Source organism: Ipomoea nil, unplaced genomic scaffold (assembly GCF_001879475.1).
Source record: "Ipomoea nil cultivar Tokyo-kokei standard unplaced genomic scaffold, Asagao_1.1 scaffold2280, whole genome shotgun sequence".
In the NCBI taxonomy this organism is placed as follows: Eukaryota; Viridiplantae; Streptophyta; class Magnoliopsida; order Solanales; family Convolvulaceae; genus Ipomoea; species Ipomoea nil.
The window spans coordinates 2,085,377-2,229,555 of NW_017618708.1; the positions used below are offsets into that span (position 1 = coordinate 2,085,377).

Sequence of the window (144,179 nt, forward strand, 5' to 3'; positions counted from 1 at the left end):
ATGGCACATATTTTCACGTTAAATTTTACATGCATTTTTATAAGTAGATACTAAACACATTGAACTAAATTATTCATGCAATTTTCGAACAAATATATAAACGTATATATTAAATAAAAATTATATGAGCACAAGTATCAATTTAAATCATGAGATTAAGTCCAGTGATACTTAGCTCATTTCAAGCATTCCCAACTCATGCCTTAAAGTAGAAAATCTCGTTTCGCATAAAGGCTTCGTGAGAATATCTGCAACTTGGTTCTCCGTAGGGATATACTCGATTTTTAGATCTTTCTTTTCAACATGATCCCTTATGAAATGATGTCGTATGTCGATATGTTTGGTTCTTGAGTGAAGCACTGGATTGTGGGTGATAGCGATTGCACTTGTATTCTCACAAAATATGCTAACATCGTCGCAATTCACTCCATAATCCTCCAATTGTTGCTTCATCCACAAAATTTGAGCACAACAACTTCCTGCAGCAATGTATTCGGCCTTGGCGGTACTAGTTGCGATGGAATTTTGCTTTTTGCTAAACCAAGAAACAAGCCTTCCTCCCAAGAATTGACACGTTCCGGAGGTGCTTTTTCTGTCTATTTTACAACCTGCAAAATCCGCATCTGAAAAACCAGTTAGCGTAAAATCTGTACCTTTAGGATACCACAATCCAACATTGATTGTGCCCTTCAAGTATCTTATGATTTTCTTTGTTGCGGTCAGGTGGCTTTCTTTTGGATTTGCTTGGAATCTTGCACACACTCCCACAGCATAAGAAATGTCCGGCCTGCTTGCAGTGAGGTATAGTAGTGAACCAATCATTCCTCTATACTTCGTTTGTTCGACATCTTTTCCATCTTCGTTTTTGTCTAGCCTTATTGATGTACTCATAGGAATTTTGATCGATGATTTTCCATCAAGGCCAAACTTCTTTATCAAGTCGCGGGTGTACTTTGCTTGACTGATGAATATTCCTTCCTTCAATTGTTTGACTTGTAAGCCCAAGAAATAATTCAATTCACCCATCATGCTCATTTCGAATTTATTCTGCATAAGCTTCGAAAATTTCTCACACAAAGAATTGTTAGTGCTTCCAAAAATAATGTCATCAACATATATTTGCGCTAATAAAATATGATCACCATCTTGAATTTTAAAGAGCGTTTTGTCAACAAGGCCTTTGGTGAATCCACAGCTTATCAAGAACATTGACAAGGTATCATACCAAGCTCTAGGTGCTTGTTTCAACCCATACAATGCCTTTTTAAGTTTGTAGACTTTATCACCTTCGCCTTTTACCTCAAAACCTAGGGGTTGTTCGACATAAACTTCTTCTTCGAGTAGTCCATTCAAGAATGCGCTTTTCACGTCCATTTGATAAACAGTGAAATCTTTGTGTGCGGCGTAGGCTAGGAAAATCCTTATAGCTTCGAGTCTGGCTACCGGTGCAAAGGTTTCATCAAAATCTATTCCTTCTTCTTGAGAGTATCCTTTTGCAACGAGCCTTGCTTTATTCCTAACAATCACGCCTTCTTCGTTTGCTTTGTTCCAGAAGACCCATTTAGTTCCTACAACATTGTGGTTCATTGGTCTTGGAACAAGTTCCCAAACATCATTTCTTTTGAATTGATCGAGTTCCTCTTGCATGGCGTCAATCCAACTTGGATCATTTAGAGCTTCGTCCACTTCTTTTGGTTCAATCTGAGATAGATAACATGTGAACAATGCTTCCATGGTAGATGATCTTGTTTTCACGCCATCTCGAACATTTCCGATCACTAATTCTGGTGGGTGATTTTTGAGCCATCTTAAGTCTGGTTCAAAAGGGTGCATGGTGCTGGGTGGATTTACTGGTTGAGAAGAGGTAGCACTGGTTCGAATTTCTGCTTCATTTTCTAGATTTCCAACTTCTCCAGTAATTGCATCCAAGGGCTGATTTGCAATTTCCACTTCAACTGCATCCCTGGGTTGATTTGCAATTTCAATACCAATTGCATCCCGCATTTCATTTCTTACTGGATGAGAGATGGGATTTTCTAGAGAATTAATTTCCAACTCATCCATTCCCTGCAAAATATTTTCTTCACACGTATCATCAGTATCACAAAAATCAATATGACACTTGTTACCATTTTGCTCAATATTTTCGCCATTTTCGTCCAGAGCATCAATATTGACGTGTGATTTTTCATCAAATACCACGTGTATGGATTCTTCAACCACCATTGTTCTTTTGTTCAAAACTCTGAATGCTTTGCTGGTAGTCGAGTATCCTAGAAAAATTCCTTCATCTGCACGCTCATCAAAAGCTTTTAGATGCAATTTATCATTAATATGAATAAAGCACTTGTATCCAAAAATATGAAAATAACCAATATTTGGTTTTCTCCCTTTATAAAGCTCATATGGCGTCTTCTTATACTGCTTATGGATCATGCTTCGATTTTGCGTGTAGCAAGCAGTGTTGATAGCTTCCGCCCAATATCTTTTCGGGAGACCGGCTGCACTAATCATCACTCGTGCGGCTTCTTTAAGCGTCCGGTTTCTTCTTTCGGCAACACCGTTTTGTTGTGGTGTTCTAGCGGCAGATAATTGATGAGAAATTCCATGTGAATTGCAAAAAGCTTGTATAACTCCATTCACGAACTCGGTTCCACGATCCGTTCGGATTTTGGATATTTGCAATTCTTTCTCATTTTGTAGTTGCTTCAACAGTTTTGGCAACACTTGTTCAACTTCATTTTTCTTCTTGAGAAACACGGTCCAAGTGTACCTGGAAAAATCATCAACAACAACAAGAGTATATTTTTTACCACTTACACTTATTGGATCAACCGGTCCAAATAAGTCCATGTGTAACAAGCTTAGCGGTCTTGATGTTGATTCGTGCGTCTTAGACTTGAATGATGATTTGATTTGCTTTCCGCGTTGGCATGCATCACACACTTGGTCCTTCTTGAAGATAATACTTGGTAGTCCTTCAACTAGATTTTTCTTTGCAAGCTGATTGATGGTCTTGAAGTTTAAATGGTTGAGCTTTTTGTGCCATTCCCAATTTGCTTCATTCGAATTTCTGGCCATTAAGCATACTGAATCTTTGCTTGTGCTCCAATCAACAATATACATATTCTTTCGCCTTTTTCCAGTGAGCACAACTTCATTTGAGAGCTCATTTTTGATTAGGCAATTATCTTTGGAAAATTCCACAAGATAGCCTTTATCACAAAATTGACTAGTGCTCAACAAATTGAATTTTAGGCCTTCAACAAATGAAACATCTTCGATCTTCAAACCATTTCTTTCAATTGTACCAACTCTTTTTGTAGTTCCATAATTTTGATTTCCTCCAAATATAACTTTTGGTCCATCGATTTTCTTGAAATTCAAGACAAGATTTATTTCTAGTCATGTGGCGTGAGCAACCACTGTCGATGTACCAAACATCCTACAAAAAAGATTAGTTGGTTTTAGGTACCCATACTTGCTTGGGTCCTTTGCTGTTAGTAATTTTTGGTAACCAAACCCACCTTGATCCTATTGAATTAAGATAAAGCGGTTTGTAACCATTTGAAACACGATAATCATAATTAACTTTTGAAAACATTTTTGGCGCCGGGTTTTGAAAAACATTTTTATATCTAGGCACCTGGGAAGAGGATTGTTGCTTTGGTCTATAAGAAGCATTTAAACAAGATTTACACAACCAATCCTTTTGAGTGGAATAAAATCTTCCATCTCTATTTCTAGAAAAGCTTCCCTCTTTTCTAAAAATTCTTTTTGCACTTGACTCTTTGGCATATCTTTGCTTGAAGAATTTTTGTTGCTTTGCCGTAGTATTGAACTGTTTCGGCCTGTCAACATTCAATTTTGCTTTCTCATGATAGCCAAGTCCTTGTCTCATTGTGATATACTGACTTTTAACAAATTTTACCACTTGCACTTTATTGGTTAAAGGAGTAGTAAGATTAGTCAGTTTCGGAGGGGTTTGAGAACATGTGGAGTCATAACCGATTCCGGTTCTATCTCCTGATGGCTTTTGCATGTCTACCATTTTATCCATAATTTTGGACGAATTAGTAAACGTAGCAATGGTAGCCCGAAGGTTATGTTCTCTAACCTCTCTTGATTTACACTCTTCTTGAAGTTGAATATTTTCACTCTTCAAGTTACTCACTTCAAGTAAAGCATCTTGCAATTTTTTATTCATCTCTTCTTTTTCAAGAATTAGAATATTATTGCGCTCCTTGAGTTGAGGATGAGTGAGCATAATCTCTTGACAATCTCGCATTAGACTGCCAATAGATTCACGAGAAAAAGAGGAATTAACATAATTGAAAGAATTAGATGTTACCTCTTCTTCCTCTGCTCCAAGAGCCATAAAGCACTCTTCACTTGAACTCAACTCAATTGATTTGCATATTAGAGCCGTGTCATCTTCCGAACTTGAACTTTCATCACTTGATGACAATCCATTCGACTCATCATTTTCATTTGGTTCATTGCTAATGAGAGCTTTTCTTTTGTCGCGCTTGAACCTTCGATCTTTGTTGTCGGATTTATTCGGTGTAGATTCAACATTTATGCCTTGATACTTGCTAACGATCGGATACGGACAATTTATTTTGAAATGTCCGGGTTTGCGGCAATTGTAGCATAAATTGTTATTTTCTTCGACTTTCTCTTCTTGTGTCGTGCGAGAGACGAATTTTCCACGAGCAGAATTTTTGTTGTCTCCTTTTCGCATGAACCTTTTGAATTTTTTAACAAAAAGAGCAAATTGTTCGTCAGTTATAAAATCAATATTATCTATTGACCTGGAGGTTGACGGTTGTTCGACCATTAGAGCTGGATTTCGAATTTCATGAACTTCATCATCTTTGGCCTTCATTTCGAACTCATATGCTTTAAGATCACTAAATAATTTGTCGGTTGACAATATTCTTAGATCTCGGTGATCTCGCATAGCCGTAACCTTCATATCCCAAGTAGATGGTAAGCCTCGTAGAACTTTGAGATTAATTTCCTTTTGGCTAATATTTTTACCAAGGTCATTAATTTCTCCAAGGATTTTGATCATTCGAGCTTCCATATCAACAATGGATTCGTTTGAGAGCATTTTGAAGTCCTCGAACTTCTTCATAGCAATACTGAGCTTGTTATCTTTTTCTTGTTCATCTCCTTCTCCGATCTTGATGAGAGTATCCCAAATTTCTTTTGCACTTGTACATTTTCGCACTTTTGGGAATATTGTATCATCAATGGCTTTGAACAGAATATCTTTGGCAATGTTGTCAAGATTGTTCCTTTTTCTATCATCCGGCGTCCATTCCGGTTTTGGCTTTGGTACGATTTGTTGAGCATCCGGAGATAGAAGAAAAGCCGTATTTACTTTCAATATTTCGATCGGGCCAGTGGAAATAACTTCCCACATTTCATCGTGTAAAGCTGATAGATGAACCTGCATACGAACTTTCCAATCATCAAATTTATCAAGCGAGAATAATAGATTTTGAGCTAAATCTTTATTCATCTTCTCGGTGGATACGAGAGACAAATAATCCAATTTACACACACTGGGTAAGATGGATCTGTCTAGCAGTCAGAAACAAGGTTGACCCAATTAGGCAGCTAGCTTTAGAAAGCAAATTGGCCTAAATAGACAGCCTGCTCTGATACCAATTGTTGGTCCCAAAAGAGGTAAGGTGAAAGTCTAGAGGGGGGAGTGAATAGACTTTCAAACTTTTTCGCGCAATATAACAAAAGGTAAGCCAGAGATAAACCAAGACTCTTAACTAGATTGTTAGAGTCCGGTGCACAGCGGAATTAAATAAACGATACGGTGTGTGTGTAGATCGTGTCAAGATTATTGACGTGAGAAGCAAGCAAGAGCGGTAAGTAAAGAAAGCAGTAAAGAACACAAAGCAATTTATAGTGGTTCGCGAGGTGATGTAATCCTCCTACTCCACTTGCTCTTCTCAAAGAGCCAATTCACTATATCCACCACTTCTTGGTTCCAAGATACAATGAATTCCGTGATCTAGTGCTTTGATCACCAAGCCCACACTAATCACGCCCAGTGCCTCCGACACTGCTGCTTCGGGTTTCACGTCGCCGCGTTACTTTCCCAGGATTTCACAACTCCGTGCTACTTTCCCCCCGTCTTCTACGATCCGGTAGAAACGTATCTTCCGTGATCTGGTGCTTTGATCACCAAGCCCACACCAATCACGCCCAATGTCTTCCCGACACTGCTGCTTCGGATCTCACAGCTCCGTGTGACAATACAGGATTTCACAACTCCGTGTTACTTTCCTCCATTCCCTTGTTTTGCTCCAAAACAAGTTTTGCCTTGATTCCAACTTTGAGACTCTGTAGATGATCTTCAATGGTGCGCTGAGTCTCTTGAAGTTGATGAAGATTTCAACACTCTTGGATATTTCTTTTCTAAGCTCTGTATCACTCTGAGTGTTTATCTCACAAAGAATATATCAATTTAAGCTCTTGAGATGGAAAACTTTCTTTGAATTTTGTATGCTCTGTTTAGCTCTGTTCTTGCTCTTTGTATTTTGCTTTTCTTGCTTCTACCTTCCTCAGCTTCAATCTTCATCTATTTATAGTTGGTAATGAGAATCCGTCCGTTGGAAAGAAACGGTCTCATTTTCGAATTTTGCTTAGCTGTATAGCCTTTTGTCAGAAGATAAGATAACGTTGCAGATCTTGTCAGATATTTCAAATTGAGCTTGAGGTTTCAGCAAAAATGGCGTCCCATGAATCTCCATCTGGTGTAGATCACGCCTTTTGGGATTTTTATCTTCAAAATATATTCTCCAATATAATCCCTTACTAGTTAGACTAGTATTTTTGCTCCTGCAACTTCTTCTAATATCTTCCTCTGTTTTTCGTGTATCTGGGTCTGTATACTGCTTCCAGACTTCATCTCTTCAATTGACTTGAAAATCTCTTCCCTTGTGAAACTTCATCCCTTTCTATTTTGGGAAATGAAATCTCTATCCCTTGCTAGATTTGTCAATTGAATTCTCATCCCTTACTTGATTTGGAATTGCAATCTCATCCGACTTCATCTCTTCAATTGACTTGGAAATCTCTTCCCTTGTGAAACTCCATCCCTTTCTATTTTGGGAAATGAAATCTCTATCCCTTGCTAGATTTGTCAATTGAATTCTCATCCCTTACTTGATTTGGAATTGCAATCTCATCCCTTGCAATCTATATCTCCAATTGAATTGAAGCCTTGTAAATTTCCCTATACCAATTTGAACTTCAATTCTTCTGATGAAATTGCATCCCCTGCATCCCTTCACTTGTAAACTTCATCCCTTAGTCAATTTGGAAATCTCATTCCCTTTGACTTTGCAAATTGCATCCCTTGAAATCTCATCCCATAGTCAAATTGGAAATCTCATCCCATTGACTTGCAAATTGTATCCCTTCGGCCAAACCGCCTCTTACTTGATCAGATTGAATTTTTAACTTGGCTTCTTTAAAATATGTGGGATGTGAGATTCGAACCTGTAACCTTGCACATAATATTTCAAGCTTCTACCATCTCGTTCGTACAGCCTATTGGTTATCTTCTTGTTCCACTTGGTGTACTCCTTTCTTTCCATAGATGCTTGATCTTCAAGATAGCTTCATGCAAACTTCTAGTCACGTTCTTTCTTCTTCGGGATTTCTTGAGGGATTTTCTCAAATTTCATACGCATACATCTTCCTCTTCTGTTTGCCATTTTCTCTTGACAAATTCTTTATTTTTGGCTTGATATCTTCTTCATCCATTTCCTCAACTAATGAATTTATTTTTCCCTTTCTTGGTCTAAGACTCGACTAGTCTAATAAAATAAAATTGGGGATCTACGAATTACAATATGGCTTATCAAAATCTATTACAATTTATTCCTAACAAAAGTGTTATGTAAATGTACAACATATAAAAAGTATCAAAAAAAACATTTAATGCCACTTATACCAATCCACTTAATGACTAATGTTAAAATAAAGGTCAAAATGAAAAATGTGAAGGATAAAATTATAAAGAATGTGTAAAGGAACAATTCTAATAACACAAAGAACAAACACTTTATATAACTTATACTACAAACACAAATTTCATTCCAGTTAAGGATTAGCATTATTTACTCTTATTAAATTCTATTGATTAGTGATTAATTAGTGGTAGTGAATTATTAAATTTTATGAAAATTATTTACATTATTATTAGATTAAAAAAAAATTCCTTTTTCTCTACATTTTTCAAATATATGATCATTAGAATTTGTATCACTTTGATGAATTGTGAAATATAATTTAAACTAAAATCTTTTAATTATTTTCGTTGATCAATATTATAATATTGGGTATGAACTTTGTCAGGCATAGATATTAGGACTCTATTACTATATTATAATATTGTAACTCTTCCATATACGTATTTAATCATCATTGTATGCTTGAACGATTGTGCAATTGAAAACCACAGGTTATCATCTGGTATTAGCGGTTCAAGTTTGTTCTACCATGGTTGTTGACTCTATAGCTTCCGACGGATCTATTGCGATTTCTTCCGAACAGACCGTTTCTGACATAGCCATTGCTTTCCCGATGACTGTTGCTACAAACTCTTTGTCTATGGCACAACACTTTGTCAACATTAAATTGACTTCCCAAAATTTTATATTCTGGAGGACGCTGCTTGTACTGTTTTTACGGGGTCAAAACTTGATGGGCTTTATTGATGATTCCATGGCCTGTCCGTTGTCGGTGATTCCTGATCCGGTTGCTGCAACCAGTTCGTCGTCTACTGTTACCATACCAAATCATGCGCATGCTTTGTGGGTGCAACAAGATCAAGCTCTCTTGTCCATGTTGATCTCTTCCCTCCGAGGAAGTGATGCACTTGGCAGTCGGTCGTCGGAGATCCAAGGAGGTTTGGGATTCCATTGAGCAGGCTCTTGCTTCATCTTCCAGGGCTCTTGCACTGAATCTTCTCGGATAGCTTCAAACTCTAGCGCAATGTGATGCTTCGATCATGAACTACTTAGGGCGAGCTGAAGTGATTATGGAGGACTTGGCTGGTCTCCCTCGACGAGCAGAATTTGTATGTTTTCCGGGGACTTTGGCCTGAGTTTAGGTCTCTCACTACTTCATTGTTTGTTTGCGGTACGTTGGTGAAGCTCTTGGAGCTTGCTGATTTTCTGGGTGCCCATGAATTTATCAGTTCTAATGATTTTTTTTATTTATTTATTTTTTGAACCAGTCGTGGTTGGACGATCCTCATCAGTGGCTTTACTGGCTCAGTGTGGTTCTGGAAACTCTCGTCGTGGTTCTAGACATTCGCTTGGTGGCAGCTCGTCTCGTAGTAATCATCAGCGTGGAGGATGAAATTCTACTGCTTCCCGTAGTCGTGGTAATTTCCAACAGTGTGGCAGTTCGCATGTGTTTGATTTAGTATACACTGATATTTGGGGTCCTACTCTTTTGTTATCTATGGTAGTTATTGTTACTTTGTTATCTTTGTAGATGACTATTCTCGTTATACCTGGTTTTATCCTATGCATTTAAAATCTTATTTATACGATGTTTTTGAGTGTTTTCGTGCAATGGTTGAACGTTCTTTCTCCTTTAAAATAAAATCTGTTTAGTTTGATCTTGGTGCTGAGTACAAAAAGATACATTCTGTATTTCAAAACTTGGGATTAATTGTTCACAAACAATCTTGTGCTTACACTCACGAACATAATGATTGTGTATAGCGTTGGCACAACCACATTGTTGAGATAGGTCTTACTCTTATGGCTCATGTGTCTGTGCCTTTTCATTTCTGGGATTTGCTTTTGAGTCTGTTGTCTATCTCATTAATAAAATGCCCTCTCAAACTTTAGGAAGTGCTAGTCCTCACTCTATTCGATCTCCATCCTCTTAGTCCTTCCTTTGGGATTTTGGTTATATGTGTTACCCATACTTACGTCCTTACAATCGTCACAAAATGAGTTTAAGGTTTGCTCCATGTGTTTTTCTAGGTTATCCAGAGTCGTTTCGGGGGTCTCGATATATAGACCTACACACTAACAAGATATTTATCTGTAGACATGTCATATTTGACTAGATTGTGTTTAATTTACATTTACTTTTAAGTGTGTTTTACAGTCACCTATGAGTTCTTCATCGCTGCCATGGGTTGTGTCTTCAATTCAAGGGCCCTCGGTGGTGTCAGCAGTATCACGTACCAGTAGTGCCTATTATGTCTAATGTCGTGCCTTAGTCTCGCCCTTCAGTTCCCACACGGCCTATGACTAGAACTCATACTATGGTTACTAGGAGCATGTCTCGCGTTGGTGTAGCTCAGTGGCTTTGGCTGCTGAGATATGTCCTATTGAGCCTACTTGCTACTCAAACTCATGCTATGGTTACTGGAGTTGCTATATATAGACATTGAGTTTAATGTTCTTCTTCAAAATCAGACTTGACGTCTAGTGCCTTGCCGCCCATGTATGAATGTAATTGGATGTAAGTGGGTTTTACGTACGAAACGAAAGGCTAATGGTTCAATGTCATAAGGCTCGTGTGGTAGCCAAGGAGTTCAATCAGGTGGCTGTTTATGATTTCTTTGACACGTTCAGTCCAGTGGTGAAGATCACGATTGTTCGCCTCTTATTGTCTTTGGCTATGTCCTATGGCTGGGTAATTCGTCAACTCAATGTCCAGAATGCCTTTTTAAATAGACACGTAATAGAAATAGTTTATATGTGACAGCCGTCAGGCTATGTTAACAAGGGATTTCTTGATCACGTATGTTTGTTATAACGATCTTTGTATGTTCTTAAGCAAGCACCTCAAGCTTGGTTTCATCGCCTTCAGGATTTTCTTTTTTTCGGGCTTTTAAGACCGATGTGTCTCTTATTATTTACTCACAAGGTTCTTTGAGTTTTATTTGTTGGTATATGTTGATGACATTCTCTTTATGGGGAATGACTTAAGTTTGGTTGCTAGGTTGTTGGCCAAACTCTCTGCTGCTTTCAATATATGTGGCATGGGAACCCTAGGATTCTTTCTTGGCATTGAGGTAGTCAAACTAGCTGATGGTGTGATCCTGTCTCAGCGTTAGTATATGTTTGATGTTTTGCGACGTGCTGGCATGGCTGAGTTTAAGTCGTTAGCCACGCCAATTCCAGTGTCTCGTTCTGTGGAGGACTTTGCTAGGCTTTTTTCTGATCCAACTCAATTTTGAAGTCTGGATGGTGCAATGCAGTATCTCACTATAACTCAGCATGATCTCTCTTTTGTTGTAAATCGTTTATGTCAGCACATGCATGCTCCAACGGTAGGTCATTGGGCACAGTTGAAGCGGGTGCAGAGGTATGTGAAGGCCGGGTACTTTACACCTTGGGATGTGTCAGCATCAGTCTTCATCTGTTGATTTACATGCATTTTTTTTATTCTGATTGGGCTAGTTGTCTGTTGTATCGTAAGTCAACCAGTGGTTTTGCTATTTTTCTTGAATCTAATCTCATCTCGTGGGTTTGTAAGAAGTAGAAAATGGTTGCGTGTTCTTCTACTAAAGCATAATACAAGGCCCTTACTAATGTTTGTGATGAGGTAACATGGCTCGTTTCCCTCTTGCGTGAGCTTGATGTTGGTCCCATTCCTGTGCCTAAATTGTGGTGTGATAATCTTGGAGCAACTTACATGTGTGCTAATCCGGTTTTCCATACCCGGACCAAACATGTGGAAATTGACTATCATTTTTTGCGTGATAAGGTAGCAGCAGGTGACATTCAAGTGAATTTTATCTCCACTAAGGATCAGCTTGCAGATATCTTCACAAAGTCACTTCTAGCTCCACGTTTCTCTTTTCTTCATGACAAGCCTCATGTTGTTTCACTACCCTCAGCTTGAGGTGGAGTATTAGGACTCTATTAGTTTGAGTTATATTGTAACTCTTCCATGTACATATTTAATCATTTTTCCAAAAAGGTTGAACACCAACCCTAAGGGCCCCCCACACTCCGGCCCGACAGAGCATTTGGGAGGACATATTTAATCATCATTGTATGCTTGAACGATTGTGCAATTGAAAATCACAGGTTCTCATCATCGCATGTATAATATTTGATTATGAACGTAAAAACCAAAATTTAGAAATTTTTAAATGGAAGGAAAATCATTAGGCAAAAAGTGCATTACTTTTAGCATGTGTTTGATTCAAGAAATGTCTCATTATTTTGACTCACACTTGTTGAGACTATCTCATAAATCTTAATCCCTGAGATTGTCTAATATATGAAAGTTGTTTATAATTTATGATAGAAATAATAATACTTATTACAGAAAATTTAATACTGATTTGAAATAAATAAATTGTTACTTATAATAGATATTGTGTGTGTGTGTGTGTGTGATATTATCTAGGGTAAATTGTTACTAATGATAAATATTGTAATACTTATAACTAAAATTATGATATGCAAAGTATAATTCTAATGTAAATATTGTACTCCCTCTGTCCCATTTTGTTTGTTTGGTTCAGATAACAAGGCTTGACTGGAGTTATTTTGAATTTAGTTTTTCATAATATTAAGTTTAGTATTAATATATAAATTTTATATATTTAGAAACTATATTAAAAGTACTATTAAACACACACAAAAAAATTACATTTTAAAATAATTAAAAATAAAGAGTACTAAAGAAACTAAGCAATTAAGAAAGAGTTGGTTTGACTGATGAATAGTAAACATGACGGGTAAAATTGGATCAAGGGAGTAAAATTTATATGTGAAATATTATTTATGAAAGGAATTGTAAAACTTATTATAGAAAATTTAATGCCAAATTGAATTAAAAACAAATCGTTACTTATATTAGATATTGTAATATGTGAAATTGTGATGTTATTTGGGATAAAACTGATGTTACGAATTATAAATATTGTAATATGTATAACTAAAACTGTGATATTTATATACCTAGTTGTCAACAATACGACCCGTCTCACAGACAAGGATCCGTGAGACAGTCTCACACAAGTTTTTGACTTTTTGCCAATTATTTTTAGTTATAAGATTATATCATAAAAGATTATTGGCAAAAACTTGTGTGAAACCTATGATACGAGTCATGTCAAGATGAAAATGTAATACATATAGTAGAAAATATAATACTAATCATGAATAAAGTGTTTATTACTTATATGGGAAAGTGTAATACTTTCGAACAAAAATGTAATACTTTTACAGTTTGATTTTAAAAAATATTAAATTTTCCTTAATAAGTAACAAACACTTGCCAACATTATTTATAAGGAAAAATGTAATATTTTTTATGAAAAATGTAATACTTTTACATCAAAATGTAAAACTACTAAACTTTTCCTCAGAAGTATTACAATTTCCCAAGTAGCAAACACTTTATTCCTTATTAGCATTACATTTAACCATATACATATTGCATTTTTACATTGACCCTATACTTCTCATAGATCAAGATTCGTAAGACGGTTTAACACAAGTGTGACCCAAGATTATTTTGTGCATACTATTAGAAATGTGTGTGTTTAGCCAATAAGGGCACGCTTTTCCATGAAGACTTGAGGACTAATCTGGACTATTTATTTCCCTTGATCCAATGGCTATTTTTTTTTTTTCCTTTTTCATATTCTCTCTTTTATTTAATAAGGATATTTCTGACAATTTATATGGATTTTTAATTGTAAATATTATATTTTCGGTAACTTATGCATATTTTTATGGATGAATTAAAGGTAGCTTTGAATTCTTTTCTTATTTTTCATTGGAGCACTATCATGTTGGAGCGATATCTCATTCATCAGCGCCGTTGACGGCCGCCAACTCTTTGTTATCTCCATTGGCATGTTCAGCAGCTTGATATAAATAACGCCTTCCTGCACGGCAGTCTTGATGAAGAGGTTTACATGGAATTACCACCAGGCTTCAAAGGGGAGAAACCGGGGCAAGTTTGCCAATTACTACGATCTCTCTATGGCCTCAAGCAAGCTAGCCGGCAATGGAACTCAAAACTAAGCAGTTCCTTGTTAAGCAGAGGCTTCAAGCAAGCCCAGTCAGACCCTTCATTGTTCACCAAGGGCTGTGGTTCGGATTTTATAGCTATCCTCATATATGTTGATGATATCTTGATTTCTAGCCCCGACATGTGCCTCATTAATGAACTCAAAGCCTTCCTTGACTCGACCTTCAAGATTAAGGATCTTGGAAAGCAGGGCTATTTTTTGGGTATTGAAGCTCATAGAACCGAAGCTGGCCTAAACTTGTGTCAACGGAAGTATGCATTAGACATCCTAGCTGAAGAATGCTTTCTTCACTGCAAACCGGTGAGCACCCCCATGGTTCCAGGTCACAAGTTAACCAAAGACAGTGGCACTTCTATCACAGACATCAGTGGCTATAGAAGGCTTATTGGGCGATTGCTGTACTTAACCGCAACAAGACTTGATCTCTCTTATGCGATACAACAACTCAGCCAGTTTGTGGATGCTCCCACAGATGTGCACTTAGCTGCAGCTCATCGTATACTACGATATATAAAGAAGTCTCCAGGGCAAGGGCTGTTCTACCCTGCAAATAACAGTTTACAGCTCAATACTTTCTCTGATTCAGACTGGGGATCCTGCTTGGAGACACGAAAATCCATCACTGGCTTCTGTGTATTTCTCGGCTCTGCGCTCGTGTCATGGAAATCTAAGAAACAAGCCACTGTCTCCCGTTCTTCATCGGAGGCAGAATATCGAGCACTCGCAGCCACAGTTTGTGAAATACAATGGATCACGTTTCTGCTACGTGACTTGCAGGCTCAGTTAAACAAACCTGCAGCGCTGTTTTGCGACAATAAATCGGCCATAGCCATAGCCGAAAACCATGTATTCCACGAGAGGACAAAACACTTGGATATAGACTGCCACATCGTTAGAGAGAAAATCAGCCAAGGACTTGTTAAGTTACTCTCTGTTTCCTCTGCCGCACAAGTTGCCGATGGTTTTACCAAAGCACTCCCAATATCCTTGTTCCAGACGTTCATATCTAAGATGGGCACGCATGATCTGCATACTCCAGCTTACGGGGGGTATTGGAGGACAAGGCACGTGAGCAAGGAAAGGAAGAAGGCTACAGTGTGTAACCGTCTCACCAAGATCTGTTATATGTTTGTTATGATAACTGTCTGATAACTGTCTTCTTCTTTCTATACTTAAAGCTCTCTGTAATCTTGGTTAGTCAACAAGTCAAATAATATTTCCTTTGATACACCGCCAACCTCTTCACTCTTCTTTCACGCTTCTCCGTCAAATAAACACACATAAGGGTCAGGTAGTTGTGGTATTTAATACATTTAGTTATTATTAATGAGGGTGATTCTCTACCTATAAAAGCCAATATGGCTCTTTTGTGTGATCTCAAGGGCTTTGTATTCCATCGCGCTATTAATCAAAAATAAAGTCTCTTTTCATCAAAAAAAAAATAGATAATACTATGGGGCCTAGGGCCGTGGAAATGACTATTCTCATTGCAGAGGGATAGTCAATTCATATTTATATGGATGCATATATACAACTGCACTTGACTACACAAATAAATAAAATATGAGACTTGAGAGGAAGAAAAACTACTCAACTAGAAACCCATGGAAAGTTTTGTACAGAGAATCCAAAACTTGTCTGCGTTTAAGAATGAGTAAACTGTGGCTAATAAGAAGAAACAAAACAGTGAATTGAAAGGTTAAGTTAGATTAACAATACAACTTCACTTGGCTAAGAAGAAACAAAACTTAGTCACTCCTTTTTGTTGAATAGCAGTTGTAATCATTTGCTCTAGAATTGAAGATACTTGAGACTCTTGTGGTCTGTTTTGATGGTGAATTGTCCATCTATCCCCGTTGCAAGCAAATATGGTCTCCATTATATTTGTCCAATGCATTGATAATACACAAATATTATATTATTCCTTCTCATATATAGATCGACATTCAATTCCCAAGTGCTCAAGGCCCAAAGCCTTAGCCTTGCTATGAAAAGCTGGCAAATTATATCTTGCACCAGGACGCACCATGCATTGTGTGCTCTAAAAATTTCTTGTTCGTATGTACATAATTGTATACTAGTACTAGAATACACATAAACTCCTAACATAATACACATAATCTAACATAATACATAATACACATAAACTCTTAACATAATACTTACATTAAGACAACATCTATACCCTTACTATAATAAGCCTTACACGTACTGTCCATCTATATATGAGAAGGAATATTTTAGTATTTGGGAGAAGATGAGAAGGAATATTTTTAATTTATTTTAATAATTTTAAATAAAATAAAATTTTAAAAATAAACAGGCTGAAGGATGGATGTTATGAGCAGGTGAATACATTTGGTTATCTTTAAGTCAGGAAAATAAATGTTCTGGAAAGCAGTATATGTCTCATCTCGTACCAGAAGATTGAAGTAGAGGAAGTTAGACACAAAAATAGGTAACAGTTGAGACTTGAGACGAAGAAACACAACTCAAGAAAATCAAGGTTTTGTACGTACAGATCAGAGACTCCAAAACTTGTGTGTTTAAGAATTAAGAATTAAGAATGAGATGATGGCCTGGGGTAAAATGAGTAAACTGTATGTGGCTAAGAAGAAACAAAATAGTGAGACGTTAAGTTAGATTATCTGTACAACTTCACTTGCTTACAAACAAAAAAAAAAACACTTCAGATTTAGCCTTAGCTTCATGGTTTGGGGAAATTCAGCTCCTATCAAATAGTAATGGTAGTGTAGTTGGTTAGTTGTTCTTTATAAATTCACTATATTCAATTATATAACACCATAATAAACAGTAGGTATATTTTCTCAAAAAAAAAAAATAAACAGTAGGTATATGTGCTCATACAATATACCTACATACTCCTATTCATTCATCACTCTCTTTCTCCTAAAGCCACGTACTTACCGCTTGAAGTCTGGAAACAATAAATTCAGTAAAAAGAAAAGGCCAACACACAACAGTTAGATAGGTAAGGAAATATGAGATACAGAAGTTTAAAAAGAGATAGAAGTGAAAGAAAACAGATCAGATCAGATAGATGATTATCCATTGCAACCATCAGCCATACAAAATTCAAGTAGTATGAAGTGCATGTTAAATGGTGAGAGATATATCAGAGGGATAGAAAGAGACCTTAATATTTTATTTACAAACAAGGAGGACATCATTTCCATAGCAATTGTTTTGCTCTTCTTGAATCCACTTTGCAGAAGCCACAAGGGAACTCTTACAATAACTTAACTGAATCAATGCTAGTGTGATGATATCGGCAAAACCACGAGGGATTTCTTCCAACCAATAGCACTCACTTATCTCTAAACATTCAAGCATAGGGAAATGGTCACCCACAATATTCCAACATCGCAAATTTGTATTTTTAATTACCAACCTCTTCAATCGATGGAACCCTCCATCAGATGTCTCCCACTTTCGTCCTTTACAAGCATCTATCAATTTTAGAACCTCCAGATTAGGCAACATACTAATAGCGCTCAGCTCACTCCACCCCAGACTACACTTCAACAAGCTGAGCTTCTTAAGATTTGGTAAACTAGTTGCCCATGGGATGCTACATATAGCAAGGTTGCCACCCATCCACTTTCTACTTCTGATGCTTAGTTTCTTAAGCTGCTCCAAGTGCACAAAATTATTGAAACAATCTGGACAATCATCATTGTTGTGTCTAACATCGACCCCCAATGTTTTTAAATTCGGAATCATTGTAAACAAATCCTTTGTACATAACTCAGAATCCAACCAAGATATATTCTCTAAGTTTCTATAAACAATCGATGGAGTTTTTAATGAACAAATTCCTCCAATGCAAAATTTCCTTAATAGTGGCATTTTCCAAATTGCATAGGAATAAACTATATCACAATTCCCAATAAATATCAAAGTTTGCATATTACTCCAATGCTCAAAGAGGTTTTTGTGACAACAGCCATAGGTATACAAAGCTAAGTATCTCAAATGAACAAGATTTGCAAGCACATTTCGTTCTTCATCATGCCAACATATATCTCTCATGTCAAGTACTCTTAGTAGTTTCAAGTGTGAAAATAGATGTTTCACATACCCACTCCAAGAATAGTAACAATGAAATAAGTGAAAGGAATGAGATTTGTGAAAGCACTCATCTTCAAGCCTGGCTTCACTATAGTGAGATCTTGATGTATGACTTATCCAACGACAAGGTTTTTTAACTCCAATGACATTTAAGAGATTTTCATGTCTAGCTTCTCTCAAGCACAAATCTTGCAACAAATCATGGATCCTTATTCTCTTCATTTCCCCATTGTAGCTATGTTTGCTAACTATAACAAGACTTCTATCAACAAGATCTTGCAAGCATTCTATAGCCACTTTCTCCAAATTCACATGCTTCACCGTGCTCAAAAATCCCTCTGCCGCCCACAACCTAACTAACTTCTTCACAGAGATCTCAAAGTCTTCTTCAAAAATTCCAAAATATAGAAAACAGACTTTTAAGTGGTGTGGTAATTGATTGTAACTCAAATACAGTATTCTGGAACATGCATCACTAGAATCACCCATTACACTTTTTGCAACATTCTCGCACTTTTCCTCCTCCTCTTCTTTCTTGGAGAGAAGACTAGCTACTATAGTAATAGCTAAAGGTAATCCTTTACATTTCTTCACTATGTCTCTACCAATTAGCTCAAACACTAGAAGGAATTTAGTTTTACCAAAGACTTTGCAAAAGAGATTCCAACTTTCATCGGCATCTAAGAAAGGCATGTTAAGAGGAGAGTTACCTGAGCTAGCATATTCTGCCACCTCTCTGAGTCGAGAAGTCAATAGTATACAACTTCCATTATTATCATTTGGAAAGCATCTTTGCACACTATCCCAAGCAGTAGTGTTCCAAATATCATCAATCACTATCAAATATATTTGTTCCTTCAAGTCTTTACGTAGGCGTTCAGCTAACTGGTCTTGGCCACCATCTCTTGATGCTGCAGTAACACAACTAAGGAGACATTGAAGCATTTGTTCTACATTATACTCTTGGGATACAGTAACCCATGCTCTCTTGTCGAAATGAGAAGTAATTGATGGATGTTCATAAACTTTGTGTGCTAACGTTGTCTTGCCTATTCCTCCCATGCCAACAATTGAAACAACTTGTCTCCCCTTAGTTGTTTGTTGCGTGAGCAGCTGATCCAATATCTTCTCGAATAGCTTCTTACATCCGACCATTCCACCATCAGACTTTGAAGCATTTTTCTGCTGTGCTAGATCATGCAGTGATGATCCTTTGACAAGCTGTGGTAGTCCTCTTTGTTGGATCCGACCAAGGAGTGAAACATCAGTGATTCTTTCGTTTTGTGATGAAGCCGCCTTTGTAATTAGCTCATTCCTGTGGTAATCAGTCTGTTTTTCTGCTTTGATGAAGATTCCATGAAGCCTGAGCAGGCAAGCTGTTATATGATGAAGACTATCCTTTGCTAGATAAATGGTAGTCAACTTCATCTCAATCCTTTCTTCGGCTTTGAACCATACATCTCTGATCTCTGCCTCAAAATCTTTCATCGCCCCCTCATCATCATTGCCATTCTCAGATTTCTGAAGAATATCCTGCAGGAAGCCAAGATTTTCATGGAGAGAGAGCATCTTTTGTTTGACTTCACCCACCTCTCTGAGCCGAGCAAGCTGCTGCTTTCCATAAAGCCTGGGGAGACAAGCCTTTATACCAAGACGCTTCGATGAATATGAGGCTTCTTTGTCCAACTCCATCTCTCTAATCTGAGCCTGAACAATTTGTTGCAGCAAACCAAGATTTTCATTGCCATCCCTGATCTGGTAATCAGTCTGTCTTTCTGCTTCATTGAAGATATGATGAAGCTTGAGCAGGCAAGCTGTTATATGAAGAAGACTATCCTTTGCTGGATAAATGGTAATCAACTCCATCTCAATCCTTTCTTCCACATTGAACGATGCATCTCTGATCTGCGCCTCTAAATCTTTCATCACCCTCACCCTCGCATCGTCATAGGGGATCTCAGATTTCTCAAGACTTTGTTGCAGCAAGCGGAGCTTTTCATGGAGAGAAACTATCTTTTGTTTGACTTCAGCCGAGAGAAACTATCTTTTGTTTGACTTCAGCCATCTTCCAAGCAACCTGCTGCTTTCCATAAAGCCCGCGGAGGCGCCTCGTCCAACCCTTTAATGACTCTTCTTTGTCCAACTCCATCTCTCTCATCTCAGCGTCAACAATTTGTTGCTGCAAGCCAAGTTTTTCATTGCCATCTCTAATCTGTGCCTCTAAATCTTCAAGAGGCAAACGTGGTTGTGATTGCAAGAAATGTAGAGAAAGTGTGCCTCTAAATCTTCAAGAGGCAAACGTGGTTGTGATTGCAAGAAATGTAGAGAAAGTGTTTCTCTAATCTGTGCCTCTAAATCTTCAAGAGGCAAACGTGGTTGTGATTGCAAGAAATGTAGAGAAAGTGTGCCTCTAAATCTTCAAGAGGCAAACGTGGTTGTGATTGCAAGAAATGTAGAGAAAGTGTTTCCATAAGCGAAGTGCGAAGTTACAGTAGCGTAGCAGAGATGCTATATATTTTTTTGAAAGTTACTGGCTCTATTACAGTAGTATCTGTTCATATATCTTCTCAACTTACTGAAACACAAAGTAACGCCTCCACTGAGGCTCGAACTCATAATCTTCCAAATGAAAGTCCAACCCGGGTACCATTAGACCACATAATCCTGGTGCACAACTATATATATAGTGTATAGAATATACAGTATAATATAATTAGATGGAAAAATATACAGTTTGAAAACCTAATAAATTTAAAATAATAAACTTTGTAATTTTATGATCATTCGTGTATTGATTAATGCTATCTACCACATCAAATGTTGGAGTCAAAATAACACTGTTCTTAAGATATGACAGATCACCTATACCGCGTTGAAACAAAGGGAATGTGCTATCAACAATTGCAGCAATAGGATCATCGTCACACTTGAGCAATAAGTGACCTGGAATTGTCATATCTGCTTCACTATCAGTTGAATTGCCAACTACTCCACCTATATTGGCTATCCATTTTGCAAACTCTTCAATCTCTTTAGCTTCAACCTCTGATTGTACACCTCTTAGGCGTAGATTCATAGTTAGCTTAAATACTTTACAGGATCTCTAAAGATATGAGGAATTTATGTTTGCCCCACCAAAGGTCATATCATAACTATTCGAATTTCTGGAGCATAACAAATCCCTCATTGTCAGATCTAAAGTTTCATAGCAAAATTTGTGCATCATTGGACCTTCATCCCATATTATCAATTTGTTTTGCAAAAAATGGAATGTATCCCATAACCAAAACCCAATAAAATGAATATTCTCAATATATTTTTACATCAAATTATTTCCATCTCCAACCCATTACACCAATGTTATTTTATAATACTTAATAAAGAAATATACTAAATATAATAAATTCTTGGATCAAACTTTATTTCTTTCATTTTTTTTCTTCTAAATAATCTGACCCAAAACTAACCCAATAATGTAGCCCATAACCCGAACGCAATAAAACAATTAATAAAATGTTTTCTCCTAACCCTGAGACTATCTATAGGCAAATTATTGTGTGGACCATGGTCCACATAGTACTGTATGGACCATAAAAGAAAGTACATTTTTAATATATTAAAAAGTACATTATTTTTTGTACCGAATGTACATTATAAAAATAATATACTCGTAGTTTTCAAATAATATAATTTCTCTGAATACAAAATACATTTTTAATATTCTAAAAGCACATTATTTTTGTACTAAATATACATTATTTTATAACATACAAAATATGATCCACATAGCTTGTGTGGACCATAGCCCACACAATAATGATTGTCATCTCTAAGCCTCTGCACCAAATTTTACACCATAGGAAAAATTCCTTGTATATTCTTATACCATTTTTTTTTTCTATCTCCAACCCATTACACCAAATTTTATTTCTTTACTAAAACAATTTATTTTTTCATAAATTAAGACTTTGTATTATAACCTTTAATATTTTAAGGCTAAAGTGTCATCCCGCACCATGAACTACAACAGATTGTTCATGCCGCACCCTGATCTTTCATAAGTGATGTTTAGATCTATGAACCATTAAATTTTTTTCACCTAGAATTTTTTACAGGTTTCCCTGTTACCATGATGACATGGCACCGGTAATGTGCTGATGTGGACCTTTTGTTAAGTAATATGCTGATGTGGACCTTTTTTTTAAAGTGATGTGTTGATGTGGACCTTTTTTTTAAGTAATATGCGTGGACCTTTTTTTAAAGTCAATCCCCCAAATTTAAATAAAATAACCTCTTCATGATATTTCTCTGTAAAACTGTGGCGTAAACTAACCCGGCGTTTCTTAGACATTAGTTACCGCCATGAGTGCTCTTCAGGCGTCGATTCCCTACAATCTTGGATTTGGCATTCCGTCCATTGCTGCTACTCCCAGTAGCCGGCCTTCCTACGTTTAGCGCCGCCATGTCGTATTGCTAAAGTTGAACGTGAACCATCCGAGCAATCTGTTGAGATAATTAGGAAGTTCTCAGAGCAATATGCTCGGAAGTCTTCTGTATGGGCAAAGGGGTCACTGTTGTTGTCATTAAGGGACTGGCAGAACACAAGGATTCATTGGGTGCACCGCTCTGTCCCTTTAGGCACTATGATGATAAACCTGCAGAAGTGCAGCAGGGTTTCTGCACCTGTGTACCTATGGGAGAGAGGAAGGAGTGTCACTACATGCTCTTTCTCACCCCGGCCTGATAATGACTTTGTTGGGCAAGAGCAGGTTATTTCTTTGGAGGAGATCAGAGAAGCAACTTCAAATTTGTGATGCTTCATCATCATCATCATCTTGTATTCATTCCTTAAATGACCATATGTAGATCTGTATGTTGAGTTGTTAACCACCACAATTTCTTGACTTCTGAACGTACACAAGCACAGAAAGGAAGAAAGTTATCTTGCTTGTTAAGACATAATTCCCCCTGTAATTTTCAGGGATCAAGACCATTTGTATTCTGGCTATGTAATATGCCGCTACAAACACTAATCTGAAAGAATGTTGCTTACTATTGTATTTGAAAGGACTACCATGACTGTAAGTGGCCTTTTGACGAGAAAAAAAAAAAAAAAAAAAAAAAAAACTCCATATGTGAATTATCCTGATAACAAATTTATGGCCATTGTTGGGAAAGCTGGTGGTGAGAAATGGAATGCAATGTCTGACTCTGAGAAAGCTGCATATGTGGCAAAGGCATCACAACTGAAGTCTGAGTACGAGAATGCTATGCAAGAGTTCAAGAAAAATGTCTCTAATAGTAGCTGCTCAGAAACACTGAAGAATCTGAGCAACCTTCTGACGTGAAAGATAACTCTGAGCAGGATGCAAGCTGTTAGGTTTGTTGCAACAAAGTTTCCTTCTGTTCACCCAGACAACCTCAGACTCCCCTGTTCAGCTCCACCTCTACGACAATGCCAATCTTGTTCTCCAATACCAGACAACAATGTTGTGGCAAAGTTTAGATTCACCCACATACACGCTTCTTCCTCAACAACCCATAACCGGAGCTTCAAATCTAGTCTCGGCGAAAGCTTAACGAATCATTCCTTCGGCTTCTACAAACTTTAATTTTGTTCGACGCCGATAACGTCCTCCGCTTTCTCAACAATTTGATTTAACCTCCCTCTAATCTCTCTAATCTTATGGGTAGTCTTGAATCGATATATAAGGCCATCTGGGCGTGTAAACAATTTGCGTACCTTTGTCAGGATATCGCTGTAAGAACGCAACTTTCGCAGTAAAATCGCTAACAAGAATGTTGAGACAGAGAAAAGTCAAGCTGAAAGGGCTGACATGTCATACTTTTAATACATATTTAATTATTTAAATAAGTCAATAAAAAAACATCTCCACATCAACATATTATAACCTATAACTTGAAAGAAACCTGTAAAAAGTTCTAGGTGAAAAAAAATTATTGGTTCATGGATCGAAATATCACTTATGAAAGATTAGGGTGCGGCATGAAGAATCTGTTGTAGTTCATGGTGCGGGATGACACTTTAGCCATATTTTAATATAAAATATGATTATAATGTAAATATTATTTTACTCCATAATAATAAATCATAGAACAACTATTTAAACCATTCAAGATTATTACCTATTCGTTATTATTAATATATATTAAGTTTAATTTAACAAACTGTCAAAAGTTATTCTTAAAACCAAGAGTTATTTCGGCTAAGCCTCCTCAGAATCTGCAACCAAGAGTGTGAATAGCATTACACCAAATTCTACACCAAATTTTATTTATTTACTAAAACAATTTATTTTCTCATACTATATGCTACCTATATCCATCCTCTCCATATGGATACAAAATCGGATATTGCAAAGGCAAGTATGCAGAGTTCAATTCACGTATTCGTTTAAGTTTTTCTAACGTTGCCTCAACCAAGATATCACGCTTGCCAATGTTTGAATCAAGATCACCAACTATTACAATAGCAATCTCAAAAACTGTTGACAACTTATAATTTCTAAAATCCTTTGAGCGTTTACCAATTAGTCTCAAAAAGAATGAATACATAAATAAATAGGGATAAAGTACAAATAAGCCACTGAACTATTTGGAAAAAAGCAATTAAGCCATCGAACTCAAATAACCTCCAAATAAGCCATTGAACCCGGAAAAAAAGAGCAATTAACATTTTTAACAAGTTAACTCTAGGTTTTTGCTGACTGGATTGCCAAATGTTTATTTTAGAGTTAATACCCAAAATGGTCCTCCGACTATTAGCTAATACTTAATTTGTCCCAAAGTATTAAAAGTACCCAATTTAGTCCTCTTCTTTTAAAATTGCACTCAATGTGGTCCTCTGTTACAATTGTCATCTATTAACCGTTATGTTGAAGAGCATATCCGTCTTTTTATTAAATAAACCACATTTCCTTTCCTAAAATGAGGTTGCGTAGGCGTTTAAAACCCTTATCCTCCTCAGCTGCGTGCAGACTAAACCCCTTATCCTCCTTAGACCTAGAGTCGTGCCATTTGCAGAAGAGGGACCTCAGCTGCGTAGTATGTGTTTAAGCGAGAGAAATAGTGAAGTTGTGCCTTTCTGGAGTCGCGACAGAGACCAACAGAAGAAACATGTTTGACCTCAACTCAAAATGACGTTTATGCCCTTAAAATAACGGTGGCTAAACGACAATTGTAACGGAGGGCCACATTAAGTGCAATTTTAAAAGTAAGAGGACTAAATTGGGTACTTTTAATACTTTGGGACAAAATTAAGTATTAGCTAATAGTCGGAGGACCATTTTGGGTATTAACTCGTTTATTTTATTTACAATTTTTTTATTATTATAATCCATCTACATAGTAATATATTTTAAAGTAATTATAATCAAAGTAGTTTTGTCTTGTCTAGATCTAATTTATTTATTTATTATTATTTTTTAAACAAAAGATCCAGTGAAAAAATAATAATAAATAAATAAAACAAATCTCGACAAGACAAAATTATTTTGATTATAATTACTTTAAAATATAATACTATCCAAGTGGATAATAATAATAATAATAATAATAATAATAATAATAATAATAATAATAATAATAATAATAATAATAATAATAATAATAATAATAATAATAATAATAATAATAATCGTAAATAAAATAAATATTTGGCAATCCAATCAGCAAAAACCTGGAGTTAGCCTGTAAAAAATGTTAATTGCTCTTTTTTCAGGGTTCAATGGCTTATTTGCTCTTTTTTTCCGGGTTCAATGGCTTATTTGAGGGTTATTTGAGTTTGATGGTTTAATTGTTGTTTCTCAAATAGTTCAGTGGCTTATTTGTACTTTATCCCAAATAAATAAAGTCATTGCTTACAAAGTGATCCATGCTCAATGGAATAGATAGTAAACCTTGAAAAATACCATAAATACATCATTGACCAGTTTTTTAGGGTACAGTATTAAATATAGAATAACAATTTTCTAAAAAAATATTACTAAACATCGATCATAAACTCTTAACATAATACACATAAACTCTTAACAGGATACACATCAACTTTTAACACAATACACATAAACTTTAAACTGAATACACATAACAGGGTTTTGCCGGACGGAGTGGCGTCGGTTACGTCAATCTCCGTCAACAGCAATTGAAACGGCAGCGTTTTGTGTCTGGGCGCACATTGCTATGTGTGCCGTAGTGCACGATATAATTTACCACTAAACATGGCAAATTATTGTGTGGACCATGGTTCACACAATGTTACGTGACCATAACAAAAAGTACATTTTTAATATACTAAATGTACATTATTTTTGTACTGAATGTACATTATACAATATAATGTACACTCAGTACAAAAATAATGTACATCCCATGAATACAATGTACATTATTTTTATACTGAATGTACATTATTTTTGTATTGAATGTACATTATTTTACAATATATAAAATATGGTCCACACAATAATAATTGTATAAACTTAGACTCATTCTTAATTGTAAGATGTTTAGTCAATCATTATTGTGTGGATCATAATTTGCCAAGTTTATACATATGGACCTTGACCATGGTCTACACAATAATAATTGTATAAACTTAGACTCATTCTTAATTGTAAGATGTTTAGTCAATCACTATTATGTGAACCATAATTTGCCAAGTTTATACATATGGACCTTATTTTACCAAGGTTTCATTCTAAGTTGCATTTGATCAAAATGGACGACCCATCAGCCCATCCAATATACCCGGCCCTGCTCTGTGCCTCTGTCTATCTCTACACGGAATAGTTATGTTGTGCATCTGTATGCACCATGCATGGTGCATACAGATGCAAAAACGACGTCGTTTTATTAAAAACGCGCGTCTCCTCTTTAAAAAAAAAAATTCAGGTTCGATTCCTAGTAACAACATTTTTTTGTTCATTCATTATGGAATTTTAGTTCATGGATTATGGAATTATAGTTCATCGATTATGGAATTATAGTTCATCGATTCTGGAATTATAGTTCATCGATTCTGAAATTTTAGTTCATAGATTCTGGAATTTTAGTTTATTCATTCTGAAAATTTTAGTTCATAGATTAGATTATGGAATTATAGTTCATCGATTATGGAATTATAGTTCATCGATTATGGAATTATAGTTCATCGATTATGGAATTATAGTTCATCGATTATGGAATTTTTTTTTTTTTATAAGGGGAGATGCGCGTTTTATAAAAAAGACGTCGTTTTTGCATCCGTATGCACCAAGCATGGTGCATACGGATGCACAGCATAATTTGCCCTCTACACGTGCCTTTCACATTTCCTTCTACATTTCTCTAAAGCTCCAGAAATTTCCAATTCTTCATCAACTTTAGATGTGGAAAGTGCACTGATCTTCCTATTTTACTCCATTTCATAAATGGATCTTGTTAATCTTCTATGACCCAGACGTGTTTGAGTCATAGTCTGTTATTATTATTAGAGAAAAAGGTCAAATAGGCCTCTAAACATTTCGCGAAAAGTCAATTATCCCCATAAACTTTTAAAAAGGTCAATTGAACATCTGAACATACGATTTTTAGTCAATTGACTCCATTAGCCGGTAACTTCTCCAGTAAAAGTCGGTAATTGCCTCCATAGTGCGCCACATAAGCGTTGGAGTGGGTATATGGCTGCCACATAAGCATAAATAAAAAAAAATTAAATTAAAGAAATAAAAAAAAAATTAAAATCATGGTTCAACCTGCGTCTTCTTCCTCTGTTCTGCGTCTTCTTCACTGCCTCCTCTTTTTCTTCCTCTTCTTCTTCTTCTTCTTCTTCTTCTTCTTCTTCTTCTTCTTCTTCACTGCCTCTTCTTGCCTATTTGAAATATTATTTATCTAATTCACTAGCTCTTAAATGAGGTACAATTTTCAGCCTTATTAATAAATGTATTCATGGCCTGTTACCAATCTGCGAGTATGCTTTTCTTGCCATTATTTGTTCCATCCATCCACCCACTACCACAGCTTCAACCTTTGTTGTGTAGCTGTGTAGACAGCAGACTAACACCCAAAGAGGAGTGGGTTATGGCATGCTGGGTGATAGTTGATGTCTATACTCATTGTATTTATTTTCTAGGGATGTTGTAATTATGAAATAAAATAGAATTTATCTGAAATTCTGAACATAGGTGGGTAGGTGGTCTGGAATTTCAAATGATTATGATGACCCATATGGAGTACAAAGAAGAAGAAGAAGAAGAAGAAGAAGAAGAAGAAGAAGAAGAAGAGGCAGTGAAGAAGACGCAGATCAGAGGAAGAAGACGCATGTTGAACCGTGATTTTATTTTATTTTTTATTTCTTTAATTTAATTTTTTTTATTTATGCTTATGTGGCAGCCAAGTATCCATTCCAACGCTTATGTGGCGCGCCATGGAGGCAATTACCGGCTAATGGGGTCAACTGACTAAAAATCTAGTGTTCATGTGTTCAATTGACCTTTTTAAAAGTTCGTGGGGCTAATTGACTTTTCACGAAATGTTTAGGGGCCTATTTGACCCTTTTCTCTTATAATTATTATTTTCTTAAATGTGAAGTTGCAGAAGAGAAGATGTCGGCTTTTATTCTCCAGCCTGGAAGTATATTAGCCGATGAAGAGACTTCGTCTCTAGAATGGTCTAAACCATTCTCTATATTCCTTCATGAAGATGAAGTTTCTCAAATTCTTGGTAAATTATTCCATTTTTCTCTCATTTACTTCATCTAGCAGTGTTCATCATGTTAAAATTGTAGATCGGTTTAATCTTCATTAGTATTTGTAATCAGTTGTTTTCTAACTTTGATTAACACTGTATGCAATGAAATCTTTCGAGTGTTGCTTAAATTTTGGTAGATCTAAGCTGTAATTAATGATTTTTATATTTTTCCATTTTACATTCCAGATCTGCAATTTTAAATGATTTCTTCTTTGTTCGGATTTGAAATGCTACTATCTATATTGAAATATTTTTCAATAATGACAGATTTTTTTTCTGTTAAATCGCACATTTTGTGATTGTTATTCAATTTGCATTGCATGTTTTTTTCGGTGCTAAAGAAAAAAGAATCATGTAAAAAAATCTAAATGGACATTTACTCTATCTATTTTTTATGGTAATTTTTGTGTATCCTGCAATATAAGTTTATTCTCACGGTAGATTTTTCCAAATTTTCTAATTCTCTATTTTGTATCTTATTTTTTTGTGCGAGTCTGTGAATAAAAAAGCAGAGAGAAGCTATAAAGGTTCGAGGATAACACGAAGGCTAATCAAGACCAAGGGTAAGTAATTTACCTTTATTGCCTTCAAATTGTTTACTATTGTTGCCTATAATGGTGAAATTTGTGTAAGTTACTTCATAATACTATGAATGGTAGAATAAATTTGCAGTTCAATGACTACATGTGTTTGATAGTGTTAGATTTCTTTAATCAGTTTTGAGTGTCTTTAAATAGTCGTAAAGTCACAACTTGAATCCATGTTTGCATTAAAACACCTTTATGCTTTTTCAGATTCACAATGGAATTGGAAAGGTTTAAGTGACTATTTCCATCTTAGTCTGTATATTGATTTTTTGAAAAAAAAAAAAAAAAGGTTTAGTGACTTATAGTAACATTTTCAATCTTTATTTCAGTAACCAAATATTTTTTTGTGCTTCAAATCATAACTTTTTCTTGACTCATAGTTTAGTCATATTACTTTTCAGTTTGTGCTAAATACCTTAAGTTATTTGAATCCAATAGAAGAGATTACGTGAAGACTTATAGTTAAAGTGTTAAGTGTTATGCCAATTATTTCCTAATTTGTATAGTTTACCCTGATTTTTATTAAATGTTCTTTGAATCCAATAGATGACCAAAATCACTCTGATTTAGTATTCAAATATCAAAGTATTAAAATGCATACTGTCTCTCAAAAAAAATGCATACTTTGTAATTTTTTTACAAAGTTGCTCCCTTATATTCTTCATGAATCCTACTGGTTCATGTGAATATGACTCCTGGCATGGTTCCTGCAAACTTAAATTTAAAACAATCCAGCTATAGATAATGTAAACCAATCCTTAGGAGTTCATATTAAAAGTGTCCGAGGGCACAATTGTTCAACATCCAAACCACAATTTAAAAAAAAAAAAAAAAAAAAAAAAAAAAAAAAAAAAAAAAACTCATTGCAAAAACCACAACATAGAAACATCCACCAAAAGGCATTAATATGTCTTTTCAATCAAAACACTATTTTCCTTCCATCTGTTTTTTTTTTTTTTTTTTTTTTTTTTACATTTTCCTCTTGCCTGTCATACATCTCACTGATAGACACAACCTCCATCGTTTGACTTGTTGAGTCATCATGTGCATTGCTATAGCCTAGACTGGGTTAATACTTCTCATAGGGGCTTGCTGGTCTCTCTCAGGTAAACTACAATTGGAGAAATCATTTTTATATTCAAAAGTAAAACAATACAGAGATCTTAAAACTAAAAATGAGATAAACTTTACCTTTGAAACAAACTTTACCTTGAAATTGATAAACTCAATAGAGTTTTGATTGAACAACAATTGATTTACATCGTAAGAGCTGCAAAGACTAACCTCTCCATCTAAAATACCCAACAGATCATGGCATACCCTCACCATAGCAAAAAAAAAAAAAAAAAAAAAAAAAAAAAAAAAGAAACATTGTCATTCAGATCTGCAGTCCTAACCTGTCTAAACCTTATAACTCATTAGACCAACTTCTAAGGCATTTCAGACATTTCACCAGACTATCATCAGACCCAACAGATCAGCATACTATATTGCATCAGTGTTATCTGCATACTATATACTTTATGTATGAAAAAACTATAAGTGTAATAATGCTAAGTTTTTTTTTTTTAAAAATAATGTTTTTTTATCTAAATAATCAAAGTTAAGTGTTTGGTTTTATGCTTATAGTGTTCCTGCCAATTGATTTTGTTTATTTTTTTTTCATGACTATTTCCAGTGTTATTTTTTTTTACTTACTGAGTTCAAGAGCTTTTTTTTAATAAAAATATGTTTTATTGAATTAGTATAATGCCCAATGTGTTATTTACATGCAAATTCATGCCTTGTTTGATTCTTTATGTGACATGATTGTATGACATTCATATGAATTTGGCAAATATAAATAATGTCCATAGTCTATTTTCACATTAAATTAGAGTAAAAAATCAATACAAAGTACACATGTAAATAAGGGTACTAATACACCATAATTTGGCCTCTTTCATGACTCCGTTCTTCAATCAATGCTTGACAATGTCTGTTTTCAATCAATTCAACTCCTGATGGCTGTCATTTTAGTGATGAATGTTGAGCCACACACCATTGAGCTAATCATCCTGAAAGCCATGTTAAAAAAAAAAAAAAAAAAAAAAAAAAAAACACCTAGTCTAGAATAATAGCAAGACAAATATAATAGGATAACAATTAAGTAAAAAAGTTAGGATAGATTACAATGGTAACTGATTTCTTAATGTATATCTTCACACACAAACTGATTCATGAGTTGTATTCTTCTTTCATAACTGCATTCCAACCAAATTTACTTATAAAATAGCCCTATTTTTAGCTGATAAGTTACATTCTGCACAATGCCACTTTATTGGGAATGTAACATTCTAGTGCTGTTGCATTTCAATCTCCACATCTTGGTTAATTAGTTACTACACCCTGTAATATCAAATTTTGCTTTGAACTATATATGAATTAATTAATTTCAGTTATCCAACTTGGTTAATTACCTATGCTAAACTGACTGAGATGAACTTTAAGTGTTAACTTCTTGGCATTCTCAAAATCTATTTTACTCAAATCTGTTGACCCTGATTTTTTTTTTTGGTTGTAGTTACTCTTTAATTTTTGTTCCATTTCTAGGCTACACATTACAAATTTCATTACATAAAAGTTGGACTAAAAATTTCATCACAAATGACCTTATATTACCCACATATTAACAGTTCATTTAATTTTGGCACAAGTGTCAAATAGGCCCATCTACTAGTCTAAAGTGCTCAATTCCCCCCATCTACTAAAACATAATCTAATTAGACACACTTACCTTCAAAAATATGCCAATTAGCTTTTTTTGCAGGTTACCGCCTGTAGAGTCTGACTTGGTCCGGTCACGGATTATGTGGCAATGATGACATGGCAATTAAATAACAAAATTAAAACATCCTAAAAAAGAAAATCGAAACCCTTGTTTTTTGACGAGCGAAACCCAATTCCTAAATTCCTAAATTATGTTTTTTGAAAGCAATTCCTAAATTATGTTAAACAGACTATTTGACAACCCGCCCTTTAACAAGCCTTAGAATCGTTTATGCGAAACAGATATGCGAAAAGAGAGATGAAGGCTTTTTCAGCAAAAAAGGAAAATCCAAAACGCAACAATATTGCACTTCCCGAACACATACAATGACTGCAATGAAGATTCATACATAACACAGCCAGAAGACACAAGGAAAAGGACTCAATATAGCTTTTGTGACAAACGAAGAAATAAGATATGTCCCTTAATCCACTTCTTCCATCTTTCTTTCCTCACCAGCTTCATCCTCCAATGCGGGCATGTCAGCATCATCACCAGCTTCCTCCTCATCAATGCTGAGAATGAATAGAGATTATGAATAATGGATAGAGATTATGCGCGAATTGGAGATGTGCGAACTGGAGAGATGTGCGAACTGGAGATGTGCGTTTGAAATCAAACTGCAGATGTGCGATGAGATTATGATGGACTAGGGTTCAGGAGATTAGGATATAATTAAATTCCACATCATCACCTATTTTTATTTAAATAAAATTACATGTCAGCAAAATGGATGGGCAACCTGGAGATAACCTGCAAAAAAAGTTAATTGGCACATTTTTGGAGGTAAGTGTGTCTAATTAGATTATGTTTTAGTAGATGGGGGAATTGAGCACTTCAGACTAGTAGATGGGCCTATTTGACACTTGTGCCTTTAATTTTTTTCAGGCAAAAACTGATCTGGATGCTAATCTGGATGGAATAAAACATCTGCCCTCATATGCTATGCAAGGTTAATTAGGTAAGTTTGTTTGTATTTTGTATCATTTCAAAGCTTGTATTTCTCACTTATAAGCATATTGGCTAGTGATTGTGAGGCCCCAATTCTTGACTGGAGGGGACACCAAAGGCCTCTGCCCTTCCATCCCTTGGATAGATAGAGAGGGAGGGCAGAGCTTTTGGTTTTTTATGTTACGTTGTCAAAGAGTTTCACAATGAAAATAGATGGCGAGTGCCTTATCGAATTGATCAGGTCATGTAGGAACAAGGTGAAAGTCTGTCGGTCTGTTAGGATGCCTCAGCTGCATACATCACTGCACTTCCACTTGTTTGTTAGATTTTTTCTCACTTAATAGGTATTTAGCATTTATTAAAGCAGAATAAATTAAAGTTGGAAATAGAGAACATAATAAAATTAGCAAAAAAACAATGGTGCCATTTTTAAGAATATTAGACAGTAACATATTATTCTGCTTTAGCAATATATTAGACAGTAAGACTAATCTCACCTTGATTTTCTGCAACACTGCTATCCAGATTTTCTGCTTCTAGAGACAGATTTTAAGTATCATAGATATGCATAAAAAGAGAAGGTCAATAAAATATTTAGTTGTCATCTGCAGAGACATATTAGCTATTAGGAATCTGAAAATATATATATATATATATATATATATATATATATATATATATATATATATATATATATATATATATATATATATATTTTATAATCTCCCAGAATTAGCAGTTGCCTTATTTTGTCATTTATATATTTTCATTATTATTTTGCTTCTATAATGATACTCAATGCAAGGTTAGTGGAATTGGAAGTGTGCAGATTAAAACTCATGATAACATTATCAGGACTCTTACCAATGTTTGGTATATTCTTGATTTGAAACGCAATCTGATATCCTTGGGCACCTTGGAATCTCTAGGGTTCAAGTACATAGCTGAAGGTGGAGTTCTGAAGGTCATAAAAGGCTCTCTTGTTAATATGAAAGCTTCTCGTGGGATCTCACTCAATTTTGGCATATGTGTCTGGGGCATATGAGTGAGAAAAGCATGCATCTCCTGAGCAAGAAAGGTTTCCTTGGTGGTTCAGGTATGGGTAAAGTACAATTTTGTGAGCATTGTGTTTTTGGGAAACAAAAGATGGTTAGTTTCTATACTGCTACACACCGTACCAAAGATGTATTGGAATACATACATTCTGATTTATGGGGACCGACTAAATTCCAGTCTATGGGAGGTTGTAGATATTTTAGGTCTATTATTGATGACTTTTCTCGAAAAGTCTGGGTCTATTTCCTGAAACACAAAAACCAAGCATTTCCTATTTTCAAAAAGTGGAAAATACTTGTTGAGACTCAGACAGGGAAAAAAGTCAAGAAGCTTGTGACAAACAATGGCTTGGAGTTCTGTAAGTCAGATTTCAATGACTTCTGTGCGGCAAATGGAATCGCCAGACACAAGACCTTGCTTGATAAACCCCAACAGAATGGTGTTGCCGAACGTTTGAACATGACTCTATTGGAAAGAGCTCGTTGTATGCTCTCTAATGCTGGTTATGGAAACGGCGTGATTTTTGGGCCGATGTCGTTTCTACTGCTTGCTATTTGGTGAATAGATCTCCACATTCATCCCTTGATTTCAAAATTCCAGATGAAGTTTGGTTAGGTAATCCTGTTGACTACTCTATCTTAAGAGTTTTTGGATGTCCTACATATATGCTCATTCTAGTACGGGTAAATTAAACCCGAGAGCTGTCAAATGCATTTTCTTTGGTTATGCTTCTGAGTCAAAAGGGTATCATCTATGGTCTCTTGATTCTCAGAAAATCATTCTGAGTCGAGATATCACTTTTGATGAAAATGCACTACTTTCTTCTAGAAAAGATCCCAGTACAGGTGAGACGCAGAGTACTGGTGAGAAGGTGGAGTTTGAGTTCAGGCCTATTGACAGTATTACTACCACTGATGGTAATACTAAAGATGAGCACCACACCACTCGTCGAGCCACAACAAGAGTATTACGATGCTATGGACCGTCCTAGGAGGACAACTAAAAAACCTGCTAGGTATGCTAGTGATGATGAAACCAACTTGGTTGCTTATGCTCTTTGAGTCACACAGGAAGTTGATGGTGATCCATTCTGAGGCTCTTCCTGTTACTAAGTTCAAGCAGTGCTTGAGTTTAGTCGGACTGTTCTAGTTGTTATTCCTACAATGGATTTCATCCAAGGTGGAGATTGTTAAGAAATAATATGTGGCTCAAAATCCATGGACTCTAGCATGTTGTTGATCCACGTTGTACATCTCCACGTACTGCCCAACTGCCGCACTGCCGCACTGCCGCACCACGTCTCCATTTCATGCGCAAAGTTCTCTTCTTCCTTTAGTTAGTATAAATAGCATGTTTAGTTTCCTTTTGTAAACACATCAATCAATTTCAATTCATCCTTCTTTAATTTGTTTTCTTCCTCACGTAGACATTCATATATATTTTTCCCTTGTATTCTCTTTTAGAGTTTAATATATATATATATATTTTACAATCTCCCAAAATTAGCAGTTACCTTATTTTGTCATTTATATATTTTCTCTATTATTTAACTTCTATAATTCTCAATTTTCGATTATTCGCTTCTGCATTATTCCACTATACTCCTAACACATAACATGGGACAGAGGGAGTACGTACATAATAATGCAGAAGTCTGCACTAATGTAGCTTACTTTTCTAAAACTGTTGATTTTATGACTTTTGGACAATCAACGTCTGGCCAGCACAACCGGTAAGTAACGAGTATATGAAAAAAAATCTAAGGAAAATATATGGAGAGAATATAAGTATTATATTATTGAATAATGCTTATTTTATGCCACTAAAATACTAAATTCAACTCACAAAAAACATTAGATATAGAATTGAAACTAATGTTTAAACATTATAGCCACCAAACTAATATCATCTAAACCAAAACAATATAATTGTCATAAGATACAAATGTTTGATATAAAATTGTTAAAACTTAAATGTTTGAATATAATTTTGAGGTATGGATTTTTTTTTTTTTTTCACAATAAGTCAAAAAAAAAATGAATAATATTTTACTTTTCATTCTTAAGTTATAAACCAAATATAAATTTAGTCCTTAATTATCATGACTTAAAATTTTGTGTTTCAATTAGTCACAAAATTAAAGTGACTATTTTGGTCTTTGTAAAGACTAAAATAGTCATTTATAGCCAAGACTTGTGGTCTAATGACACCAACATTTATAGTCACTGGTTATGCATTCATCATTGCTTCAAACCGCTCGCATGGGTAGCTCAACTGGTCATAGAGGTGAAATTTTGGAAAAATAACCAGGGATCGAGTCTCACTAGCGGCAGTGTGGGAGCAACTTTTCAAAGTGAAGGGGGCTCCTTGTACGCAGTGAGCACTGGGGGGCCCTTAGGGTTGGGGTTCAGCCTTTTGGAAGAATCATTGCTTCAAACCAAGGAATGGTGAATGGTTTCCCTTGCCAACCAAATTCCCACTTTTACATCTCAAACTAGAGCCCTTTTGTGAGGAGGATTTGGGCACGAAATTGTCTCCACCAGCCATTAACTCCATCCGATTACTCCTGGATCCCAAATCGGAGTAAACTCGCCACGAATTCCTCAATGGCTTTGAGAATTTAGCATCCCAGCTGCCATCAAAGCTCTGGGTTTCTTCACCCACCTTTCTCAAGCCCACAATCTCAACCATCAAACAAGGATTGGCAAAATTCAAAATAAAATTATAAATTTCAAAAAATATATAAAAAAATTTGAAATATAAAATAAAAATATATATTACGTACCGTAGCGTCCGGCGACGTGACGCGACGGCTGGGGGAGGCTGGCAACGACGAAGTCGAAAGGGGCGGCCTTGAAGTGGGCGACGAGAAGGAGGGGCTGGAGCAATGGCGGCGACGTTAAGCGGCTGTGTAGCGTGCGGTGGGGTGGGGCGACGGTGTGGTGTGTTGAAGAAGAAGAGATATTTTTTTGTTCGAATAAGCTGTATATCTAGGGCTGAATTAAAAATACGGCGTCGGCTTATAGCCGACGTCGAATACTTAATAATTTAATTTAATTTTTTAAATAAAGGTTAAGGCGTCGGTCTTCAAAAAGACCGACGCCGTAACCTTAATAAAAAATAAAAACCGTATACTATACGACGTGGGCTCGTTAATCAGCCGACGTCGTATAGTATATTTATTTATTTATTTATTTTAAATACATATAACGTCGGTTGTCTCACCAAACTGACGTTATATGTATTTTCAAAAAATTAAAAATTATTTTAAACTTTTAACGTCAGTTTTCTAAGTTGGCGACGTTATAAGTGTTTTCTGTAGTAGTGCAAAGTTACACTCCCATTTGGGAGGTTGTGGATTCAAACACCAGTGGAAGCGGCATTGATTTTTTGTGCTTAAGTAGTTTATAAAAGTTACAGTTTGGGTTTCTGCTAATATATTTTTGAACCACAAATTAAATGTTACAGTTTTGGTTTCTGCTAATATATTTTTGAACCACAAATTAAATGGTTTTCAGGACTAATTAAGAGCCAAAGTTATAAATTATGATAATTAAGAACCACATGCAGTTGCGCTTGTTCTATAATTTAGGGACTAAAATTGCAGTTGCAATTATGACAAGAAAGAAAGAAGCTAGGCAACTGCCGGTCTGCCGCTAATTTAAAAATCAAGTTTATTTAAACGAATTCCAGTTTACATATTGTACCGATCGATCTATGTATTCTTCTGAGTTCAATTCTGCTCTGATCGACCGATGCAAATTAAATGGCTTACGATGCAGTAACTTCGCTTATGGAAACACTTTCTCTACATTTCTTGACATCACAACTACGATTGCCTCTTGATAACGAACAAGAGATGGATTGAGCGGGAAGACAACAATTTTTTCCCACCAAAATTTTTCTAGTATATTATAGATTATTATAGATTATAAATAGATAGAAGCAAGTAGTAAGATATGATAAGATAAGATATAAGATTCGGTCTCGTTTATTATTAAACAAAATACTTTTAAAATATTTAATTAAAAGTATTAAAAAATATTTTTGATAAATATTAAATCTGCAGATAATAATTAGTTCGTTAAAGTATATTTAATTTATGATAATAGTAATAAGCTTTTAAGTTACTCAGTATAGGTGAACAAAAATAAAATAACTAAATACTTTTGTTTCAGAAATCTAATCTAATCTAATCTAATCTAATCTAACTCTATAATAAAGCAAGAAATTTGTGGCAATCATTTTTTCCCGCCCATTTGATACTTCACCGTTTTGACAATAGCAGATAATTGCATGTGATTTAATGCCGTGTATAATTAAATTCTCCATTGGAATTCGGCTTAGCTGTTTTTAAAGCAAGAACTCTTCGTATTCTAAACTACATAGGGTACAGTCAGTGAGTAATAATCAGTTCATTAAATGCAAAACTCTTCGTATTCTAAACTGCATCTGAATGCTATACGCAAATAGCATTATATATTACAAATTCAAACTGATCTAAATAAAATAAAATTTAAAATAAAGGCTTTGAAATTGAAACAACATAATTAAGAACATTGTTCCAATGAAGACTCTTTGTTTCTCTAGGTTGAGTCCTGTTGGAATTCTACCTCTAAATAAAGAGGTAGATTGATATCAACTACTTCAGCCTCAACTTCTGAATCGTATAGGCAACACTCTGCAAGAAAAACCAAAAAATGCATTCGCTATGTATCAGTTAAGGCCATCAGTCCACTGCACACCAAGCTTGCAATAAGAGTTGGGTTGGTTTGAACTTATGAAGTACCAGAACTGCGTGGATGAAGAGATCCTGATGATGTGAATGACAAGGAGCTTTTTGGTAAGAAAATCTGCCAATATCTTCTTAGAATAGAACTTTAAATGGTTTTTGACAATAATATCTTCTGTTACCAAAGATGTGATGGAAAGGGTTGTCGAAATCTACTCTCCACCCCAAAATATCATTGCTGGATAACCATCTACTCTAATTGACTTCCTAACAGCTGATAAAAAGTTTTGCTTAATATACTTCTGCACTGTTAGTTTTTTTTTTTTTTTTTTTCAGATTTTAAAGACTATATATATATATATATATATATATATATATATATATATATATATATATATATATATATATATATATATATATATATATATATAGAGGAAGGTTCAAGTGTGGCAGTGCACTTAGGTGCGGCGGTGCGGTTAACTGTAGGCCATTAGATTAGATAAATTCAACGAATCACATTCATCCAGGCTTTTCCGATATTTTCGCGCACATTCTCAGACTACGCGAACTGCAAGGTTAAAGTCGTCATTGGGCACCTAATTAGATCAAATCATAGTGTTGTGTGTTTTATGTTCATTATTAGTGCATTATTAACCTTACTGTGGTGTATTTGAGGATACGTGTTGGTGCCAAGTTCAGGTGCGCCCGCGCCTTTTCATGCGGTCAGTGCAGGGCGCACTAATAGTTACACAAATATACACCATCTATGTTAGAAAATGCACACCAAAAAAACATGCACAAATTAGATACGCATCACCAGAACGCACCATTAGGTATGAATAAAAGCATCACACAGTGTTCAGAAATACACCATTGGGGTGGTGAGTTATATGATGTATTTTTTGGGTGTGTTGTGTGTTTTTTGGTGTATTTGTGCATTTCATTGTGGTGCTTTTTTCTAACACTATTAGTGTCTTTTGTTAACACTATTGGTGTATTCTGACAAGCGACCGATATAAATGATCGACCACTACAATTACCATAACACCCCCACTTATCAGGACGCGCTTAAATCTTTAAATCTTCATAAATTAGCCGCTGCCGTTAGATTAAGCAAAATGAATGATGCTGATATAGCCGCACCGTCGCATCTAAAGCCACTGCCGCATTTAAGCGCTAATATATATATATATATATATATATATATATATATATATAACTCTAAAAGAGTATATATATATATATATATATATATATATATATATATATATATATATATATAAAACTCTAAAAGAGAATACAAGGGAAAAAATATATACGAATGTCTACGTGAGGAAGAAAACAAATTAAAGAAGGATGAATTGAAATTGATTGATCTGTTTACAAAAGATAACTAAACATGCTATTTATACTAAAGGAGGAAAAGAACTTTGCGCATGAAGTGGAGCCGTGGTGCGGCAGTGCGGCAGTTGGGTAGTACGTGGAGATGTACAACGTGGATCAACAACATGCTAGAGCCCATGGGAAGAAAATAATATAATAAAGGGTAAATAAGGAAAATTATTAAAAAAAAAATACTAAAATCAAAATAATATAAACCATTCATTTTAAGAAACAAGCGTACCGAAATTTTTTTTTTTTCCAGTTAAAAGTCTAATATTATTGGCTCTTATTAGATTTGTAGATATTTGTATTTTCACTCGTGCGATGCATGAAATGGATTTGCTATTATATTTTAAGAATATTTAGATCGATATATATAGTTATATAAATTATAACATCAAATATTATATAATGCAACTCAAAATATGGTTTGGATCGATTATGTTTTGTGATGTTATCCTGCTTGAATTCGACCAAATAATTGTTAAATTAACAGCTAATGTGTAGATATAAGCATCCGGTGCTGAAATTTTGGGGAGTTTATATATCAGTGTTTAGGATTTGTATAACTTGAGCAAATGTGCTCTTTGAAAAGAAAACATAATATCAGCGGTTCGAATTACACATTATTAAAAACCTTTTTGTAGACGACATTGGTAGAAGTAACAGAATCTTGTCCGTCCTCGTCTAGAGCTAACACCTCCATGCCATCAGGATGGGTAACTCAGGAAAAATCCACGTACAATTTTCCGTGATTAAACACTGATTTTTCAGCAATAACCAAACATAAGTTAGTGTTTGGCCCTGTTTGCAATTTTATCGTGGACCATGGTCCAAAAACAGCGCCGTTTTTTTTAAGTAAATAAACGGCTGCCGTTACAGCTTAACGAAGCCCGTATTTTTGGTGTGTCAATTACAAAATGAAACTACAGTATATCTAAAAAAAACTGCCCCACATATTGTTTTTATATTATCAAATGAATCTGTAATTGAATTGAAATGAAATTGTAGTTGTGTTAAAATGAAACTGCAGTGTATATAAAATGAAACTGAATAACTGTTTCACATATTTGGGTGTATATTGTCCAGTGAAGCTGTAGTTATATCGAAATGATAATATAGTTGTGTTGTAATGAAATTATAGTGTATAATATAAAATGAAACTGAATAATAGTATCACCTATATTGATGTATAATGTCGAATGAAACTGTAGTTATATCGAAATGAAACTAAATAACAATTTCACATATTTCAGTGTATATTGTCCAATGAAACTGTAGTTATATTGAAATAATAATGTAGTTGTGTTGTAATGAAACTATAGTGTATATAAATGAAACTGAATATATTATACAAACAAAGTTACTTTTTGCGAAACGAGGCGAAACGAGTGCCGTTTCTTTTCATTAAAAGAAACGGCACCGTTTTGATGCCTGAGCTACAATACATTGTGGACCGCGGTCCATAGTAAAATTTGCATTTGTTGATAGTCATGGCATATGCGAGTATCAATGGAATTGTTTACCCTGGAACTTGAAGGGCAATCTCATAATGAACAAATGAAGTAATGAAATAATGATGTAAGCTTTCAGTCCATAAGTGAGCCTATAAAATCACAATCATTTTTAATTATGAAATACGGGTCATATAAACTTTCAAACTTGTTAGTAAAATGGAATTGATGAATCCTTAAATTTAAAAAGTTTTAAAGAGATCATTGAATTTGGAGAAAAAAAAGTACAATTAGGCCAAAAAAAAAAGTACAGTTAGACATTTTTTATTTGTTTTTAGCAAGTAGGTTTACTTGGCATCCAAATCATCATCCAAAATATTTAATATAATAATTTTAGGAGATTTTTCTCTGTAACAATATAATAAAACTTTTAAATATTATTTTTCAAATAGGGATAATTTTAGTCTCACATCCATTAGCTTTTTATCGTTTTATCACTACCCATTTTTACATTTGCTATTGCCACAACATTAATGTTATTTTTATAAATACTAAAAAAATCAAAATATTAATAGTAAGAGTGAACCAAATAACATTTATGTTACAATTTAAAACTATAACAACTCTATTATAACCACTTTTAATTAATGTTTCTTTAATTTTATTTAACTAAGCATTTGGAAAAAAAATAAAATACTCTGCTATATGCTCCTTTAGTTTTTGTTAATATGCCTTTTATTTATTTAATTAAACATTTCCAAACAATAGTAACATTTCTTATTCTAACATCAACAAATTGACAAATAAGAATAAAAATTATAATAATTAATAAAATACACAAAAATACAAAATGTTCATACTTTATAATATTGTTTCCAAATTTTCAATTAGATAAAATAAATGACACATTAATAATAATTATAGGGGTGGACATTTCGATTTGGTTTCTTTAAATTTGGTTTGCTGGATAGTTGTGTTTTATCCTCAGTTGAAATCTTTCTACAATCATATCCATTACATTTTTCTAAAGCAGTTGTCTTCTATCTAATGTACTATTCCATTCTACTTGCTTTATGGCTTGTTTTGCTATTTAGTGTTTTTGCATCCAAGTTATAAATTTGCATGTGAATTAGTAATGAAGTTTAAATTATTTGAGAGCTGTTAATCCCTAGATGTAAGGCTTGCAACTCTTCCACTATGCGTTTAGTGTTATTTATGATCATTAGTTTACTTTTCTATACTTAAAATGCATGTTTTTCTGGTGTGCTATAAATGATGTGTTTTTGTATCGGGTATCTATCTTTTGTAAGCAGAGGTTATGTGTATCGGCTTTGTGCCCTGCGCCCTTTTACTCTGGCCTTCTGCTAGCTGCTCCCTTCACGGGCCGCGCCGGTGGGGTGGCCGGCTAGCCGCCGGCGGTTCTGCCCCGGAAACCTCTTTTCTCTCATCCTTTGTGCTTTTTGGGCCACCATGGCCCCTTATCTTCTTAGCCCAATAAGACTTGGGCCAACCTCCTTCCTTCACCACCTCCACTTAGGTATATACTTTGCCAATAAAATGGACCCCAGGGTCTCATATCCCCATCAGGGGATGATGTGCAGTTGTGTTTCATCCTTTTCCAATCCGTCTTTAGTCATTTAATATATATGTAGAATGACTTTTTGATTTCTTGTTTCAGTAGATGCCTTTTGCTCTATGAAGTTACACATTGTCACTGTTGGTTTTACTGCCTTGGGTAGCCGTTCGTTGGGCACACACTACCGTAAAATACTTAGGTTTAATGAACGAAAGAATAAGTGCAACTGAGAGAATAATGTGGTATTATTTCATGAGAGTTTTGACCCTTTACATGGTGACCCCGTGGGGGTATTTATACAAAGAGATGGGCTTCCTACAAGAAAAGTAGGGCAAATGTGAAGCCGAATCGGCTAGAGAATCTACCAGAATTAATGCAATAAATGCTTGAGCTAATAAAGGAACCTGCTTGTTTTAAGTAAGGAAAGGAATTCCTGTTAAATCTGTCATTAACCGCCTCTAGGAAGGCACTCGGTCGCGGACGCTCCGACTGCCAGACGAGGTAGCCCGATCGGAGAAGCTGCGACACTCAGACAAGGACACTCCGACTGCTGAGCCTGGTCGCCCACGTAAGTCCTCAGAATGAACCCGGTCGGGGACACTCAACCTATAGAGCCTGGTCGCCCGTCTAAGCTCTTAGAGTGAACTCAGTAGGGGACGCACCGACTACCGAGACTGATCGCCCATCCGAACCCTTTGAGCGGACCCAGCCAGGGACGCGCGGGCTACAGGATCTAGTCGCTTGGTCCGAGCCAGCCAATCTTCCATTCGGGTACACGCTCGCCTGCCGGCCTGGTCTCCCGGGTGCTGCGTGTGGCGATCGTGAACAGCTGGTGTAACCCTCTCTCTATAATTACAAAGTGTCATGTCGTGCTCGAACCTGACTACCTTCACCAGGCTCAATAGACCGGGTGCTCAATTTCGGGTATCTATCACCAGTCCCTCACTTTTTCAGGTTTAGTCGAGCGATGACTTGAAAAAGTAGAAAAAGAAATAACGAAGGGTGTACCGGTGTTGTAACACCCCTAATATTTAAACATTTAAAAACTTATATAATAACTACAATCTAACGATAATCATCCAAACAGAGCATAAACCATCCATAAGAGTCGGGGTGTTATGCCACACCTAGGTTTGAGAACCTAGATGTACAGGCTACAACCAACTAAGCTTGGTGATGGGGAATATGTTTTGTAAGACATGGGTTACCTGGTAGTTTTAATTAAAACTCCATACAACTTCCTAAGATCTTTCCTCAATCGATCCTCCCTAAGCTTGGTGATGGGGAAATCCTTGGCTTGGAGGGGATTTCGTGTGGGGAGAGGGAGATATGGGTGATAGGGTTCTAATGCCTTCTAATCCCCCTTTATATAGGTCAAGATCCCTAATACGAATCTAACTAGGTAAGAGGTTTAAGATTCCTAATTAGAATCTGATTAATAATGGGCCCTCTTTCTTTATTCCTAACAGATATATAGGTTTAGGATTCCTAATTAGAATCTGAATAGTAAAATGTCTACTTTCTTTATTCCTATTGGATTAAAGGCTTAGTTAGAGATGATGAAATGCGATTCTAATCCAATACAGTTACAGAGAGAGAGAGACTAATACTATAGATAAATGCTACACGTAAAAGTCTCCTGACTAATAGACTATTCTAAGCTGACTAGTCTAACACCACATATTAAATAACTTATTACAAGAGGAATATAACATAATATTAAACATATTATTCACACACCCCCTCAAGCACAAGGTGTGTGTGCTACCACATTGAGCTTGTCACGAAGAAGCTGGAAGCGCGGACCCGACAGCGGCTTGGTTAAAATATCTGCAAGTTGATCTTTAGTAGACACAAAATTGACAACAAAGTCTCTAGATGCGACTTTGTCTCGTACGAAATGATAATCTATCTCCACATGCTTCGTTCGGGCATGGAAAACTGGATTCGCACAGAGATACGTGGCGCCCAGATTTTCACACCACAGAGTAGACGGCTGGCCAGAGTGCAAACCTAGTTCCTATAAAAGAGACACAACCCACGTAACCTCTGCGGAAACATCTGCAAGGGCTTTATACTCTGCTTTAGTAGACGATCTAGCAACTGTACGCTGTTTCCTGGATAACCATGAGATGAGGTTGGTACCAAGGAACATAGCATAACCACTTGTACTCTTTCTGTCAACGGGACACCCAGCCCAATCCGAATCTGAGAAAGCATGCAGAGCAGTCGATGTAGACGGAGATAAACGCAAACCATAGTCTTGAGTACCTTTAACATAACGAAGAACTCGTTTCAGAAGACCCCAGTGATCGTTTGTCGGTGAGTGCATGAACTGACACAGCCTATTAACTGCATATGATAAGTCAGGGCGCGTGATTGTTAAATATTGCAAAGCCCCCACAATGCGACGATACTGAGTCGGATTTTCATACAGTTGATCAGAAGGAGAGACAGCTTGAGTGACTGCGGCAGGTGTGACCAACGGCTTACAATCACTCATACCTGCACGTGTGAGAATATCACCCATGTAACGACGTTGTGATAGTAGCATTCCCCCTTTTACCTTCACCGTTTCAATACCCAAAAAGAATCCAGGTGTCCCTAAGTCTCGAATCTTGAATGTCGTGGATAACTGCTTGAGAAGAGTGTCAATAAGCGCAGAATCATTCCCCAGCATGATTATATCATCCACATACACTAATAAAAATACCCGAGCTGTAGCAGTGGTATAGTGAAAAAGTGATACATCCGTCTTGGACGCTAAAAAACCTGTAGATAGTAAGAAGTCATGCAACCTCTTGAACCAGGCCCTAGGTGCCTGTTTGAGGCCATATAGAGAGCGCTGGAGATGGAAAACGTGGTCCGGGTGCGTGGGATCCTCATACCCAGGTGGCTGCTTCATGTAGATAGTTTCAGCAAGATGCCCATTCAGGAATGCATTATGAACATCAAGTTGCCGTAAAGTCCAGTTATATGACACAGCAAGAGAAAACAACAACCGGACTGTAGTCGGCTTAACAACGGGACTGAAAGTGTCGAAAAAATCTTCACCGGCGACCTGATTAAACCCCTTGGCAACAAGTCTTGCCTTATATCTCTCAACGGACCCATTTGCATTTCGTTTAGTTCTAAATACCCATTTGCACCCAATTATGTTCATATGTGATTCAGCTGGGACTAGCTGCCAAGTATTGTTGTGAAGGAGTGCATTAAACTCCTGGTCCATGGCATCACGCCAATGCGGGTGTCCAACTGCTTGAGAGTAGCAGGTTGGGTCAATAGTGGCATTTAGAGCGTGAAATTCTTCATCCGTACCCTGCGTCATATGTCGTAGGCGCATAGTAAGTGGCACGGGTGGAGCCGGTGGCTTTCTTCGACGTCCCCTTGCCGGTGGCCTAATAGCTAAGGGTGCGGGTTCAGTAGCCAAGGGTGCGGGTTCACTAGCCAAGGGTATGGGTTCCGGCTCAACAGATGGTGCAACCACAACCGGTGGTGTAGGTTGCGGCACTAAGGGGCCAGCTGCCCAAGGTGCCAAGGGTGCAACTTGTTGCGGTGCGTGCTGCACAACTTTATCTGAAAAAGGAAAAGTGGTTTCGTCAAACCGGACATGACGACAGATATAGATTTTTTCAGTTGTTAAGTCCATGCATCTATATCCCCTATAGGACGGTGGGTAACCTAAGAAGACACATGGGGCGGAGCGATACTCTATCTTGTGGCGATTATAAGGCCGTAGATAGGGATAACACCGACACCCGAATACTCGTAGAAAAGTGTATGGGGGGGACATATTAAAGAGACGGTAGTATGGACTTTGGAACTGTAGAACGGCAGACGGCATGTAGTTGATTAAAGTGGTGGTAGTCTCAAAAGCATAGTCCCAGTACTGTAGTGGGACTTTACTTTCAGCGAGTAGAGCTAACCCGGTTTCAACAATGTGTCTATTTCGGCGCTCTACCCTTCCGTTCTGTTCGTGCGTGTAAGCACATGATTGTCTATGGTTTATACCTAGGGATTGAAACGTGTTATGTAATTTGCGATATTCGCCCCCCAGGTCGGATTGAATGGATTTGATAGAACGCGAGAATTGCCGTTCTACCATGACTCGAAACGAGTCAAAACATTTGTATACATCCGTCTTTACCCGTAAAGGATAAAACCAGGTAAAGCGGGAATAATCGTCTACAAATAAGAGAAAATACCGAAAGCCAGTACTGGAAATAACGGGAGATGGTCCCCAAACATCTGTGTAAAGTAAATCTAATACATTTGCACTACTAGAATTGACCCTATCTAACGGGAATCGACAAGATTTCCCGAGATGACATGCGGTGCAAACGCCCACTGCTTTGGATTTATTGTCAACCGGACACGTTTGTTGAATTTTATTTAGGACTCGATTATGTGGGTGGCCAAGTCTGTGGTGCCACATGTCCGGAGTGCTTCGGGAACTTATGAATGCGAAACGTGACCGAGACAGCGGAAGTGTGTATAGCCCTCCAGAAGTGGGCCCTTTAAGCAGGGTTGCCCTGGTTATTGAATCCTTCACAAAAAAACAGTTTTTGTGAAATTCAAAGAATACATTATTTTCGTTAGTAAATCTTTGAACCGAAAGTAATGGGACAGATAATTCGAGAACATGTAATATATTAGACAATTTTAGAGGCTTAGACACGGATGGAATAAAAGCAGAACCAACGCGTGAAATAACCAAACCTGTGCCATTACCGACTCTCAGAACGTCATTCCCGTTGTACTCATCAGACTGAGACATCATTGATGCGTCAGGCGTGGCATGAGCGGATGCTCCGGTATCCGGGAACCAATTACCAACTGCATTGGTTGTGGATTCATCTCCGGTGACCGTGAGATTGGCCTGGGCAGGCGGCGGAGCATTGTAACGCTTGAAGCAGTGTACGACAGTGTGGCCGAGAGCCCGACAGATCTGGCATCTCGGCGGATTTCCATGACCATTGCGACCGCCACGTCCATTCCCGCCACGACCTCCTCGGCCGCGTCCACCACGGGAATTCCCCTCGCCATTGCCGCGTCCGCCACGAGCAATGTACAGACCGGAATGTGAGACTCCAGAAGCCGGCGCCGGGTAATCATCCGCAAATATGAACTCTTGCGCCTGTAAAAAATCCGATAGTTGCGGGATGGTGATAGTATTACCTAAAACTGTTAGTGAAGCCGCCATGGCCCTGAACTCCGGGCGTAGACCCCGGAAAACGAACAAATTCTGTTCGTCTAATGATACCGGCCGGCCAGCGAGCGCGAGGTCTTCGACTAGAAGCTGCGCACGGCCTAGGAACTCTGCCGGTGAACTGTTGCCTTGACGCAATGATTGGAACTGCCCGAGTAAATTCAGGCAACGCGCACGCGTCGACGAACCGAGAGCGGCGATGATGGACTGCCAGACCTCTCGCGATGTGTTCCGACCAACAGCCAAGTACATCACCTCTTCTGATAGTGATGAAATCAGAAGAGAGAGGATGAACTGATCTTGCTGTGTCCACAACCTGTACGCTGGATTCGCCTGAGGTACGGCCGTGGTGGCGCCGGAGTCGTCGGACGGCGGAGGATCAATCATCGGCGACGGGCAGGGGGTTTCTCTGTCTACGTAACCAAGCAGACCCTGTCCTCGGAGAAAGGGCACGAGCTGTGTGCGCCAAAAGAGGAAATTCCGGGAGGTGAGTTTGATGGAGACGAAGTGGTGGGCTGTAGCTAGGGTGTTTGGGGTGGTGGCCGGCGGTGGTGCGCTGGCGGTCACAGTTCTCTCAGAGGAGTTTGTCGACATCGGAGGTGAAAAAGGTGGTCGACGGTTTGGGAGACGATCGACGATAGGGAGGGAGAGAAAAATGGAGGATCTAACCTACGGCTTAGCTGATACCAGATGAAATGCGATTCTATTCCAATACAGTTACAGAGAGAGAGACTAATACTATAGATAAACGCTACACGTAAAAGTCTCCTGACTAATAGACTATTCTAAGCTGACTAGTCTAACACCACATATTAAATAACTTATTACAAGAGGAATATAACATAATATTAAACATATTATTCACAGAGATAAGGGTCCGTGGTCCATTGTGGACCACATTAATTAATCAAGGGAATTCTAACCAACTTAAATTCTTTTAACTATTTGTTAATGGAATTAATTTCATAATTAATTCGGATTTTGAAGGCCGTAACACGGGGTGTTACACCCTCCCCCTCTTACAAGAAGCTTCGTCCCCGAAACTTAGAAATCGGTTTGAGGATAAAGAGTCAGAATTAATACGGTAGTACATAGGGAAAATATTTTACGGGAAAGGTATATATATAAACATGTATAAATATACTAGGTTTTGGGAAGATTTGGTTCAAAGAGAAAAAAGGGAATGGAAGTTTTAGATTTCAACCTTGGGAATAACGTTAAATAGGAATAGGATCAAGGGATTAAAGTTGTAACCTAGGGAATAAGGTTGTTACTTTGTACGGAACCAATTGGAAGAAGGTATCAAGAACAAAGTTTTGAAGTGCTAGAAGGGATTTCTCAACGAAACGGTTTTTGGTTTGTCAGGGAAAGGAAGGGAATTCGGCTTGTTGCAGGATCAAACTTAAAAAATTTTATACCTAATCAACACGTTTGACTTCACCCCTATATCTATAACCTTTGTACTAACGAAATATACCAAATAATGAGGCTACGAGCATGCAATTCACATGAATATAAACACAACATAGAAGTCTTACTTATGACATTTAAATAATTTCCAATGATTTATAAGATGCACCGAACATGCAATTAAATACGTTTATCTATGTGCTTATATAAGAGACTAATGTCGCACATGTGCAAATTTGAATAGACATATAATATGCACATATATCAACGCAGGCGAGTCATGAATGGATATAAACATTTAATGTATAATTTAGCATGTTATGAGCCAAATACCACCTATACATGATTTATACCTAATCATTGTACTAAGACATAATGCACCAAATAATAACAATAAGCCTATCTGTTAGGAATATATTGTAAAATTTTGATGAGCCGAATGTATTTTTGAAAAATCAAGTAGTCCCCAGTTTTATTTTATTTGAGTCAGTTTTGAGTCCATAGAGTATGGTGCACTCATATCATGCAACACACGTACAAGTCTTGAAGATCATTATTTATTTGAAGAGTTAAGCGGGATTATAGCTTAACACAATTATGATGCATATAAGTTACCAAGAACCATGCTAGAAGAGTTGGATGATATGTGTGTGAACTATGCCAAATGATCTTAAGTTTGAATCTCATGTTAAGCATTTTTGTCTCACTTGGGAGACTAGGTACCACCGTATGGGAGACTAACCAAGAAGAGGAGACTAGCTAGACTAAGTAAAGCTTGGGAGACTAGGCAAGAAGGAGACTAAGCATCATATAATGAAGGAATGCACCAGATGAAGAAACACACAATGCAAGGTGGACCAAGCACAAAATCGAAAACAGAGCATCTCACCATGCACAACTATGAAGTTTTTACAGAGGTTCCAATATATCATTCTACATGAATTATGAAGAAGAAAATATCTGATATATTTTAATCTGAACAACAACTCTTTCACGATGGAACCAGAGACGCTCGAAGAAGGCTGATTCACGGAGATATATTTTCATACTCAAGCAAGAATCAGCAGATGAATTATTTGATCAACTTGATATGTCAGAGCATTTATGAAGGACACGAAATGTCAAGCTAGCCGCGCTGAACTTATTCAAATCTTGGAAGCTACAATTTTCAAGAGACGACAACGGGCAAAATATTCAAATCATCTGACAAAAGGCAAATGACTACTGCCTAACATTTTCAGATCAAGTTGACAACTTTATTTTGATCAACTACATACGAAGATGGACGATCGAGATCGAAAGTTGATCAACGGGCAAATAGCTTTCTATGGCTATAAATTGCCCAAGCAGACTTGAAGACAAACACGTATTCTACAGCGAAAAACAACGAAGAATATCCAATCAATCATCAAGTGATATATTGAGCTATACACGATAGAATTCAAGTCTGATTGAGAGAGAAATATTTTATTTCTTTGTAAACATCTCTACTGAGTGTAGAAAGAGGGCGGAGTAACTGGAGAGAGTGAAAAACCCTGGTTGAGTGTAGCTTTGTGCGTAGCACTCGTTGTAAAGGGCAGAGTAACAAGGGGAGCTTGTGAAAACCCTGTGAGAGCGTAGCTTTGTGCGTAGTTCTCGTGGTGTAGGAGTACAGCTTGGTGCGAAGTACTCGGGGAAGGCGGAGTAACAAGAGGAGCTTGTGAAAAACCTTGGTGGAGTGTAGCTTTGTGCGAAAAACTCGGGAAGTGTCGGTGGACACTGATTCACTATTGTATCTAGGTGATCGAAGAATAGTAAATTTCCTCCTTGGAGTGAAGGAGAAGAGTGGACTAGGAGAATTACACCATCTCCAAACCACTATAAATCTCTCTCTCTCTCTCTCTCTCTCTCTCTCTCTCTCTCTCTCTCTCTCTCTCTCTCTCTCTCTCTTTACTTACTGCTCATTTATTTTATGCATGCCTATTCTAACTGCGAACTAACCCGATTACGTTTTACCGCATATCTTTGTCTGTCTAGGTTTAATAGTTCCCACGTTCGCATGCAAGCCAAATTTGACATACATCATCTTTGAACCATATCAAGTGTTTCTAACGTGTTGCATGTTTAGAATATCTCTTTGAGCACTACACAATCAAGCATAACACTTTACCGCTACATATTCCGCTGTGCACTCTAATTTGTTTAACTTGCTTATGCTTGTTATTTAGAGTTGAAATTACCAAAGTGTTATTTGCCTTGTGTGTTTTGGAAATAAGTTTGAAAAGTTAGAAAAGTCTATTCACCCCCCCCCCTCTAGACTTCTCGCCACCCTTTCGGGACCAACACTATCATATGCGATAATCTATCATGATTAACTATCATGTTATATGCGAAACCTACAAATTGACACACCTATGTATGCAGCTGCAATTATGTTAAATATATAACTCCCTAAGTCTATAGGCACAGAGCATGAAGGCATGTAAACATATTTCGAGTCTTAAATAATCACTTATGGAATCACACAACACATACGCGTACTGTTTAACATGTTATGCTGGTGTATATTCAACAAATAAATTCTTCGTGGCACAACCGGACAATTGTCATATATATTCAGGGAGATCATAAATCATATAACAATCACTCAAAATGACAAAGATCGATTTTTGAGGAAAAAATTTTCACGTTGGCAATTAGGAAAAAGGTTTTTGTTTCTGGGGTAAATAAATTTTGGGAAGACATTAGAATCAAAATCTTTATATCGCACGCCACAAATTTTATGATAATCAATGATCACATAACAAGTAGTTACATAAATATTAAATATCAAAATTTAGCACATACGAAATATTTCACCGGATTTCATAGACGAATACTTTATGTCTAATTCATACGCCATGAATATACGAGGTGTTATATGGGATTGTTCATAGCATACTAAGTATACAAGTATTGGCATGCATATGCAGATTGCATGCAATTAATAATATTGTATATATGCATAGTGGGACGCCTTGTAACATACAGTTTCGTCTAACATGCTTTATATATATATATGAATGGGTGTAAGTATGCATTTCAACACAAACATGCGAGCTATCTGATTTGACACACAATACATACACCGTGAAAATATAAATCTCCACCTACAATTTGAACATGCAATTCATATACAAATATTCTTTAATAATTACGAGTAAAATAACCTATGTTCATAAATACTAAAAGATTTATCCATGAGAAATTTTGACAGAATTTGATCACACAAGCACTTAGGAAAATCAGTTTTACCTCGGGGTAAATAAATTTTAGGTAGGCATAAATCTTACCTCTAGAAGCCCAGAATACCTAAACAACTTAGAATTGAAGACCCTTGATTGCTAATTCTTGAATCAATTGATGACCTGATGATGAGGCTAAAGTTTTTAATTATTTAGGGAAGATAGGAGTGGCAACAGAGAGATTATGCGAGGACGAAATATATAGAATTAGAATTATCTGAGGATATATATATATATATATATATATATATATAGGCTTCGAATTCGGTGCACCCCTATGATACATGAGTTCATGAGCTCTCATGATATCCATTGATTAAGTTTCCTTGAATGGCTAAGATTATAAGAGCTTTATAAATTAATTAAGGATATATAGAAAACAAAAGGATTAAATTGTAATTGTATTTATGTTTTTAATTATGGATATAATATTAAAGGAATCTTAAGCATTAAATTAGGGATATTATGAATGGTAATTGAAACCATTGATTGTTAAAGCTATTTTGCAGTCACCTGTTAAAATAAAAAATGTGTGGAGAAGACTGACAGTGCTAATGAACGGGTGGGAGTAGAGGGCGAACCAAGCAGCACACTTCACTAATGGCTTGTAGCAGCACAGGTAGGTGCATATGCGTGTCTAGGCATGTGTGTATGCCGTTTTCCCCCCTCACGTACTGTTGGTGTTGTGTAATCTTGGAGTGAATAAATGATGATTAACGACTAAGTGGATGCATTAAACGGTAAACAAGAGCTGTTAATAAATACTAAAATGGTGCATATGCATCTCCGTGTACTGCTATGTGCGTAGCAGGTGACCAGTCGGTGCATATCGTTGTGGCTGAATAAAGGCATGTGTTGTCGGGTGCATTAGTGAATACAAGTTACTACATAGTACTTGTTGGGTTTTATTTCTTGGATTTAGGTTAGTTTTGTGCTGGCACCCATGTTTGCACGACGTGACAATTGTTTTGTATTTAAAATTATGCTTAGTGCGTAGTTGTGAATAGGTGAACGCATTACACTGTAAGCAAGAGTTATTATCAAATAATAATATGGTGCATATGCAACTCTGTGCACCGTTAAGTGCGTAGTATGCGACCAGTCCGTGCATAACGTTGAGGCTTATTCATGCATTTATCGGTTTGTGCATTAGGGGATCGAAGTGAGTGCATATTGTTGTTACATTGCGGGCGTTATTCTTTTTTTTTTTGGGTTAGTTTTCCCCTGGCATACATGTTCGCACGATCGTTAAAAAACCAGAAGGGGAAAAAAAAGCAACCACTAATTGAAAGTTAAATATGGGATACATATGTAACACACAATGTCGACGTGAAAATTCGTAAACCAAACAAACATCCAGGAACACACAAACGATGCCACTAAAAACATTATCCTTTGGCAAGCATTAAACCGCTTCATCGGTTTAACCAGATGCTTCAGAGAAACGCGAATCTTCAAAGGGGGGAACAATGCATCATCAACTTCATTATGCTCAACATCTGAGCCATCCAACACCGGGGCTGGCTGTGCGGGCTGAGGCGGTCCTTCGGCAGCATCGGTCCATGGCAAAGGTGCCTCCACATCGACAGCAACAACCGGCTCTTCCAAAATAGCGACCACCGGATCAACCGCAAAATCACCTGGGAATGACAAAAGTAAATCACAGAACCCAAAACAAAAAAAAACACCATTACATAAAAAATACAACTGCACGACAGCATAGAATTGATAGAAAAGGACATAGGCACCAACCAAAGACCCATAGCGCACCCACTTAAATGCAAAAAATAGGAAAAAACAATCGCGATGCACAAGCCCAAAGCCCAAACCCAAACACATAAACTAGACCATGTCCTACAATCCTCCAGCTAACACGTCATTCTTGGGCACATAAATTTCACCAATAGTCTACAATGATTGGATACAAAACAGTTAAAACACGCGAGAAGGAAAAAGGAAAAACTGAATATAAGCACACATGAATTTTAAGGACGCACAAGCCCCCCGCCAAAAGCAAATGACAAAACCCCCCCCCCCCCCCCCCCCCCCCCTTACACACTCCCCCACACAGAAAATGGAATCAAAATGAGCCAGCCAAATAATTCCAAATATAATTTGCACATATCAGAAAAATGCATGTAATATAAAATGCAACCCCCTATAAACAGCAGAATGCACACGATGGATGTTTTATAGGCACATACATTTGATTTTTAGAAATTTTGCATCCCATGAATGTTAAGAAGAACGAGAGTAGCCAACTCATGATCAGTTAGAACCAGTAACATCGTCACTGTAAGCTACCACTAGAAACTAGTACAAACTACCAGATTAGTTATAGATTAAACAGTCAATTGCACGATTATTCCCAAAAGTAATACTGCAAATAAAATATTAAAATATTAAAATAAACGATGTTAAGCAACACAGGAACATGCACACGCTAGAACAGTTATATGCACAAAGGTGTGGTTAAAATAATTTCAAGGTTATTTCCAAAGTAACAATGAAAATTAAATTCCAATTACATCAGAATAAACATTGTACAGGTATATGCACACGCTGGTAAAGTAATACGCACAAACAGGTGCTAAAAAAATTACACAACTTTTGACAATTAGGATGACTGATAGCGTCCAACAAATTGGTGCTAAAATAAAACCTAGAGACAAAAACCTACTGAACCTTTGACAACCTGAGCCCCCACCCCCCCCTCCTGCCGCACACGCATCCAATCACCACCATCACACCAACTACAACCACCCCCCACCGCCGCTGCATCACCCACAAAGCCCCTGTCGCCGACTACCGGCACCACAGTCATACATTCGAACATTCACCAATCCCCAACTAAACCCCCCATCCCAAGACCCAACTCCCACCAAAATATTCCCGGAGAAAACAGAGCAAACGACAATGGCGACGTGCACCAACACCCCGGTCGAAAAAACTCCCCTCCCCGCCACACCAAACCCACCGTTCCGCTATGCAACAACAACCCCCACCCCCAAACGGAAAATAAATAACACAATCAAACTAAGAAAAAACAGGCATTGAGTAGTAGAAAAATACCTTGACCAACACCGAAAGAACTACACCTTCGACGCTTTGACCGCTTAACGGAGGACCCAGCCATAGAGAATCGGAAAGCCCGGTCACCGGCGCGACGGAGTTAAAGCTGCTGGGTGACGAAGAAGAAGCTGTTGGGTGACGGAGTTGAAGCTACTTGGCGACGATTCCTCTTCTGCGTTTTCTATGGAGATGAATCGCTTAGATGAATACAAATTCTACACAAATACCACCACCACCTATAAGGAAATAGAATACTTATGTAACACCCCGAATTTTGAAACTTTTAAAACTTATATAATAAAGGTGAATTCTCATTAAATCCCAAAATCAAACATAAGAGTACAAGGTGCTATGCCACATCTGAGTTGGAGAACTCAGATGCACAGGCTAACTAACTAAACATCCTCAAAGCAATATCAATACATAATCATGGCACACTGGCCAAAAGGGAAACTAACTAGTCTATGCTCCGGATCTCTAGCGCGCTCCGGTGTCTACTCATCTGTGCTTGAAAGCCAAATATATCTGTTCAGCGAATGATGCTGGTAACCCACTCCAACGCGTTGAAATACATTATAGATAGATATATATAGATATCCGAAAATCATTTTGAAGCAGGAAGATATATACTTAAGAGACACTAGTTTTAAAAAACCAGGAACGGACTCAGCAAATAGGGTAAGCACACAATCAATAATAATAGTTAAGGGGAACCATCATAAACAATACGCAACTAAGGTCACAGTCTATTTCCACATCAATCACACCACCATTCAATCATCATTCAATCATCATTTGTGACACTCAATCACACTGAGCTGGCGCCACGGGACCAATCGCATGCCCCGAACATGAGGGTTAATGCGTATAGCATTAACACGGCCCCGCAGCACCCTACCTCATACCGCGGCATGAAGGGAGTTGATCGCAACCAACCCATAGAGGATCGCTGACGAACTCAACGTCGGACCACAATCCTACACACCGCTGACGCGCACAGTCGGTGGACTGTGATCCCCTTTACAAGGGGGGGACTTACGACCCTACACACCGTTGATGCGTACAGTCGGTGGACCGTAGCGGATCAAGCCCTACACACCGCTGAGGGACTCAGTCGGTGGGCGAAGATCCTCGGAGACTACGACCCTACACACCGCTGTCCCATCACTCGGTGGATCGCAGCCAGCCGTAGCCCTACACACCGCCTGATTACTCAGGTCGGTGGACTATAGCCTTCCTCGAGATTATTGGCCCTACACACCGCCTAGCGCGTCCAGTTTGGTGGGTCATCGTACCCGAGGACAATGTGGACCTTAGTCCTATATAATATTTATATACCTGACCAATCGCAACCGGCCTGGTTAACAGTTGGGATGGTTCTCAACCCATTCAACTGTCCGTATAGTGGACCGCAGCCCTATATAATATTTATATAACTGACCGATCGCAACCGGCCTGGTTAACAGTTGGGATGGTTCTCAACCCATCCAACTGCCCGTCTAGCCAATTCGATCGCAACCGAATTGGGGAATCTTGCATCACATAACACATAATGGCACAAAATAGCACATAATAGCACATTGGGGAGGGGAAGACACATAAATAAGCTTACGTGTGATCATTCACATACTAAGAATAGTCCTAAGGGGTTCATATGACTTTCACTTAGGTCAACGGGTTATCGATTCAACTAGCATGCAATCCCTAAGACTCTTTTATCCTACGAACGGTACCCAAAACATCAAACTAGACTCAAGCACGACAAACGGAGTCCGTTGGGACACCACGGGGAATGGGGAACATCAAACGGGGAAGCCAAAGACCCGGGTGGGTACCGACCAACGGGTAGCCGGTGGGTGGAGGGTCACCCGCCGGCTACCCGCCGGAGATCACTGGCCGGGCAGCGGGTCGCCGGCGGGCGAACACCTGCCCGGTGCCTGCCCGCTGCCTGGCGGTGATCTTCGGGCAACGGGTAGGTGGCGGGTACCCCTACCCCCACCTACCCCCCACTGACTCTTTTATCACAATTACCTCCCGGGATCCTTTGTGGAACCCGAAACCATGCTTAGACACTTTTAAACGTAATTAACGACACCACGTAGGCAATTAATGGATCAAAAGCAAGAATCACGTATAACTCATTCTATTACGACTTCAAAATATAAACAACATCCGAACATGCGGCCTCGATAGTTGCCACCCTTTGGTCCAAAGCGTGTGTCGCGCGGATTAGGGACGAGAACCCTTCGTCCATGATTGGTTCTGCCGGGTGAGTTGTGCGAGGATTTGTTCGTTGATGGATCCTTCGTTTCGGTCCCTTGGGTTTCCCCTTGCCTGAGTAGCCATCGGTGGGTTAAGCTCGCCCTCGTCTTCTTGCTCCTCATTTCCCTCCATTCCCCCACATTCTTGCAATGCCCGTTTGAGTTTCTTGTTGGAGATATCCAGTTGGTCAACCAATTCTCTTCGTTCTTCCTCGGGCTTAGGGCAAACCTCCTCGAGGGTGATGTATTGTCCCCCTTCAGTGTAGTAGATGTCATTGCGACGGAGGTTCTGGGCATTGAAAACCATGCCGTTTGCGGTTTTGACCTCGGTGTGGCTCAGGTCTACCCCCTTTTTCTCCATGATCCAACTTAGGATCATCCCATAGGGTAGGCTAAGCCTGTTGCTAGTCTTGCAAAACTCCATGTGTTTCAACATAAGAGTCGGTAGATTGAACTTGATTTTGTGTTTTAGGAGGTAAGCAAAAGTGCACTCCAAACTTCCCACGTCCTTGCTCTTGTTATTTGTGGGCAACAGGCTGTCAGTTACAATCATGACTAGTATCTTTTGCTCCGCGGTTAGCCATTTCCTGTTTGGCCGATGTGAAACCTTCTTCTCTCCCGAGTAGGTACCCGAGGTAGTCCTTGTACCCCGTGTTTTGGGTACCAATCTATCCCTTTCGGTCGTAGTCTGACACACCCGTGGTGGTCAGTCTTAAGAGCTTGGCCAAGCGTCCTTCGGAAAGTATGAGTTCCTTGCCTCGGACCTTAGCGGTGATTTCCAGTTTATCGCCCCGCTTAACAGCTACCAAATGATGATAGAACTCTTTCACCAATTCGGGGTATGTATCCCCTTTAATGGTGAGATACGTATCCAAGAGCCCTTGGAAATTAAGCATGTCGACCAATTCCAGAGAGAATTGATCGGGTTCGAGGGCTTTACCTCCGATCACGGTGTAGTCGGCGTTGCTCCATTCTGGGGTGCGGACTCCGAGGGGCTTTTTTGGCATTTTTTATTTTTCTCCTAGGTGGCATTTTCCGGTGAGGCTCCGGCGAAATTCCGGCGAGGTTCCGGCGGCAAGGGGTGGTGGTGCGGCTTACTGTTTCGGGGTCGGCGGCGAGAGTGCGAGGGGCCGGGCGGAGCAGGTGGCTGTTGCTGGCAGTGGGCGGTGGCCGAGCGAGCGGCAGGTTCGCCGTGGCAGTGGGCTCGACGCGGGTAGACTCCGGCTTCGTGGCGGCGGCGTGCGGGCGTTAGCCGGCTGCGGTGGTGGTTCGTCGGCGGGGAGTGGGGCGGCGAGTGTGATGATGGAGGGTGGTGCGATGGTAGGTTTGTGAAGGTGGGGGTGATGGCGGGTTGATGTGGGGTGAGGAGAGAGAGAGAGAGTGTGTGTGGAAGAAGGAGAAGAAGGGTTTTTGATTTGGGGGTTTTGGGGATTTTTAGGGATTTGTAGGGGTTTAAGAAAGGGGTGTTCCCTTGAGGTTTTAAGAAACACCCATAGCCTAGTGGTTAAGGCTTTAGCCTTATAAATGAGAAGTTTAAGGTTCCATTCCCATTGGTAACATTAGTCTTCTTTGTTGGGTGATCCTTGTCTTTTTCCTTCTTTTGTCTTCTAATGGTAGAAGATTTGGTTTGGTCCCTCTTGTTGTTGATGTGGATAATCTAGTTCCTTTCTCTTGTGCTAAAATTATTTTGATTTAGCTCTTTATTTATGATAATTCCGAAGTATTTAATCTAAACAAGCAATCCTACCACAAGGGCGGTTACAAGGGGTTCGTCAGTTATCCTAAACAGAACTCATCTTCTTGGTTTCCTTCTGGCGGGTTTACGTGATCCTCGTTTCCTGGGACCATGTTTTCCTCGTCGAGGTTGCCCTGGTCCTCAAGCTCAGCTTGTGTGCGGCTCATGATGAACACTTTTCCAGGGGCGCCGTAATTTCCTTGATTGTTCGTGCCTCCGCGTTGGCCCATGGCCATAGGGCGTGAGCTTGAGGGTTGGGTGCAGTGGAAGGCCTTGTGCCCTTCTTTCCTGCAGTTGAAACATCGTAAGGGGTTCCCCATGCAGTCCTTGCCCCTATGGCTTTGGTGGCATTTTGGGCAAGGGAAGCCCCCTGTATTAGTTTCGTTGTTTCTTGGGGGTGGCCTTTGTCCAGCTGGGTTGTTTGGCCTTGTGATGGTGTCGATTCTCGTTCTTTTTATAGGTGGTGCCCCACCCCCGGTGTTTCTTTTTCGAATCTGTTCTTGAACCCCACGCTGTAGTAGCTGGATTCAATAGAGATTGGCGGCACTGGAGTAGGCTTCGTTGAGGGTCCGGGGTCCGCTCACTACTAGGGCTTTTCGGGCTTCGAAGTTGAGGCCTGATACAAATCATTCTATTTTGGTTGTCTCTGTGGGGACTAGTTCTGGCGCGAAGCATGCCAGTTCGAGGAATCGTTTATGGTATTCCATGACGGTAGCCGCTCCTTGTTTTAGGTGAAGGAACTCTTCGTGCATAGATGCTCTTATGTGGGCTGGGTAAAATCATTCTCGCAGTCGTGTTTTCAGGCTTTCCCAGTTGAATCCTAGTTCCTGTTTGTATGTGGGTCCCTCGTGGATCCACCAGAGGTCTGCCTCGTGTCCGAAGTAGAATGAGGCTACCTCTACGCGACGTTCTTCTGGGCATTCTACTAACCCTAGAGTTTTGTCGAAGGTCCGAATCCATTCCTCAAGGATGGCGGGATCTTCCTCTCCCGAGAAAGTGGGTGGCCTATGGTTCGAAACTTGTCGGGCGACTTCTGAGTTTGTGTTTGGTGGTGATCGGTTGTTGCGGAGAGCTATATCGCTTAGTGTTTGGGCGACTTGGGTCAGTTATTGTAGGGTTTGAGCCAGGGGGTCTTGTGTAGCGGGTTCCGGGGTCCTTGATTGTCTTCTGGTTGGTGTCATGATGCTGATCTATAGAGCCAATGTTTATAGCAACGTTTGAGTTAGAGTGTTGTACCCATACCTTGGTGTGATAAGCGAAGGGGAGTTCTTTTAAATTAATGAGGGATGAGGGAGAGGTTATGTGATGATGGGTAGGCTCACAATCTCACCGCGTGTCCTAAGATTCCTAATTCCTGTGTTCTTAAATACCTAAATCCTATCCTTACTGAACTTCTAGTGTTTTAAGCCTAATGTCCTAAAGTCTGGTCTTAAGAGTCTTATCCTAGGGTCAAACTTAGGCTCTGATACCAACTATAACACCCCGAATTTTGAAACTTTTAAAACTTATATAATAAAGGTGAATTCTCATTAAATCCCAAAATCAAACATAAGAGTACGGGGTGCTATACCACATCTGAGCTGGAGAACTCAGATGCACAGGCTAACTAACTAAACATCCTCAAAGCAATGTCAATACATAATCATGGCACGCAGGCCGAAAGGGAAACTAACTAGTCTATGCTCCGGATCTCTAGCGCGCTCCGGTGTCTACTCATCTATGCCTGAAAGCCAAATATATCTGTTCAGCGAATGATGCTGGTAACCACTCCAACGCATTGAAATACATTATAGATAGATATATATAGATATACGAAAATCATTTTGAAGTAAGAAGATATATACTTAAGAGACACTAGTTTTAAAACCAGGAACGGACTCAGCAAATAGGGTAAACACACAATCAATAATAATAGTTAAGGGGAACCATCATAAAGAATACGCAACTAAGGTCACAGTCTATTTCCACATCAATCACACCACCATTCAATCATCATTCAATCATCATTTGTGACACTCAATCACACTGAGCTGGCGCCACGGGACCAATCGCATGCCCCGAACATGAGGGTTAATGCGTATAGCATTAACATGGCCCCGCAGCACCCTACCTCATACCGCGGCATGAAGAGAGTTGATCGCAACCAACCCATAGAGGACCGCTGACGAACTCAACGTCGGACCACAATCCTACACACTGCTGACGCGCACAGTCGATGGACTGTGATCCCCTTTACAAGGGGGGACTTACGACCCTACACACCGTTGATGCGTACGTACAGTCGGTGGACCGTAGCGGATCAAGCCCTACACACCGCTGAGGGACTCAGTCGGTGGGCGAAGATCCTCGGAGACTACAACCCTACACACCGCTGTCCCATCACTCGGTGGATCGCAGCCAGCCATAGCCCTACACACCGCCTGATTACTCAGGTCGGTGGACTACAGCCTTCCTCGGGTTTATTGGCCCTACACACCGCCTGGCGCGTCCAGTTCGGTGGGTCATCGTACCCGAGGCCCATGTGGACCTTTGTCCCATATAATATTTATATACCTGACCAATCGCAACCGGCTTGGTTAACAGTTGGGATGGTTCTCAACCCATCCAACTGCCCGTATAGCCAATTCGATCGCAACCGAATTGGGGAATCATGCATCACATAACAAATAATGGCACATAATGTCACATAATAGCACATAATAGCACATTGGGGAGGGGGAGACACATAAATAAGCTTACGTGTGATCATTCACATACTAAGAATAGTCCTAAGGGGTTCATACGACTTTCACTTAGGTCAACGGGTTACCGATTCAACTAGCATGCAATCCCTAAGACTCTTTTATCCTACGAACGGTACCCAAAACATCAAACTAGACTCAAGCACGACAAACGGAGTCCGTTGGGACACCACGGGGAATGGGGAACATCAAACGGGGAAGCCAAAGGCCCGGGTGGGTACGGACCAACGGGTAGCCGGTGGGTGGAAGGTCACCCGCCGGCTGCCCGCCGGAGATCACTGGCCGGGCAGCGGGTCGCCGGCGGGCGAACACCTGCCCGGCGCCTGCCCGCTGCCTGGCGGTGATCTTCGGGCAGCGGGTAGGTGGTGGGTACCCCTACCCCCACCTACCCCCCACTGACTCTTTTATCACAATTACGTCCCGGGATCCTTTGTGGAACCCGAAACCATGCTTAGACACTTTTAAACGCAATTAACGACACCACGTAGGCAATTAATGGATCAAAAGCAAGAATCACGTATAACTTATTTTATTACGATTTCTAAATATAAACAACATCCGAACATGCGAATTCCCACCCAAATATATATCAAGAACATTACAACACAAATTGCCAATCCACCCTAGGGCTCTAATCCCTCCCAAATCATCAAAATCACAATTTATCTTTAACATCAAGAAATATCAAGATTTGTCAAGAATCATCACATCAATATCAAGAACCTCTTTTCAACATCAAGATCATCAAGATTATCAAGAATACACATAAATCATCTTATCAATCAACAAGGATATATCACAAATAGCATAGAGGAATTAATCAAGACATAAGCATATAGAAGGAGGCCAAGGAAGGAGATTATAGCGAAGAAAATAGGTTTTGTTGAGACATGGGTTACCTCTTAGCCTTAATTAATTTCCTTGGCTATGAAGGGTCTTTCTTTAAGATTTCTTCTTTCTTGATTTCTCCTAAGGGGAATCCTTGGAACTTCTTGTGTGGTGAGAGATTATGGTGGTGTGAGTTCTAGGTGCCTCCTATGTCCCTATTTATATAATTAAGAGTCCTAATTAGGGTCTAAGTGGCATGGGTTTGCTAATTCTATTTCTTATAGGACTAAGGGATTGGCTTTAAGGATAAAGGCCCATGGACCATGGTGGACCCCTTTTTAGCAATTTAATGGATTTTAATTCCCTTTTTAGGGTGGGTGATAAACTAATTAATTTGGTTTAGGGGCCGTAACACGGGGTGTTACAACTTAACCATATATTTCACACGGAAAGACAATAAATGCACTGCAAAAATTACATCACTACCCCTAATTATATTCCATACCATCCATTTACCAATAAAACAAACAATAAATCCTAACCGTTAAAATATTAAAATGAATGTTCAGGATCGGTGCTCACGAACACACCTAATTGGGGGATTGCACCAGATTCAAAATCTATATATATATATATATATATATATATATATATATATATATATATATATATATATATATATATATATATATATATATATATATATATAAAAGAGAGTAATATAATTTGTACGGAATAATATTTCAGAGTTAGGATACGCTAAGTGTAAACTTGTAGATACATATATGATTAACATAGCTAGGGTACATATGTATTATTTAGGATTAGGTAAAGTGATTAGGGTTAGGATATAATAATAATAATTAGGGTTAGGATATAATAACATAGCTAGAGTACATATGTATTATTTAGGATTAGGCAAAGTGATTAGGGTTAGGATATAATAATAATAATAATAATAATAATAATAATAATAATAATAATAATAATAATAATAATAATAATAATAATAACAATAATATACGTGTAAGTGTAGCATACGAATATAATCGAGACTACTACATACCTTAGGAATATATATATATATATATATATATAATAGAAGTTTAGGAGAATATGTTTAGAATTGTAGGGATATACCTATATATGTATAAATGTTTGTTCAGGGGGTTTTTATCTTAATGGTCAAGAGCATCAGATAAGGCATTGGAAGCTTGTGGTTCACCATGCAACATGGACCAAAGTCTAGAAGGATAGTTTTAAAATAGTTTGGGGGTTAAAATGGATTTCTTCCAAAAAAATAATTTCGAAATGACCACTTGATTTAGGTTTCCCAGATTTTTAGGTCAAAACTTGGTACATATATGTATAACTAGGTACATGTATATTAGAACTACGAGTATAGTATTGAGTCCAACGTGTAATAGGGTTTATGACAATATTAGGTAATAGAGTTAGGGAACAAGGATTACTACGTACCGTACATATATATGTTCTTACGTACCTATGCAATTATCTATTAATTATATATATATATATATATATATATATATATATATATATATATATATATATCAATCATTAGGAAATAATTCAACCATCATGTTCAAGTATAGATTGTTATTCACATATTAAACACATAAGGAATCATCAAGGAAGACATACAAGCGCACAATGGATCAATAAAACGAGAAGTCAAGAAATTAACTCATTGTACCAGTGGGCACATGGTGGGAGGTCGACCTCCTGCCAGGGTCCCACTGGAACATGACTGTGAAGGAGGAATCACTTCGGGAAAAGTCCCAAGAATGCACAAATTCAAGCCCAAACAATTTCACACTCATATGAACAACAAAAGGGACTTGAATACATGGTAAACATCAAGGAATAACATTATTATGATATCAACAAGGAACACGGGAGACTTAAACGAAAGTTCAAGACATCATAAGCATCACACATCACATTCCCCCCCTCCTAAGAAATAAGGTTACGCTCCCACAACTTTCATGCAGACTCATGCAAGTACCTATCAAACTATAAGTAAGTTAACTATCAAAATAATCGAACAATCATAATTAAGAAAAATGAGCAATTATCGGTCAAATAAAGTCGTCAATTTGCAAGTTCCAAAATATTCTATCAAATATCAATTATCCAAATAATGCATATTGACCAAATAATTAAGCAATAGTATGCAAGTCCTTAGCCGATATATGAATGAATTAATTAGGAAAATAACCCAACTTTCAAGTTTAAGCAAATAACCAAGTCCAACATTTATTAAGAAACAGAATCAATAGCATGTCAAAGTAAATCATAAATAATCAAAGAATGATATGTGACAAAGCATGTAAAAGTATGCAAGTATCACAACTTTAGAGCAAGCATAGGAAACAAGGAACAAGTATAGGGAACTTAACAGAAAGCGATAAATAAACTCACAGTCTCACCGCGTATCCTAAGATTCTTATATCCTAAGAACTTAAACACCTAGAGTTCAAGCTTAATGTCTTAAACTCTTGTCTTAAAGGCCTTATCCTAGGGTCGAACTTAGGCTCCGATACCAACTGTACCACCCCTAATTTTTAAACATTTAAAAACTTATATAATAAATGCAATCTAATTAACGATAATCATCCAAACAGAGCATAAACCATCTATAAGAGGCGGGGTGCTATGCCACACCTAGGTTTGAGAACCTAGATGCATATGCTACAACCAACTACTCTAAGCATAATCCACAATTAATATTCAAATACAATTCAAGGCACACAGGCCATAACAACTATGACCAGAACTAACTAATGCAAAATCTGCAGGTCTGTCTAGCGCACTCCGAGACTACTAGTCAGTACTTGAAAAACATGCGATGTAACAACCGTTAGCGAATAATGCTGGTAACCCACTCCTACGCGTTAAGTACAATATAGGTAGATATAAGAAAACTATTTTGAGACTGGAATACATATATAATCATAAGCAACTCTAGCTTTAAAATCAGGATCAGGACTCAGAATATAACAACGGAACGATATCACGAATACCACTAACATGCGTCCTATGTTTACAAGGCATAATAAACAGGAAAGCACATAAATAACAATTAAAGGCAAACAATGGGATCCAATAACAATCAATTAGCAAGTAATCATCAGAACACACAATCCATCTTCCAACCGCATACCAAGTTTCAACCTTTACTCCTCTCCATCCTTATATTAGTTCCAACCTGTACCTCCAGGCCACCCTTATATTACCTCCCTTATTCCTCCGGAGCAACTACATGCCCCACTATGTAACCACCAACAAGTCCACTAACATGGTAGCACGGAAGTGTCATTCGCATGATCCGTGCCTCTAGCACTACTACCAAGGGGTCAGCGCATATAGCTCTGACATGACACCGCGGTGCTTATACCCTGACCCAAGCTTTTAGCCAGCAAGTCTAAGGGGTGGTCCATGCCTTTAGCACGATAACCGAGCACTCGTTGTGCTATCCGTCAACAATTCATTTCCACCAATCATAATCTCATAATCATCAATCTCAACCATCATTGCGCAATGATCACAATCCCCATCATCATTCAATCAATCAATCATATAATCAACAATAACAATCAAGATATAAAGCAACGATATGCACTACACATAAATTCCTAGAACGGTACTCAAAACATCATACGAGACTCATAAACTTCAAACGGGGTACAACGGGACTCAGGGAAACAACAAACGGGGGAAAATATCACGCTGCGCCACCACATTCCAGCGGGTGGGCGGTGGGTGCTGGACCACCCGCCGGCCACCTGCCGATGGGGCGCCCACTTTCCAGCGGGTGGCCGGCAGGCAGTCGACTGCCCGCTGGAAATGGGCAGTCCGGGCAGCGGGTAGGTGGTGGGACTTGTTCCCCCCACCTACCCCCCACTGGTACGAGAGTAGAAATCCGGTTCGGGGTTCGTTTGTGGAACCCAAAACCATGTCCAAACATTCCAACATGTATCAACAACAACACGGATTCGATTAACAAAGATTCAACCAAGAATCATTCCAATTACATTCTAATACGATTCTTAAACATGTCAAGACTTGACATCAATCACATAACGGTTCAGGAGCATCTGAAACCTCAAGAACATCAGGAAATCTATATGCAAAGCTCTAAAGACAAGTCCTAGACTATAATCAACACCCGAGCACGCATAAACCCACCCAAGAATACCAAGAACATCATAACACGAAATTCATGATATAAACCCTAGGGGCAAGCTCTAGACTTAATTAAATACAAGATCATATCAATAACCACACAGGGCCATCAAGAACATCAAGAATAACATGAATTCATCATATAAATCTAAAGACAAGCTCTAACAAGATATACATACAAAATCACACAATCAATCATTCAATCGGAGCCAATCAATAAACAATAACAAGGAAAATAGCTTTTGTAAGACATGAGTTACCTGGTAGTTTTAATTAAAACTCCTTATAACTTCCTAAGATCTTTCCTCAATCGATCCTCCCTAAGCTTGGTGATGGGGAAATCCTTGGCTTGGAGGGGATTTCGTGTGGGGAGAGGGAGATATGGGTGATAGGGTTCTAATGCCTTCTAATCCCCCCCTTTATATAGGTTAGGATCCCTAATACGAATCTAACAAGGTAAGAATGTTTAAGATTCCTAATTAGAATCTGATTAATAATGGGCCCTCTTCCTTTATTCCTAACAGATATATAGGTTTAGGATTCCTAATTAGAATCTGAATAGTAAAAGGTCTACTTTCTTTATTCCTTCAGGATTAAAGGCTTAATTAGAGATAAGGGTCCATGGTCCATTGTGGACCACATTAATTAATCAAGGGAATTCTAACCAACTTAAATTCCTTTTAACTATTTGTTAATGGAATTAATTCCATAATTAATTCGGATTTTGAAGGCCGTAACACGGGGTGTTACAGGTGTGGTACGACTGCTCGGCTTCCCTCGTCTCACTGTGTCTTTTGGGTGCCCGGTCGAGGACCCACTCTCCTGCTGACTGATCCCACTTTTTCTCGATTGGTTCTGCGAAGCGGTACTGTCGCTGCCGCTTAATTATAGTGACTCCTCGATTCTCTCCGATTACGATTTTGGGACGCGTCTTTCCAAACCGTCATGTCAGACGTTACGCCCAACCCCCCACTGTTAGATCAAGGGACACGTGGCGCGATCCTGCTGGCCGGCCGACCATATCTATAAATACCCATGGGGCTTCCTCTTCATTTCTTTTTTCTCCGCCACTTCTCCTCCTTTCAGCTCTCAACTCCTCCGGCGCACTCTCATTTTCCTTGTCCTCTCTAAATCTTCTACTAGCGGCTGGCGTCTTTTCCCCTCCAAGTCAGTTACTCTACTCCGGCTGTCGCCCATTCAGGTTAGCCTTTCCTTTCCTCCCCTTTTTCGGTATTTTTTCTATTTTCTGGCCATGTCTTCTCCTCCACTTCCATCTTTCTCCACCGTTGATGACCATCAGTGTAACACCCCAGATTTTTTGAAACTTTTTGATCTTATAATATGAAAGCAATTCTATTAAATAGACGTCAAATAAAGCATTTTAAATATAGAGTCGGGGGTGTTATGCCACATCTGTGCTTGAGAGCTCAAATGCACAGGCTATTCTAACTATCTATCCTCAAACATTGTCATTACATCATCAAGGCACGCAGGCCGAAAGGAAAGACTAACTATCTAACTTGAGGTCCTCTAGCGCGCTCCGGAAGCTAATCATCTGTGCCTGAAAGCCAAATATATCTATTCAGCGAATGATGCTGGTAACCCACTCTAACGCGTTGAAATACAATATAAGTGTATATATATATATATATATATATATATATATATATATATATATATATATATATATATATATATATATATATATATATATATATATATATATGAGAAAACCATTTTGAAGCAGGAAGGTATATACTTAGGAAACTCTAGCTTTAAAACAAGGAATAGACTCGACAAACAGAGATAAGCACATTCAACAGTTATAATCAAGCACATAGAGATACTAGCATGTATTCTCGGGTCACAGATTCACATCATATCGTTCATATCATCATTCAATTCATATCTCATCACGCAAGCACACTTTGGTGGCGCCACATGACCAATCGCATGCCCATACATGAGGGTTAGCGCATATAGCGCTAACACGGCCCCGCAGCACCCTGCCTCGTATCGCAACACGAAGGGGTCGATCGCAACCGACCGATGAACTGCAGCTCATCATAATGTTTGATCGCAACCAAACAGTGGACCGCAGCCCAAAAGTGAACCTTTGACCGCAGCTAGGAATATGAACCACAGCTCATGTAATAAGTTTGATCGCAACCAAACGGTGGACCGCAGCCCAAGAGTGTCTTTCTGACCGCAGCCAACTTCTGAACCGTAGCTCAGGTATAACCAATTTGATCGCAACTAAATTGGGGTATCATGCACACATAACACATAGCAAGCACATGCAACCCATATTAACACATTGGGAAAGGGGAGAAAACGTATAATGAAACCTATGCGTGGTTATCCACATACTAGGAATAATCCTAAGGGGTTCATACTTCTTTCTCCTAGGCCAACGGGATACCAATTCAACTAGCATGCGATACACAAGACTCTTTTATCCTACGAACGGTACCCGAAACATCAAACTAGACTTAGGCACGATAGACGGAGCCCGTTGGGACACCACGAGGGTCGGGGAAACATCAAACGGGGAAAACCACCATCCCGAAGTGGGAAAACCAGCGGGTGGTCGCCGGCGGCGAGAAACCGGGCAGCGGGTGCCCGGCGGGCAATCGTCTGCCCGCTGCCGGCGACGCCCAAATGGGGCAGCGGGTAGGTGGCGGGTTCCCCTACCCCCCACTGACTCTTTTTCAATTCTTGGGTCCCGGGATCTCTCGTGGAACCCGAAACCATGTTTCGACACTTTTAACACAAACGACGATACCACGTAGTCAAATAACGGATCAAAACCAAGAATCATATTGAACATATCCCAGCATGACTTCTAAACATAATTGACACCCGAACATGCGAAATCCCACCCAAATATACATCAAGAACATCACAATATAAAATTCCCAATTTAACATAGGGCTCTAATCCCATTCAAATCATCAAGATCATAGTTCATCTTTAATATCAAGAAACATCAAGATTTATCAAGAACATCACACAATCATCAAGATCATCAAGATCACACATAAAGTCATCTCATCAATCATCAAGATCATATCATAATTATCATAGAAGATTTCATCAAGACACAAGCATATAGAAGGAACCAAAGAAGAAGATTATAGCAAGGAAAATAGGTTTTGTTGAGACATGGGTTACCTCTTAGCCTTATTCAGAATCCTTGGCTATAAAGGGTCTTTCTCTAAGATCTCCTCTGCTTGATTTCTCCTATGGGAATTCTTGGGAATTCTTGTGTGGTGAGAGCTATTGTGGTGTGGGTTCTATGTGCCTCCTATGCCCCTATTTATATATCTAAGAGTCTCAATTAGGGTCTAAATGGCATGGGTTTGCTAATTCTATTCCTTATAGGACTAAGGGGTTGGTTTTAGGGATGAGGGTTCATGGACTATGGTGGACTCTTCCTAATTAATTAATGGAATTTAATTCTTTTTTTGTAGGGTAAATAATTAAATAATTAATTGGTTTAGCGGCCGTAACACGGGGTGTTACAATCAGGGTCAAATGATTAACCCTCCGGCAACCACTTTCTCACCGGCGGAGGCCCTCGATCGATCACTAGTAGCCCTGGTAGATCCTCCCATCGACCAGGAGTCAGGTTACTTCGACGTTTTGGATTGCCGGTGGGTCACCGTTCGTCCTTGCGCGAGGTCGTTGGGTACGTCGGCGGTGATGCGCCGCCCTAGCAACCGGCTGGTGACGGATCCCCCCAAAGGTGGGTAAGTTGGGATCCATTACCAGTTGGTCCGATGCGGCTTCCGGGTACCTATCTATCCCTTCCTTTCTCTCCTGCTCCAGTATTACGGCATTGTGCCCGGTCAGCTAGATCCCAACTCCTACTGCCTTCTGACCGCCTTCCTCACGTATTTTCACCGTTTAGAGGTGGAGGCCACCCTTCCTTTGTTCCACCAGCTCTTCCGCCTGACAACGGTCGGCGCGGTCGCTCCGGGGCATGTCCAAATACGCTCCCGGGACAGCCGCAAGTTTATGGACAAGCTAGCCTCCTCCCATAAAGGTTAGAAAGAGGAATTTCTCTTCGTTCAGTCGACCACCTGCCAGCTTTCGACTTCCTAACTGCCTGCAGATGTCGGGGGCTTGCCCAGATGACTTGGTTGATCTGGTCTAACGGATCATCGGGGGCGAGCTTATCTTTTTTTGACGATGGTCGCCGTTGGCGACCATGATGAGGATCGGTCTCCTGCCGAACGGCGCTCCCTGGACATGTTTGCCTTCTTTACACGAAGATGTAACACCCCGTGTTACGCCCTTTAAACTCATATTTATTATTTAATTAATTCCATTAAAGAATAATTAAAAATGAATTTAAGTAAGCAGAGACCCTTAATTAATTAGTCCACCGTGGACCCTTACCTATATTATAGCCTTAGAGCCCGTTAGGATGAAGAAGTTGGGCCCAGTATTAATCAGATTCTAATTAGGAGTCCTAAATCTATTTAAAAGGAATTAGAAATCTTTAGAACCCCTTCCCTCTCAGATACTCAAAAATCCCCTCCCAGATATTAGACAAGGATTTCCCCATCACCAAGCTTAGGAAAGACTAATAGCAAGAGCACCTTGAGGAAAGACCCTAGAAGTCGTAAGAAGTTTAATTAAAGCTACTAGGTAACCCATATCCTACAAAACCTATTTTCCTTGCTATTGTTTATTGATTGGCTCCGTTGAACGGTTGAATGTGTGATTTTGTATTTGTGCCTTGTTAGACCTTGTCTTTAGGATTTGTGATATGGATTCCTATTATTCTTGATATTCTTGATGGCCTTGTGTGATTGTTGGCATGTTCTTGTATTTAATTGTGTTAGGATTTATGCGGTGAATCTTGTTATTCATAACGTTCTTGGCGTTCTTGGGTGGGTTTTCGCATGTTCGGGTGTTATTCAAGGTTTAGAACTAGTCATTAGAGCTTGGTATGGTTAAGTTCTTGAGGTTCTTGATGTTCTTGAACCGTTGTGTGTTAATTCTTGAGTCTTGGCATGATTAGTGCTTGTGTTTAGTATTCGATTATGTTGTTTCTTGGCTTGTTCTATGCGTTCAAGTCCCTGTTGTTGTTGGTATGTGTTTGGGCGTGTTTGCGACTTGATTTTGGGTGAATTGGATGAATTCCCGGGTTGGGGAAATTGGCCAAAAAGCGTGTTCCAGTGGGTAGTCGGTGGGGGACGAACCCCCACCTGACCACCCGCCAGGAGGGAAGAATGTTCCAGCGGGAGGACAAGCGGGTGGACAATGTGACAACCCAAAATTTAATTTTATAAATCCGGTTTTAAGAAATTCCAAAATAGTCATTTTTCACTCTATAAAAATTTTTGCGATGAAATCGGTGTTTGAATAAATTATTTTGAGCCACTTTTAAATAAATTCAACACCAAGCCATGATTTAAATCTAAAATCCTAGATTGTTGGGTACATTGCGTACCAAGTTTTGAACTGAAAAACAATTCTGAGTGAAACCGGGAGAAATTTGAGAAACCTAAAACAAGTGTTTATCTTAAAACAAGTGTTTATCTAGAAGTCATTTTTGGGAAATTCATTTTCAACCTCAAGATATTTTAAAAACTTGATTCTAGCCTTGGTTCATGAAGCATGGTGGACCACAAGCCATCCAAAACTTTGTCTAATACAAACTTTCAAGCCAAGCTTTTACATTTTTACCCTCCACCAATCATGAGAGATCATCCTAGGGTTTAGTGCCCCTATAAAATGGAAAGATATTGGATTTTGGCCTCTTGATTCCACCCTTGTCTTCCCCACCAAGTTTTCTACAAAACACAAAGAAGTTTACAGTAAGTTTTTCAAGCCAATCTCATCCATCCATTTCATTCTCTAGTTTCCATCTCTGAGGTTCTAGTCGTAAGGGTGTTGTACGGTTTGTTTGAAATGTTTAGGAGGTGAAGGAGGGTGTAGCTAGCTTGGGAAGAAGGTGGAATCCCAGCTCAAAGTAGGAATCTACAAAGGTATAACCCATGGACTCCCAAAGCTTATTCTTACTCTACGAAGTCTATTTTTGTGGTAGAAATGAGTAGAAATGCTAGATTATTGACGTGTTTGAGCTATTATGTGATCTATTGTTGGTCTATGATGTGTCATTGAGGATTTGGAAGAGTTAGAATGCCTAAAATAATTTTTGCAGGTGAAAGGAACCATCTGGTGCACAAGGCAGTGTGCACCAGGTAGAATCACGGGCCTAGCCAACGGCCCTAGGAGCGAGCCGTTGGCCAGCCCCGTGAGAAGGCGGTCCCAGGGCTCGACCCATGGTGTGAGCCGTTGCCTTGAGCCATGAAACGGCAGAGCCAGGAGGCGGGGCATCCCAAGTTCTGCCAGAGTTCTACCAAGCAGAAGCTGTGCAGTGACCGGGCCCATGTGGCTCAGCTACATGTCGTTTCAGACCGGGACTCGCGGGACCTTGAGGCTCGGACACTCGGGGCCGTCATGATGCACGAATAGATGTTGATTTCTTTGAATTTGGAGTAGAAATGAGCTTTTTGTGATAGAAATTGTGAAGATGAATGCTACAGATTTTGTCCAAGAACATTTATAGTAAATGAGAATGTTAAGTGTTGGCTCTTGGTTATTTGTTTGAGAAGCATGACAATTATATGATTGTTAGATGATGAAAGACGATCAATATTTGTTAAGTTTTACTAGAAAAGCATGCCTAAATGTCTATAATGACTTGTTGAGAATTTTGCCAAGAGTATCACATATGTAGAAATATACAGAGCATATTTTCCTTGAATGCTAAATTTGCAGTGTATGAGTATAACTTGAGTATTTTGAATTCAAGTGCATGTTAAATACTTGCTAAGAGTTTGCTAAGAAGATTTGTCAAATTATGATTTACAAGAATGTTTAAGAATTTGTTGAGTGTTCACAGTGAATTGAAATTGAAGCATGCTTTACAGTAAATTGCATATTTGAGCATAGCATGACTTAAAGTGCATAAGTGGCTTAGAGAAAGCCTAAGTACTCTTTCAAAAACTTATATCTATTTTGGAAAATCATTATCTAGTTTCATTGAATAGTTGCATGATATTTGATTTCCTTTTTATGAGAAAAGAGAAGTTATTGAGAAGTTGTTGCATTAGATTGCATAAGTAAAGTTGTTGCATAAGATTGCATTGCATGAGTTATATCTATATGTATCTAATGTGAGAAATCCTAGGTTTTGGAGGCCCGTTAGGACTATGTCCTTTCGGATGAAAAGAGATAAGATCGGATAGAACCAACAAAATAGTACAAAGAGAAAGTAAAGAAAGAAATGGACATTGCGATCCGATACGAAGTAACGAGGTCGATATTCCCAAGTTACTAGGTTGGAAACTGCCTGCCAGGCTTGGAATCCTGGTCAGGGGGTGTGCACACTGATAGTTCGATACCTGATTCCACAAAGTTTGAGAAAAGAACCAAGAGAGTGGTTTTGTGGGCGAGATGAGTATTAGGCCGGCAGATGCCGAGCCCAGATACGTTCATTCACACTATGGTGAAGTCCTACCTCGCCCACGAGTATAAAGAAAGCGAGTCATTACGACTCTAAAGAAAGTGAGTCATTGCGACTCTAAAGAAAGCGAGTCATTGAGACTCTAGAAAAGAAGAGAAAAGCGAGTCATTGTGACTCTAAGAAACCTCCACAGAAAAATATTCTTTTTACAAATGAGTGTATATGTATATCTATCTATACTTATACTAAAGCGTTATGTTCATTTTATTGCATGACCAAGATGATTGCACGAGATTGCATATTGAGTATATGATAGCATGAGATTGCTTATAGATTGTATGATTGCACGAGATTGCATATTGAGCATGAGATTACTTATAGAATGTATAATTGCACGAGATTGCATATTGAGCATGAGATTGCTTATAGATTATATGATTGCACGAGATTGCATATTGAGCGTGAGATTGCTTATGGATTATATGATTGCATCAGATTTCATATTGAGTATATGATAGCATGAGATTGCTTATAGATTATATGATTGCACGAGATTGAATATTGAGTACGTGATAGCATGAGATTGCATGATTGAGATATATGATGTTATGAGTTACAGTTGGTATTAGAGCTTAAGTTCGACCCTAGGACAATGCCTTTAGGATAAGACTTTAAGACAGTAAGCTTGAATCTCTATGCGTTTAAATACTTAGGATGAGATGATTTTAGGACGCGCGGTGAGCTTGTGAGTTTATTTATCGCTTTCTGTTAAAACTTTCCTATATGTGCTCTCTGCTTAGACTTTATTCTTATAATTAAACACCATGTATGGGTGCCTGCCCCTAACCCACATCTATAACCGATGTTAAACCCTATAGAATCTAAGATGGCACCACCAAGAAACCATGCAAGGACCCCTAGGACGCCAACTAACGAACAGTTGGCTCAGAACTTGCATCAGTTAACTCAGATTGCCCATGCACTGAGTGACAACCTCCCTCACCACAACAACCACGATGTGGTATGCCAAGTATCGGACCATCGTTCCCCTATCTTCGCCAGGGAGTTTGAAGTTCAAGTTAGGAGTAGAATTCCTTCCCGGTAAATCTTCTATCTTTCATCTTACCCTCTGTTCTTGCCACACCCATGCGAACCGCTAACCTATTCCAAACCCTTACCAATCTTTTCACCTTAATCTGAGGCCTTGATTATTTTGGTTAATCATATGTCTTGCGAGGGCTAGTGAAACGTAAATGTGCTAAGGTTCACTAAATTGAACACTATTAAGCATGCGCTATGATTAGAATCAAGTCGAGCAACCTGGTTTTCTCTTAGTTTATGTTACCTAGAGTTAAGAACATGCAAGTCGGCCAGTCCGGTACTCGACTTTAGTTAGCCTCATTGTGTCCAAGCTTTGAGGACGAAGCTTCTTGTTAGGGGGGAAGAGTGTAACACCCCGTGTTTTACCCTTGTTAGGGGGGAAGAGTGTAACACCCCGTGGACCCTTGTCTATATTAAAGTCTTAAGCCTGTTAGAAATAAAGAAGGAGGGTCCATTATTAATCAGATTCTAATTGGGAATCCTGAACCTATATAAAGGGAATTAGAAAGCCTTTAGAACGCTCTTTCTCCCATCCCTCTCTACCACTCGAAAATCCTCTCCCAAAACCTAGACAAAGAATTCTCCGTCACCAAACGTTGGAAGAACCGATAGGAAGAGGACCTTGAGGAAAGACCTTAGGAATCGTGAGAAGTTAGACTAAGCTAAAAAGGTAACCCATGTCTTACAAAACCTATTTTCCTTGCTATCTTTTATTTATTGGCTCCTTTGAATGATTGTATGTGTGATCTTGTAATTATGCTTTGATAGAGCTTGTCTTAGGGTTCATATTGTGGTTTCTTGATAATCTTGATCTTCTTGATATTCGTAAGTGTTTATATGCATGTTCTTATGTTTAAATACGTTTAGAACTCGTCTTTAGGGTTTTACATGATGGTTTCTTGATGTTCTTGGGGTTCTTGATGCTCTTGAACAATTATACGTTTATCCTTGAGTCTAGGCATATTTAGAGTTTGCGTTTAGGGTTCAATTGTGTTGGTTCTTGGCTTATTGTATGTGTTCAAGTCCCTATTGTTGTTGATATGTGTTTGGCCTTGATTTTGGGTAAAATTGAGGAATTCCTGGGATGGGAAAAAATGCCAAGAAACATGTGTTCCAGCGGGTAGTCGGTGGGGGGACGATCCCCCCCCCCCCCGGGCCACCCGCCGGGACAAGGCCACCGTTCCAGCAGGTGGCCGGCGGGTGGACGACCACCCGCCGGAATACCTGCTGGAACAGGGCAGCCCGCCGGCGGGCAGTCCGGCAGGAGGTTGTCCTCCTGCCATACCGCCCGCTGGTACAGGCGGTAGGGCGTTTTGTTGGTCCCTGTTGGTTGTTTCCCCATGCCCCGTTGTACCCCGTTTGGTGTTTGTGAGTCTAGTACGATGCCTTAAGTGCCATAATGTGAATTTGTGAGTTGTGTCTATGCATGTGGTCCAAACTCGTATTGTGTCGTGTCGTAGTATGGTCTTTAGCGTCCTTTATGAGTCTTGTGGTCGCCTTGACGTCACTTGTTGTTGAGAGTCAATATGCATGATGTGCCCTTCCCCTGATTATCCCCTTGTGGAGTCGTTGTCGAGTCTTGTATGTTGTGTCAATGTCCATGTGTGATGAAAAGATATGAGATTGGTGGAAAATATATGTTAGCGGTTGCACTGCGTGTGCTCGTGTGTGTGATGGTGTTGCGGTACCTGTGTGTGATTTAATGACACCGTGGGTGCTGAGAGATCGGTGGTCTTGTTGGAGGTTATGTAGGCAGGGAGCATGCAGTGCTCCGGAGGGATAATGATGATGGTGTGTAGGGTGGCCTGGAGGTACAGGTTGGAACTGATATAAGGTTGGAGAGGCGTAAAGGTTGGAACTTGGTATAAGGTTGGAACATGGACATGTTTGTTGTTGTTGTGTGTTATTGTTGAGTCTTATTGTCGTCTTGTCTTGTGGTCATAGTTTGCATGCTCGTGTCTTTATGTGCCTTGCTGTGTCAAGTCTACTGATGTGCCTTGAGTCTTATTCCTGATTTTAAAGTTAGAGTCGTTTAGGACTATTTCTATGTATTCCCAAGTCTCAAAATGATTTCTTATATCTATATGTATTGTACTCAACGCGTGGGAGTGGGTTGCTTAGCATTATTCGCTAACGGTTGTAATATCGCATGTTTTTCAGGTATTGGTTAGTTGGCTCGTGAGCGCGGTAGTCGGGGCTGCAGTTCCTAGTTAGATAGTAGTTAGCTTTAGTTAGACGGCCTGTGAGCCATGCTTGTATTGGGATAATGATTATGATTTATGCTTTGTCTAGCTAAGTTTTAGCCTGTGAATCTAGGTTCTCAAACCTTGTTGTGGCATAGCTCCCCAACACTTATGTTTAGGTTCCGTCTATTTGGGATATTAATGATAGACTTGTTCTTATTTTGTATGCTTTAATGGGTTTAAATTATGTCAAAAATCGGGGGTGTTACAACTATGCACATTCAAAATTTTTGTCTTCCGATCCAACAACTCTTCATTACTATATTTCCAAAAAATGAAAGCAATAATATGCTTCATTGATTTTTCATAGCTTTAGACAAAAACACCAAAATAAACAGCTATATGTGAAGATATATTCTCTAAATTTAATTTCTATCAACAACGTAGCCTACAAAGTTTCTAACAAAAGAATTTGTTTAACACAAAAATCCCTCTAGTATAAGAAATAATCTCTAAAGAATTACTCCTATCAAATAGCAATGGTGGTATAGTTGGTTTTTTTTTTGAAAGTGGTGGTATAGTTGGTTAGTTGCACTTAGAATTGATTTTTCATTTAATGATTAAATTGGTTCTTTATAAATTTACTATATTGAATTGTATAACAAAATAATCTATAAGAAATTGCTTAAAGCATTATAATCTTAAGAAATGAGTGAAATGGCATCATCCATTTAAAAAAAAATTAAAATTAAAAATAATCAGAACAATAAAACAGTTGAGACATTAGATGAAATTCAGGTGCTGAAATATAATGGCAAGGCATCATCCATCAAATCTCTAATCATCCCAAAACCAGAAACCAAAATATATACTATAACAGAGTAGTCACCTGGACATATCCTTCAAAAGTTGTCTTCAAACAATTTCTCCTCATCACATTCTACCTCTGAGATGTTTATTCTTTCAGGCTGGAAACAGTAAATTAAGTTAAAATAATAGTGAACAGACATCAGTTAGATAGGTAGGAAATATATAGAGAAAAATGAGATCAAGTGAGAGAAAATAGAAGACTATTCTTTGCAGATAAACAAGTAGAATGAGTTGTGAAATGGTCAGAGATATATTAGAGGGATAGAAAAATACCTAATATTATCAGGAGCGAACAAGGATGGAATTTCCATAGTTGTTGAGTTTCTCATCTTGAATCCACTTTGCAGAAGTCAGAAGTGAATCTGGACAGTAGTTTAACTGAATCAATGCTAGTGTGGTGCTATCCACAAAACCACTAGGAATCTCTTGCAAATACGCACATTCATGTAACTCTAAACATTCGAGCACAGAAAAATGGTCACCCTCGGCATTCCAATATTCAAGATCTGTGCTTTGAATTACCAACCAACTCAATCGACGGAACCCTCCATTATATGGCTCCCATTTTGGGCCTTGGCAAGCATCTATCAATTTTAGAACCTCTAGATTCGGCGACATACCAATAAGCCTCATATTACTCCATGCCAAATTAGTACAGATGAATTTGAGCTTCTTAAGATTTGGTAGAAAATTAGTTGCCCATGGGATGTCACTATATGGAATATGGTTGAGATTAAACGACTCTCTAATGCTTAGCTCCTCAAGTTGCCTCAAGTGCACAAAATTATAAAAACAACCTAGACTTTCAGCATCTCCACCTTCCATCCCCATTTTTTTTTTTAAATTTGGAATCCTTGTAAATAGATCTGGTGTAAATCCCTAATGCTTAGCTCCTCAAGCTGCCTCAAGTGCACAAAATTATAAACACACATAAGGGTAGGTTGTGGTATTTAATACATTTAGCTATTATTGATGCCAAGAATTGCTAATACTATGGGGGATCAGGGCTGTGGAAATGATTATTCTCATTACAGAGGAATAATGAATTCCATGGAATTGTATTATGAGGTTATAAAAGCTAATCAAAAGTAAGAATAGACATATTTATATGGGTGCATATATACAACTGCACTTGACTACACAAATAAATAACATATGAGACTTGAGAGGAATTGAAGAAAAACTACTCAAGAAAACTATGCAATGTTTTGTACAGAGACTCCAAAACTTGTCTGTACTGTGGCTAAGAAGGAAAAAAAAACAGTGAAAGGTTAAGTTAGATTAACTGTACAACTTCACTTGGCTACCAAAAAAAAAGACTTCAGCTTTGATCCTGCAGACTGCAATGCTTTGGCAGCATCCAAAATATATAATAGTATGATGTGGGTGATTTATTAGAGGGCCGGGATAGAAAGAGACCCAAATATTTTGGAACAAACAAGGAGGATATGTCTTTTTGACATAGCAGTACGTGTCATATCACAGGATATATATGTCTATCACACAATTAAGCTAAGCAAGGTAAGATTATCACAATATCACACACTGCATAACCAAACCAGGTAGCTGGCTGCCTGGCTCTGCTCTTGATTTGGAGAATCAAAGGAAAATAAATACAGAGATCAGATGTTTTCAAATATCATATCTTGATAGGTATTTTTTACATTTGTAAGGGCATTTCCGTCCCTTCTCCCCTTACCTCCCCGGCCTTTTTGTGGGCCCAACTCCGATCCTCCACGTCACCATGTAATCCCCTCGTTTAGAGCATCCTTATTAGCAAATCTCTTACACAGTTTACTCATCCGCCAATGCTATGGAAGCATCCAACAGATCTCTGACTGAGAAGCCCGCAAAGTCCGTATCAGCTTCCATCCTAATACCATATTTTGTACGTCTGGAAACAATAAATTCCGTAAAAAGAAAAGGTGAACACAGTTAGATAGATAAGGAAATATGAGATACAAGTGAGAGAAAACAGATTAGATAGATGATGAAAAATTCAAGTAGTATGAAGTGCATGTTAAAGAGTGAGAGTCGAGATATATCATAGGGATAGAAAGAGACCCAATATTTTCGGAACGAACAAGGAGGGCATCATTTCCATAGTTGTTGTTTTGCTCTTCTTGAATCCACTTTGCAGAAGCCAGAACGGAATTCCTACAGTAGCTTAACTTAATCAATGTTAGTGTGATGATATCGGCGAAACCATGAGGGATTTCTTCCAACCAATAGTCCTCATGTAACTCTAAACATTTGAGCACAGGAAAATGGTCACCCACAGCATTCCAAAATCGGAGACGTCTGCACTTAATTACCAACCTCTTCAATCGACGGAAGCCTCCATCATTTGTCTCCCACATTATACCTCTGCAAGAATCAATCAGTTTTAGAACCTCCAGATTTGGTAACATACTTATAGGGCTCAGCTCACTCCACTCCAGATTAGACTTCAAGAAGCTGAGCTTCTTAAGATTTGGTAAACTAGTTGCCCATAGGAATCGGCTCAATGGAATATCTTCGAGATAACCCCAACTTCTGATGCTTAGTGTCTCAAGTTGCCCCAAGTGCACAACATTATAAAACCAATCATTATTATCATTGTATCGACCATCAACCCCCAATTTTTTTAAATTCGGAAGCATTGTAAACAGATCCTTTGTACATAACTTAGAATCCAACCAAGATATATTCTCTAAGTTTCTATGAACAACCAATGGGGATTCTAATGAAAAATTTCCTCCAATGCAAAAATTCCTTAATAGTGGCATTCTCCAAATTTTATATGCCTCAGAGGAATTCAATGTAACACCATCCCCACTAACAATAAGACTTTGCATATTCCAATGCTCAAAGAGCTTTACATGAAACGTTTCATCTGTAGACAAAGCTAAGTATCTCAAATGAACAAGATTTTCAAGCACATTTAGTGCCATATCTTTATGTGAAAATCTACCACTTATATCTACTACTCTTAGTAGTTTCAAGTGTGAAATTAGATAGTTCACATCTTCCTTATTCCAAAAATAGTAAAGACGAGTTACATAAAGGGAATGAGATTTGTGAAAGCACTCATCTAGAAACCTGAGGTCATAATAGAAATATCTTGATGTATCACTTAACCAATGACAATGTTTTTTAACTCCATTGACATTCAAGAGATTTTCAAGTCTAGCTTCTCTCAAGCACAAATCTCGCAACAAATCATGGATCCTTATTCTCTTCATTTTCCCATTGTAACTTTTTTTGCTAACTATAACAAGACTTCTATCGACAAGATCTTGCAAGCATTCCATGGCCACTTTCTCCAAATTCACATGCTTCACAGCCCTCAAAAATCCCTCTGCTGCCCACAACCTAATCAACTTCTTCACAGGGATCTCATAGTCTTCTTGGAAAACTCCAAAATATAGAAAACAGGCTTTTAAGTGGTGCGGTAATTGATTGTAACTCAAATAAAGTATTCTGGAACATACGTCACTAGAACCACCCATTACACTTTTTGCAACATTCTTCCACTTTTCCTCATCCTCTTCTGTCTTGGAGAGAAGACTAGCTACTATAGTAATAGCTAGAGGTAATCCTTTACATTTCTTCACTACATCTCTACCAATTTGCTCAAACACTAGAAGGAATTCAGGTTTACCAAAGACTTTGCAATAGAGATTCCAACTTTCATCGTCATCTAAGAAAGGCATGTTAAGAGGAGAGTTACCTGAGCTAGCATATTCTCCCACCTCTTTGAGCCGAGAAGTCAATAGTATACGACTTCCATTATTATCATCTGGAAAGCATCTTTGCACACTATCCCAAGCAGTAGTGCTCCATATATCATCCATCACTATCAAATATCTTTGTTCCTTCAAGTGTTTACGCAAGCGTTCAGCTAATTCGTCTTGGTTTTGTTTATGGAGTTCATCTCTTGATGCTCCAGTAACACAACTAAGAAAACATAGGAGCATTTGTTCTACGTTATACGCTTGGGATACAGTAACCCATGCTGGCTTGTCAAAATGAGAAGTAACAGATGGATCTTCATAAACTCTGCGTGCCAAAGTGGTCTTGCCTATTCCTCCCATGCCAACAATTGAAACAACTTGTCTCCCCTTAGTTGTTTGTTGCGTGAGCAGCTGATCCAATATCTTCTCGAACAGCTTCTCGCATCCGACCATTCCACCGTCAAACTTTGAGGCTTTTTTGGAAATGTTACTCACAATAATTTTCTTGTGTACTAGATGATGCCGTGATGATCTTTTGACAAGCTGTAGTCCTCTTTGTAGGATCCGACCAAGGAGTGAAACATCAGTGAGTCTTTGGTTTTGTGATGAAGCTGCCTTTGCAAGCTGCTGGTATTCAGTTTGAATCCTAATCAACTCATTCCTGTGGTAATCAGTCTGTTTTTCTGCTTCGTTGAAGATTTCATGAAGCCTGAGCAGGCAAGCAGTTATATGAAGGCTATCCTTTGCTAGATAAATGCTACTCAACTCCATCTCAATCCTTTCTTCCAATTTGAACGATGCATCTCTCATCTGCGCCTCTAAATCTTTCATCACCCTCGCATAATCATAGGGGATCTCAGATTTCTCAAGACTTTGTTGCAGCAAGCCCAGATTTTGATGGAGAGAAACTACCTTTTGTTTGACTTGAGCCACCTCCCTGAGCCGAGAAGTCAAAAGTATAGTATCCCAAGCAAGCTGCTGCTTTCTATGAAGCCTGGGGAGGCAAGCCTTTATACGAAGAAGACGCTGCTTCGTCCATCTCATCTCAGCCTCAAGAATTATTTGTTGCAGCAAGCCAAGATTTTGATTGGCATCGTCTCTGATCTGTGCCGCTAAATCATCAAGAGGAAAGGGTGGTTGTGATTGGAAGAAATTTAGAGAAAGTGTTTCCATAAGCGAAGTTACAGCAGCGTAAGCCATTTAATTTGCGTCTGTCTGTGGATCAGAGTAGATAGAACTAGGAAAAATTACAAAGAAATCAAAGTATTTTTTTTTGGGGTGAATAAGGCTGGGAAAACTAGTTTGCACACTCTACAAGAGATGGCTCCAAACGCATCTGATTTCCAAGCTGGCGGGCGTCCAAACTGGCGGGCGGCGACTCCAATGTAAACAGGAATTCGTTGGTCGACGCAACAGTCCAAACAAACAAATAACATTCAAACATTTTAGTTTTGACAATTTTATATTTTTATATCAAACATTTGTATCTTATGACAACTATATTAATCTCTATCTCTATATATCTACTATATCTACTATCTACTATACTAATAAGAGCCCAAAGAGAGTTAGGCCTATAATGGGTAAAAAAAATGGCGGTCAAATTTTTTAATCAAATGAATGACTCAGATTGATCAGATTTTAATTTTTCATTAAGATTTCCTAATTTATCCTTAATGAATATGATTATCCGTTAACTTTTCCGTTAAATGTTATCTTTTTCATTAATTTATGTTAGTTCACCGTTAACTTACTCATTGATTTCAATAAGAAAGGTCTTAGGTTCAAACCTCATCCCAATCAAAGTTGGTATAATTAGTACTCTATTTTACTCTTACTAAAGCCCAAGAGAGTTAGGCCTATAATGGGTAGAAAAAATGGCGGTCAAATTTTTTAATCAAATGAATGACTCAGATTGATCAGATTTTATTTTTTCATTAAGATTTCCTAATTTATCCTTAATGAATATGATTATCCGTTAACTTTTCCGTTAAATATTATCTTTTTCATTAATTTATATTAGTTCACCGTTAACTTAGTCATCGATTTCAATAAGAAAGGTCTTAGGTTCAAACCCCATCCCAATCAAAGTTGGTATAATTAGTACTCTATTTTACTCTTATTAAATTAAATAATAATTTATTAGCTACAACAAAAAATAATACATATGCATTTCTTTAATTTAAAATTATGTGTCTATAATGTCTTTATTCAAAAAAAATAATTCATTATCAATAAATTAAATAAGAAAAATAATTTCATTAGTTATATTGTATTTGTTTTGAGTTAATTACCAAAATGGTCCCATGACTATTGTGAAATTACTAATTTGGTCCTTGACTATTTTTTTTACCCAATAAAGTCCTCGACTTTGTAAATGTTAACCAATATGGTCCTCCGTTAGGTTTGGGGTCTAAAGTCTGTTAAAGTGGAGGATAATAAAGGAATTTCACCTGGTGAGCTAATCATAGATGACAAGCTTTTCATCGTCTCCCTAGTAGAAACCTCTGATCCCAACATTGGCTGGGCTGCCATTGGTGACGTAATCATAGATAACAAGCTTTTCATCGTCTCCCCAGTAGAAACCTCTAATCTGAACCAGATTGGGGTGCTGGAGCTTGACATTGGCTTTAACTTGATGCTCGAATTCCTTCATCTTCTTCACGCCGTTCTCTCCGATTCTCCTCACTGCAAAAGATGTGCCGTCTTCGAGAATAGCCTTGTAAACTATGCTGGCAGCGCTGGAACCCAGAATATATGCAAAGGCCTTTAACAGCGTCTCTAAATCGAGCTGGGTTTCTCTGTCGATCATCACCGTACCAGTGAACTCGGCTTCTTGTTCTTTTGACCAGTTCGTGGTCGGCGGCAGCGTCTTGGTTGGCCACCGGATGATCGTTTCTGTTATCGTCGGAGTCTGAGGCTGTGGCGTCGTCAGAAGTTTCGGTTTCTTCGCCGGCAACGATCCGTAACTTAAAAAAAGTTACAATTAAACCATCGAATAACTTAAAAAGATGCAATTCTACCAAGTAACAGGTTACTCTACTTTGTCACCGGTTACCTTGCTGAGGTGGCACTAATTTATATTATTTTATTATAATTTTTAAAAAAACAAAAAACAAAAAAGGCAGTCACGCAGTCTGCCTTCGATCGGAGAAGTTGGTCTCCGTTCAGTGACCGACGGTCTCTAGATCCAGGGAGACAAAGAAGCATCTTCGTCTCCATGGATCTGGAGATGAAAATCAGTGGAGACTGACCTTTGTCTCCATTGATCTTCTTCTCCATATCCATGGAGATGAAGATGTTTCTTCGTCTCCATAGATATATCAAAGTGTCCAGATCCATGGAGACGAAGAAGCATCTCCATCTCCATGGATTTGTGAGTCTCCATTGATCTCCATCTACATATCCATGGAGATGGAGATGCTTCTTCGTCTCCATGGATCTGGGGTCATTGGTCTCCGATCGGAGACCAGTCGAAGGCAGTGTCGTTGTTTTTTTTTTTTTTTTTTTTTTTTTAAGTATTTATAATAACAAAATTGTAACACCCTCGATTTTATGTATATTTTAAAACCGTTTAAGCTTAAGAAAGATATAACATCTAAACATTAATCATTAAATGAAGCAGAAGCTAATCTCATAAAACCGGGCAAGTGTTATGCCACACCTATACAACTATAGGTGCACAGGCTAAGTCTAACAAAATCATCAATAAACAAAGTCATAGTATTCAGGGCACACAGGCCACAAGTCTACTTAAGGAAGCCATAAAAGAGCTACGCTATCTAATCCATCTTCTAGCGCACTCGGGAGACTACTCATCCTGAAAACACAAGGGTAGCACCCGTCAGCGAATAATGTTGGTAACCCACCAATACACGTTAAGTATCATATCATATAGGTATAGGGAAAAGCAGTTGAGACAGTGGAATACTATATATATATCCTTTTAAAGCAAGAGATAGAGACGTAGTAAGATCCATCACACTCAATCAAAGATCAACGACAATGTTACTCAATAAGTCAAAAGACACCATACGATAACCGACCAAGAGATAACACCAAGCATGCTCATAAGTAATGAAAGACAAGACCATGTTCAACACAAATCATACTTTCCAAACAAGATAATTCAAAGATCACATATCAAATGACTAGTTCCAACCTTATGCCTTGTTCCAACCTTTTGGCTACCCCCGACCTTATTTTAGTTTCAACCTTTACCTCCGAGTGTCACCCTGTACACCAAGTCCAACCTTATTCTGCCTAGGACCGTCGTCCCGCACCAATCATACCACCAATCATTATACCGCCGAATTCTCAACACAAGAGGGTGCCGTTAAATATCGTAGTAACCATACCACCGATCTCATAAGCAAAGCTCAGTAACAATACCACCAATCTCATAATAACACATTGTCATCATCAAGAGGATTGAGGCTCATCAGTAGCCCAGTCAAGCATCAACAAACATAAACAATATATGCACAAGATCATGTCAAGGAATTAATCGATCGAATTCAAGGAAAAACATGATTCAACCATCAAATAACGATACAAAAACGATAGACCATAACCCAAGGTTAACATGATTCGCCACACAAGTTGCCAATCCTCATAAGGGAACGAAGGAACAACGCATACTAGCATCAACAACATCATAACTAGCATGTACATCAAAAGGATAAACATAACGGTTCAATTGAACATCAACGACTGTTAGGAATAAAGTGTAATAGTTTTGAAGAGCCAAATTTGTATTTTTAGAACCCCCTATTTTATTTTGAGTCTAAGTTGTCTATTAGTCTAAGTCCCAAGTCAAGCCATAAAAGTCTTCGAATTCTTAGCAAAATATACTTATCCAGAATGTTACTATTTGAGATTCATTTACCTTGGAAAACATCAAAGGTTGAAGTGGTGAAGTGGATAAGGGATAAGGTGACTAAAGTTAGAGGTCACGAGTTCGAGACTTAATCTCTACATTTTTTATGAAGAGATAAAGAAGGGGACGACGAAGGAGCTTATGGGGACGACCAAGGGGCAGACTCGGATTAATTTACGAATTAATCCAAAATGCTACTAAAGCCATTCTTGGAATAAAGATTAAATGCAGAATTATTAACTAATGAGTTAATATGGTGTAATGGCAAAAGCATAAGAGATATATGTTGTTAGGCTTGTGTTTGAATCTCATTGGAATCATATTTTTTTTTAAAGATGACACTTGTTGGATGCATGCTACAATGTGGACACATTAAGTTGACTACAAGTTTGGAAGCTTGTAGGATGATAAGGAAGATGCACGTAAATTCTTCTACACATCTTCTTTCTCATTTAAATCTCTTGCTATGAATCTCATATCACTTCAGAAGAAGAAATGGACGAAGATATAATTTTTACTCAAGCAAGAATCAACAGAAAATCTTTTGGAAGATTTCATCATTTTGAATCCGTCAAGATAAGGTAATTATTTTTCGGAGAAGATTCAGCTGATGAGCCGATATGTATGACTTTTGAAGATTTGTCAGGTGAGGATTTTCAAACTCACTATATGAAGCCCATCTCTTGCATTAAATCACCGCAATGCAAGTTGGCAATAATGTGTAGCTGATCAAGATGAACGATCAAGATCAACTAATGCTACAACGGTAATATAGCTTCTTCAGCTATATATACCAAGAAGACTTGAAGATACAAGCAAGGGTGAAAAGTAAAAAGAGCAAAGAGTGCAATACACGAAAAAGAGAAGGCAAGGCAATACAAAGAAGCAAAAATTCGAAAATATCTAATTTGAGCTTACACGAGAGATTCTTCAAGTCATTAGAAGAGAAATTTTGTTTTCTCTAAATTTTACCTCTACTGTGTGTAGAAAGAGGGTTGAGTGTAGCTTTGTGCAAGACACTACCCTATTGAGTGTAGCTTTGTGCGAGACACTCGTGAGTGTAGCTTTGTGCGAAACACTCGTGGTTGCTGAGTGTAGCTTTGTGCGAGACGCTCGGTGGTGCTAAGTGTAGCTGGGTGCAAGACACTTAGTTGGTGTAGGAGTATAGCTTTGTGCGAGATACTCGGGAGTATAGCTTTGTGCGACATACTCGGGATTGAGTGTAGCTGTGTGCAAAACACTCGGGAAGTGCCTGTGTGCACTTGATTCACTATTTGTATCTGGGTGAACGAGATAGTGAATTTCCTCCTTGGAGTGAAAGGAGAAGAGTGGACTAGGAGGATTACACCACCTCTGAACCACTATAAAATGCCTCTCTCATTTACTTACTGCCTTTATTTATTATTGCATGCATACTAACCCATTTACTATTCTTCTTATTCATTTATCTTATTGATTGGGTTATGTGACTTTACAAGTGCATGCAGACACAATTCCATTTGGATTCATTCATTGATTCACACGTGATATCACACACATATTGAGTGAACCATCTCTTTAAATATTTTGTTGTCTTGCATGTTGAATATTTGACTGACCCATTTTATATACTGTGCGAATTTATTCATCTGGGTCTAGTAGCTTTCACGTTTGCATGTGGGCATAATTTTGCATACTTATTATCTGAGCCATACCAAGCATATCCATCTTATTGCATGTGATATATCTCATTGATTTTACGTAACACTTGGTTGTTTAAATTATTCTGCTGCGCATCTAAGTTTCATATCTTGTTATTTAGAGTTGAAATTACCAAAGTGTTATTAATTGTGAAAAAGTTTAAAAAGTCTATTCACCCCCCCTCTAGACTTTTTACCACCCTATCGGGACCAACAATTGGTATCAGAGCAGGCTGTCTATTTGGGTCAAATTGTCTCTAACTGATACCAACAATTGGTATCAGAGCGGGTTGTCTATTTGGGTCAAACTGTTTCTGACTGATACAATTAGTATCAAAGCAGTTGTCTATTTGAGTCAATTTTGACTGCTAGACAGATCTCAAAAAATCAAGATGATGAAAAGAGATATGGCTCTTGCCCAAATTTTATTATTTTCTCTAGAAAAATTTGATGATTGGAAAATTCGTATGCAGGTACTTTTATCTGCACTACATGATGAAATGTGGGAAGTAATCACTAATGGTCCAATTGAAATCTTGCAAGTGAACACTGCTTCTGTACAAACAAGTGATACTCCACAATATGTTCCAAAGCCTAAAGTGGAATGGACTCGTGAAGATAGAACACGAAATAACTTGGATAATATTGCCAAGGATATTTTGTTCAAATCTATCGATGACACGATATTCCCAAAGGTTCGAAAATGCCAATCCGCAAAAGAAGTTTGGGAGACACTCATCCAAATTGGTGAAGGTGACGAACAGGAAAAGGATAATAAACTCACCATAGCATTAAAGAAATTTGAGGATTTCAAAATGCTAAGTGGCGAGAATATTACCGACATGGAGACAAGATTTGCCAAAATCTTGGGAGAAATTAATGATCTTGGAAAAGATATTAATCAAAAGGAAATCTCTCTCAAAATCCTACGTGGTTTACCATCAAGTTGGGACATGAAAGTCACTGCCATGCGTGATCATAGAGATTTAAAGACTCTATCAACTGATAAGCTTTTTAGTGATCTAAAAGCCTATGAGTTTGAAATGAAGTTAAGGACGGAGGAAGAACGCGAAGAAAAGAACAACACACTAGTTGCCGAACAACCGTCCACTTCAAGGTCAGTAGATAACAGCGAATTATTAAATAACGAAAACTTTGCTTTGTTTGTCAGGAAATTCAAGAGGTTCATGAGGAAAAACAATCACAAAAGTTTTCCTAAAGCAAGCACATCACGAAAGCATAAAAAGGAAACCATGGAGGACAATTCGAATTTATGCTACAACTGTAGAAAGCCTGGACACTTTATGGCCAAATGTCCTTATCCCAAGGTGAGCAAAAATCAATCTAACACCATGCAGGAGGAAACCAAAGTCAAGGATAGGAGATTCCACAAGAAAGACAAAAGAAAAGCTCTTATTAGTGACCCACTAGAAAGAAGTGAGTCTGAGGAATCTTCTAGCAACGAAAGTGACAGTTCTACAGATGATAATGCACTATTTGGAATGAGCATGTCAAGCAATTCAAATAGTCAAGACTTATGTCTTATGGCACACGAAACAGATGATGATGAGGTAACTTCTAAATCCTTTGATTCTGTAAGTTCATCTTTCTCTAAAGAGTCTATCTTTCATATGATGAAGGATTGTCAAACCATGATGGACACTTACTCGCAAATCAAAGAGCGCAATAATTTACTGATTCTTGAAAAAGATCAACTAAATGAAAAATTGCAAAATGCTCTATCTGAGATACGAGACTTGAAAGCCGAAAATATTCGACTTCATGAAGAGTGTAAATCAAGGGAAGTGAGAGAACACAACCTAAGGGAAGTAATAGCAACATTTACACATTCATCCAAAATAATGGATAAAATGGTAAATATGCAAAAACCCTCAGGAGATAAAACCGGACTTAGTTATGATCCATCGTGTTCTCAAGCCTCTGAAAAATTGACCAATTCTACTACTGCTTTAAATAATAAAGTCCAAGTAGTAAAATTTGTAAAAGGTCAAGATAGCACAATGAGACAAGGAATTGGTTACCAAGCTAATGCCAAAAATGTTACTGCAAGGCCGAAGCCTCAAAGAAAACTTAATTCGTCAAAGCAGTCGAATAATAGGCAAAAGTTTGTTCCTAAATGGAAATATACCAATGAGTCGAGTGCACAAAGTCCTCATAGGAAAATGGGAAGAACTCCGAGGATTGGGGCAGGGAGATTATATCCCTCTGAACAAGATTGGTTTGATGATATTAAACCATGGACTAAGTCCAGATTTAATGCCTTCCATAGGCTCAAACAAATCTCTTCCCAAGTGCCAAAAGATCGAGTCAATTTTCAAAACCCGGCACCGAAACCTTTTTCGAAAATTAGGTATGATTATAAAGTTTTCAATGGTTACGAATCACCTAATCTTGGATCAATAAGAACTAGGTGGATTTGGGTACCAAAAAGGACTAACACTCAAGGACCCAAATTAAGTTGGGTACCTAAAAATGCGTAAACTGTTTGCAGGAAATTTGATACTTCGATAGTGGATGTTCTCGACACATGACTGGAAATAAATCTAGTCTTGTGGATTTTAAAAATATCGAAGGACCAAAAGTTGTGTTTGGAGGAAACGATCGATATGGTACAACCAAAGGAATAGGAACAGTATCCCGCAATGGTCTAAAAATAGAAGACGTATCCTATGTTGAAGGATTAAAATTCAACTTGCTGAGCACAAGTCAATTTTGCGATAAAGGCTATCTTGTAGAGTTTTTCAAAGACAAGTGTCAAGTGAAGAACGGATCCACAGGCGAGATTGTTCTCGAAGGAATAAGAAAGAAAAATATGTATGTTGTAGACTGGAACACAACCAAAGACTCTGTGTGTCTTGTAGCAAACAACTCAAGCAATGTGGGTTGGGAATGACACAAAAAGTTGAGTCATCTCAACCTCAAAACCATTAACAAGCTCGTGACGAGAAATCTAGTCAAAGGACTACCCAACATCACCTACAGAAAGGATCAGATTTGCGATGCATGTCAAAAGGGAAAACAAATCAAATCATCCTTCAAGACAAAAACACACGAATCAAGTCAAAGACCTCTTAGTCTACTGCATATGGATCTATTTGGTCCTGTGGAGCCAGTAAGTATGAGTGGTAAGAAATATACTCTTGTTGTTGTTGATGATTTTTCCAGGTACACATGGACAATATTTCTCATGAAGAAAAATGAAGTATAGAAGAAGCTACCAGAACTTCTCAAACAACTTCAAAATGAAAAGGAAGTCAACATTGTCAAAATTCGTACCGATAGAGGAACAGAGTTTGTGAATAGCGTAATTCAAAATTACTGCAAAACTCAAGGAATTATGCATCAACTATCAGCCGCAAGAACTCCACAACAAAATGGAGTTGCCGAAAGGAGGAATCGTACGCTTAAAGAAGCCGCACGAGTAATGATAGCCGCAGCCGAGCTACCTAAACGCTTTTGGGCCGAAGCAATCAACACTGCTTGCTATACCCAAAATAGAAGTCTAATCTACAAGCTGCACGACAAGACACCTTATGAATTGTGGAAAGGGAGAAAACCTAACCTTAGTTATTTTCATTCATTTGGTTGCAAATGTTTTGTTCTTAATAATGGCAAAATCTATCTAAGAACATTTGATCAACGTGCAGATGAAGCAATATTCTTAGGATATTCTTCCACCAGCAGAGCATTCAGAGTATTAAATAAGTCAACGATGGTGGTTGAAGAATCCATTCATGTCGTGTTTGATGAATTCTCAAAAAGCAAGGAAAATCCGATAGTTGGCATCAATGATGAAAATAATACTAATAAAATTTCTGAAGATATTTTGCAGGGAAATAGTAATCTAAACTGCTCCGGATCAGAAACCGATGTGGAAGATGATATAAGGGAAGAAGTAAGGGAATGTGTTGGGGTTGGAGTTGGAACTAATAGCGAGAATCAACGAATGGATCAAACCGCAAATCCAAATCCTTCCACCTCACACGAACCCTCTACTTCTCAAAGCAATTTTCAACCGGATTTGAAGTGGCTAAGAAATCATCCACAAGATCAAATCATTGGAGATATTCATGACGGCGTGAGAACTAGATCCGCATTACAAGAAACCCTATTTTCATGTTTTCTTTCTCAGGTTGAACCGAAGGACATAGATGAAGCTTTAAAAGATCCTAGTTGGATTGAAGCAATGCAAGAAGAGCTGAATGAGTTTGAACGCAACAATGTTTGGGAGCTTATTTCAAGACCATCTAATCACAACGTGATTCAAAATGGGTCTTTAGAAATAAAGCAAATGAAGATGGAATCGTTGTTAGGAATAAAGCAAGGCTAGTCGCAAAGGGCTACTCACAGGAAGAAGGAATAGATTTTGATGAGACATTTGCCCCGGTTGCAAGATTGGAAGCAATAAGAATTTTTCTAGCCTTTGCAGCCTATAAGAATTTTACAGTCTATCAAATGGACGTAAAAAGTGCATTCTTAAATGGCCTACTCGAAGAAGAAGTATATGTTGAGCAACCCCCAGGTTTCAAGGTAAAAGGTAATGTTGATAAGGTCTATAAACTAAAGAAGGCATTATATGGGTTAAAACAAGCACCGAGAGCTTGGTATGACACCCTATTAATGTTCTTAATTAGTTGTGGGTTTACCAAAGGCCTTGTTGACAAAACCTTATTTAAAATTCAAGAAAATGATCATATATTATTAGTACAAATTTATGTTGATGATATTATATTTGGAAGTACTAATAAATTGCTATGTGAGAAATTTTCTAAGCTTATGCAGAACAAGTTCGAAATGAGCATGATGGGGAGCTAAATTACTTCCTTGGACTGCAAGTAAAACAACTTAAGGAAGGAATACTCATAAATCAGGCCAAATACACCAAAGATCTCATTAAGAGATTCGGTCAAGAAGGAAAGAGTTCAATGAAAATTCCAATGAGCACATCAGTCAAATTAGACAAAGACGATGAAAGCAAAGATGTTGACGAGACACAATATCGAGGAACGATTGGATCTTTATTATATCTCACTGCGAGTAGACCCGATATATCTTACTCAGTGGGTGTATATGCAAGATTCCAATCTAAGCCAAAAGAAAGCCATCTACTTGCCGTCAAGAAGATTATCCGATATCTTAAAGGAACCATTAATGTTGGATTATGGTATCCTAAAGAAGGAAATTTTGAACTAACCGGTTTTTCAGATGCAGATTTTGCAGGGTGCAAAATTGATAGAAAAAGTACCTCAGGAACGTGCCAATTCTTAGGGGGAAGGTTAGTCTCATGGTTTAGCAAGAAGCAAAACTCCATTGCAACAAGCACAGCCGAAGCCGAATATATCGCTGCAGGGAGTTGTTGCGCACAAATTCTATGGATGAAGCAGCAATTAAAAGATTATGGAGTCAATTGCAATGAAGTTAGTATTTTCTGTGATAATACTAGCGCCATAGCAATTTCTCAAAATCCAGTACTTCATTCAAGAACAAAGCACATTGATGTCCGACACCATTTCATACGAGATCATGTTGAGAAGAAAGATATCAAAATCGATCACATACCAACAGAAAATCAACTAGCAGATATTTTGACAAAGCCTTTGTGCGAATCACGATTTATCACTCTAAGGCATGAGTTGGGTATGATCGAAATGAGCTAAGTATCACGTTCTCTATCCTTAAGCTCAATTTGTTTAATTTAATTTTGGTTACTATATTTATTTTATTTGTCACGTACCTATATGTGTTAATTGCATAATTATTTGCGTTAATTATGTTTTGCATGTTATGTGATTTTGTGTTAATTAAAATGCAATTTTTTTAAAAAAATTATTATAAAAATTCGTGTCTCATAATCCTTAAAGTTTGATGTTACCTTGTGCATTTTATTAAAACAAAGTTTATACGTGTCTTATGTGAAAGTTTTGATAAATTTTTACCCTACTCAATAGCATAGCCATCTGTAAGTCATAGAGTTTTTACCTGGCATATGTAAATTTACCTTGAAAGAAGGTTTGTCTTGTTTGCACAACACATGGATTTTGTGTCAGAGAATGAAATTTATTGTGCATCTACCCCATTGAATTTGGTTGAACTAATCATTATCTCTTTTTGACAAAATAGTTTTGCATGTCTTTTATGCATGTATTTAATTCATCTGAGATATCTTGAGCTGAACATTCTTCTATACTCAATAATTTGACCAAATTACCCTCAATTTTCAAAACTCACTAAGCCTATCATTAAGGGTATTTTCGTCCATCTAGCCCTAAAAGGTCTTACACGCCTCTTCCCCTTCCCAAACAAACCCAATTTCAAACTCTTATCTTCTTCTCTTCTACGAGAACACCATAGCCGAAACCACCCAAATCCTCTCATTCTCACAAAACTTTGATACCCATTCCAAAATAACTTCACAAATGGCATCCTCAAGTAGAAAATCATCCAAGAACACACAACCCATGGAGAAAGTCAACACGGGTCACCTCCTTGACCCAACCGATTTCAAGGGTGTTTGTACAAATCAAGTTCTTGTTCAAGAGATTTTGGATGGATTGGAGAAATGTTGTCTACAAAAGGTTTGCATGTTTCGTTATATGGGTATTTTTGATGATGAAGCATTTGATTTTTTCAAGCATGCTAAAATGAAGAACAATGTGATTAAGTATTGTGTTAATGGCGTACGGGTTTCTATGTGTCAAAATGATATTAGGGAGTTGTTTGATTTCTCTAAGCATGATATCACACTGGATAATTATTACTTTGATCAGTTTGAGTTTTGGCCTATGGTTCAAATTAATGACAGTTTAGTTGTTCCCAAATATTCCGGGAGGAAGTCCAAATTGTTCAAGTGGGAATTTTGTAAACTTGTTGAAGTACTTGCCAAGTATGTTTTGTGTAAATTAGGTGGATTTGATAAGTCTACATTACAAATAGCAAGTATGATGCATGCTGTGGTTCATCGAAAGAAGTTAGATTGGAGTAAGGTAATTTTCAACCGATTGGTCACAATGGTGAATAAAGAAGACAAGCCGAGTTATGGTCTCATGATTGGTGAACTCTTGAGGAGGAAAGGCATCCAAATGAAGGATAGGAAGTCAATTCTTTCTAGCAAGTACTTATTTCGGGTTAATGTCAAAAGAGAAAGAATTGAGGAACATGAAAATGAAGAAGAACAAATGGATGATGACCTTCCTTTGAGCCGTGTGTTTAGAAGGAAAAGAACACCAAGAGTTGAGATTAGAGATGAGGATGTGGCTGCTGATGTTGATACAGTTGCTGTTGAGGAACAGAATGAAGTCTTGGACACTGCCAACACCATCCGGGCAGAAGAAAACGAAGAAATTCACGAAGAAGAAGTAGGGGATGACACAGGGGATGACCAGAGGGCTGACACAGGGGATGACATTATGGCTGATTTGGATACTAATTTTGTGCCAGATTTGGACACTGATTTTGTGGTGGCTAATGAACTAGTGTTACCAGCTGATCTAGGGGCTGATCCAGAAGCCAAGGAAGGAGAACAACAAGAAGATGTTGAGATGGATAAACAAGCAAAGGAGGATGAAGTTCAAAAGAATGATGATGAACATGTTGGTGTTCATATTTTGAATGAAAATTCGAATGAAATTGAGGAAATTGACAAAGCAAAAGGTTCTAATGTTGAGGTGATCAAAGCCTTGAAGGAACTAAAGGAGGCCATTGGAGCACGTGATGAAAATCCTAACCCAACAATTGTTGAGTTTTTGAATTCATTTGTTGACAGGATAACGGTTGCCCTTGAAGAGGAAAGAAGTGCTCAAGTCAATCTTGAGAAGTCTCACCATTCCGACAACATGATGCACACAATTAGGCATGAGAGGCTGCTTTTCAAAGTATGCGTGGAAGTTGAGGATCTACGAAAAACAATTGAAAGGATTAACACCCATGGAGATGAGATTCGAATGATCAAGAAGGAACTATCCACAATTAAGGATTTTCTCCAAGGAATGGCTAGCACAACTTTGCGTACCGACTCGGTGGTTAAGGAGATAGTGACTTTATCCAAGAAAGGCACTGACATGGTTAAGTCCATTTTTGATGACACCAAAAAGGGGGAAAGAGAACAACCCTCTCATTTTGGTTGTGGATTTGGACACGGTGGACAAAGCTTGAGCAATTCGGGCCATGCATACCTTCAGGGGGAAGGAAGTTCACCGAATGAAGATTTCATTGCATCATTTGCCGCACTCGTACCGGACGTGTCCAAACTAGAGGAAGGAAGGAGTATTTTCGAATGTGCCAAATGGTACACTCGAAATGTTTTTCCAACAAGCAAGGGAGACGTACGTGGAGCTTTTTCATGCTATATCAAAGGGCAAGTGAAGCAATTATATTATCATGCTAATTGCAAAGGTAACTTCATTAAGCTAAGAGCTAGAGTCAATAGCATGATTGGACCGTGAAAATGTTTGATATTTAAATATATTTTACTAAGTATGTAATATGGCTTGTTGAACCTTGATGCAATTAATCTATCTAGTCATATTTTATTTAGCTTTATGCTTTTTAATTTTTAGACACATGTTTAGCTTTGTAAAATGCAATTTGAGGAAAGAAAACAAGAAACAAGTTGACAAAAGAAATTAAAAGTAACCCTCAATAAATTGCAACATTTTTTTACGTGTCTAAAATTAAAAAGTCTTTAGGTCCAAAAATTGTCAAACTCGTCAATTTGGCTAGTCAAAATAAAAAGAAAAATAAAAAATTATTGTTTTTGACTAGACTAAGCCAAAATGTTCGGGTATAGGTTTTGGCATCATCAAAAAGGGGGAATTTGTTAGGAATAAAGTGTAATAGTTTTGATGAGCCAAATTTGTATTTTTAGAACCGCCTATTTTATTTTGAGTCTAAGTTGTCTATTAGTCTAAGTCCCAAGTCAAGCCATAAAAGTCTACGAATTCTTAGCAAAATATACTTATCCAGAATGTTACTATTTGAGATTCATTTACCTTGGAAAACACCAAAGGTTGAAGTGGTGAAGTGGATAAGGGATAAGGTGACTAAAGTCAGAAGTCATGGGTTTGAGACTTAATTTCAACATTTTTGATGAAGAGATAAAGAAGGGGACGACAAAGGAGCTGATGGGGACGACCAAGGGGCAGACTCGGATTAATTTACGAATTAATCCAAAATGCTACTAAAGCCATTCTAGGAATAAAGATTAAATCCAGAATTATTAACCAATGAGTTAATATGGTGTAATGGCGAAAGCATAAGAGATATCTGTTGTTGGGCTCGTGTTCAAATCTCATTGGAAGCATATTTTTTTTTAAAGATGACACTTGTTGGATGCATGCTACAACACATGTAAGGCTAAGTTGACTACAAGTTTGGAAGCTTGTAGGATGATAAGGAAGATGCACGTGAATTCTTCTACACATCTTCTTTCTCATTTAAATCTCTTGCTATGAATCTCATATCACTTCAGAAGAAGAAATGGACGAGGATATAATTTTTACTCAAGCAAGAATCAACAGAAAATCTTTTGGAAGATTTCATCATTTTGAATCCGTCAAGATAAGGTAATTATTTTTCGGAGAAGATTCAGCTGATGAGCCGATATGTATGACTTTTGAAGATTTGTCAGGTGAGGATTTTCAAACTCACTATATGAAGCCCATCTCTTGCATTAAATCACCGCAATGCAAGTTGGCAATAATGTGTAGCTGATCAAGATGAACGATCAAGATCAACTGATGCTACAACGGTAATATAGCTTCTTCAGCTATATATACCAAGAAGACTTGAAGATACAAGCAGGGGTGAAAAGTAAAAAGAGCAGAGAGTGCAATACACGAAAAAGAGAAGGCAAGGCAATACAAAGAAGCAAAAATTCGAAAATATCTAATTTGAGCTTACACGAGAGATTCTTCAAGTCATTAGAAGAGAAATTTTGTTTTCTCTAAATTTTACCTCTACTGTGTGTAGAAAGAGGGTTGAGTGTAGCTTTGTGCAAGACACTACCCTATTGAGTGTAGCTTTGTGCGAGACACTCGTGAGTGTAGCTTTGTGCGAAACACTCGTGGTTGCTAAGTGTAGCTTTGTGCGAGACGCTCGGTGGTGCTAAGTGTAGCTGGGTGCAAGACACTTAGTTGGTGTAGGAGTATAGCTTTGTGCGAGATACTCGGGAGTATAGCTTTGTGCGACATACTCGGGATTGAGTGTAGCTATGTGCAAAACACTCGGGAAGTGCCTGTGTGCACTTGATTCACTATTTGTATCTGGGTGAACGAGATAGTGAATTTCCTCCTTGGAGTGAAAGGAGAAGAGTGGACTAGGAGGATTACACCACCTCTGAACCACTATAAATTGCCTCTCTCATTTACTTACTGCCTTTATTTATTATTGCATGCATACTAACCCATTTACTATTCGTCTTATTCATTTATCTTATTGATTGGGTTATGTGACTTTACAAGTGCATGCAGACACAATTCCATTTGGATTCATTCATTGATTCACACGTGATATCACACACATATTGAGTGAACCATCTCTTTAAATATTTTGTTGTCTTGCATGTTGAATATTTGACTGACCCATTTTATATACTGTGCGAATTTATTCATCTGGGTCTAGTAGCTTTCTCGTTTGCATGTGGGCATAATTTTGCATACTTATTATCTGAGCCATACCAAGCATATCCATCTTATTGCATGTGATATATCTCCTTGATTTTACGTAACACTTGGTTGTTTAAATTATTCCGCTGCGCATCTAATTTTCATATCTTGTTATTTAGAGTTGAAATTACCAAAGTGTTATTAATTGTGAAAAAGTTTAAAAAGTCTATTCACCCCCCCTCTAGACTTTTTACCACCCTATCGGGACCAACAACGACTTCACATTAATCCAACGAATCACGAAGTTGGACCGTAAGCGTGATTCAAGACTCATAATCTTATGACGGATACTTAGGACACCGTTCTATATGTACGAAACATCAAAGGAGACACACAATTGCACAAGTATTCAACAAAGCGGAAGCCAAAGCACAACGTACCAATGGGCGGAACGGTGGGTGGGAAACCACCCGGCGACCACCTTTTATACGTACCAGCGGGTGGAACCACGGGTGGGCCTCCACCCGCGGCCCTGCCCGCTGGTCCATCACCTTCCACCCCGCGGGTGGAACGGCGGGTGGACAGCCACCCGCTGTTCCGCCAGCGGGTACAACCCTGTACCCACAAATTTCCCTTCAGGGAAAAACATCAACAATTCGAAGTCCAAGTCCAAAACACCCCAAATCTCGCATTCAACAAGGAAATGACTTGAACACATGAATAGCTCAAAGAATAGCATTTATGAACCCTAGATACAAGCTCTAAACATGCATAAACGCAAGATTATGCATCAAATCACTCACAACATCAAGAACAACCATCGAATGTCAAGAAATCATTATAACAAGTGTCAAATAGGTTTTGTAAAGCATGGGTTACCTTTGTAGACCACAAATCTCTTCCTTAGACTCCTAGACTTCTCCTTGGAGTTCCTCCTCACCCAAATCTTCTCAACAAAACCAAAACCACACAAAGAAAAACCATTCTTAGATAAAGACTAGGTAAAGCTACTCAAAAACTAAGATCTTACCCTTCCTAGTGCTTCAATGGTGGAAAGGTGAAATCTTGGAGAGATCCCTTGCAAGGAAGAATTTGGACTTTACTTGGCTTGGGAAGAAAGCTACTATTCTAGAGAGAGGGTGGAGAGTTTAGAGTGTCTTGCCAAATGAGGGAAATGAAATGTGATCTTGCTAGGGAAAGGCTTGAATGCCAAGCAAAGGTGAAAAGACAAGCATACCCCTACTAAAAGGCTAGGAAGACAAAAGGCCATGTACAACTTATAAAGCTCAAAGTCCCTTTTTCTTTTTAATAAATCAATTGACCAAGGAATTGGTCAATTTAGGTCCTCCGACTTTCATTAAAGAATTGGAAGGGGAAATTCATTAGAAGGCTTAAAATTAATTATATAATTAATTATGTTTAAGGATTGGATTTTCGGGGTATCACACCTATAGACACGGAAAATTTGAACCCGACAAATGGGCTGATAAAATTGTTATTGGGTCGATATTGAGATTAATGATTCGGCCCGATTTAATTAATTGAGTCATTGAAATTAATTTAATTTAATGAGTCCAATTAAATTTGATTTGAGCCATTGAATTAATTAATTAATTGGTCCAAGCCCATCTCATATTTGAATGAAATTATAATTATAATTTAAATATAATATTAATTTTATTATATTTGAATTAGATAATTGTAATTTCATTTGAATTTGAATTAGATTATACAATGATGAACCTAGACTTGATTTTTGGGCAAGATTTATTTTCTTAAATAATTAATTAATTAAAAATTAGAGTTGGTTGAGAGATTTTGGCTAGGCCTTCAGCTATAAATAGGGCCTTCATTTTCATTCCAAAACACAATTGAGAAGACCTGAAGAGTTGAGAGCTCATTGAAGGCATTGAAGGACGCTTGAAGACTTGAAGGCATTTTTGTTGATTTTGCAGGCAATTTGAATCCATTGCAGGTACTTTGGAGCTTTGCAGAATTGATTGGCTCGAAGATCTTGAAGTCTTTTGAAGGCATTTGAGGATCTTAAGGCAACTTGAATCCATTGCATGTGTTTTGAAACTTTGTGGGGTTGATTATTTCTAAATTCTTGCCGTTCGTTGTTGAAAGTCAGGCCAATTGAATCCCGGAAGCTACGCCACTTGAATCCCGGAGGCACGCGCCAATTAAATCCCGGAGGCACTTCAATAGATAACGTCAGTGAAGAATCAGAGGACTAGACAGAGATTTTGTACATGCACATTGAACTATACACACGATGTACACGGAATTTTGTGAATATATACAAAGTTTATTTTTTGTGTTTACAGATTTTGGCACGCCCAGTGGGACTACTCTGCCTCTCATCTCTTCACTATTGATTCGCGAGCTCTACAATGAAGCAATCCAAATGGCATCAAGAAATCCCTCCTCCAAGATGACCTACGCTCAAGCTACCCGCTCCAAGGCATTATCCGTGGCCGATTCCGTTGACAGCCAAAATGTGGAAGGAGCAATGACTCGGAGCCGAGCGAGGAACCTAGGGGTGGAACTGAACGAGACCCAGAACATGGTTCGCAACATCGTCCAAAGGATTGAAAGCAACTCCACCAAGTCATGGAAAGTTGCATATGACAAGGGTTCATCTTCGACGAGGGAAACTGTTGGCGACAAGAGTCATATGGGCCCTACTACCACAAAAGGAACTTCCAGCAGCAAGAGTATGACTCCCCCAAAAGGAACCCCTGGCAGCGGTAGGTCGTCTCCTACATCTCAGTCATCACCTCTGCGGAAAACATCCTCGGAATTGACTCACACCTACACAGTCATGCCTGTTATGACAACGAACGCAGCTTCGGTGGAGGAACAACTAGCAAACATCACCAAATCTCTCGAGGAAATAACTGCACTCATGCATAACCAAGAAAGGAGAATCAATGAGCTTAGTGAAAAGGTTGAAAGCGGAAGAAACTGCGAAACAAGTCGAGCTTCCGGGAAACAGCATCAAACCCAAGGAGATGAGATTGATGTCGAGTCACCACGTCATCATAGTAGGCCAGGAATGGAAGAGACAATCTCTCGTCCACCACCCGCTGAGAAAAGTATTCCAATTTCTGAGGGCATGATACATGTCGAGCAGTTGAATGACTACATCATGGGAGCGATTAAAGGGAAGCTCGAGGGAGGACAATCTTCATACACTTACACTAAGCCATATACTCAGAGAATTGAAGAAATGAAGATGCCGCTGGGCTACCAACCTCCCAAGTTCCAACAGTTTGATGTTAAAAGGCAACCCAAGGCAACACATCGCCCACTTTGTTGAAACCTGCAATGATGCTGGAACATACAGAGATCTCCTCGTCAAGCAATTCGTCCGCTCTCTAAAGGGCACTGCCTTTGATTGGTACACCGACTTGGAGCATGGTTGCATTGACAACTGAAACGATATGGAGCGCGAGTTCTTGACCCGCTTCTACAACACAAGAAGGACTATCTGCTTCTTGGAACTCACCACCACCCGCCAATGGAATGGTGAACGTGCAGGCGCTTTCATCGAGAGATGGTGGGAGTTGTGCCTCAACTGTAAAGAGAGGATATCCCAAAGCTCCGCAATTGAAATGTGTATCCAAGGCATGCACTTTGAGCTCTCTTACATCTTGCAGGGAATCAAGCCTAGAACATTTGAAGAACTATCCAGTCGTGCTCATGACATGGAATTGAGTATTGAAGCTAATGGTGGACTAAGCATGTCAAGTATGCCCAGCTCATCAAAGGCACCTGCAAACCAAGATGCCAACAAAGGAAGTAAGTTCTTTCCAAAGCAAGAGAAAAAAGAGACGATGAACGTGATGACAGGACCAATGCGGGTTTTCACCAAAGTGGCTGAGCAGCCCAAGCAAAGTTCATTCCATGGCCCATCAAGGGGAGCTAGTAAAACAATTGTTGAAGAGTGGCAGGAGAAACAATATCCATTCTTGGATTCTGACGTTTCTCCTATGTTTGACGAGTTGCTGAAACTCAAATTAATTGATTTTCCTGAGATGAAGCGCCCCGAAGAAGCTTTTAGGGTGGATGACCTCAAGTATTGCTAGTATCATCGTCTCCTCGGACACCCGATTGAAAAATGCTTCGTCTTTAAGGATAAACTGATGGGGCTTGCTCGTGATGGAAAGATAGAGCTTGCGGATGCTAGCGCAAGCACAAACCAAATTTCATGTGGGAGGTTTGCTCTATTACTTATAGAAGATGAGGAGAATAATGGGGGCAATCAACATAAATGCACACTTCCATTTAGAGTAAAGCATGCTGGCGTCCAGTATTTAAAACCATCACAAGTTGATTCTGCTAGTCATATTAGACCATTATAGAAAATGACAAAGCAATGGGTTGAGAAGAAGTCGGCAAGGGACCCCGTCCATGACTCAGAGAAGAAAGGACTTCCCAACTTGCCACATGCACCAGTTACCCTAGCTCAATACATGCCAAAGGGGTTTCGCCTGAGTAGAACAGACGCTTGGAACTTTCTGGAATACCAATGAAGAACATGTTGAAGTGGGAGAATCTTCATTCCCCTTGATTAAAGGAAGCAACGAGGTCTACACTCGCAAAGCCGCGTCTTACACTACAAAGATAATTTTCAAAGATGCAGATCTATTGCTCGGCGGTACACCACATAATCGTCCATTATTTGTAGAAGGCTATGCCTGCGAGCAAAGAATCAAGAGGATTTTGATTGATCAAGGATCGGCTGTATGTGAACATTCTGTCACTCCGAACTATGAAAGAACTTGGCATCTCTATCGACGAGCTCTCTCAAAGCCTCTTAATGATTCAAGGATTTAATCAGGGTGGTCAAAGGGCACTAGGTACCATCAGACTCGACCTCAGGGTTGGAATGTTGAACTCAAGTACACTATGTTATGTGATTGATTCAAGGACGTCTTACAACTTGTTGTTAGGCAGACCTTGGATACATGAGAACGGAGTAGTCCCCTCATCCTGGCACCAATGCCTCATGTTTGAGAAATGCGGTGTGATAGAAAAGGTTGTCGCCGATGAGACTCCATTTACCGAAGCGGAGTCGTACTTTGCAGATGCGAAATTTTACTTGAAGAAACAAGCTGTTGTAGAAGAGGCTAACCACGGCGATGTTAACACACCTCCTAATCCAAAGTGGAAAGGCAAACAAGTTGTAGACCAAGCTCATTGCGACAAGGAACTTGTTTTTCCACTTGCAAGAATTGAAACATTAAAAGCAGCTCTAGGTAAATCGCTTGAAGAAGAAGCTCAAGTTGGGACAAGTCAAACGTTGCCCGCTAAGCGCACTGGCGACTTCGACCCCAATGCCTATAAACTTCTATTCAAAGCAGGATATAATCCCAAAGAGCCAAAAAAGTTGGGGAAACTCATCCCAGAGGCCGGTGGTAAAGGCAAGTCAAACTAGCAGGAATCGCATGCATGCAAAGGATTGGGTTATGTTCCCTAAGCCAGTGCGAATATTCATAAACAGAGCTACGAGTAACTGCATCACTTCTACCGATGAGGTAGAACACCATAAGAGGCAATCAATCTTTGATAGGATTGGCGAGGTAGAACCACGACGGTCAGCCTTTCATAGGCTTGGGTCAAATCCCAAACCTACTAAGAGGAAGTCAATACATGACAGACTCGGAGCTGCTCGAGTTTTTAAAGAACACGTCGACACTTCTATTGAAGTAGAGTCGTCAAAAAGGCTTAGAAGTATAGTTCCCTCTCGTATGAGACGAGAAGTTGACGTCCATGTTTCATGCAGCGAAGTCTTAAAGGTCCAGCCAAAGACCATTATATACACCCGTGTGCAAGAAGGAAAAGAAGAAGACCTTGATTCAGGTTATGGAGCGACACCAACCCAAGATGAGGTGTCGTCTTCATTCCACATTAATTGACATGACGAGATCCTGGTTGCAGGGGGGGCATGTACAACTTGGTTGATGAAAATGATGCGCAAGTTGGCCCTATTAAGTAAACGAGACTACTTGATGAATGATATCCACCAAAAATGCAGCACGTGGTTAAACTGCTAATGCATCTCGCTTGTCTATGGGTGGGCCCATGTCATAGACACTCCTGACCTGCACGAGCTTAAACTGTGTACGGTAAACTCCTGGCCCGCATGAGTTTAAACTGTGTACGGTAAACTCCTGGCCCGCATGAGTTTAAATTGTGAACGGCCCTACCTATTCAAATGGTCCTTTGAACTACGTTTGACTTGATCTCCTTTGCAGGAGTATGTAGGCAACTTAGAAATTTTATTATCTAAGTTCAGTCATAACAAAAATTTTATATTTTCATCCAAGATAGTGATTTTATTCAAGAACACGTTAATTATTGGCATGGAAAGGAGGAGAACAAGTCTAGGAAGCATTGCAAGTCTTGGAATGGGAAATAATTGTCAAAGCATGCATTCCCGCAACAATTGGTCATTATTTGGTATTTTGGTCATATCTCGGTCTATAATAGTCCGATTGAGGTGATCTGGGTATCGTTGGAAAGCTAACTTACAGAGCTACAACTTTTATGAAGAAATCTAAGCTTGAATATTACTGTTGAAGGGTCAAAATTCGAGGGAAAGTGAAGGCGTGAATCTGTCCAAAATTTTATGTGTCCATCTCGCATTTAAATCTTCCAAGGAGAAGGTATATGGGTAGTTGTCATGGTACCTTTTAATGTTCAGGGATATTAAAATGCAAGAGAAGTATGCTTTAACAATCCAATAAAAGAACGAACTAAAGCGAAACAACAATACAAATTCGAAGCTATAATGAAAAAGCGAGCTAATGGAACGACAGCTTGCATAGCATCAAGTTATTGTTGAGCATGGATAAAAAGAGTTTCAATTGTTGATCATGAATTTCTTTGAACTTCTCTTTCGTGCTCAGGGTCCAGTTGTTAGGGGCGGTGGATTAATTGCTATGATTGTGGTTCTTTAGTCCCATTAAACTGTTTGTGTTAAAATTATACTAAATTTGAAAAAAACCGCGGCAAAAAGTGCGGTAATAATTAATGTTATTATTATTATTATTATTATTATTATTATTATTATTATATTCGTATTACTATTAAAATATCAAAAGGAAGCAAAAGAAAAAAAAATGAAACAAAAGAAACAAAAAGAAAAACGAAACAGAAACGAAAAAAACCAAACAAAAAAAAATGCAAAAAAAAAAAAAAAAAAAAAAAAAAGGAGAAAGTAGCAAAGAAAAAAGGAAAGTTGGCATGTATACATATACAATGTATGTTATGTATATGGATATAATACACATTAAAGGCAAGGATGGTGTACTGTGTAGCGTAAGGAAGAATGATAGGTGGGTCCCAGCTGAAATAATGCTTTATTTCATTCCCAATAAAGGTGGTAGCCACGTGAAGATCAACTTGAAATTGGCAGATGACTTTAGCGATAGATAAGAAGGTTTATGCAATTTCAGCTTTCCCTTGATCGCGGTCATTTAAAGTACCCATAGGCGGCATCGACGATAGAGAAACAAAGCACCTGCGGGAACTCAAAGGCAAAGAAAATAGTCCACGACGACAGTCAACGGCGCAAAGCTTCCAACATGCACGGTTCCTGGTCTCGTCCCATCAATTTCCAGTGGCATAGTGAAGGAGAAAAGCTTCTAGCGGCATATACGGTGAAGAAGCAGAGTTGGACGGCAGACTCCATCGGCGTTAGAACGAACTCTCGCGGTCGACGATTGAGCAACAGGTTCTGGTCTCCATCTTGACGCGAGCATCCCTGCAATAAAACAAGAAGTCGTCGCAAGTAGCGTCGACGGCGAGGAACAAACTCCGGCAAGAAGCTTAGCAACGTCGACCTCCAAGCAGTAGAGAAGCAGAGATGAAAAGAAGGCCACTTCAGGCATCGATTTCCAGCGGCGACGGCCTTCATCAACTCCGGCGATCTCCGGTGACTTCTGCGAGGAACTCCGACGAGTGTAGCAACGAACCTCCTGCGGCATTCAAAAAATGAAAAAAAACCTCCAACGAGCATCAACATTTCAGCGACAATCTTTCGGGAGCAGCGGTCCTCGACAGATGAAAAGCTCCGGCAACAGTGGCAAAGTTCCAGCAGCCTTTGACAGACGGCAAAGCTCCGGCGATCCATTCACGTTGCTCGTTGTTCGTTGGCAAAATTCTTCCTACAACAAAAATCAAGCGCTCCCAGAATTGCTTCCTACATTTATGCTTGCTCCCAGGCTCCCTCTTGTTTTATCTTATGCAGTCGTATGTACTTCCATCCCTGAAAATAAAAAACGTATATGGGAAAAGAAAGATACAAAGTTGAGAAATTTACCTGGTTGAGAAGCAGAGCTGTTCTTCCTTGGTTTCTATTTCGTTGATGGCTGTGAGTTTAGGGGTGATAGTGACAGTATTTATAGTGTACTGCGAGGAGCTGTTAAGATTGGATTACACTCCTAATCTGATTGAACGAAGTTGTTGGATAATTAGAGTTGATTATGTGCTGAAATTACGTACGAGATAAGGCTAAGTGTTAGTTCTGTTATTCCCTCGCATGATTTCTAATGGCAGAGAAGAGTTGACACAGAATTTTCGCTGGTTCAGTCCCAACATAGTGGAATATGTTATTAACATAAGTTCATGGAATATGTCATTAACATAATGCTACGGAGAGTATGTCATTAACATAATTTTGATCTCATGGAATATTCAAGTGTATAATTGGGCTTGTGAAACTAGAATATATTGTGCCGTTTTAATCTTTTGATTTGGGCTCGGGAAATGTACAGACCTACATTTGGGCTCATGAAACTTTACGATGAACTCAAGAAATATTTAAAATTTCGAGACTCCTTCGCTCCAAGAACATTAAAAGGTGAAAAGACAAACATACCCCTACTAAAAGGCTAGGAAGACAAAAAGCTATGTACAACTTATAAAGCTCAAAGTCCCTTTTCCTTTTTAATAAATCAATTGACCAAGGAATTGGTCAATTCAAGTCCTCCGACTTTCAATTAAAGAATTGGAAGGGGAAATTCATTAGAAGGCTTAAAATTAATTATATAATTAATTCTATTTAAGGATTGGATTTTCGGGGTATCACACCTGTAGACACGGAAAATTTGAACCCGACAAATGGGTTGATAAAATTGTTATTGGGCCGATATTGAGATTGATGATTCGGCCCGATTTAATTAATTGGGTCATAGAAATTAATTTAATTTAATGAGTCCAATTAAATTTGATTTGGGTCATTGAATTAATTAATTAATTGGTCCAAACCCATCTCATATTTGAATTATAAATTATAATTATAATTTAAATATAATATTAATTTTATTATATTTGAATTAGATAATTGTAATTTCATTTGAATTTGAATTAGATTATACAATGATGAACCTAGACTTGATTTTGGACAAGATTCATTTTCTTAAATAATTAATTAATTAAAAATTAGAGTTGGTTGAGAGATTTTGGCTAGGCCTTCAGCTATAAATAGGGCCTTCATTTTCATTCCAAAACACAATTGAGAAGACCTGAAGAGTTGAGAGCTCATTGAAGGCATTGAAGAACGCTTGAAGACTTGAAGACATTTTTGTTGATTTTGCAGGCAATTTGAATCCATTGCAGGTACTTTGGAGCTTTGCAGAATTGATTGACTCGAAGATCTTGAAGTCTTTTGAAGGCATTTGAGGATCTTAAGGCAACTTGAATCCATTGCATGTGTTTTGAAACTTTGCAGGGTTGATTATTTCTAAATTCTTGACGTTCGTTGTTGAAAGTCACGCCACTTGAATCCCGGAAGCTACGCCACTTGAATCCCGGAGGCACGCGCAAATTGAATCCCGGAGGCTACGCTATTTGAATCGCGAAGGCATTTTAATTGATAACGTCAGTGAAGAATCAGAGGACTAGACAGAGATTTTGTACCTGCACATTGAATTATACACACGCTGTACACGAAATTTTGTGAATATATACAAAGTTTATTTTTTGTGTTTACAACACCCTCTACCCCTAACAAAAAGCTTCGTCCCCGAAGCTTGGGTAAAATGAGGTTCTACAACAACGACGGTGAATGGGCAAAACAGGTGACAAGTTTTTGAGAATGGGTAACAATCAAAGTCTTTAAAGAAACATCGATTCCACCACGCAAACACTACTATGAATCTAGAATCAACCCACTAACCCAGATCCAATCTACACCACAAACTTAACACACAAAAGCTAACTAGTTTACTCCTAAGATTGCAACAAACTAATTCTAAAGGTACCAACAAAACAACACGTGGTGGAGAAGGAATTACCTCACTCCTCGGCTTGAGAAGAATCGTCGTCAGAGTCCTCAGCAGCTTCCTCGCCCGAGTCTGAATCTTCATCGGCTCTATCTCTGCTAGAACTGGCTTCCAAGGCGGTCAGTCTCTGGTTTACCAAGACAACCTGAGTCTTCATGAAGGCGAACCCCTCTTCTATGAGTCGGTTTTGCTTCCTCAACAAAGCTACCACACGCTCATCCGTGGTCATGGACTCGTGCTCTTCTTTAGTTCGCACTTCCTTTCTTCTTGCCTCCTCCTTGGTATCGGGGTCACTGTCTTCTTCCTCTTCCTCTTCCTCGCCTCCTCCTAACTCTTGAACTACCGACTTCTGTTTCTTAATGAGAATTGCCAACTGATATGCTAGGAGTCTCCTCTCACCCGGGAATTTCTTTGCCACTTCCTCTAATGTAATCTATTCATTGTCCTCGATCTGGAATAGGTGGCAACTTCGGAGATTTTGGGCATCAAAGACCATTTTGCCCACAGGCTTCGGAGACTGGCTCACATCTACTCCCTTGCCCTTCAGAATCCAACTCAAGATCATGCTGTAAGGTAGACTCTTACGGTGGTGGCAAACGCAATAGTCCATGTGCTTAAGCATCAATGCCGGCAGATTAAACTTTACCTAATGCTTCATAAAATAAGCAAAGGTGCACTCCAAGTTTCCAACATCATTGCTCTTGTTATTATTGAGCAATAAGCTATCAGTCACCAACATGACCAAAATTCTTTGTTCCCCGGTTAGCCATTTCTTCTCCGGCCTCGTGGCCTGAGTGAAACCATCTTCCCTACCTAACAAATAGCTTAAATAGTCCTTATGTCTTAATTCTCTCGTCTCAATCCAAGATTCCCTGTTGTACCCTAAAACTCCGATTAGAGTTAACTTAAGGAGTTTAGCCAACCGATTCTCATTCAAGGCAATCTTGACACCCCTCACCTTAGAGGTGATTCCCAACTTTCCCCCATTCTTGGTCATACTCATGTGACGATAAAATTCATTTACCAATTTCGGGTAGGTTTCACTTTTAATCGTCAAATACAATTCCAATAATCCTTGAAAATTGAGTAATTCCAAAATAGCATTTGAGAAGAATTATGGCTCAAAAGTTTTACCTTCCAAAACGGAGTAATGGGCATCTACCCATTCCACCTTCTTGAGAATACTCGACCTCTTAGGCATGGTGAAAAGACCCGAACAAGATTTAGGCTTAAGCTCTCTTTTTCTTCTCCCTTTTTTCTTTCTTTTCCTTCTCCCTTTTTTCTTTCTTTTCCTTCGGCAGTTGATGGTCGAGAAAGAGCGCAGCGGTGGAGTTCCCAGTGATGGCTCGTGCGGCGGTAGGCGGTGGTCGACGGACAGCGGTCGGCGGCGACGGGTGGTGGCTGACTCTCTCCCTCTCGGCTGGTCAACGGGCTGGGGTGTGGGGTTCTCTCCGCTGAAGCAACGGGTGGGGAAGGGTTTGGGAATAAGGGAAAAAGAGAATTTAATTTGGGATTTTAGGCTAGGTTTGGGTGAAAAAGATAAAATGAATTTTAGTTCAAGGAAGTTTAAGAAATATTACTAGATTGGATGGTTTAAGGGTTAAGTTTGCAAAAGAGAGGCTTGGGTTCAAAATTTCTTAACAACAATTTAAATTATCCTTAAGGTTTTGGGGCTCTACTTCCTTAGGGTCTTTCTATCAACTAATTATTATTACTCTTATGGTGGAGCTAAGGGTTCTAGATTAAACTTGGTAACTACGTTCTCTTTATTAATAGGCTTTTAAAATTAAGGATTGGCACACCCTAAGGGACACAACTAAATTGTCTATTTAGATCTACCCAAGACAAAAAGCTTAAGGAAGGAAACACAAAGAAAAAAACTCAAAGGTAGGGAGATCGATTCCGAAAAAAGATACTTGCGGGATCCTCTTCGGCAAAGTCCCCAGCTTCAGCTTGAGACCGGCTCATCACAAACACTCTTCCTGGAGGTGGTCCTGACCTCTCGGAGGGCGCACCCGCGTATCCTCGATTGGCTCCACCTCCGGAGTGACCAGAAACATGTGGTCTCGAACCAGAGTGAGACTGGGGAGGTGCCCTTTGATCAGCCTGAAAGTCACACTCAAAAGCCTTATGTCCCCTTTTTCCACACATAAAGCACTGCAACTGGTTCTCTTGACAGTCCTTCCCGATGTGGTCCTTGCCACATCTCCAGCAACCGTAAGGCTTCCCCTTTCCTCCATTGTCTGATTTGCTCGCTCCCGAAGCTTGTGGGTAGGCCGACCTAGAGTTGAAGTCGTTCCTTGGCCTCTTGAAGTTTAGATTTCCACTCCCCTCACCCCTTCTCCTGACTTGGTCGCTTGATCCTCTTTGTAGTTGTGGGATTCGGTACAAGTCCGCTGCGCTAGTGTAGGCTTCATCAAGTGTCCTTGGCTTGAACACCGTCAAGGATTTTCTTGCCTCGTAGTTCAAACCTGCCACAAACTTTTCCACTCGAGCGGCCTCGGTAGGAACCAACACCTGGGCGAAACGAGATAGCCTCAAAAACCTTTTGTGGTATTCCGCCACAGTCGAACTCTCTTGCTTGAGGTGGAGAAACTCCTTGTACATAGCTGCCCAGACATGCGAGGGATAGAAGCACTCGCGGAATCTGTCCTTCAACCTTTTCCAACAAAACCCCGGTTCTCCTTGGCAACTCAGTCCTTGGCGGACCCACCACAAGTCTGCCTCATGAATAAAGTAAAAAGTGGCTAACTCAACTCGGCGCTCTTCCGGGCATTCTACCACCGTGAAGATCTTGTCTAGCGAACGGATTCACTCTTCCAAGGTCGCGGGATCCTCTCCCCTGGCAAAGACTGGGGGTCGGTGGCTTGAGACTTGTTGGCCAAAATCACGGTTTCCATTCGGCGGTGGCGGAGGAGGATTGTTGTGATTTTGGAGAAGCGCGTTGCTCAAGGTCTGCGTAACCTGAGTGAGATGCTGAAGGCTCTAAGCCAGCTGCTCATTCGTAGGCGTCTCAGGAGTCTGAGCACGGTGATGAGGTGGTACCATCGTAGCATTCTACAGAAGCAACACGGTTACAGCAAAGGAAACCGAGAAACTTCACACCCTTACCCAGTGCTTAAAGCGAAAGAACTTAAACCAAATGCAAACAAGCAAGGAAAGCACAACAAAGCAATAAGGAACTCACACCTCACTGCGCGTCCTAGCAATCCTAAGTCTTAAGCACTTAGTCACTTAAAGTTCAACCTTAGAGTCTCAAGGGACTTAACTTAGAAGCACTATCTTAAGGTCAACTTAATTTCTTAAAGTTCAACTCTTAACATCCTAGGCTTAAACCTAGGTTCTGATACCAACTGTAACACCCTTGATTTTAGGTATATTTTAAAACCGTTTAAGCTTAAGAAAGAGATAACATCTAAACATTAATCATTAAATAAAGCGGAAGCTAATCTCATAAAATCGGGCAAGTGTAATGCTACACCTATACAACTATAGGTGCACAGGCTAAGTCTAACCAAATCATCAATAAACAAAGTCATAGTATTCAGGGCACACAGGCAACAAGTCTAACTAAGGAAGCTATAAAAGAGCTACGCTATCTAATCCATCTTCTAGCGCACTCGGGAGACTACTCATCACCTGAAAACACAAGGGTAGCACCCGTTAGCGAATAATGCTGGTAACCCACCAATACACGTTAAGTATCATATCATATATGTATAGGGAAAAGCAGTTGAGACAGTGGAATACTATATATATATCCTTTTAAAGCATGAGATAGAGATGTAGTAAGACCCATCACATACACTCTCAATCAAAGACCAACGACAATGTTACTCAATAAGTCAACAAGACACCATACGATAACCGACCAAGAGATAACACCAAGCATGCTCATAAGAAATGAAAGACAATACCATATTCAACACAAATAATACTTTCCAAACAAGATAATTCAAAGATCACATATCAAATGACTAGTTCCAACCTTATGCCCTGTTCCAACCTTATGGCTACTGTAACACCCCAGATTTTCGAAACTTTTAAAACTTATATAATAAAGGTAATTTCTAATTAAATCCCAAACAGAGTATTACTAAACATAAGTGTACGGAGTGTTATGCCACATCTTGAGCTAGAGAACTCAGATGCACAGGTTAAACTATCTAATTATCCTCAAACAATCATCATCATGGCACGCAGGCCGAATAGGAAACTAACTAACTAAGCCTCAGGTCCTCTAGCGCGCTCCGGAGCTAATCATCTGTGCCTGAAAGCCAAATATATTTGTTCAGCGAATGATGCTGGTAACCCACTCTAACGCGTTGAAATACAATATAGGTATATATATATATATATATATATATATATATATATATATATATATATATATATATAAGTATAGATATAGGAAAACCATTTTGAATCAGGAAGATATATACTTAAGAGACTCTAGTTTTAAAACCAGGAATGGACTCAGCAAGTAGGAAAAACATATCAAAGAATGATAAATAGTTAAGTAGAGATAACATCATAAGGAATACACAACTAAGGTCATAGATCACTTTTCAATTCCAACACACCTTCATTCAATCATCAATCATGTCACGTTATCATTGATGGCGCCACGGGACCAATCGCATACCCCGAACATGAGGGTTAATGCTTATAGCATTAACACGGCCCCGCAGCACCCTATCTCAGTACCGTGGTATGAGGGGAGTTGATCGCAACCAACCCTTTTAGAACCGCTGACGAACTCAACGTCGGACCACGATCCGACACACCGCTGACGCACCCAGTTGGTGGACCGCGATCCCCTTTACAAGGGGGGACTTATGACCCTACACACCGCCGATGGGTACATCCGGTGGACCATAGCGGATCAAACCCGACACACCGCGGAGCTATACTCAGTCGGTGGGCGAAGATCCTCGGAGACTATGGCCCTACACACCGTCGTCCCATCACCCGGTGGGTCGTAGCCAGCCGTAGCCCTACACACCGCCCGATTACTCAGATCGGTGGACTACAGCCTTCCTCGACTTATTGGCCCTACACACCGTCCTGGCGCGTTCAGGTCTGGTGGGTCATAGCACCGACGCCCATGTGGACCGTAGTCTAAGAAATGAATCACTGACCGCAGCCAGGAGGATGAACCGCAGCTCATAAGTAACCAACAGTGGACCGCAGCTCATAAGTAACCAACAGTGGAACGCAGCCCTATATAATATTTATATACCTACCGATCGCAACCGGCCTGGTTAACAGTTGGGATGGTTCTCAACCCATCCAACTGCCCGTATAGCCAATTTGATCGCAACCAAATTGGGGAATCATGCATCACATAACACAAATTAGCACATAGTAGCACATAATAGCACATTGGGAAGGGGAAGACACAAAAATAAGCTTACGTGTGATCATTCACATACTAAGAATAGTCCTAAGGGGTTCATACGGCTTCCACCTAGGCCGACGGGTTACCGATTCAACTAGCATGCAATCCCTAAGGCTCTTTTATCCTACGAACGGTACCCAAAACATCAAACTAGACTCAAGTACGACTAACGGGGTCCCTTGGGACACCACGGGGGAATGGGAAACATCAAACGGGGAAGCCAAAGACCTGGGGTGGGTACGGACCAGCGGGTAGCCGGTGGGTGGTGGTCACCCGCCGGCTGCCCGCCGAAGGTCATCGCCCGGGCAGCGGGTTGCCGGCGGGCGAACGCCTGCCCGGCGCCTGCCCGCTGCCTGGCGGTGATTTTCGGACAGCGGGTAGGTGGCGGGTACCCCTACCCCCACCTACCCCCCACTTACTCTTTCATCACAATTACGTCCCGGGATCCTTTGTGGAACCCGAAACCATGCTTAGACACTTTTAAACGCAATTAACGACACCATGTACGCAATTAATGGATCAAAAACAAGAATCACGTATAACTCATCCTATTACGACTTCTAAACATAAACAACACCCAAACATGCAAATTCCCACCCAAATATATATCAAGAATATTACAACACAAATTCCCAATCCACCCTAGGGCTTTAATCCCTCCCAAATCATCAAAATCGCAATTTATCTTTAACATCAAGAAATATCAAGATTTGTCAAGAATCATCACATCAATATCAAGAACCTCTTTTCAACATCAAGATCATCAAGATTATCAAGAATACCCATAAATCATCTTATCAATCATCAAGAATATATCAGAAATAGCATAGAGGAATTAATCAAGACACAAGCATATAGAAGGAGGCCAAGGAAGGAGATTATAGCGAAGAAAATAGGTTTTATTGAGACATGGGTTACCTCTTAGCCTTAATTAGAATCCTTGGCTATAAAGGGTCTTTCTCTAAGATCTTCTCTTCTTGATTTCTCCTATGGGAATTCTTGGGAATTCTTGTGTTGTGCAAGTTATTGTGGTGTGGGTTCTAGGTGCCTCCTAAGCCCCTATTTATATACCTAAGAGTCCCAATTAGGGTCTAAATGGTATGGGTTTAATAATTCTATTCCTTATAGGACTAAGGGCTTGGTTTAGGGATAAGGGTCCATGGTCCATGGTGGACCATATTAATTAATTAAAGGGAATCCTAACCAAATTAAATCCTTTTTAATTATTATTAACGGGATTAATTAAATAATTAATTTGGGATTAAAGGCCGTAACACGGGGTGTTACACTCTCCTCCCCCCCCCCCCCCCTTACAAGAAGCTTCGTCCCCGAAGCTTAGAAATCATTTTGGGGTGAAGAGCCCGAATTAGTATAGTAGTTCATAAGGAAAGTATTATATGGGATTATATACACGTACACATATAAATGCACTGGGTTTGAGCCTAACTATTGTTCTAGCAAGATGCACCAAATAACAAGGTCACGAATATGCAACACACAATATGTAAGTTTTTACCGGTGACCAATACATAACATAGAAGTCTTACACGTGGCATGTTCTTTATTTAATTATTTCATAATGATTTAACATATAGGGTCACAAGCTGTACCGATCATATAATTATTTATGTACCTAAATGAGAGGCAAATACCACGCGGGTGCAGATTCGGATAGCCACACAATTATTATAAAGTATATATGCACATATATCAACACAGGCGAACCTCATTTACGAATGGATGCAGACGTTTAATTATGTAGTGTAGCATGTTGTGAGCCTAGATGCCATATATGTCGGATCTATGTCTAATCTTTGTGCTTAGCTGATTATACCAAATATTCATAGTTACACAATAACAAGCCTAACATGTATGATAATCAACTATTATGTTATATGCGGAACCTGCAAGTCGTCATGCCTATATGTATACGGTCGTAATTATGCTAAATATGCAATTTCTTTAAGTCCATAGGCATAGAGTATGAAGGAATGTGAACCTATTTCAAGTCTTAAATAATAACTAGTCTTATGGGATCGTATGTATTATTCAAAATGTTAACTAGTGCATGATTAACAATTAAATTCATGTACTTAATATCGTGGCATAACCAAACTTTTGTCATGTAAATTCAGGAAGGTCATAAATCATATAACAATTATTCAAATAGCGAAAATCAGATTTTAAGGAAAAGATTGTAAGTAATTAGGGGGGAGGTTCTTGCTTCTTATGGGGTAAATAAATTCTGGGGAGACAATAGAATTAGGGTCATTATTTTGCATATCATGGACAACGGTGGGTTATCACATAACAAGTATTTGGCATTTATATGCAGACTGCTCGTAGTTAATAATATTGTATATATTCATAGTGGGATGCCTTATAACATACTGTTTTGGTCTAGCATGCTTTGTATATGTTCATTAATGTGTGTAAGTGTGTGTTTTGACATAAACATGCGAGCTATGTGATTTGACATGCAATACATATGAAAAATATAAATTTCCACCTATAAATGGAACCATGCAATTTGCATACAAATATTCTTTAATAATTACGAGTAAGATAGCCTAGGTTCACAAGTACTAAAGGTTTTATCTTGAGAAATCTTGACAGAATTTAATCACACAAGCACTTAGGAAAATTAGCTTTATCTTGGCGGTAATTAGATTTTAGGTAGGCATAATTTTTACCTCTAGAAGCCCAGAATACCTAAACAACTTAGAGTCGAAGACCCTTGATTGCTAATTCCTAAATTAATTGATGACCTGGTGATGAGGCTAAAGTTTTTAATTATTTAGGGAAGGTAGGAGTGGTAACAGGGAGGTCATGCGAGGGGGAAAAGTAGAATTAGGGCTATCTCAGGATATGTGTATGTATACATATAAGAGTGATGTAATTTGTACGGAATGATATTTCAGGGTTAGGATATGCTAAGGGCAACCTCATGGATGTATATAAGATTATCGTAACTAGGGTACATGTGTATGGTTCGGGGCTGGGGATATTATTGTATATAATATGACTGTAACAATTTATATGAATACGTATGAATAAGGGAGGATGTTCTATAGGCTCACAGGTTTATACAGATATATATATATATATATATATATATATATATATATATATATATATATATATATATATATATATATATATATATATATATATATATATATATATATATATATCAGCATATAGGGACATACCGTATATGACGCAACCATTTTTAGGATCAGGCGATTAGGGTTAGAGTGTAACAATAATGAAAATAATAATAATAATTTGGTGTAAGGGTAGCATATGAATGTAATTGGGGTTTACTACATACTTTAGATATATATGGGATTTTTAGGGGAATATATTTAGAATAGTAGCGATATGCTTATTTATGTATAAATGTTTGTTTTAGGGGGGGTCCTTATCTTAGTGGTAAAGGGTTCTAAACAAGGTATGGGAAGCTTGTGGTCTATCATGCAGCATGGACCAAAGTCTAGAGGGATAGTTTTACGATAGTTTAGGGACGCAATATATTTTTCCAAGGATAATTTCTAGATGACCATTTGGTTTAGGTTCCTCAGTTTTCTACCGGTCTCACTCAGATTGTCTTTCGGGTCAAAACTTAATATGCAATGTATTCGAGGTTTTAGATTTTCTCGAAATAGAATTAGTCCCTATAATTTCTATGTAACTTATAAACAAATCAATTAGGAAGATAATTAGACTTTCATGTTCAAGTATTAGATTGTTATTTACATGTTAAACACATAAGAAGTATCAAGGGATCACATTATTATGACACTAACAAGGAACATAGGAGACTTCAACTAGATATCATAAGGATCACACACCCCATTCTTCCCCTTCCTAATTAAAGCTATGTTCCCCAAAATTTCATGCAACTCATGTAAGTACTTATCAAGCTATTAGTGAGTTAACTATATTGGTCCATTATGATTAGGACACGTGAGCTCTTATAAGCCGAATAACATTACTAATTGCAAGTTCTAAAATACTTTATCAAGCAACAGACATCCAAATAACGCATGTTTGATCAAATAGTTAAGCAATCAATAATATGCAGTTCCTAGCTTGGTCTAAAATCAATTAGGAACATATGCTTAAGCAAGTAAACAAGTATGATAATCAAAGAGTGATAAGCAACAAGGCAGGTAAAAGCATGCATGGACATCACAAATTTCTAGGGCAAGTATGTGGAATGAAGAGTTAGTGTGTTGTACCCTTACCTTGATGTGATAAGCGAAGGGGGAATTTCTTTAAATTAATGAGGGATAAAGTGAGGGGAGTTTATGTGATGATAGGTAGGCTCACAATCTCACCGCGCGTCCTAAGATTCCTGAATTCTATGTTCCAAAATACCTAGAGTTCAAGCCTAATGTCCTAAAGTCTGGTCTTAAGAGTCTTATCCTAGGGTCAAACTTAGGCTCTGATACCATCTGTAACACCCCGGATTTTCGAAAATTTTAAAACTTATATAATAAAGGTAATTTCTTATTAAATCCCAAATAGAGTATTACTAAACATAAGTGTACGGGGTGTTATGCCACATCTTGAGCTAGAGAACTCAGATGCACAGGCTAAACTATCTAATTATCCTCAAACAATCATCATCATGGCACGCAGGCCGAATAGGAAACTAACTAACTAAGCCTCGGGTCCTCTAGCGCGCTCCGGAGCTAATCCTCTGTGCTTGAAAGCCAAATATATCTGTTCAGCGAATGATGCTGGTAACCCAGTCTAACGCGTTGAAATACAATATAGGTATATATATATAAGTATAGATATAGGAAAACCATTTTGAAGCAGGAAGATATATACCTAAAAGACTCTAGTTTTAAAACAAAGAATGGACTCAGCAAGTAGGGACAAACATATCAAACAATGATAAATAGTCAAGTAGAGATAACATCATAAGGAATACACAACTAAGGTCATAGATCACTTTTCAATTCCAACACACCATCATTCAATCATCAATCATGTCACGTTATCATTGATGGCGCCACGGGACCAATCGCATGCCCCGAACATGAGGGTTAATGCTTATAGCATTAACACGGCCCCGCAGCACCCTACCTCAGTACCGTGGTATGAGGGGAGTTGATCGCAACCAACCCTTTTAGAACCGCTGACGAACTCAACGTCGGACCACGATCCGACACACCGCTGACGCACCCAGTCGGTGGACCGCGATCCCCTTTACAAGGGGGGACTTACGACCCTACACACCGTCGATGGGTACATCCGGTGGACCATAGCGGATCAAGCCCGACACACCGCGGAGCTATACTCAGTCGGTGGGCGAAGATCCTCGGAGACTATGGCCCAACACACTGCCGTCCCATCACCCGGTGGGTCGCAGCCAGCCGTAGCCCTACACACCGCCCGATTACTCGGATCGATGGACTACAGCCTTCCTCGGCTTATTGGCCCTACACACCGTCCTGACGCGTTCAGATCCGGTGGGTCATAGCACCGAGGCCCATGTGGACCGCAGTCCAAGATGTGAATCACTGACCGCAGCCAGGAGCATGAACCGCAGCTCATAAGTAACCAACAGTGGACCGCAGCCCTATATAATATTTATATACTGACCGATCGCAACCGGCCTGGTTAACAGTTGGGATGGTTCTCAACCCATCCAACTGCCCGTATAGCCAATTTGATCGCAACCAAATTGGGGAATCATGCATCACATAACACAAAATAGCACATAATAGCACATTGGGAAGGGGAAGACACATAAACAAGCTTACGTGTGATCATTCACATACTAAGAATAGTCCTAAGGGGTTCATACGGCTTCCACCTAGGCCAGCGGGTTACCAATTCAACTAGCATGCAATCCCTAAGGCTCTTTTATCCTACGAACGGTACCCAAAACATCAAACTGGACTCAAGTACGACAAACGGGGTCCGTTGGGACACCACGGGGGAATGGGGTATGAGCGTGTAGCCATTAATGTGCAATCCAACTATCAGCTTAGGCTTTTAGTTGAGATGGAGCACATGCTTCAATTTGGTATCAGAGCCAAACCAAAGGTCATGGGTTCGAATCTCAGCGCCACTCATAAGCGACTACGGTTTACCAGTTCACGTGTTGCTTGGAACCCACCGCACACGTGAGGGGGCGTATGAGCGTGTAGCCATTAATGTGCAATCCAACTATCAGCTTAGGCTTTGAGTTGAGATGGAACACATGCTTCAATTTGGGGAACATCAAACGGGGAAGCCAAAGACCCAGGGTGGGTACGGACCAGCGGGTAGCCAGTGGGTGGGGGTCACCCGCCGGAGGTCATCGCCCGGCAGCGGGTTGCCGGCGGGCGAACGCCTGCCCGGCGCCTGGCGGTGATTTTCGGGCAGCGGGTAAGTGGCGGGTACCCCTACCCCCACTGACTCTTTCATCACAATTACGTCCTGGGATCCTTTGTGGAACCCGAAACCATGCTTAGACACTTTTAAACGCAATTAACGACACCACGTAGGCAATTAATGGATCAAAAGCAAGAATCACGTATAACTCATCTTATTACGACTTCTAAACATAAACAACACCCGAACATGCGAATTCCCACCCAAATATATATCAAGAACATTACAACACAAATTCCCAATCCACCCTAGGGCTCTAATCCCTCCCAAATCATAAAAATCGCAATTTATCTTTAACATCAAGAAATATCAAGATTTGTCAAGAATCATCACATCAATATCAAGAACCTCTTTTCAACATCAAGATCATCAAGATTATCAAGAATACCCATAAATCATCTTATCAATCATCAAGAATATATCAGAAATAGCATAGAGGAATTAATCAAGACACAGGCATATAGAAGGAGGCCAAGGAAGGAGATTATAGCGAAGAAAATAGGTTTTGTTGAGACATGGGTTACCTCTTAGCCTTAATTAGAATCCTTGGCTATAAAGGGTCTTTCTCTAAGATCTTCTCTTCTTGATTTCTCCTATGGGAATTCTTGGGAATTCTTGTGTTGTGCAAGTTATTGTGGTGTGGGTTCTAGGTGCCTCCTAAGCCCCTATTTATATACCTAAGAGTCCCAATTAGGGTCTAAGTGGTATGGGTTTACTAATTCTATTCCTTATAGGACTAAGGGCTTGGTTTAGGGATAAGGGTCCATGGTCCATGGTGGACCATATTAATTAATTAAAGGGAATCCTAACCAAATTAAATCCTTTTTAATTATTATTAACGGGATTAATTTAATAATTAATTCGGGATTAAAGGTCGTAACACGGGGTGTTATAGCTACCCCCGGCCTTATTTCAATTCCAACCTTTACCTTTGAGTGCCACCCTGTACAACGAGTCCAACCTTATTCTGCCTGGGACCGTCGTCCCCCACCAATCATACCACTAATCATTATACCGCCAAACTCTCAGCACACGAGTGTGCCATTAAATATCATAGTAACCATACCACCGATCTCGTGATCAAAGCTCTATAACAATACCACCAATCACATAGTAACACATAGTCATCATCAAGAGGATTGAGGCTCATCAATAGCACAATCAAGCATCAACAAACTTAAACAACATATGCACAAGATCATGTCAAGGAATCAATCAAACGAATTCAATGAAGGACATGATCCATCAATCAAATAACGATACAACAACGATAGACTTTAACCCAAGGTTAACATGATTGGCCACACAAGTTGCCAATTCTCATAAGGGAACGAAAGAATAATACATACTAGCATCAACAACATCATAACTAGCATGTACATCAAAATGATAAACATAACGGTTCAATCGAACATCAACGACTTCACATTAGTCCAACGAATCACGAAGTTGGACCGTAAACACGATTCAAGACTCATAATCTTATGACGGATACTTAGGACACCGTTCTAGATGTACGAAACATCAAAGGAGACACACAATTGCACAAGGATTCAACAAAGCGGAGGCCAAAGCACAACGTACCAGTGGCCGGAACGGTGGGTGGACAACCACCCGTCGACCCCCTTTTACACGTACCAGTGGGTGGAACCACGAGTGGGCCTCCACCCGCGGCCCTACCCGCTGGTCCATCACCTTCCACCCACGGGTGGAACGGCGGGTGGACAGCCACCCGCTGTTCCGCCAGCGGGTACAACCCTGTACCCACAAATTTCCCTTCGGGGAAAAACATCAACTATTCCTAGCTAGTCCAAGTCCAAAACACCCTAAATCTCACATTCAACAAGGAAATGACTTGAACACATGAATAGCTCAAAGAATAGCATTTATGAACCCTAGATACAAGCTCTAAACATGCATAAACGCAAGATTATGCAACCAATCACTAAGTTCCTCCTCACCCAAATCTTCTCAACAAAACCAAAACCACACAAAGAAAAACCATTCTTAGATAAAGACTAGGTAAAGCTACTCAAAAACTAAGATCTTACCCTTCCTAGTGCTTTAATGGTGGAAAGGTGGAATCTTGGAGAGATCCCTTGCAAGGAAGAAGGTGGACTTTACTTAGCTTGGGAAGAAATCTACTATTCTAGAGATATGGTGGAGAGTTTAGAGTGTCTTGCCAAATGAGGGAAATGAAATGTGATCTTGCTAGGGAAAGGCTTGAATGCCAAGCAAAAGTGAAAAGACAGGCATACCCCTACTAAAAGGCTAGGAAGACAAAAGGCCATGTACAACTTATAAAGCTCAAAGTCCCTTTTTCTTTTTAATAAATAAATTGGTCAAGGAATTGGTCAATTCAAGTCCTCCGAATTTCAATTAAAGAATTGGAAGGGATAATTCATGAGAAGGCTTAGAATTAATTACATAATTAATTCTATTTAAGGATTGGATTTTTGGGGTATCACAGAAATAATATAAAATAGTGCCACCTAAGCAAGGTAACCGGTGACAAAGTAGAGTAACCTGTTATTTGGTAGAATTGCGTCTTTTAAATTTATTCAATGGCTTAATTGTAACTTTTTTTAGTTGAGTGGTCCAATTGTATTTTTGTGTGTAGTCCAATGGTCTATTTGCACCTTATTCCTATATATTATAGTAAAATGATGGTCAAAAATTTTTTCCCTCCAAAGTGTAGCATTTATTGTATATATATATATATATATATATATATATATATATATATATATATATATATATATATATATATATATTTATTTATAGAGAGAGAGAGAGAGAGAATATTCAATTTTTGGCCATCATTTTATAAAATAATTAAAGCTAAAATGATGGCCAAAAATTGAATATTCTCTCTCTCTCTCTCTCTATAAATATATATATATATATATATATATATATATATATATATATATATATATATATATATATATATATATATACTCCTACATCATTGTCAACGGATACACAAGCCAAGGTAGTAGAATCAACAGCCTCCTCCATAAATATCTATACAACCACCTCTTGTAACTGAATTCTGTTAAGATTAGTTTGTAGCTTTAGTTTTCCCGCTCTCACTCAGTAGAAATAGCCCTTGTATATGTGTAAACAGTTTTTTTTGTCAAACTCAAAATATTTGGGATCAATGCAACACCATGATCCTATCATGGATCCTCAGAGCTCTCTCACCCACTATTGGCAGAAGTGTGTTATGGATTAACACAGCTGAAGGCGTGTGGAAAGATATGAGAAAATGTTTTAGTCAGTAGGATGTGTTTCGTATCTCTGAAATTCAATCTGAAATTTATCAGACAAGGCAAGGTACATCTACTATAAATGAATATTTTCACTCATTTGAAGCTTCTATGGGATGAATTACTTGTGTTAAGGCCTATCCCTACTTGTGAGTGTTCTCCAAGCTGTAGATGTGGAAGCAAACTGTCTGAGAAGGTCAGAACTCACTTAGAGAATGACATGTTATCAGCCTTTCTCATTAGTCTCAATGAGAATTTCACCAACACCAAACACCAGATTATGTTGATGAGGCCACTGCCGGATGTTGGAGAAGTCTTCTCTATAGTTTCACAACAAGAAAGGCAAGTCACTGTTGGTCTAAACTCCCTGGGGGATAATGTGACAGGGGAAACTGCCTTCTTTTCCAAGTCTGATGTCAACAACAAGAAATCCTTTACCAGCCAGAAACAAAAGCCTGTATGTAGCTTCTGTGGATATACAGGTCACACTATTGAAAAGTGTTATAAAAAGCATGGTTACCCCCCTAGTTGGAAGCCAAGAAAGAAAGGTTTGGGATCAGGTAATTAGGTTCAAACATCCCTCCAAGAAGCTGAGAGCGTGACACCCCGTAATCCAAATTCGATTAAAGGACTAATTAAGTAATTAATCCTAAACCAATTGGTAATTTAATTCCTTAAATTCCTGAAAATTCAATAGTCGGGGACTAGTAATTGACTAATCAACCCAAAGTCAAGGTTGTACCTTAAGCTTTGTGAGTAGTTCCCTTGTTCCCTTACACCTCTTCATTTTAGTAAGGGTATTCATGACATTTCACCTTATGTTAGTAATGCAAGCTAACCTAGTAGACACTCCTCATTCTTTCTCCTTACACTTTCCAAACTTGAGCTCTCCCTTCTCTCTAAAAGTTAGATAGCTTTTCTTCCAAGCCAAGTTGGAGCTTTGTCAAATCTTCAAAGGTTGTCTCCAAGATTCTACCTTTCATACATTTGGGCATCTAGGAGGGTAAGATCTATGTTCATCTTGTGTTTTTAGTGTTTTAAGGTGTCTTTCTTTAAAGATAGAATCTTTATGATCTTTTGGTGTGTTCTTGAAGTGGGTTTGGAAGGTGAGCCTTATTAGGAGCTTGGTGAAGTGTTAAGTGATGGTTTTTTGTCTTCAAGAGGTAACCCATGCTCTACAAAACCTATTTTACTTACCTATTTGATGATTCTTGGATTCTACATGTGATTTTGCTATGAAATGTGAGTGTTTATGCATTGTCTTGTGAAAATGCATATCTAAAGCTTGTTATTAGGGTTCTTGTGTGCCATTGCTTGGCTATTCCTTTGATTCAAGTCATTTTGTTGTATTGGGTGAGATTTGGCATGTTTTGGACTTGAATTTGAGTTTGGTGTTGAAAATCCCCGAAGGGATTGTTTTTGGTACAGGACGTGGGGTACAAGGTCTCGTGGGAGTGGTTCCCGCGGGCAGAACCACGGGCGGGGCACCACCCGCGGGGAACATCATGGTTGATGTTCGGGATTTGTTCCCCGTGATTCTTTTGACTCGGTAATTGGTCTTTTGACTTCCCGATGTTCTTTTGTGGAACTATTTGACTGTCTTCTTGATGTTTCGTATGTCTAGAACTATATGGTAGGGATCCATGAAGGTTTTGGTGTCTTGAATCGTGCTAAGTGTTCAGCATTGTGATTTGTTAAACCGTGATGAGTCTTCTGTGTTCTTCGGAACTATGTTTGGTTTACCTGTTTGATAAGCATGCTAGTTCAATGTTTAAATGCTAGCATGTGTGTTGTTTGTACCTTCCTATTGTTGATGATGACTTGTGTTATTCATCGTTGTTGTTGGACTGTGATCCATTCCTTGATTGAGTATGGTTTCATATCTTCGTTGTGATCCGTTGATTGATTCCTGTCGTGGTGTGGTGTGTGTGGCTATACCTGGATTGCACGATTAGTGGTATGGAACACTAGTCACCAAGGTACGGCAGTGGTCCTCGTGGTGGCCATGACGCGATTATGGAGTTTGTGGCCTTTGTGTAAGGTTCACGTATTTCTTGGGTGGCATGTGTTGCCGTGTGTGTGATCGGTACCCTCGTGTACTATGAATCGATGGTCTTGTTGGTGGTTTGTTGGTGGGGGACGACGGTCCCAGGAGGGAAAAGGTTGGACTCAGAAGTACAGGGGTCCTGGAGGTAATGGTTGGAACTAGACATAAGGTTGGGGGTAGCCATAAGGTTGGAACCGGGCATAAGGAAGGCATCTCAATTCGTGATGGGTGATGTCATGAAGGCTTGTGTAGCCGTTGTTGTGTATTTCTCTATTTGTGACGTGTGATGTCACAAAGGCAATGTGTTGCCGATGGTTGTGTCCTTATTCTCTTGTGTTATGCATGTCGGGTGTTAATCTACTGTGTGACGGTAGATTATGCCTTGAGCCGTTCTTCTACTTGTTGTGGTCTTGGGATGTGTTCCCGTATTCTTGTTGTGAGTGCATTGAGTCTTGTGTTGACTTCTGCTCTTGGTTTTGAACTTATATATATATATATATATTCCGTTTCGCAAATGATTTTTACATATGTATATCCTATCTATGTATGATATTTCACCTGTATTGGTGGGTTACCAGCATTATTCGCTGACCGGGCGTCGTCCCATCTTTTATGTGTTTCTTTCAGGTGATGTGTAGACGTGAGCGCGGTCTAGAACCTGCTAGTGTAGTTCCCTTATTTTTGTTGTTATGGACTGTGTGCCAAGGATAGACTTTAGTACTTTGGATATGTATGGATTTTAGATTGTGAATCATGCAGATGTTTAGCCTGTGCGTTCACCTCTGGGTGAGCGTGGCATAGCACCCTTCTCATTTCCAGGTTATTAAATCTGTGGTAGTCTTCCGTTGTGTTTGATGTTTTGGTAGTTTTCTGCATGTTTAAGGCTTAATTCAGTATGGAAATTAGGGGGTGTTACAGAGAGTTCATAGGGCAATCCTCCAATTAATCAAGAGGATTATAGAAGATTCTTGGAGTTCATGCAGTTTGAAAAGGCTAGCAGTTCTCCCCTCATGCCAATGCTATAGCAGCCAATTTCATCTCAAATAACTCACTCGAAGGTAAACCTGCTATCCCTAGTCATAACTTGGCAGATATTGAAGCTTTATGGATTCTTGATCATGGAGCTACTCATCATATTGTCTGTAGAATGCATCTTTTACAAAATTCAAAGAGAGTTCAGGGCATATATGTTGATCTACCTAATGGACATCATGCCCAAGTATCCCATATTGGGACTGTCCAATTGTCTGCTGAGTTAACCCTACACAATGTGTTGTGTGTTCCCATATTTCATTACAATTTGATATCCTTGGGTGAATTGATAAGAGGATCACATTGCATCATAGTATTCCAATCTAAACAGTGCACTATACAAGGTCAACACCACGGGAGGATGATTGGTATGGCTGAGCTCAAGAAAGGCCTCTATCAGCTTACTTTTCCTGTTTTTGTTCACTGTAAAGTTATGTCCAATGTATGTTGTTCTTGGCATGCTAGATTGGGACATGCTTCTGAAGGAAAGATTATGTTCCTTCATACTTTAGATAATAAAATTTGTAATGACAAACCTACTACTTGTGATTGTTATCATTTTGCAAATCAAAGAAGACTGTCTTTTCAGCCTAGTGTTTCTACTTCAAATGATTGCTTTGATCTTATACATGCTGATATTTGGGGACCATATCACATCCCTACTGTTTATGGCCATCAATATTTCCTAACATTGGTGGACGATCATAGTAGGGCTACTTGGGTTTATCTCTTAAGAAGGAAGAGTGAAGTTAAGCAGGTTATGCAGGCCTTCTGTGAGTTGATTGGCACACAATTTGGAACGAAAATCAAATGTATAAGGTTTGACAATGGGAAAGAATTCATCTTGGAAGAATTCTATCAATGCAAAGGCATCCTCCACCAAAGATCATGTGTGTACACCCCTCAACAAAATAGTGTGGTTGAGAGGAAACATGGGTATATCTTATCAGTAACAAGGGCTATCAGGTTTCATGCCAATTTACCTGAAGAATTTTGGGGAGATTGCATTCTTCATGCAGTTTACATAATCAATAGGCTTCCATCAGCAGCCCTAGACAATAAAATCCCATATCAAATCTTGTTCAAAAAGGTGCCACAATACCAACATCTTAGAGTCTTTGGTTGCTTAACCTTTGCTCTTATCCCTAGCTTCCAGAGAAGCAAGTTTGCACCAAGAGCTAGGAAATGCAATTTTTTGGGGGGTTTGCAAATGGGGTAAAAGGGTACAAGCTACTTGATCTACAAACAAAGAAGATTTTTCTGTCTAGAGATGTTCACTTTTATGAGAACACATTTCCCTACCAAAATTCAAAAGATGTTCAACCTGCTGAGTTGGTCCTACCTTCTGAAAGGACACTCCACTTAGATACTGAAGAACCCTCCCTTGAAATCCCCATATCTCTTCAGTCAGATACTGCCAACCAGAATGTACAAGATATTGCTAACCAGAACTCCCCTGAGGTCCAATCTCTAGGACCAAATTAAGCGGATGAATTAAATGATGCAGATCCACCACCTATACTACAGCCAAGGAGATCAAACAGGACAAGGGCTACACCAGCATACCTAAGTGACTATACCTGTCAAAGTGTTGTTGCTAACAGAACCTCCCCACATGATATCTCCAAGGTTCTATCCTATGACAGCCCATCACAAGGCTATAAGGACTTTGTCACCAGTGTCTTGCAGGCAAAAGAACCAAGATCCTATAATGAGGCCATCAAAGCAAAATGTTGGAAGAAGGCAATAGAAGCTGAAATCACTGCTTTGCAAGCCAACAACACTTGGGTGCTCATTGATCTCCCACCCAACAAGGAACTAATAGGCTGCAAATGGGTGTACAAAATTGATAAGTGTCAAAAACACACATTTCTAAGGTCTGTTAGGGGTGCATTTTAAGCTATAAACAATCTTTTGTGTACCACTTTTAGGCCATTTAAGCTAAGATTGTGCATTGTGCTATAAAATGCCACCACACTTTGTATTGTATGGTTATGTAGGTCAATTTGGACGAAAACGAGGCAAAGTGGCATATGATGGATCACACCGGGACAACTCGGAGGCTAGTCCAAGGGAGTAAGGCAACAGGAAGACACCAAACCAACACGCGCTGTCGTGAAACTGGGCAGCGTACTTGGCCATGTACGCACGTACGTGCCTCATACGTGAACCCAATTCGAAGGTGCCAAATTCCAGTAAGTCCACGCAAGGAGCAACGTTCATTGGGAGGACGTTGGGGAGCGTACGTGGTCATGTACGAGTGTACGCGTGCTAGTACGCAGCACAGGCTGATTTGGCGAGAATAAAAGGGTTGTGCGGGATTTGATTTGGGGATCTCTTTTTCACTTTCTAGACTGCATTCTTTGTATTTTCAGAGCTTGTAGGTTAGGTTACATGATTAGGTTAGATTAGGTTAGATTAGGTTTGCAATTTCTTCATTGTAGAAGCTCAATTGGTGTAACGATTGCTCAAGTTGAAGATCTATTTTGGTATACATTCTAATTCCCTTTTCAATTCAGCTTTCCTACTTCAATTACTTGTTCTTATTGCTTGTTATTGTTTCTATTGCCTACTTGTGATCTAATTGCATGATGTCTAGTTAGATTAGGTTAGGAATTGGATGATTGCTTAGGTTTGATTGCATCTAGGTATGGATTGATTAATTGATGAATGTGTTGTGATTGTTTGATTCAATTGCCTTAGTTGTGGATGAGTTCTTAGGTGATTCTCTCATCATTTGTGGCCACAATGATGAGATGAGTTAGGGAGTGGGGAAAATGGAAAGAGATTGCATTTCCTTTAGTCCTACTTGTCCCAATCTCTGCCCTACGATCCGAGAGGGCTAGGCCAGAGAGAAGAAGGTAGACCGCCCCCTTTATGTTTCATTAAATGCCTCCACCGACGTAAGAAAGGAGAGTCTAAGTTCTAAGCAACCTAGTGTAGGTGTCATTAATACTTCGTAGGTAGAGTCTTGCATTCCTTCCTAGTTCGTCTACCTTAGGCTACTAGATACATGAACCCTAAGTATATCTATCCAATTCCCATTTCCTTATTTTGATTGTTTCATTTCCCATTTATGTTCCTTCCTTCCACACTCTTTGTATATGTTTCCCTTCATACTTCTACCTTCACCTAATCACCTTGTCAATGCTTTGTGACAAGTAATTGTCTTGCGTTCTAATCACTCTGACTTGTCATCCTTGAGTTAGTTCGACACTCGGGGGTGTTGCAACCTTTGTTTGCACTACACTATCTCCATATTTCATCCCACTATCCAAAAACAATCACATAAAAAACCAAGCTAAGAGCTGATGAGTCCATTGAAAGGCACAAGGCCAGGCTTGTGGCCAAAGGATACACCCAAACACCAGGCTTAGACTACTTAGACACATTCAGTCTAGTGGCCAAAATAACTACCATCAGAATGCTGCTAGCTATTGCTGCTATCAAAGGCTGGACCCTCCACTAGTTGGATGTGAACAATGCATTCTTGCATGGTGACTTAAAGGAGGAAGTATTCACTCATCAAAAATCTGGTCAAGTATATAGGCTAATAAAGTCCTTATATGGCCTCAAACGAGCAAGTAGGCAGTGGAATGTAAAGTTGACTAATGAGCTGCTGAGTATGGGCTTTGAACAAACTGCTTCAGATTCTTCCTTGTTTATTAGAGGACAAGGAGATAGATTTGTAGCACTGCTGGTCTATGTTGATGATGTGGTGATAGCAAGCTCATATTTGAATCAAGTTCAGCAAATAAAAGGACATCTGGATAGTGTCTTTCAAATTAAGGATTTAGGTCCTCTAAGATTATTTTTTTTTTGGGTTAGAAGTTGCAAGAAACAGCAAAGGCATTTCCATGACTCAAAGAAAATATGCCTTAGAATTGCTTGAAGAAACAGACTTTCTAAGCTGCAAACCAGTCAAAACTCCTATGGTTACATCTATAAAATTCAGCAAGGACATTGGCAATAAGCTTGAGGATGCCAGCCAATTCAAAAAGCTTGTGGGAAAACTTCTATATTTAACAATCACAAGACCGGATATTAGCTATGAAATCCAACAACTCTCTCAGTTTCTAAACTGCCCTACTTGCATACACATGCAAGCAGCACACATGGTGTTAAGGTATGTCAAAGCATCCCCAGGCCAAGGTCTCTTCTTCTCAGCAACCTCCTCATTGCTGCTCAAAGGCTTTGCTAACTTTGGCTGGGATGCATGTCCAGACATTAGGCATTCTGTTACAGGGTTCTGCATGTTCCTTGGTACCTCATTGGTCTCCTGGAAATCCAAGAAACAAGTTACCATCTCTAGAAGCTCCTCCGAGGCGGAATATAGGGCTTTGGCCACAGCAGCATGTGAGATACAGTGGCTCTTCTATCTACTACAAGACCCGGGTATAACCGGGAGCCCTCCGGCAATGTTATATTGTGATAGAAAATCAACCATTGCTATAGCTGAGAATCCGGTCTTCCACAAAAGAACGAAGCACATCGAAATCGACTGCCACCTTGTGAGGGAAAAACTGAAAAAGGGAGTCCTGAAACTTCTTCATGTCTCTACCATTAATCAACTGGAAGATGTGTTTACAAAACCTCACTCTCCTAACTCCTTCTATGAGTTAATCTCCAAGCTTGATCTTCATTGCATGTATACTCCAGCTTGCGGGGGGTGTCAACGGATACACAGGCGAAGATAGTAGAATTAGTAGCCTCCTCCATAAATATCCATGAAACCACCTCTTGTAACAGAATTCTGTTAAGATCAGTTTGTAGCTTTAGATTTCCCGCTCTCACTCAGTAGAAATAGCTCTTGTATATGTGTAAACAGTTTTTTGTCAAACTCAATACGAATTCTTCTTCAGTTTTTCTGGAAACTCTTCTCTAAGTTTCCCAATATTTCAAAAAAAAAAAAAAAAAAAAAAAAAAAAAAAAAAAAAAAAAAAAGGAAAATGGAAATCAAGAATCGGTAATTTATTTATGGAAGCAAATAAAGTAATTATGTATAATGGGAAAATTCATTAGTAAAGATGAAGGATGCAAATAAATCATAATTTACACCAACTACGAGCCACAACATCTTTTTACATTAGAAAGAGCTATCTTATTTTTTAATATATGTAATTAAATACTGAATATAAATAAATAAATAAATAATGAATATAAACATCAGTATATTGTTTTTATTTTATTATTATTAAGTATGTTAATATTTACAATTTATTATATATGTTAATATTTAAGTAACATTGGTGAGTGTTTTTTTTTTAGTTAAATTGATTGATTTGATTTTTTGCATTGTGATGGTTTAATTTCAATATGTTAGAGATATAAATGCCCAAACCTTCTAGTGTAAATAAAATAACTCTTCAATTATTTTACAATAATTAAACAAATACAATTTACAAATAAAAGTGTGTACGTTTATCCCAATGTGAAGTCATTGAAAACATCAGTATAATATTTTTATTTTATTATTAAGAATGTTGTTATTTACAATTTATTATATATGTTAATATTTAAGTAACGTTACTTAACATAAGTAATATTCGTGCATCGCATGGGTACAATATTTGTTGACACTAAAATATAATACAACTCTGTTGTCACTGTTGTTTGTTCATGTAAAGTAAATTATTATTATTATTATTATTATTATTATTATTTATTTATTTATTGTACTTAATTATCAATCATATTCACTTCTCGTACACGTAGTGGCTTCTGCAAAGTGGATTGAAGATGAGCAATAATGCAACAACTATGGAAATGCCCTCCCCTCCCCTCCTAGCTTTGCTTGTTCATTCCAAAAAGATTAATTAGGCTCTCTTTTTATCCCTTTGTCCATTTTACATTTCAATTTTTGGTGGAGTGTAGGGGATCTTGTTTGAAGACAAACCTGATGGTAGATTTAATTTTAAGAAGGCATACGGACTACTTAATCTGATTGAACCTTATGGCTGATTTTTTTTTTTTTAATTTTTTGTTTTTTAGGTGGCAAGGATAACACGTAACCATTATTCAAAGGTGTGCAATAGATAAATCTCACCTTCTGACCCTAACTAGTAAAGGAGCACAATGAAGTAATACACTACAAAAATGGCCCTATATAGCGACGGAAATATATAGTCAAATGACAAAAATATATTATATTTTGGTAAAATCAATATGGAAATGCTTTTTACGAATTATATGGTTTCGTATTCCTACCTCAAACGAATTATTTAAATGTTTGGTTAGTTAAGGATTTAAAAAGAAATATATAGTCAAATGACAAAAATACCCTTATTCAAAATTAAACAACAAATAATATTTATTTGTATATAAAAAATTTAAATTACACTACTGGAAATTATGAAATTTCCGACCACCTGAAAGTGATCTTAAATCAAGTCGAAAGTCTTGTTCCGACCACTTTTGGTATCTGGAAAAACCTTTGTTGCTATTTCCGACCACTTTTTGGTATCAACTTGATTTAAGATCACTTTCTGGTGGTCGGAAATTTCATAATTTCCAGTAGTGTTAATATAAAATAAACACACGTTATGGCTCTGTTTGGCAGAGCTTATAGCTTATTTTAAGCTACTAATAAGCTATAAGCTCTGTTTGGTAATGTTTTCAAAACAAGCTCCAAGTTTAAAATAAGAGCTTATTTTAGAACGCTACCTTAGGGAGCATTTCAAAATAAGCTCCTAGCGTCCTAACTTTTTTTTTCCATCTTTATCCTTATTATTTTAAAGAAATGACATAATTTACCCTTCCCAATTATAACCATTTTCTCTTCTCCTTTATCCGCAACTTTCACTGCAAATATTATTATTATTATTATTATTATTATTATTATTATTATTATTATTATTATTATTATTATTATTATTATTATTATTATTATGAGATTTGCAACAATATTGCTACTTCATTATGAGATGCTAGATCATGATTATGATAATAGTTTTAGTAACACCCCCGATTTTACCACATTTTCAAAACTTAAATTCAAAGGAAAACATCTAATCATCAAGACATAAAGCAAGCGAAAGCTATATAAAATCGGTAAGTGTCATGCCACACCTATCTCAAACATAGGTGCACAGGCGGGAAAACTACTCAATTCAACAAAACATAAAGTATCTATGCACACAGGCCGCTAAACTAGGCTCACAGGCCAACAAAAGATAACGTCTACACAGGACAGCTAAACTATCTAGCGATCCACGTCTAGCGATCTCGGACATCTACTCAAAACATGTAGAACAAGGGGATAAACATGGGGATAACACCCGGTCAGCAAATATTGCTGGTAACCCATCAATACGCGTTAAATAACATATATAGATAAGTATAACCAAAACCATTTCGGAACGGAATACAGTATATACATCATTTCAATGCCAAGGAAAGAAGTCAACTTCAAAGACTCAATCAACACTCTCAAGAGAAATAGGAATCACCATCCTCACAACAACGACAATACAACAAACATGAAAGATGATACAACTCAGGATGCACTCTACTAACACAAAGTAGAATACATCACGACATGCTCATAAGCAAAGAATTCACATTCACACAATGGCAAGTACATGTCACAAGTTTCATAGTTCCAACCTTATGCCCTGTTCCAACCTTATGGCTACCCCCAGCCTTATTTCGGTTCCAACCTTTACCTCCTAGTGCCACCCTGTACTTCTGAGTCCAACCTTTTGCCTCCAGGGACCGTCGCCCCCCCCCCCCCCCCCCCCCCCCGCCGACACTCCTATTCACCACCGATCTCTCAGTACACGAGGGTACCATTAAATATCATATCACAAAACCGCCAATCTCGTGAGCAAAGCTCAAGTAACAAACCACCAATCTCAATCATAGTCACACAAGGTCATCATCATTACCAAGAAGACTAAGGCTCAGCAACAACCTTAATCAAGTATCAATCAAAGGGTACAACGATTTGCATACGTTCACATCATAGGAATCAATCAAGAGATCACAATAAAGACATGAGACCATACTCAACAATAAAGGATTCCAATCCAACAACAAATTAAATGATTGTCAACACAAGTTGGCAATCTCAATAGAAGGAACAAACCAACAGACACTAGCATATCAACATCAAACTAGCATGCTTATCAAACGGGTAAACCAAAATTAGTTCCAAAGAACATTCAAGACTCACATTAGTCCAACGAATCACAAAGTTGGACCCTTAGCAGGATTCAAGACACCAAATCCTACATGGATTCCTAACATACCATTCTAGACATATGAAACATCAAGAAGACTCACAAATAGCCCATTAAAACAACAACGGGAGGTCAAAACATCAATACCGAGTCAAAAGAATCACGGGGAACAAATCCCCGTTAACAACCAACAACGTTCCCCGCGGGTGGGGCCACGGGTGGACAACCACCCGCGGTTCCGCCCGCGAGTACATACACCCACGAACCATGTACCCCGCGGGTGGGGCGGCGGGTAGGGCCCTGCCCGCCGTTCCGCCCGCGGGTACACCCCTGTACACCAAAGTTATCCCTTCGGGGATTTTCAACAACAAGGCCAAGTTCAAGTCCAAAACACCCAAAACCTCACATACAACAACAATATGACTTGAACCCAAGAAATAGCCAAGCAATGACATTCAAGAACCCTAAGAACAAGCTCTAAACATGCATCGCCACAAGACAATGCATCAAATCTCACAAATCAACACAAGAATCACAAGTAGAAGCCAAGAATCATCATATAAGTAAGAAAATAGGTTTTGTAAAGCACAGGTTTCCTCTTAACACCCTTAAAAGCCTTTCCTAGAGCTCCTCTTCCACACCAACTTCATACACAGACCAAAAGACAACAAAGATCCTATCTTTTAGAAAATGACACCTAAAAGAAGGTTAAAAACATCAAAGGACCAAGGATCTTACCATTTCCTATGCTCAAGATGAAGAAAGTAGGAATCTTGGGAGAATATCTTGCAAGACTTGGATGCTCAAACTCTAGCTTGGAGAAGAAGCTAAGTCTTTTAGAGAGAGGCTAGAGTTTTTGTGTCTTGGGTTGAGGAGTGAATGAAATGAAAGAGCCTTACTAGGTTAGCTTGAATCAAAAACTTTAGGTAGAAAGACATTTCTACCCTTACTTATGTTGGAAAGACAAGGGAACAAGGGCACAATTCAAAAAGCACAAGGTACAACCCTTTGACTTAAGTGACTAGTCAAAATCTAGTCCCTCAACTATTCAATTTCAGGATTTTTAGGAATAAATTAGCAAAGAGACTTGGATTAATTCTTCAATTAATCCTTAATTAGTATTTGGATTTACGGGGTGTCACAGTTTTATTTCAAAATGTTAATTTTTTTAAAGACAAAATGTTAAATTTTAATATATAAACAAACTAATTTAAATTTTATGAAGATGTCTTATTTTGTCTTTTTACATTTATCAGCTTATCAAAAAGCTTATTTTACCGAACACTTTAAATCATAACAGCTAGCTTAACAGCTCTTCAGTTTTCAGCCCCGAGCTTATAGCTTTTCAGCTTTCAGCTCATTTTCAGCTTTCAGCTCCTAGCTTATAGCTTTTCAGCTAGGTTTGCCAAACAGAGCCATAAGGTAGTTGTGGTATTTAATACATTTAGCTATTATTGATGACAAAAATAGCTAATACTATGGGAGGCCGAGACCGTGGAAATGATTATTCTCATTACTGAGGAATAGTGAACTCCACGGAATTGTATTATCTAATCTAAAAATATAATAAGTGTGATTTAAGGTTAGTACTCTTCATTTATATATGTCATTGTTTCTGTTACATTTTTTGATAAATTAAGTTATAAAAGTTGTATTATACAATTTTTTGGATAAAAATGTTCCTACTGTTATAACTTCCGTTATCTTTCTCCATTATTGTTACCATGCACTTCCATCTACCATATATATTCTTATATTATATCTTTAATTGGAATAATATATGTAGATATTATGTTAGAGTAATATAATATGGAGTGAATAAATTTGACTTCATTTACATTTTAGTAAGTAAAAATTTGTTAGTTATTTTGTAAAATATAAATTAAATATCCTACTTCTACCAGGACTATGTGGTTTAATAGTACCTGGGTTGGACTTTCATTTGGAAGATTATGTGTTCGAGCCTTAATGGAGGCGTTATTGGTTCTTTGTGTTTCAGTAGGTTGAGAAAGTATATGAACAGATACTACAATGTAAAAAAAATATCCTACTTCTAAATATACAAAATTACCTTACACGGTTAAAATTTAATTAGTTTGTATTAAGTGCTATCATAATTATATTTAGAGTCTGTTTGGTAGAGCTTATAGCTTATTTTAAGCTACTAATAAGCTATAAGTTCTATTTGATAATGTTCTCAAAATAAGCTCGTACCTTAAAATAAGATCTTACTTTTGAACGCTACCTTAGGTAGTGTTTCAAAATAAGTCAGTAGCTTCCTAACTTTTTTTTTTCATCTTTGTTCTTATTATTTTAAAGAAATGACATCCTCTACCCTTCCCAATTAAAACCCCTTTCTCATCTCCTTTATCTGCAACTTCCACCGCAATTATTATTATTATTATTATTATTATTATTATTATTATTATTATTATTATTATATTGTTATTATTATTACTAGTATTTGTACACGTGCGATGCATGGCTATTTTGTTAGAATATAAATTAAAAATATTAAATACTCAAAACATATTACATAAAAAATAATATTTTTTCACATTTAAACAAAAATACAATTACAAATTATTAAAAAAATCTCTAGGTTCTCCATAAATTAGAACCTTACTATTTGGATTACTAACTCTTGAAACCAACATAATTTAAATGGAAGTCTTAGTCCGACGGAGCCAATGTCATTCGTAGGATCAACACATTGCACCCTACATTAATCCCATTCTAAATATGCGCTTCAATGACATGGTTTCCTAGTTTTGAAGTAATCAATTTTGTTCCATTACAAAGACTCAATAACTGTAAAGTAAACCTTCAATGACAACGAATGATTTAGTATACCTGAACATCTCAAACTGTTTAAATATTCAAGAATGTGAACCTTAGATCAAATTATAATGGAATATTAATATTACTATATTCATATATATAAAAAAGATATATGAGCATCACCATTATATGCATATATAGTTTTGTTGTTTGATAATTATATGAATGTGATATGAAAAAACTATGAATAAATATATATTCGCAATTGAAATAAAAATGATATTTCATATTTGTAATTAGTTAAAATAATAAACTTCATTAAAAGATTAGTACAGAAAAAAATTATTAATTATTATAAACTACAAATAAAAATTTATATTTACACGTACCAAAACTTTATTTTTACAGTGAGATTAATTTATTTATATATTAATTTCACAACCTGGTGGGTGTTGTCATATCATGAACTAAAACACATGCAAATTCCCTAAACTCATCTATATAACTTTTAGGGGTAAAGTACAAATGCCACTGAACTATTTGGGAAAGAGCAATTAAGCCATCGAACTTAAATAACCCCCAAATAAACCACTAAACCCGGAAACAAAAAAGCAATTGACACTTTTAACAGGTTACCTTCCCACTTTTGCTGATTGGGTTGTCACATATTTATTTTATTTTATTTTTCATTATTATATTATAATATACATGGATTAAGTTTAAGTAAATTTTCAAATTAAACATCCAACACTAAATTATCTCTCACTAATCCAGGTAGATTATAATATAAATCACATAAAAACTCTTGGAATCACAAACACAGAAGCTACAAACAACCCCAGAGATATCTACTTATAATAGATCAGCATCAACTTTCCCAGATTCAAGCCTAACGAAAATCAATGCCTGCCCTCCATTGTAGTGGGGAACACCTCCACCCTAGAAACCAAAAAAAACAAAAAAAACAAAAAACAAAAAAAAAAAAACAAAAAAAAAAAAACAAAAAAAAAAGGGCAAAAATTGAAACCAAACATCATGTACATTCACGATGAATACCACTCAAATAACCAACCCACATTTCTTTTGTCCCAGTTTTCTTCCCCCAACTTATTTTCCCTTTTGGAAAAACTTACTCCTTACGGTCTGTTCTACTAAACACTCCAACAATTCACCTATTTCACATCAAACATAAAAAAGATGCACAGTAAACCATGAATGCTCAATAGAAATCGATGAGTCCAATAACAAACTCCAAAACCTTAACCTTGCAACTTGTTGAGCAGAAACTCGAATCGCTGGACAATTCGATGCCTCTGAAACGGAGAAGAACGAAGCTTCAGTTGATTGGAAGTTCAAAGTGCGATTAAGATGCAGCAGTACAAGCCTGAGAACAGAGTAAACAATGGAATGTTGGAAGTATCGAAGAACGAGATTTTCCACTCCCTAAAGAACCCAAACATGATGTTGTTGTAGAAGGGATACATGCGATTAGGGAGAGATAATTTAGGGTTGGATATTTAATTTGAAAATTTGCTTAAAATTAATCCATGTAGATTATAATATAATAATGGAAACCCAATAGGGTAGCTCACGTGGCAAATGAGCTCTCTTTGGGTCAGCTTCTGTACCTTTCGGAGCGAACCGGGTGGACCTGAACCGTTAAACGGACATAGAAAGACCCGGACCACATTGTGGTATACACCAAAAAAAAAATATAATAATGAAAAATAAAATAAAATAAATATGTGGCAACCCAGTCCGTAAAAGTGGGAAGGTAATCTGTTAAAAATGTCAATTGCTTTTTTTTTCCCCGGGTTCAGTGACTTATTTAGGGATTATTTGAGTTCGATGGCTTAATTGCTCTTCCTCAAATAGTTCAGTGGCTTATTTGTACTTTATCCCTAACTTTTATCACAATAAAAATAAAAAACGCAATCAATAAAATATAATATACAACCAACTTCCAAATATACAAACACTAATACTGCATTTTTCTATACCTAATCCAATTTATATACTACAATATTTTAAATGTATCCAATAACATGTATATTGATAAGAACTAAATACCAAACTATTGCATTTTACATGATTGTAAATCACGAATACAAAAACAATTTAAACAATGTACAATTAAAAATATATTCATTCGACTAATATCTTAAATGAGCTTTGAAACCATTAACTACAAAATGCAATTGCTGGTATTCAAAAATTTCAAATTTATTATATTCCAATTATACATTTTATTGCTTACTCCAGAGGACCCTTTTCTTCACTAAACCTGTACTCCCAACTCGACTGCCTGAAATATTCAAACAAAAAGAAGAATCATTCTTAAAATGGGTTAACATGCTTATATGTTTTTTTTTTTTTTTTTTTTGTATTACCTTAAAAGCAAAAGGATTGTGCCTATGGATGAGAGAGTGATATTTCTCAATTCACCAATTTTTCCATACTTGAACTCTGGCCTTCTCGTTCATCAATTCTGGATTATCTTGGATAGTGTTGAACACTACCGGTCTGGCACATGCTTCACCTGTTGATTGGCTCGAAATTCTTCTTTGCAGCTCGTTGGAGACTCGCACTTCAACTCCTGCTAGTTCCATCCGTGTTGTGTCATCAATGGGTTCGGTTGGCAATCCCGAATGACACACATTCTGAGCTTCATTCTCAATCACTCCTTGGAACGGTATTATCATCATAGCTGTGCTCGTGGCTTGTTGTTCTCTGATGGTCTGGTTACTAGACCCCATAAAATTACTAGCTATTGAGGCGACCCTGTTGCTTCTGATTTGCGATCCTTTTGATTGTGGTGTTTTTGTGCTTGCAGAAGCTCCTCCTTTTGATGCCTTTTTCTTTTGACTCTTCTTCCCATAGTCTGGTGCAAATTTACTGAATAGAATTCTGTAGATTCCAACACTTCTGTGTTTTCTCAGAGGTATTCTCTTCTTTCTCAAAATTTCTCCAATGACAAGTCCATAGCCAACACCTTGAAGAAATTGATCTCCTTCGAGTGGTCTTCCAATTGGCTTTGCGGCAAGAATGAATCCTATAATTTTGGTGAAAATATAGTTCGCCCAATTGAATTTGATTCCACGCATAATTCCATTCATCAAGCAGATATATGGAAAAGAGTAATTATACAAAGTTCCCAATTTGTTGTCTAGGGCTTTGTAAATTACATCCAATAACATCTCATATTCAGGCTTCAAAAGTCTTTTCTCATCGCATATATTCGGTATTACTGGTGCGCTTGGACCTCGAATTTCATCCCAGAAACTTTGAAGATCATAGTGATGAGTATCCGCCAAGATTTGAGAATTTGAAAAGTTGAAACAATTTTGGATGTCTTCTTTGTGTTCCGCCAACAGTAGATAGAATTCGGCTATTCTTCACGGTTGCATGTAGGTAAAATTCTACTACATCTTCTTCAAAGGTTCCAGAATACTTGTAGGTAAGGAACTCATAGAGTCCACAATTCTTCAATGTTTGGATGATCTTCGCTGCTAGAACTTTGTCTTGAGCTCCATTCATGAAATATTCCTCATTGAGAACTATTCCTACCGTGAGTTGTTTCACAAGCACGGTTAGATCCTTGAGTTGTTCTGCTTGCGCCATTGTGATCGACATGGACGATGATTGAGTCGGTTGAGGAGAGAGATTTAGGCTTTCTGAGTGATCTGAGATTTTCTTTTGGTAGGGAAGATGAAGAATTTTGTATGAGGGAGGGTTTTAGAAGATTTTTCTCTGTTGGACGAGAGAGAGAGAGAGGGTATGGACGATTAAGTCCTTTTGTTACAGGGTTCCAAAAGTGACTCTTTAAGGATAGATGTGTCGTTTTAGTGAGGATGAGTCAGGAGAGAGAGAATATAATCATTACTAGACAACAGCATTTATGCTCACGATTTCTTAGAAAATTTTTAAGCACGTAATAGATTTCTGAAAGGACAGATAGAGTATAGATTGAGTAGGAGAGAAGGTTTAAGACTTGATTTGGAGAGAGAGTTATGAGAGGAGATTTGATAGGAGGCTAAGTTGGAGAATCGGTTTAGGT

At 38.4% G+C, this 144,179-nt stretch overlaps 3 protein-coding genes and 1 pseudogene across 7 annotated transcripts; 3 read left to right on the forward strand and 1 right to left on the reverse strand.

The window, feature by feature from the left end:
* The first annotated feature begins 13,948 nt into the window (after positions 1–13,948).
* Positions 13,949–15,214, forward strand: LOC109150751 (uncharacterized mitochondrial protein AtMg00810-like). The gene has a single exon (XM_019298734.1). It carries the CDS (start codon positions 13,949–13,951, stop codon positions 15,212–15,214), a length of 1,266 nt encoding a protein of 421 aa, XP_019154279.1.
* Positions 15,215–16,929: 1,715 nt separating this feature from the next.
* LOC109150921 (putative late blight resistance protein homolog R1B-14) lies at positions 16,930–84,927 on the reverse strand. Of its 5 annotated transcripts, XM_019298929.1 has the most exons (4): positions 84,108–84,926; positions 81,889–84,032; positions 32,145–32,150; positions 16,934–17,003 (listed from the first exon to the last, which is right to left on the reverse strand). In XM_019298929.1, the coding sequence occupies exons 1-4, from the start codon at positions 84,736–84,738 to the stop codon at positions 16,962–16,964; spliced, it is 2,823 nt and encodes a 940-aa protein (XP_019154474.1). In that variant the 5' UTR covers positions 84,739–84,926; the 3' UTR covers positions 16,934–16,961. The 5 variants fall into 5 exon arrangements, 3 of the variants coding, with proteins under 3 accessions (XP_019154474.1, XP_019154476.1, XP_019154473.1); XM_019298931.1 differs by lacking the exons at positions 16,934–17,003; positions 32,145–32,150 and adding an exon at positions 79,713–79,920 and having other exon boundaries at positions 81,887–84,032; positions 84,108–84,915; XM_019298928.1 differs by lacking the exons at positions 16,934–17,003; positions 32,145–32,150 and adding an exon at positions 81,369–81,716 and having other exon boundaries at positions 81,887–84,032; positions 84,108–84,927.
* Positions 22,463–23,061, forward strand: LOC109150922 (annotated as a pseudogene).
* Positions 84,928–133,018: 48,091 nt separating the features above from the next.
* LOC109150752 (uncharacterized mitochondrial protein AtMg00810-like) lies at positions 133,019–133,858 on the forward strand. Its single transcript, XM_019298735.1, has one exon. It carries the CDS (start codon positions 133,019–133,021, stop codon positions 133,856–133,858), a length of 840 nt encoding a protein of 279 aa, XP_019154280.1.
* Positions 133,859–144,179: the final 10,321 nt, after the last annotated feature.

Excerpts from the sequence above, each read along its gene's own strand:
- LOC109150751 (XM_019298734.1), top strand. The coding sequence starts at position 13,949 with ATGGAATTACCACCAGGCTTCAAAGGGGAGAAACCGGGGCAAGTTTGC.
- LOC109150921 (XM_019298928.1), bottom strand. The coding sequence starts at position 84,738 with ATGGCTTACGCTGCTGTAACTTCGCTTATGGAAACACTTTCTCTAAAT. Across the intron at positions 84,033-84,107 it reads CACTGATGTTTCACTCCTTG|TGAGTAACATTTCCAAAAAA; the intron begins GTCGGATCCTAC and ends AGAAAATTATTG. Across the intron at positions 81,717-81,886 it reads GTTCGTTCCGAAAATATTGG|ACGTACAAAATATGGTATTA; the intron begins GTCTCTTTCTAT and ends TATTGTTTCCAG.
- LOC109150752 (XM_019298735.1), top strand. The coding sequence starts at position 133,019 with ATGACTCAAAGAAAATATGCCTTAGAATTGCTTGAAGAAACAGACTTT.